The following is a 144,179-nucleotide window of genomic DNA, read 5'->3' as shown; positions in this document are numbered from 1 at the left end:
AAGACATTTTAATTGTTGGTGCTATAAAATTGGAATAATACAATTATTACTCAAAAATTGTCAGGGATAAAAACCAAATAAGCATTTTCTTAATTCTTAATCTTTTAATCTGGGATTCTAAAATTAGTACAAAATGCTATAAATAAGTCTAAAAAGCGATTTCAGTCATTGGTTCTTTTGCAATGAATTTTTTAGTGCTCAAACTTCACATAGAGAGCAGTATATATAACCGCTTGATTTATTTATTCCCAAAATTTCCATTCCTCACCACCTGGGAATCACTGTTCCCAATGTATTTTCGGATTACAGACGATTTATGAGAAATGTCGTCACGCTGTTTGTCATTCTGTCCGTCCGCCCGTTGCTACGCCTTGTGGCTAAACGGTTATAGATAGAGACATGATATCTTTCACTGGAAAAAATAAAAAGATCAAATTGATTCAAATTTGATCCTTTCGCAAAGCATCGATCAAATTAACATATTCTAAATATTGTGATAAATGCATTCAAAGTTTGAAATTTGATCCATCCATTGCGAAAGGATCAAAAATGGAACAAAATGATCCTCTTATTTTTACTAGTGTTGAGGGACCCCCCATAAGTCGATCTTGGGACCATTTCATGCACTTCATTTCCTCCCACCCTTTCCCTTCCCTTCCAAAACTATGCTTTTTGAGATTACTCGAATGATGTATTTGGGATGTTTTAGAGTTTGTCTAGACGGACATTTTGTCCATACAAGAAAATGTCGTTGATTCCTAATAAAGTTTTCAAGATCAAAGATTCAAAGGTGTCTAGAGAGGTTCATGTTGAGGCTCGTTAGAAAGGTCTTGAAATTCCTGACAAGCCTGAACCGATTCCAATCGGTTATGAACCGTCAAAGTTACTTTACCAAAGGTACTTTAAACAAAGATTCTTTGACAATTGTATTACTTCAAAGCTATTTTGAGTGATCTTCGGAATGATGTATGAATCGGATCAAAGGGGTCAAATCAGTTGTGCTACTGTACTTTTTAGATAACATATCTACGGCACGAGTTCGAGCATTTCGCAAAGAATGGAACACTTTGTCACCCTTTTTGTATAACAAAAGAGTATCAAAAAAAAGAGACTCGAAGTATCTAATATTTATTTCAATTGCTTATAGAGACAGCCTTCTCAATTAATGCCCAAGAAGTTCTCAACAACAAATTTCACATCCTCTGGTCCATTCTTTTCCTCATCCTTTGGTAGTAATACAAAGAAAGCGTTCACATTTAGAACTCACTTCATTTCATATGAAAATCCAATTTCAGAAATTATAAAAATTTATTGCTTCTTTTTGTCGTGAGAAATGAAGAAGAAACCCAGAACAGAAATGAATTTTCCCTTCTTATTGGCAAAAAAAGCTTCAAGCTATTTTTCTATTTGTACAATATACCATAGTGAGGTTTTCCCCTTTGCTCTTATTCACTTCTCAACTTTATCCCTCACCCTTAAAGGTTCATATTCTATGGAAAATTGGAATTTAAACTACTTTATTATGTGAAAGTTTTAAGGAGTTATATATTTTTTCTCCCGTGAAATCTTGAGTATGTCTGTTGTTTTCACTATCAAAGTCACTTTTTCTATGCAAATTTTCCAAGACTGAGAGTAATATTTATGTTTTGAATTGCGTACCAGTAGAGCAGTTGAAAAACAATGTAAAATTTTGAGAGAGAGAAAATGGATATGGTCATGCAGATGGTTCTTGAGAATTATTTATTACAAGGAACGACTTCAATTTCATTTAGACGGAAAGATATAATTTCTTATTCAGACATTGTTTACAAAGAGCCTTTCTTATTTTTCATCATCCATTGAATTAAAGAATATTTATGAAAGCTTATTTTTGCAAGGAAAATAAAAATTACGCTGTTTTACGAAGTTACGTTCAAAATGCAATTTGCAAAATTGAATCTTGAGGAAGTTCTCATACTAGCATGGAATTTTTTATTGAAAACAAGGAAAGTTATATTCATGCAACTCAATAATACTTTTTTTTAACAATTTCCCAATAAAACTTGTAACTGAGAGAGGGCTTTTAAATATCACTTTTGAAATTAAATTATCATTTACTCTTGAAATTTATTTCATTGATCGTAAAGAAGAAAGCTTTTAAACTTCGCCAACACTCTAGCTTTGGACACTTTATATTCTTTTCATATTTCTAAAATAAATCTGACCTTATTTTTTCAGGAAGTGTCTAACTTTAAACTAGATATTAAAATATATTGCTATGGATTAGTCAGGATCATTAAATAATATAAGAAAAATATGAATCGTTTGAAGCCAGAGTGTGTGCGAAGCCCAAAAGCCTTCATTTACATCCTTGCTTTTCATATATTTGTCTATCATTCCAGCACTTAAGGATAGTTTTCATTAATCAGATCTATTATGTCTTATTAGTAAAAACTATCATTGAGTGTCAGAATTAAAGAAAAGCTTATGAAGAACAGACTGGAAAAGTCTCCTTCAGAAGAAAAGTCGAATTCAAATAAAATTTAAAATTATCAATATGGCTAGTTAACTAGTAAAAAGAATCCAAGAGATTTTTTTTAAACGTGAATCACCTATTAGGGTAACTTAAGTCCTTCTTTTAGTATTAAAGTACTTGTAGAAAAAGAAGTGACAAAACGTCCCATGCATCGCAAAATGCACCGGATCTGAACGCAAGTAGATATCTCTTACCGTTTGACCTCTAGTTCGGAAACAAACTTAAAGTTATGTTCAAAAATAAATTTCAAAAAAAACAATTATCGGTACTTAACTGATTCAATGAAGACCGATGCAGCCGGGTGCGAAATTTCAATATTTTGCCAAAAAATCTAAATTCAATCAAATAGGTGAAAAAGAATGCCTCCCAAAGTGATTGGCTTTTAACTTTCAAGAATTCAAAATGGCAATCTTTCCGATCATCGGTACGTTTGGATGAAATGTTTATCTAGGAAACCTCTAAAACATATCCGAAAATTAAAAAAAAAATCTATAGTGCTAATTTTTTAAATAAACTAGAAAATATGGTTTTGGAGGTGATGGAGGTGTGTGAGAGGAAGAATGAAAAAACGTCAGGAGATAATCCTTTTCTTATTGGGTGTCACCGAAGACCGAAAGTATTATGTTTTACCGTTTAAGCTCCAGAGTGGTAACAAGTTGAAAAACAGCGGATTAGGATAGACCGGGGAGGTTTGGGACACTTTTTTACGTTTTGATTTTGAGACAGTATACCAAAAAATCACGATAATGTATTACAATTTTATGCGGTCTATAGGATACTTATTTGTATTAATATTTATAAAAAGTACTCGATAGAACTTGGAAAACAACTAAGTTTCCTTGGAGAAGATAAAACATTTAACTTGGCGCTTTGTCCCAAACCTCTCCGATTTGGGGCAGTATGGGACGCAAAAGGGGTTGTTTGGGACGTGTTTTTTCTCGCATAATTTGCATTATTGGAGCACGTTAATTAATTTTAAATACAAGATTAAAAATATTTCTATTAGAAATAAAAATGTTTAATCTTTTATTTCATACTTAGAAATCAGTATCAATTTTATTTGTACATTAGAGACATTTATTGTCAATTAATTATTTGAAGTATTTGAAGTCATGGTAATTGCCGAACGTACAGACGGAAAACGGAAAACTGGGAAAACCAGTGTACCGTCATCTCTCAGAAATCGTCTGAACGGTCTGAACCCCGAAGATATGTTGACAAGAATGGACCCTAGGGGTGAAAAGAGAAAATTTTGGGGAGTGACAAAATCTAGGGATTTTAAATACTGCTCACTCTGTGTAGTTCGATCGGTCAAACCAGTTATAAGCCCAGATAAGCTTATGGTAGCTAAGCACGTTTCTGTACATAAACTGAAATTGCAGTTTTGATCAATAAATTGTTCAATTTTATTATACATATAAAATTTATTAAAAGTGACTTAAAGTGAGGAAGACTGGCATAAAATTTGTCAAAAGGGATATTCTTTCACAAGATATCAGAAAACTTGATAGATTTCTGACCACATCAGCATATTCTTATAGGAAATTTACCACTCCATAACTGCATATACATATCTGAAGAGAAAATGTGTTTTGTGAGGTTTGTGAGTCTTTTCAGGAAGTTTATTTTATTAAGTGTCTCAAAGGAAAAATTTTAAATAAATAATATTTTGTTCTCATAAATGATAAAAAATTATCAGTTAATATATAATATTTTATACGAAATTTATTGCTCTACAATTCTATGAAACACCATTTCCACTGCACAGAAAAAATATTTCGTAAATATTTGTGAATTTCTACCGAGAACATGCAAAATGTTCGTGAATCCTATAATTCACTAAAAAGTTCGTAAAAGTTTGTAGGGGAAAACGCGCTACCTTCTGACGATTTAAGCTTCGCACAATTAATTTTTTTGAATATGTTATAAATGAATTTAGCCCATTAGAATATTATATTTTAATAGCTAGTTCATAATGCATCAAATTTTCAGAAAACTGCTATGGGTGAAATCCATAAGGAACATAGAAGAAAATTGAACTGTCCGAGGCTTGAATCGTCCGAAGGTAGCACGGTTTCCCCTACTTCTTCACAAACATTGTTCGTAACATTAACACTTGACGAACATTTTTTGTTCTTTCACAAATGTTTGTTCGTACATTTTCGTTCATCTGGCAAAAATTTTACGAACGTATTTGTATGGCTACCAACATTTACGAACAAATGTTTGTAAAAAAAACAAAAAATGCTCGTCAACAGATCAACTCACGAACAAAGTTTGTTAAAAAAGTTCGAACGTTAACGAACTTATTTGTGGGTTATACGATTTACGAGCATTTCGTAAGTCCCCAATTTACGAACAATATTACAAATTTTTTTTCTATGTATTATAACCATAATTTTGTTTTAATTAAGGTGGTCAATTTTGATATTTCCTCCAAAGAAATTATTCTTAAATAGCCCTTAAAATTTCAATATTATTTACAGGGGGGTGACATTAGCTCTGAAAAATACGACCGGTTTTAGTGTAATTTTTTTTACTGTTTTCGTACGCATTTCACGAGATATCTTCAAAACTACGTAGGTTGCCAATTTAGGGTTTTCGGTTGCCTATTCATTATTAAATTGACTTTTATTTTGTATTAGTATTATTTGCTAGATCATTCTACAATGACAGAAAACAGCTAATAAACTCAATACTTTCTTACTCAAATTCCTTCAAAAAAATTATAAGAGACACTTTGTATCTCTAAAATACCCCCGCTCCCCTGTATATAGTTGTCTTATTCGAAGAACTTAATGGCATCTTGTAAATTGTAATTGCATTAAGGTCAGTAATTTGAGATAAGATGAATCAGTCAGTAATAACGCATGTCAAGCAGCTTTTGCTAATTCCCCAAATTATAGAGTGGTTCCATTAATTTATCTTTAAGTCACCATGTTTGTCAATTTTCGTTGTATAAATAGCAACTGTAATTAGATATATTGGTTGGGAATTGTGGGTGTAGTAATGGAAGAGAGAAGGTGCGAAAGGGAGTTTACCTTTTGGTCACCCATTAATTGAATTTTGAGAAATGAAAGTTACGCGACATAATTTGTTGCTTTTGTGTACCAACATCTCCCTTTTTGCTTCAATGTTTCAGGTCATTAAAGATTATCAATTATTCATGGTGGTGGGCGTTTTGTTGGCCATCGATTTGGCAATCATGACTACATGGCAAATAGCTGACCCATTTTACAGGGATACTAAGCAAATGGAACCGCATGTAAGTAAATATGGGATGTCTTTTTGAATCTTAAAGTGTTTACAACAGGGTGGCTAATGGTGTGGGAATATCAGTGCTAACGGAAAAGTCTCTTTTTTTTATTCTTCTTCTCCTCAATTGATCGCCACAAAAGCCCCATCCATCACTTGAGGACGTCCTAATCGCCAGGGAGAACGAATATTGCCAGTCGGAGAAGATAACCGTCTTTATTGGCGTCATTTATGCATACAAAGGCCTCCTCCTGGTCAGTCTCTCTCTCACCACAAATGGACAAAAAATACCACTTGAGACCCATCGATTGATGCTATTTTCCCAATTTTCCATCCTTGACAGATTTTTGGGGCTTTTCTCGCCTGGGAGACTCGACATGTCTCCATACCCGCCCTCAATGACTCCAAGCATATCGGCCTGTCCGTATACAATGTGGTCATCATGTGCATCATGGGTGCGGCGATAGCTATCGTGCTGTCTGATCGCAAGGATGCTGCCTTCATACTCATCAGTGTGTTCATAATATTCTGCACAACGGCTACGCTGTGCCTGGTGTTTGTGCCCAAAATCGTGGAACTGAAGAGGAATCCTAGCGGCGTGGTGGACAAGCGAATTCGCGCCACTCTGCGCCCCATGTCGAAAAATCGACGGGACTCAAGCGTGTGCGAACTCGAGCAGCGCCTCAGGGACGTCAAGACAACAAACTGCAAGTTCCGCAAAGCGCTAATGGAGCGCGAGGCCGAGCTCCAGAGTCTCATTCGGAAATTGGGACCAGAGGCCCGGAGCTGGCTCGATGGTAGTCTCGGCGACCTGGAGCCGCTGAAGGATACCGCGTCGCGCCTCTCAGTTCCACCCATACGGCGCGAAATGCCTAGCACAACAGAAACGACGGACCTCACCTCAATTGGCAGCCTCACGTCCACCCACGCCGATCTCGACAATTCATTGACACCCAATCAACGGTGAGTCCACATCCTTATCAAGCTATTTCAAATTATCAAAGCGACTAGTGACAATCCAAACCTTGGTTGAGTTCGAGATCAATAATTCTTTATTTAACTTATGAGAGTATGTAGGGGAAGGCTTTCAAGCTTCGAACTCCTCATATTTTGACCATATTCCTCTAATGAATCCTACCTAATACCAATAATACATACAGTGGCGGCCAAAATAATAGAATCATTTTACAAAACTTATATTTTTTTAACTTTTGTATTTTTTCCTAATTTTTTGATATTATTCTGCAATAGAAATCTTCAAATTATTAGAATCGTAGAATAAGGGTTGTTTTGGCCGCTAGAGGTCTCTATTTTACACAGAATACGTCAATAGTGAAATTCAGTTCGGCCAAAAACACTGGAAAACTGTCATTTATGGTTAATAAATATGGCTTTATTTAAACTTATCCGATTTCTAGACCACATTCTTTATTTTAAATCAAAGTGGTCCTATTGTGTTGTTCAAATCAAATTGCACTATTGATGTATTTTGTGAAAAATTGAGACCTCTTGCGGCCACAACAGCACTTATTTGACGTAAGATAATTATTTAAACATTTCTATGTCAAAATTATTTCAACAGATTGAAATAAACAAAAATGCTCATGGTAAAATAGTTGCGGGGCTGATTATTATGGCCGCCACTGTTTATTAAGAGCCGGTCCTATCACACATTCCCTAAAAAAATGTGGATTAGTTTCATTAAAGGAATATGGGAAAAATATCAAATCAGATATCAAATCAGTCAGAGTATGTGCGAAGCCTAAAAGCCTTCCCCTAATTGAATATAGAGCTTTGAAAAATCTGGAATGCTTTTTTTGTTTAGTCAATTAAATGAAACTAAAATATTTTATATATAATATAAAAATTTAGATCACAATAGTTTTAGAAATAGCGTAATCAATTCTCGGTTTTTTTTAATTATCTTAGAAAATAATTAAAAATTTAATTTAATTTACCTACACAAAATATTGGCGAATAAGTTTTAGGTTAGGCAGTTTTAAAATGCTATTAGGGGAACTGCTTGTAATTTGGGACACCTTGTAATTTTGGACACTTTGAGGGTAAAGTTAGACATTAGCAGAGACTGGGGCAAAAAGTCACAAATCGAAAATTTTAAAATTCAATATCATCCAAGATAAATAAGATAGCAGCTTAAAAATTTTTCTATGGATAGCCTCCATAGATCTTCTTCAATATCGTAAGTTTCTTAGAATTCGACCAAGGAAATTAGAAAATAAAAAATATCGAAAAATTTAGCCCTATTTTTGAAATATTTTCCTTGCAGAAGATATCAACTATTTACCTACTTATTTTTCAAAGTTGATGGAATGGTGAATATTTCAAAAATTATTTGGATTCTTTGAATACGAAGCCGCTATCTATTTTATAATTTTACAAAGAGTCTTTTCTCCAGAAATCCACTTATTAGAAATGGCCACTTGGGGTAAAAAGTAACAAAAGATATGGTGCAAAAAGTAAAAAAAAAACGATGCAATTTCTGATGTCTCACGGCGAAAAGAAACGTCATTATCATGTCTTGCCGCTTGTTATTTGCATTGGTCAAACGATTAGCAGTCTCTTGTGTGTTTTTTTTTCTAAAATAGCTTCAAAAGCGCTTTTCTCGTTGAGATAGAGAAAAGATATTTTACAGAAGTATAGAGAAATAAATTTAGATTAGATTAGATTAGATTTCAGTTTATTTCCTGCCTTTTGGATCCAACGATCCTTTCTTAAGACTATATGTAATAGAGACTATATATATAGAGACTTAATATATGTCATATATATGTCATAGAGACTATATATATATGTCATCAAGGTATTTTTTTAAATGTACAGAAACCCAAAGCGAACAAAACTATGATAATACCCCATGCCTGATACTATTTGCCCCAGCATTTTTGAAATTTGTCATAAAATCACCTTTTAAAACAGTTCGATAAAACAAAAATAGAAGAAAATGACTTTCACAAAGTTGTGGAGCGGTAAATTTCCTATAACACTGCGCTAATTAGAAATTTCTGGGGCGCTTGGATAGCTTATAAAATATCCGTTTTGTGACTTTTTGCCCTAGTCTCCCCTACGTTAGATAAAATATAGAATTTTCTTCGAAAAATAAATGAATAATGTAAATTCCTTCTAAATATTTATTCTTTTTGAATAGTTGTCTTGCAGTTGAGCAGCAATCTTATTTAGCTTTAGTGAAATACTAGTCATTTTCTTCTTTATTTTTAAGTGATTCACGTTAATAATGATTTTTTAGATAGACCTGAAATAAAATATGCCTTGCGAATTATGTTTTTTTAAATAAAAATTGACGATTTTGTTAGAAGTTAACCAGTGAGATTGTGTTGCTTATTTTGGACGTTTTGGACAGTTGTTTTGTTTCTCGAAACTCTCGAGATAGGTGATACCTTTAATTCCCTATTATCCCTTTATAACTTATGATATTGTTTAAATAAATTTCTTCAAGGTTTACAAGTAGGATTCTTGAAACAAACTACAATGGATATCTTATTACGGAATATCAGCTGTCCAAAATTATAAGCAAAATGTCGAAAACTTCAGAAAATGTGTCCAAAATTACAGTCAAAATCATGCTTATAGTTTTATTCGTTCTCAAACGTATTAAAATTGATTTTAGAGAAAACAAAGAACATTCCTGAAAAGGAAGTAATAGAAACTTGAATGTGTATTGACAATTGCTCGTCAAACGTTATGAACACCTTGTCCGAAATTACAAGCACTTTCTCTATCACGTGTGATACTACATAATAAGCATGCTAGTTATTAATTTTTTGAGGAAAAAAAATATTTTTTTCATAAAGGCGTCTACACATTGGGAGCAATTTTCGTCAAAAATTGCGTTTTTGAAAGAAATTTGACGTTTCCCCCTACAACGCTGCAGGGAATTTCCTTCAAAAAAGCAATTTTTGACAAAAATTGCTCTCAATGTGTAGAGGCCATAAATCTGATTTTTCGAAATCTAGGGGAAAGTGCTCTCCCTCCGAACATTCATGCCTTCGAATAATGTGAATTTTCTCTTAGTTTTCCTAAGAGACTTACACATTTTTATTAAATATTAGTTGGCTTGTCATCAATTATTGATAATTCCATGATAATTTAGTATAAATCTCTTATGAAAAACAAAAGAAATTCACATTATTCGAAGGCATGAACGTTCAAAAGGAGAGCATTTTCCCCTACAACTTAAGGGGGGTACCCTGAATTAAAAGGTCAAAAATGGTCTGTATTTTTTAATTGTAACATAAAAAAATTTAAATTCATTTAGAAGTATTTTCGAAGCTACAGGAACAAAAGCAAAGAGCGACGAGCAGATTACATTTGTAATATTATTTTTCAAAATAAATATTTTAAGCACTTGAAATATTTGTTAACATTTACCGCAAATTTCATAAAGCTAGGTCTTTTTACTTTTCGTTCAAAGGAAATGGTGAAAGACAGCTAAGTTTTGGCCTTAGAATTCAGGCTTCTCCCTTTATACCAAAACTTACCTTACTCTCTCCCTAGCTTTATATCTAAAATTGGTCTTTTTCTCCTAATTTTAAATGGAATTGAATCTTACCATGGTATAATTGAGATGCACAAACCAATTCTGAAGGTGAATTACATGACAATAAGGCACAGATCCATTTTAAAATAGGATAAAAAAAAGTCCTATTTAAAAGGTGCCCCAATTCAAAGGTGCCCCACTTCACCCTACGAGGCTTTGTGTACCCGTAGTGGGTCGCCCCTTGAATCAAAAATCATTTCCCGTATTATCCCCTTTCGCGAGCAGGAGATCGATTTTATTCATCGCACATCACTATGGTATTTTACGAGCGTGTCGCAGTCCGAATACGAAATTGAACAATGTTAGTACGAACTCCAATCACATTTCTGGATAACTGCTCCTGAGCGTCATTTTCTCGTACCAGCAAGTGCATTAATCTTCGGCAGAATAAGTCGATGGGAGAGTCTAGATTTACCATAAGCATAAAATTTATGGCTTGAGAAAAGGCGAGAGAAGCTAAAAGTTTCTATTTCAATAAAGACGAAAAGCACAATGAAGCAAATGATGAACAATTTTCAGCAAGTGGCCACTCAAAAGGGTGGGATGTGTTAATTACAGAAACTCTTCAAGAATCTTCAACACGTGATGGTAATATTTCATGTGCAAGGAATCTCAACGCGAACAATTAGAAAGTTTTCTTTAAAAATGTGATATTCGGTTTTATTATAACTTATTGAAAATCTTCAATTATATACAGAATTTCTGCAAAAATGATACATTTCACGAACACTACATCAATTAAGTTGAAAAATTTCAATAAATTTTCATGGGGAATTTTAATTTGCAAGACTAGAACGATAAATTTTATTAACTGATGCAGAAGTTACAAGCACTTTTCGCAATAATTTATCAAAAAAAGAAAAATAATATGCAATATATTTTCATTCTTCCACTGTAAAATGAACTGTTTTATTATCTTATATTTTATAGTCTTTCACAAATCTATTATTCACTTATAGTGTTTCAAAAATTAAATAAAAAACTTTACTAATATGAAATGAATTAATTTCTTATGAATCAGTAATGAATAAATACTTTTTAGCACTTTAGCTTTATGACCAGCGCACAATAACTTTTGTTTGTAAACATGTTTTCAAAATTTCCTATGAGAATGAGCGAGATGACTAGATCTAGATCTCACTCACTCTCACTGAAATGTCAAAAACATGTTTACTAAACAAAAGTTATTGTGCGTTGGTCATTATTTAATAAAAAAAAAATAATAAAATTAATTTACTTTTACTAGAAATTAGATTGACTAGTTCTATTTTTCAAGTCAGATATTTCTTGTACAGAGGATTTATTCGGAATTTACTGGCAATGCTGATATTGGAATTTGGAAGCAGTTGAACACATAGTATTATGAAACTGTTTTCATTCCATGCAATTGATATTAAATTAGTAAAAATAATGTTATAAAAGAAAAGATTGTGTAGATGTAGAGTTTTATCGGAATAAAGACATAAGATTCCCTACAATTCAATTATGGAATTATGGAATTTTTAACAGAATTGGAGTTGAGATTGGGTACACTAAGGGGTTCAAAAGAGCCTAGATGTCTGATCACCTGCGAACTTAAGTATACTCCGTTTTTTTAATCTATCTATCTATCTATCTATAGCGTTTCAACATTTTTTTTTTAACTTTTATACTTTTTAAATAGTTAATATTAATTCCCGTGAAAAATTACTTCAAATCGTTTTTGGCTACATATCCGGTTTATTCCCTATTGATTCATAAAATATCGGAAAATCGTTCCCAAATCAAAAATTGGTTAAAAAATACACACTTTTGGCCACATTAATCTTTTATATCTAAACTACCTTAATTCCTATTAACTCTAAAATAATTTTAGAGGGCATTTGACATTGAAAACTTGATAGAAGGAATGAAATGAGGTCATTAGCTTGGACAGACCATTCGCCTAAATATTCTTTAAATCATATCCAAACATAAAATAAATCGTTGGAGCCATTTTCGAAATAAGTGACAAAAATCTCTCATTACTTCAGGGAGTTACTTAAAACAGAAAATTGATATGAAATTGAATTGAATTGAATATGTCTCACCGTTTAGCTTTTAGTCTGACGGCAAGCCTACGTAATGATAGGTAATATTTGTTTACTCTACCGATTTATTATCGATTAAAACCGATTCAGTAATATTAATAATTTCAAGACCTTTCAAAAAAGTTCAAATTTTACCGGTTAAGAAATAAGCCCTCCAAAGTGGCTGAACTTTAATATTACAAAATTACTACTACGAAATGATCTCCTCGGCTTTTTTCAAAACATATCAAAAAATAAAAGAAATATTGTTCAAATCGTTTTCATAATCAAACAAAAAAGTCAAACAAAAGAGCGTCGGTGTTATAGAGAGCAATCAAAAAAATGAAACACAAAATTTACCAAAGCTTCTAACACCTATCGTATCTTCTTCAGTGATTCTTAGTTTGTCTTTGCTTTTGGATTTTAGTTAAGATTTTGTCTATTTTTTACTGCTCGTACTACACAGAGGGAGCACAGTAGTACAATCGTTCGATTTCTTCACTCAAAATATTTACACCTTCTACCCCCAGGGGGCCACTTTTCAAGCTTCACACAATTTCTATTTGTCTGTCCGTCCGTTCGTATGATTATCTATCCGTCCGTCCATCCGACTGTTACAATGCCTAGAGGCCAAACGGTTAGAGACATGGGATCTCCAAGGGACCCATCCCCATAAGTTGACCATGAGACCATTAACATGTCCATCATTTTTCCCCCATCCCTCTCCTTAAACTCCAATACCATACTTTTTGGAATTGCTCGAAAATGCGTCGTGGATTTTTTTTTAATTCTTGATTATGCAGACTTTTCGTCCATATATGAAAAACCGTTGAATAATTCGTATAATACCTTGGAGGAATTTTCGGTCTAATAGGTTGTAGCAGATTGTAAACGGAAAAATAAACCTTTCTTGACTTTTTCTCTTTAATTCTTCACGACGTTTCGAGGATAGATGTCCTCTTCATCAGGTTTCGAATGTGGAGGAAAAATCACGTACAGGTGGGAAATTCTGCTGCTGCAATGCACTTGAACTTTTTTTTTACAAATCTTCACTCTGAAGTTCACCATCCAATGGACTGACACCGTTTCGGTACGTGATTTCACCTGTACGTGATTTTCCTCCACATTCGAAACCTGATGAAGAGGACATCCATCCTCGAAACGTCGTGAAGAATTAAAGAGAAAAAGTCATGAAGGTCTATTTTTCCGTTCACAATCTCCTATATATATACCGGTTTTTCAAGGTCAAAGATGTGAAAGGTTTTGGAGTACGTATTTCTCAACCGAATGGTATCATGTTCGGGCTAATTTGAAAGGTCTTGGAATTCCTGATAAGCCTCAACCTATTCCAATCCGGTTCATAACCGATAACTAATTTTTCTCCGAAATTCAATTATAATTCTAAGGTGTATTTTGGACATTGTTTTGAATGACTTATAGATTGGTTCAGATCGGTTGTGAAGTGAACCAGTAATGAACCAATAATTTTTGTCCGAAAATAAAGTTTATTTTGTGGAACTTTTTGAGTGATTTAAAAATCGGTTCAATCGATTTCGAGCATTTCGCCAAGCTTGGGACGCTTTATCACCCCTTTTTTCTTGAATTTCAATTTTAAGCTCCTAAATTTTAATCTCTAATTTTCTTCACTACTGTAACAAAGTGTGCTGAATCTTAGGGTTAAAATAAACTAGAGTAAAATAGAGTTAAAATAGAGTAAAATAGGGTTAAACTGGAATAAGATCATTTAACACGAAAGAGACTTTAAAACCTTAAGAAGAAGCAATTCCGTCGTTTAAATTTGGAGGTTGGTCACCAACGCTGAGTCGGCGGTGGCCATATGGTATGGGGAGTTAATTGAAAGACACATGTTAGCAAACTGTTGGAAAGGTTTTGGAATTTTTGATATGACTGAATCGGTTCTAAACCGTAAATGAACCGATTATGAACCGATAAGTATTTAAAATTTAGTTTACGATGTGACTGTCTACATTTAAACTTTTCAATGTTGATATTTTGAATCGAGGGTCTTGAAACAAGAAACCAATAAAATTCGTTTTACCTCGTATTAAAAACATGTCCGTAATATTAAGTCAAAAAAGGTAGTCCTTATCTGAAAGCCATTTTCTGCTTAAGCCGAGAGACAGATTAGTCAGAAACTAATGGAAATGTAATCTAATCATTATTTTGATTATAATTACACTGAGAAAAAAAGGATGTTATTAACTTTTTTTCCTCATAACGTTAACACTTTTTAGGTGTAAAAATATATCAACATTTTTTCATGTTATTTTTTTACCTTTTTAAGGGTAAAATTTACATGAAAAAGGGTAGCTTTAACCCTAAATACACCTAAAAAGGGTAATATTTAGGGGAAAGTGACCATGCTTGATACGATCCAAGCTTGATAATAACTATTTTTCTCCTATGTTAATCAATAGTTATGACTCATCGCAATATATTTCAATAGCTGGTGCTAAGCCTCACATTTCCTAAGAAAATTAGGATCCTAGCTCTTTTTTCCTAGTTTCAGGAAGCAAAAATCAAAAATAGGCCCAAAAGTGTAATTTCGATACATGTTGTTTCATAAGTATTTCTTAATTAATGTCGCTGTTCACGAAAACTACTATCATAGGCACATAGAGGGGTCATCAGTACTAATATTTATGTAAAAATATTTTTACTTGGTGGACACTGTTTTTGTGGGTGGTAACAAATTCATAAATTCTACTTGTGTCCATCCTATATTTTAAGAAGGGTCCATGAATGATAATTTTAATGTGGCAACTATATCATTAGATGTGATTATTTCATAATTACACATATTGCAATCCGCCAATTTTATCGACAATTGACATAATTTTCAACCCTGTTGCCTGAATTTTAAGGTTGCAGAATGACATTTTCATGGACTCAAAGTGAAAAAATGGTTTTCGCTAGCGCCCTAATGTCATAAAAACATGGCTTAGAAAAATTACATAAAAGTGATTTTAAAACTAATAACCAGTCTTACAAACGACTTAAGCAGATAGATTAGAGTTCCGTCTAAATATTGATGTGCAATTTTTTGTATCCGGTGAATTTTTTGCAGTGAAAATGGGCCTCCGAATTGTCGAATCAATACAGGAAGGCCCCGGACCCAACTTGTATAAAAATCGCTACTGAATTTCCATTTTCTTCTTGAGAAAAATCTAAGGATTTCCAAGAAATATTTGAGGTTGGATTATGAACCCAATAAGTGACACATTTTTTGTCATAGTGGAAGAATCGCTTCGGTTTGTGTGTTAATCAGAAAATAATCACAAACCTTGGACATCATTTTACAGTATCAAGCATGGTCACTTTCCCCTACACCGATTTCGGATCAATACTGCAGGGTAAAATTAACATTTCTGGAATGTTATTTTAACTTTTTCGGATTTCTCGCAGTGTACGTCAAGCTGTCTCTCGGTTTAAGTCGTGTCTAGGACATTACCTATCTTGAAAATTTAATATTGAGTCATTGTCTGTTCAAATATTGAATTGAAACGTTATGAGTTAAGATATCCTTTCTATAAAAAATAATATATAAAAAATGGGTCAGTAAACAATGTATCAAATCTTTTGGATTTTGATATTATACGAAAATTATAGTAAATTTATCTATAAAATGTTTAAGAATAATTCAATCTGTGAACAGTTTATTTCAATATTTCATCGCGATACTTGGATTTTATATTAAAATCGCTTTTCATATTATTATTGATATAATTTTGCCAAAATTCAGACAGCTTAACACATTTTACAGATTTTACGATATGTAACTTTTTTTCATTTTAATATTTTACAATAATTAATGCGAAAAAATATATCTAAAATAGCAAAGGGTTTATTTAATAAATCAATATGAGAATAATAATTAAAATAAATGAATGCCTCTCATTTGCATGAAATTTTATATGATGCCGAGGATTGGGGAACAAGCAACATTAAATAAATTGTAAATAGACAGATTAAATATTTATTTATTTTTTGTCTGTAAAATATATATTTCATTTTGAAGATCAATTATAATTTTGCTTGAGGATAATGTCATGTTAAAAAATTTATTATGATTACAGTAATGCCTTTTGGGTGTAATATCATGGAAATTTTGCAGAGCATTTTATGCAGACAAACTATAATATATTCCTTAGAGTGTTTTAAAATCTCCTGTATAAAAAATAGATTGGAAGAACAGGAAAAGTGTGAGCGTTAGGAGTAAGAATCACCAGTAGAAGTCTGAATCACTCACTAGAGATTCATCGATGAGGAAAATCTTATAGACATCCTTGCTTTAAGCGGGCTTTAAAATTGATCCAGCCATTGATAAAAATTCAAGAAGGAAGAATCAGGCCAGGCGATATAAATTTAAATTTACATTGAAATAATTTATTGATCTGTGAATAATGTTTCTTTCATCCTTGGCTATTATGAATCACATTTGAAAGTCATGAATAGTGGGATGACCCCATGGATGCAGGACTTCACATCAACTCGAGTGGAATTTAACATGAATCTCTTGCATAGGAAACGCGTCACAACAATCTCCTCCGGGTCGGACATACCCATTACACAGCCCCTGAGGATTGAGGAACGATCCGTCCACTATGGAAAGCAGTGCAACGACATCCAGATGCAGCCCAACATGGAGCGTCGTGGAACATTGCACGACAGCAACAAAAGTCTCAATGAAATTCAAGCCACGATGAAATTTTCGCCCTCATCGAAGAAACTGGTACGAGATCTGCATTTTACATTCATCCCAGTGACTGAGCATAAGCATTATCCCATTTTGCAGGATTTCGTGGACCAGAGCACTTCGAATCGCCCAAAGATGAATTCACACATGAATTCCTCAACTCATTCCGTGACCCATTCCAACACCGAACTCAACAACATTTGTCCACATGCCAAAGGTAGTACGAAAAGTGAGTATTGTGTCCCTTGTCATCCTTCCCACCTAATCCCTCTAGTTCTCGTGCAAGGGCTGATAAGTAACGGATTAACCCCGAAAGACGGAAGGCAGGGACTTATTAAATAATATAAATACATATAAACCAAAATCCTTTGAGAATAGCATGAACTGCATAAGGTTTTTCCTCTAAAAATTACAAAAGGGTAAAGTGGTAAAAGTTGGACAATGGCACAATTTGGACAGGGCTTTCTGTCTTGATAAATTTAGTACTTCATTTTTATTTGTATATTTTTAATGCTTTAGTTTTATAATTTGGTTCCTTGTGCTTAAAAACAAATTTTGTACTGTATTTATCAAGAAAAAAACCATGTCCAATTTGTACCGGCGAATTGTCCAACTTGTAACATTATGTCCAAGTTATATCACTTTACCATAATTCCTCCAATCTTAGAAAGAATATTTAGTTTATACAAGAAAATTGTACACGGTGATGACCTTTGTTCTTTCTTGAGAGAATAAAGGAAAAGAAAGAACAACAAAGGTCATCACCGTGTTCAATTTTCTTGAATCAATTTCCTTGACCGAAAACACACTTAAAATCCTTAATTTATAATTCCGCGACGTCAATTTGCTCATCACACAATCAATAAAATTCAAAAATGGAACCTAATATTGCGAAAATCCTGGAGATTTCTTTATCCAAGCCTACACAGAAAAAAATATTTCGTAAAATTGTTCGTAAATGTTTGTGAAGTTCTATTGGGAATTTACGAAATGCTCGTAAATCGTATCCACAAAAAGTTCGTAAAAGGTAGTACTTTTTCACAAACACTGCTCGCAACATGTTCACCTAACGAGCATTTTTTGTATTTCAAAACATTTGTTCGCAAATTGTTTGACAAAACTTTATAAACAAATAACAAAATTTTACGAATATTTTTCTTATGTTTCCGATCATTTACGAAGAAATGTTTGTAAAAGAACAAAAAATGCTGGTCAAGTGATTATGTAATCAACAATTTTTGTTACGAACTTTCTAGTGAGTTATATGATTTACGAGCATTTCGTAAGTCTCCAGTGGGAATTTACAAACCTTTACGAACAATTTTACAATTTTTTTTCTGTGATAAATAAAGAAGACAGATGAAACTTTATAATGATATAAATTTTTCAAAAACACAGCGTTTTACTAAAGTTAAAACTGCTCATTGCATTCTCCGCTGTCTTAGTATTCAACCTCCAGAGCGAAATAAGTTGTACTTAAACTGTCTAAAAACCAAGCGACATTTAGTTCTTTGTGCGGACGTTCACTGATTTTCAACGACTTTTCTCTATCTGAGTCGCAATCTTAGGACAGGTTAGCAGCTCGCGCCTGTGATCATCCGCAACTTTATATGGATTTTTGCGGTCGATTTCAAGGCACTCCAAGGCAAGGTCCTGAATTTGATTCAGCGACCTTGTCTTAGGTCTGCCCCGAGGTCGAAATCTCCTCACAATGGCTTGCATAGCTAGCTTTTCTAGGGAGTTTTTCTTCATTCATACGCTGAACATGACCATACCATCGAAGTTATGATCTCTCAACTTTAAGGAGCAACTCCTCGACTCTTATGCGGGCTTCAGATCTGAGGCTTAGCCATATGGCTTTACTACTCCAATTTCTTATCAATCACAGTTCTTTGAAAAACTTTATTAAGGATCGAATTATTAAAGTTTAAATTACCTATTAGGTTGCCAAAAAGCAATAAAATTGCTCGCTATTAAAGATTTTCAGACCTTAGACTGCCTTCAGACCAGAGGTTTAGCCCAGTTCCCAAGGGTCTCAAAACCTTCAACAGCAACCAATTTTATTGATTTTTTAGAACCTAATAGATCATTTATCCTTCATAATCCAATCAAAAGTCGAAATTTTCCAAAAAATCCTCACCGATAAGAAATTAGAGAATTAAGCCATATGGCTAAGCCTAGGTCTGAAGCCTGTATTAGGGAACTGGACTAAACCTCTAGTCTGAAGACCGCTTTATCTCCTCACGAACGATTCAATAGTAAAGAAAAGTTATTATTCCACCTCTGATTTTTGTGAAGAAGGGACCATAGAAAACCGGAAAACGAAATCTCTCACCGCTTGACTTATCAAAAGGAAATATTCAAGAAACATAATTCAATCCTAGACTTTGCTTCATTCGATCCATTACTGATTCAAGCAGATGCATCCGGGTAAGAAATTTTAATACCTTTCGAAAAAACTCAAAGGCAAATCGGTCGGAAAATCAGGAGAATTTTTTATTGTCAAAAATAGAAAATGAAGAATTTTCCGGTCACATCATATCCGAATAAAACACGTCTATAAACTAATTCAGCCTTATTCTTTTCGGAATTAAATTCTCTTTTAGTTAAACATTAAATTTAAATCGTCTTTGAAAAATTTTCTTTTCCATATTTTACATAATAATAATGTTAAAGTCAAAGGCTAGTTCATACCTCGGTAGAAGCATAAATATTTTTCCTGCCTCTACTAGGATGAAATTCAGGGAATTGGGTATCACTCGTTCTGATTGTCGCACCTCTGTGTGCAAACACAAAAAAAATTAGAATTACGTGCGCTCACAAGTCTGTTCAACAACTTACGATAAAGTCAATACTTCATTCCGAAATATGCGATTTTTCTTAAACCTCCTAGAAAAGTTCAGATTTCACAATTTTCTTTGCTTTCCTTTTTGTTTTATCCATGAAATAATTTAAAAAAATTTTAAATCCTTTTCTATCAGAGAAAAATTACGAGTTGTAGCAAATTTCCTCCTAATTAGGGAGTACTATGACGAGGCATTTTCCTGAAGAAAGGGAAGGGTTTCAGGCTTCGCACGTACTAGGGGAAAGCGTGCTATCATCGGACGACTTAAGCTTCGGACAATTCAATTTTTTTCTCTATGTTCCTTATAGATTTCACCCATAGATCTTTTCTGAAAATTTGATGCATTGGACTAGCTATTAAAATATAATATTATAATAGGCCAAATTCATTTACAAATTGAAAATAATTATTTGTGCGAAGCATAAGTTGTCCGAAGGCAGCGCGCTTTCTCCTATAGTTTCTCTCCATATGTTCTTTTAATGAATCTGACTTGATATAGCCATAGGTCATATTCATTAAAGGAGTATGAAAAAAAAAGTGTTCATAGCCATAGCATGTGCAAATCCTGAAAGTCTTCCTCTATTCATTAATTCTTTATTTCGCCATGCTTTTTTAGAGAAAAAAATTAAGTGCTTTAAATATGTAAACATATACTAAAGATCTTAAGAAACTTTTTCGTTTCCTTTCCCTCCTCAAAAAAAAAAAAATGCAAAAAACAGCTAAATTTTAACCTCCTTATTCAGGCTCCCCCCTTAAAAGGGGTTACATGGATTTCACAGACTTTAAAATTTTTACTCTATTTTGAAACCTTAAAAATTTGACTCGTAGTCAGGGTATATTGTGATCAAATTAATTTGAAATCGAAAAGTCAAGGTTAACATCTTAATAGATCATGCGAATAATCTAAAAAAAATGACAAAAATTAAATACTAATTTTTGGCAAAGCTTTATAGAAGAATATGCAAGTTTCTATCAAATTTGCAATAAATTTTAACTTGTAAAATGAATTGCGATCAAAGAACAAAACCCTACGTGTTATAGTATGCTAATCATGTAGAATTAGTGTGCAAAATTAGGAAAAGAATCGATACACTTAGGTATTGAGAAATTGTGACCACTGATTTTAAAGACGATTAAAGTTAACGACCAGCTGAAGATGACAGGAATTTATAATCCATTCTCTAAAAAGTTTTATTGCAAGTATCCAAGATGTTTTGGGAAAATGCTCTTGGCAAGTTGAATTTTTTGAAGTATCAAAATCCATGAATCCCCTTAAGTCAACTTCACGTATTACCTTAGTAATACACTTTTATATGGATTTTAAAACTTTGGTAAGTTTTCGAGAGCACAAATTTAAATAATATTAAATGCTTTGAAGCTCTTCCCATTATAAAACGTTATGGTAGTAAAATAGCATATTTTATCGAATAAAATAATTAATTACATGTGGATAAATGCTCCATCTTCTCGACACTTATAACTTGCTTCCGTTAGAGAAAGCATAAATCTCAAACTCATAAAAATATTGCAGCTTAAAACTGTCGTCATTAAAATCTTATAGAAAATATATTGATTGCAGATTCCAACAGAATAAAAGTGCTTTCAAAAAGCTCTCAAAAAAACAGAAAAATAGAAAGATTAAAATTGCGTTGAGTAGCTATATGGATAAAAATTTTATATAGTGCTGCAAAAGAGATTTAATAATCGAGTATAAAACAAGAGTTTTTGGTCAGAAATCTGTTCTAAATTTTAATCTTTCAGTTTGAAGCATATAGGAGCGGATATTCTCTGAAGAACAATCAGAAGCGATTACTTAAAAGCCCTGCAAAAAGCATGTTTTTGTTAGTCAACCAAATACCCATTCTGTATGTCTAGTTGATGTGGGCAGAAAATCCTCCCTTTTGGGCAAATCCATAATCTCTCTCCCGCCGGCAGATCTCAGTGAACAACAGAGACGTGTGAGCCTCCAGGTGGGCAGTGCTGCGATAAAAGGTGGCTTTGTCGTATCCCAGAGTGACCTCTGGGACACACACACGCTCTCCCACGCCAAGCAGCATCAACGTCAGTCGGCTCGCACCTGCCAAAATGCCGTTCGATGCCAAGAACATGGTTACCAACCGCCGCCTATGCAGCAACAGCAGACACAGACGCCTGAGCATCATCCGGCCACGATGTCTCCACAGGCGCCAATTCAACGCAGTGTCTCAGAGAAGAATCGCACCAAACACCGGCACAAGAGTAAGGCCAGTGCATGCCAGAGTGAAACGGACAGCGAACGCGAACGCGAATCCACACCAACGCACACCTGCAGCCAGCCTTCCGCCGGCAGCCGCAAGCTAGCTAAGACAATGCAACATCATGCCCACCACAGATCCTCGCCCAACGTGGCCCCAGGACATAAGCATCGTCATCGCACAGACTCATCCATCTTCGGTGCTAGCTCAGAATCTGAGCTGCTGGACGATGGCGGCGACACCGCCATCCTACCCATCTTCCGGAAACTCCTAACGGAGCGTGAACCACGCTATCGCGGACGCAGTAACATCGTAGGCGCCAGTTGTCCCAATATCTCCATCAAATGCGATATCGTGGAGTATCTATAGACGCATCCACCTGCAAAGACCACTGAACAGTCATGTGCCATTGTCGACTTCCAAACCCGTAGACAATGTCCCTTTTTCTACAACGCGACACTGTACATAGTGTAAATATATTATCTTTGACCTAGATGGCGCCTCGAAATACGATTCCCTATTGCCCCCTCCCCCTAGACCTAGATCAATAACTTTGCAATTAAGAGTAGATATTTACAATTTTATAGAGAAAAGCATGAAAAAGTAGAAAAAAATGAACAGTTCTAGGTAAGTAATTAAATTCTTAAGATTACATAGGTAAAAATGAATTATCACCTCTAAAAAATTTAGTATTTATAAAAGGAAAGGTATTTGTTTTCTCTAAAACCTGCGCTACTAAATACTTGGCTTATTATTTATTGATTACGACTTATTTTACTAAATAATTTTGTCTCTACAGTTTCCGATCAATTGAAAATATGCAAAGGTATTGCGGTAAACAGTCAACAGTGTAATTCATTAAAAAAAAGTGATCAACATGTAACATAAAACTCAATCCACTCCATCAAATGTAGATCATTATGAACAGCTAAATTCCAAAACATGTCCTCAAATACTAAAAAAATAATTACACAGGAATAATTTCAATTCTGTGGAAAGTCCATATGCTCGTTTCGGTTTTGTCAAAAATGTTCTCACATGGCAAGGGGTTAGTTATATGGATTACACCGTGGCAATCGTCAGAGAAATGTTTCGCGAAACCCAAGATATTTTACAAGAAATTCAATAAGGCTAAGAAAATGTTTGCGAAACCTGGAAAATCCAAGGGGTAACTCATTCCAAAGATCTCAAGCGAAAACGCGGAAACACATAAAATACAAGAGAAATCTCAGAAACTCTTGGGGATTCTCAAAAACCCTCAAGTAACTTAAGAAACCCGAGCAACCAGAAATACAAATGGAAATCCTAGAAAGCACAAGAAATTCAAGTATGCCTAGGAATCCATGAAACCCAAGAAACCTACAATAAATCCAAGTAATACATACATTTTTTCAAGCAACCGGAAACTTTAAGAGTTAACAAAATTAAAGAATCCAAGATAACTTTTGTGATATCTGAGAAAACCAAGACAATTTCAATAAAAACCGGCAAAAAAAACTCAAGAAAGTTTTGCGAGAGTTAAGAAAACTACAAGAGGTTTAAATTACTCCCGAGAAAACCTCAAATTTGAGGGAAATCCAAGTAATTTTATGCAAAACCAGAGAAAATCAAGAAAGTTTTAATGAATCCCGAAAAAACTTTTAAGGTTTTCGCGAAATTTGGTAAAAAATCTAAGAATGGTGTCTTGAAATCTGATAAAACAAGGAAAATTTTAACAAAAGCCTATAAAACTCTCGTTTGAGCGAAACCTAAGAAAACCAAAATTGTTTGAAAACACCCAATGAAATTTCACAAGTTTTTGCAGAATCCAGCAAGAAATCCAAGAAAATTTCCGCGAAACCTGGGTAAACAAGAGAAAGCCGATAAATCCTAAAAAGCTTTCACATAATCCACCTAAAATCCCAAGAAAGTTCTTAAGTTTAAAGAAATCCTATGAAACTTCAAAGGTATTTTGCAAAATGTGGTAAGAAAAGGAAAGAAATTTTGGCGAAACCCGACAAGAAATAGAAGAAACTTTCTAAAAAAAAATACCAGAGAAAATTCAGAAGGTTTCAATGCAACCCGAGAAAAAAATGAAATTCTTTTCACGAAAGCTGACAAGGCACCTTAAAATGTGTTTGCAAAACCAGAAAAAAACCCAAAATCTTTTAATAAAACCCGAGAAAATCTATTTCATGAAAACTAGTAAGAAACCTGAGAAAGTTTTTGCGATACCCGAACAAATGAATAAAGAAAGCTTTTTAAGAGATCCAAAAAAAAAAATCTCTAAAAATTTCGCGAAATCCGTTAGAAAACCCACAATGAAGTTTTTGTAAAATCCAAAAAAAGCTTAAAAATGTACAATGGTGTCTCTCTATATATGCATAGTTTGGGTACTTTTTTTGACAGTTCTATCTCTGAATATGCACAAATTTATTTGAAATTCCTAACAGTTTTTTCTTTCTTTTAATAAAATATTATTTTTTTAATTTGTTTTAGAATTTCCCATGTTATTTTAACTATAATATGAGACAGAAAAAATTAAATTAACAAAAATTAAAAACGAGAAAAATTAGTTACCAAGAAAATAATTTCCTTTATTTACTTTGTCAAAATGTAAACAAATTGATTTTGGATGCAACTGACACAAAAGCTGTGCAACGACACGTTATGAATATAAAGAAACACCACTGTATTCGCAAAAACCCAATAAATCCAAGATATTTTACAAGAAACCTGAGATAACATCCTCAAAACTTGAGGAATCCAAAAAGGTTTCGCAAAAACCGGGATACAAAAATCTCTTGTCAGTGCAATATAAGAATGACTCACCCCTTGCCAAAAGAGCCTCGGACGAAACAATAATAGCACTGTCTCGACAAAAGATAATTATTTTCAAAAATTCAAACTGATTTAAGTTTTTGAAAGAATATTTTAAAGGAATTGCTCAATGATTATGGGGGTAATTATACAAAACAACGGGAACACTTGTAACCATTGACACTCGAATCACTTCGAAATTTGAAATTATGAATTTTGAAATCGATTTTCAAATTACTTTGTCTTGGGGAATTACAGCTGTATTCAGGTAGAGTGGAACCCTCAATCCAATATAAACAGTGCGTTTTATCTCGACCGAAGTATATCATTATGTGAAAATTATCTTTTTCTATGCTTTAATTTGTTCATAGAGCTTACTATTGAAATCATTTTATACTTCTTTAATTTTTTTATGTTTTCTGTTTGGAAATACAGTGCCCGCCTGGTTATACGGATGATTGGGAGACAATATGACAGATGTCCGCTTCGTAATCCGGATGGATTTTTTGAATTTGTTCAACGTTTCGAAAATATAATACAAGGTTTGTTTTGTAGAATTAAAATAAAAGTTTTAAAGAAGATTAAAAAGACATAATTAGAGAATTCTATACTATTATACTTTATACTTTATTTATTAAACAAAAACATCACAGGATAATTAATTTTCATTGTTGAACACACATGCATACACTCTTGGAAAACTTTAGACATCATTATTAATGAAAATTAGTTGATCGGGTGATTATTATCAAATCTATTTAAAATGGTTCTCATAATCTTAAAACATTTTACTCATAATAAATTTATTAGTAGTGAGAACATAATGCAATATTTACGTGGATAAGTTGCAGCAATTATTTCATAATGGTTTCATAGAATTATATTTGCTTGTGTTAATTAAATGAAATCGATATCGTCGGTTCCGAAGAAGACTATTGTAAGTCTACTTACAATAGTATTAAAAGATGGTATCATTGGATGCAGAAACCTGAGATCTATATCCCCACAAAATTTTATGTTGATTAAGATATTCCTGCAAAAGTTACAAGAAAAAAAACTTAAAATCAGCGTGCCCAATTATTGAGTTTTTTGCCCACAATTTTTGTATAATTAATTTAAAAGTAGTGTTAACTAGAAGATATTCAATGCGTAAGTATGATAAAATAGTTTCAAAAGCTGAAAGTATACTAATTGTAGTGAAATTAATGAAAATAAATTTTAGCTGTCAAACTTTAAACCTCTTTCCTGTAAAGTTTACATTTTGGACTTACAATAGTCTTCTTCGGAACCGACGATATGCCAACTAATATTGGTCACTAATTCCTTTTAGTTCTCACAAGTAATGCAAATAAATGGTCCTATATTTTCATAAAGTTCTGACAACTTTTCCAATAGTAAAGAGTGGTTTTTTTACTTATGTGTTAAAGCTTTTTCGAGCTATATAGTAACCATAACTAACATGATATAGTTATTACAGCCAATAAGATGGGTATCAACCACATTTATTTAGTTATTGGAACTAATATGTTATAGTACCCGTTACTAATCTAATTTAGTTATGATAACTAAATGAAAAAGATAATGTAACTAATATTGGTTAACTATTTCATTTAGTTACCCTAGCTAAATATATGGATGGGTCTATGCTTACTATATTTTATAGTTTCCATAACTGTATATGAAGTAGTTGGTACCAAATTTTTCTAAATGTAACCGTCGATAACTCGTCCGGATTACGCCGATCCGGATTGGAGAGCGGGCACTGTATCTAAATCTTCAGTTTTGAACTCAGCGCTTATTCTACAGTAGACTCCCTCTCAATCGGGCATATGGGGCAAAATGTCATCTAAGTTATCGAAAGATTCAGGCATCAATATCATTGTAAATTCCACAAAAAGCGCTCAATTATGAAGAATCACGATAAAATGAGAAGAATACAGTGAATTTGAGCAAATTTGCTTTTAAAAATCAAACGTGAAAATTGTCAATAAAATTTTTCGCACGATTGAAAAAGAACCGATTGAGTGAGAGCCTACTGTATTACCTTTCCTGCATAAGTTAGTCGCAAAAAAGACAAGGAAAATGTCACTAAATACCACCGCGGAATAATCCCTAGTCAAACAATCTAAATGTGAAATCAATAAAAAAAAAAAAAAATTAGTCCCAGTGTAAAAAAAACCGAGGAAAAAATTTAGAAAATTTGTAAATAGTAAATAATACCAGTCTGGAGGATTGTAAGGGCAGAATATTTAGGAATAAAATATACTTAGAAGTCGACAATGGCACAACTCTGCTTAGTACGATATAAATTCAATGTGGAATTGATGTGAAAATACATTCGGAGAGATGATGCGATAAAGGAGAATTTTCTTCCTCCTTGGTTTTTTTTAAGCATATTCCACGCAGTCGTGGGTGAAAGACGTAAAAAAAAGAGGAAAAAAAGTAACAACATTTCAAGTGTAATTCTCAATTGCAGGTTTTTTTCTCTTTTTTCATGGAATGACCGTAAAAATGATGAAAAGTCTCAGACAAGAAACATTTGTTAGCACAAAGTTGCAAAAATGTTACACGATGATGTTGAACATCATTTAGCGAAAGACAGACGAAATAAAAAAAGTGAAAGCACTCTCTCATTCCAACTTTGTGGGGGGAAAAACGCCATCCCCTTTTCTTTTTGCAATTTTTAAAGCAAAATCCACTTCACCGCGATGTGTGTGTTACTCTTTGCTCAACAAAATAATAACATCCAACACGTTCCTCCGCCCGCCCCCCACCAGCAAAATCCACAAAAACCCCGTCAATGGAAAGCCAACCCTCCTACACCCCAAAATTCTCTGCCTCCCACTGCAAGAGAAACCACTTTTGCCAAAATAACGATAAATAACTAACAATGAAACCTCAATTTTCTCTGTGTATTGTTAACGACATTTTCGAAAAAAAAAGAAACGACTTTAGAAGCCCATTTTCACTTAGAATTTTCACAAAAAGAAATCACCTTTCCCGCCCTCTCGTATAAGAGTTTTAGATAAAATAAATAGAAAAAAATAAAATATAATAAAATAACAAAAAAAAAACAAGACAAAGACAACTGAAAGAAATATTTTATAAATAAATTATACCTATACTTAAATATAGTGTGACTTATAATAAAATGGAATGTAAATTCTTAAGTAATAAATAATTAAAACAAAAGAAAATCTCATAGATACGGTAACAATTAATAAAGACAACCAAGGCAGAAAATGGAGAAATTTAGCACAGATTTTAGGCATTACATAATAAATTACCTTTTAGAGAAAAAAAAATAGCAAAAACAAACAAGTGAAAATAAAAACGAATTATTAGTTAAAAAAATAATTATTGAATTGTATTAAAGAGAAAATTATTAATTGTGAATGAAACCATATTCTAAATTATATAATGAAAAAATATGCGTCAATTTTTTAATTAGTGTCGTTATATGAACTTGGAAAAAAAAAAACTAATTAATTCAACAAAAAAAGTGTAAAATTGCATTTTGCGAAGAGTCTCAATTAAAAAAATTAATTACTTTTTAGCAGATGAAATGTAAAAAGGAAAATTTAGGACGAAATTGTGAAATAGTCAAAAAGAATCATATCTTACAATCACAAATAATGTGCCACACACAAGTAACTTTCTTTTCAACATTGGATAATGCCCAGCGCACAAAAAATTTTGTTTGTAAACATGTTTTCAAAATTTCCCATGAGAATGAGCAAGATGAATAGATGTAGATCTCATTCACTCTCATTGAAATATCAAAAACATGTTTACTAAACAAAAGGTATTGTACGTTGGCTGTAATGCCCAGTGCACAATAACTTTTGTTTGAATACATGTTTTCAAAATTTACAATAAAAGAGAACGAGATTTCTAAATCTCTCTTTCATTCACTCTCATTGAAATGTCAAAACAATGTTTACAAAACAAAAGTTATTGTGCGTTGGGCATAACATTTTAGCAAGAATGATATTCAATGCACAATAACTTTTATTTTCAAAACATATTTTTGAAAATGCCTATAAAAAATGCCCAGCGTACAATAATTTTTGTTTGTAAACATATTTTCAAAATTTTCTGTAGGAGTGAGCGAGATGACTAGATTGAGATCTCACTTACTCTCATTGAAATATCAAAAACATGTTTACAAAACAGAAGTTATTGTGCTCTGGACTAAGCGAGATGAATAAAAAAAGTTATCTAGATTTCATTCGATCTCATTGAAATGATAAAAGTATGTTTATAAGGCAAAAGTTATCTGGCATTGGGTACAATCTGTATAATGCCAAGTGCACAATAACTTTTGTTTTGTAAACATGTTCTCAAAATTTTCCATGAGAGAAAGCGAGTTGACTAGATTTACATTTTATTCTCTCTTATTGAAATATCAAAAAACTTGTTTACAAAACAAAAGTTATTGTGCGCTAGGCATAACATTTCGGAAAGAATATTATTCAATGCACAATAACTTTTATTTTCAAAAAATGTTTTTGAAAATGCCTATAAAATAATGCCCAGCGTACAATAATTTTTGTTTGTAAACATATTTTTAAAATTTTCTATTAGAGTAAGCGAGATGACTAGATTGAGATCTCACTTACTCTCATTGAAATATCAAAAAACTTGTTTACAAAACAAAAATTATTGGGTCTTGGAAATAATACCTAATGCACAACTTTGGTTTGTGAACATGTTTTTGGACTTCTGATAAGAGTGAGCGAGATGACTGGATCTCTATTTCATTTCAGTGAAATGCAGATCTAAATATCTCGCTCAAAGACAATTTCGAAAACATCTTTAAAAAAATAAAACTTATTGTGCATTATGCCCAACGCACAATAACTTTTGTTTAGTAAACATGTTTTTGACATTTCAATGGGAGTGAGTGAGATCTATATCTAGTTATCTCGTTCTATCTCATGGGAAATTTTGAAAGCATGTTTATAAACAAAAGTCATTGTGCGCTGAGCATTATGTCCAACGCACAATAAGTTTTGTTTGTAAATACATTTTCGAATTTTCCTACGAGAGTGAGCGAGATGACTAAATCTAGGTTTCATTCACTCTCATAAAAAAATCAAAAACATGTTTACAAAACAAGTTATTGTGCGCTGAGCATTAAGTATAATGCCCAACACACAATAACTTTTTTTTGTTGATACGTTTTCGAAACTTCTTATGAGAGTGAACAAGATGTCGTTTTTAACGAGGGTCTCGGTAATTTTTAAGTCATACAAGAATACCTACAAAAAAGAGCCTATACCCATCTCTGGCGAAGGATTGGACCAGCTCCCATACATTACTGCCCATTGAGTTATTTTATAAATAATTAGCATTCAAAAATTATAATAAAATAAATTGAACTTTTTCTCTAAAAATAACGAAAGTTTTTCTAAAAAAGTGGTTATTCTGACTTTCTTGTTTTGTAAATTTTATAAAGTTTGTGTTTAAATCGTTTAAATGGTCTTCAGGCTGGAAATTAATAATTAGGACTTAGAAACAAACAAAACTTCAGTCCTTTGATTGTGGTGTTATCAAAACGGCTTACTTCTTAAATCTTTCAGGGAAGTTTTCTATATAGTACAGATAGTATTTCTATATTCTTAGTAATTGCAAATTTTCTTAATTCAGAATTCGCCAAATTGGTTAAATTAATCATTAGCTGTGATTAAATGTTTATTCCTATAAATTACTTTAAGTCTCTTTAGTCTCATCACGTTTTCTGATTGGCTATAATTTTGTCTGTAATAAAGCACAGCCAATCAGAGAACGCAGTTGACTAAAATGTTTTATGGGATTAAATATTCCATTGTGGTTATTTTTTTATTCTCAGATTACCCAATATCAAAAGAATTTATGAAGAATATAATTTATATGTAAAATTTTCCTATAGTACTTTGTTTGTTTTAGCTAAATGTTATTTGGGAGCTTGCCAGCATTCAGCGTTTACAACATTTAAGTAGGGGAAAGTGAGGCACTTTTGAATTGGAGCAGCTTTAATATTGGGCTTTTTAGTGATACTTATACGGATTTCGTTTAGACTGAAAGTTTATCCTATTTTCCGAAAGTGTCGATATCCTAAATAACAAGCAATTCTAGTGGTTTTTGAAAATCTAATAGATCATTTCACATAGATTATTTACCTTTAATATCTTCAAATCCAACGTTTAAATTTTCTTAATAATCTTAATTGAAAAGAAATTAAAGAAGTTAAGCCATTTGGTTAAGCCTTATAGCGCTGGCATACCTTTTCAATTTAGTGAAATTCAATCGATTGAAATTTTACCTCTTACTCTTTCAAACTGAAATCAGATAGAGCTGTCTCTTTCTGTCAAATGAAATTTCAAATTGAAATTGAAAATGAAATTGAAATTGAAATTTTCATTTGACAGAAAAAGACAAACATATCTTATTTCACTTTGAAAGAACAAGAGGTAAAATTTCAATCGATTGAATTTCACTAAATTGAAAAGGTGTGCCAGCGCCATTAGTCTTTCAAACCATAATCAGATATGTTTGCCTTTTCTGTCAAATGAAAATTGAAATTTCAATTTCATTTTCAATTTCAATTTCAATTTTTATTCGACAGAAGAGACAGCTATATATCTAATTTCAGTTTGAAAGAGTAAGGAGCATAATTTCAATCCATGGAATTTCATTGAATTAAAAAGGTGTGCCAGCGCCATTAGGACTGAAATCTGTATTAGTTACCAAATTGAGCTATATGAGTAAGAAATTAACATGAATTTTTCGTCTGAAGATCATATTACTCATACTTTTCGAAGATGTTTACAAAACAAAAGCAATCGTGTGAAAACTATTATTCTTAGCATAAAATAAATATTGTTTTACAAATATTTTTTGATATTTCAATGAATATGATTGAGATCTAGATCTAGTCATCTCACTCACTCACATAAGAAATTTTGAAAATATATTTACAAAGAGAAGTAATGCCCAACGCACAATAACTTTTGTTTGTAAACATGTTTACAAAATTTTCTATGAGAGAGAGCGAGATGACTAGATCTAGATTTCACTCACTCTCACTGAAATGTCAAAAACATGTTTACAAAACAAAAGTGATTGTGCGTTGGGCAATATTGTATGCTGGGTATTATAACCAGCACATAACTTTTGTTTGCAAACATTTTTTCAAAATTGTCTTTGAGAGTGAAAGAGATGAATAGATCTAGATCTCACTCGTTCTCATTGAAATGTCAAGAACATGTTTACAAAACAAAAGTAATTGTGCGTTAGACATAATGCCCTTGTAAACTTGTTGTAAAACATGTTTTTTTTCAGATTTCAGTGAGACTGAATGAAATCTAGATATAGTCATCTCTTTCGCTGACGTAGAAAAATTTGAAAACATGTTTCCAAACCAAAATTACTGTACATTGTCCAGTATACCCAACGCACAATGACTTTTATTTTGTAAACATATTTTTGACATTTCAATGAGAATGAGTAAGATCTAGATCTAGTCAACTCGCTCACTCCTATAGGTAATTTCGAAAACATGTTTACAAATCAAAAGGTATTGTACGATGAGCATTATTTTCAAGCATTTAATACTGAACACCACGAATGATGAAAAATTCTAGAAACATCGAAAATTTAGACATTATTTTAATTCACCTTTTGAAAACCCAAAACACATTCACTAAACACAATTAATTCACCCAAAGGCAGTTTTTGAAAAGACAATCGATTGAATATCTACTTCTACATAGTTAATCATTTAAAAGAAAAAAACAACAAAAACTACACTAAAGAAACTGATCACTTTTTCAAAACACTCAACATTCGCACGTGTCATAAGTAAAACTAGTGAAAAGAAAAACATTTTATAGCAAAGAAATCACAGAAGAGAAGAATGTGAAAGAATAGAGAAAAAGTAAGTACTGTAAGCATTAATTAATAAATGAAAAAAATATTTTATAAAGTGTCTTCCCAAATAAAACAAGAAAGAGCATAAGAAGTGTTAAGTTTAATTTCTTAATTTTATGATTGTTAGTAAAGAAAAAAATGAAAATGATTATGAGATGAAAATTAGTGAATTTAAAATTATGAAAAAATAAAATAAACTGATAAATGTCTCAAATGAAATAAATATAAAATTACAAGTAAAAATTCTGCGTTTTTCTTTACATTTCTCTCAGCTTTTATTTATTTCACAAGATACTTCATCTTCACTCGTTTACATTTTAACATTTTCTTCTTTTACTATTTTTTATTATGCATTTTACCATTTTCACATCGTCTATCCTATATGCTAAAGCCAAATTGATTGCTCCCATTGATTGTATTCTATTTCAATTTTACGTTTTTTCTAGAGGTTTAATATTTGCAAATTTTAAATAAGTTTTAAGCACTTATTGCATGGATTATGGAACAGTCTTAAAAAAATTCTGATACCAAACAAAGGCAAGATAGAATACTAGCAATAGGGAACGATCGAGTTATGCCGTACGTGATGAAACTTAGCATATCCTTCTTCATACCGTGAAAGGTGTTGATTGAAATTCAATAGAAAAATGAGAAATTGCACTGCAACAGTTGATGGATTTGCAAATTTCAACGATGCATGTTCTCTTCGGCTTTTCAATTTTCTTTCAGTCACTTGCCTTTTCCCATATTTGATGCTTTGATTAAACATAGCTATCAACTGTTATAACGAACATTTCTGCACTGGATAATACAAAAAAAATACACTCAGAAAAAGCATCGAAGAATTGAAGCAACTCTAGAAGAGAGTTATATTAATTCGACGGATATCGACGTAACTATTACTTTTTTTGTTGTCAATTTGAGGAAACAAAAGTAAAACCTAATCTTTTTACTTGCAGTTATACCGAGAACAGCTGAGTAGTTGAAACAACTTTACAGGCGAATTGAATTAACGCGATGGAAATTGACGTAACGGAAAGATGAACATTCTTCTAATACCGTCAGCCTTTGAATATTCCCTATTTTAATTCTTTTACAGAACAATAATAAAAAGAAAATTTTTTTTTTCTTTTCTGGAAAATAGGAAAAATGCGCCATTCAAAAGATGACGACATTTGAAGAATAAACATCTTCCCTTACTTTTTCCGATGTAAAATGACAACTCGACTGAAGTATACGCTTAAGTGTTTTTGATTTAGCAATATACAAACTTCAGTCTTGAAGATTTTCATTTCACACAATTTATATAAAGCATCGAATAAAAATATGCTTGAGAGGTAGAGCTACATTGAAAACGCTAATTTTTCGTATACTTTTAAAGACATCTGGACGTAGCCATAAAGATTAAAAATTAAGATTTGTCTATAGCTCGGTTATGCCCTAGACAAACTTACGACTTAAGCCGAGAGACGGCTTAACAAAATTGCAATTAAAATAATGGTCAGATTACAGTTCTATCAGTTTTTGACTAATCTAACTCTCGGCTGAAGCCCAGAAACGGCTTAATTAGTGGGAACATAGGCGAACCGTGGCGGGAGCGAAGGGGGCGATTGCCCTGGGCGCCCCGTAAGGCAACCAAAAACTTAGAGGCACTAAAAAATTAAAGTATTATAAAGTGAAGGCGCTTTAAAAATAAGCACTTATAAAATTAGAGCTCCTAGGCGCTAAACAATTGGTAAGAAAAAATAGTGGCGTAAGAAATTAGGAATATTTAAAAATTAGGACATTTAAATTAGAACACCCAAAAAATAGGGGCGCCAAAAATTGAGAACGTGAAATTTTAAAGCGTTAAAATATAAGGGCGCTCTAATAGGGACATATTAAAAGTATTATGCCCACAAAATAGGGGCCGAAAAATTATAGTGGAAAAGCCAATGATAAACCTAGATCAGCTTATAAAGGTGTAATTCTGTCATTGAAAATTCGGTTTGTGAGCAAACTTGAGGGGGTTCTTATTTCCAAAACAACGCTAATTTGCTTTCATAATATACTAGACACATTATTTGTAGAAGGTTAATTAAGGGAAATGTACCAGGAATCATCAGTGTACCTCGGATGAGGTGTATGATCTCCAGAGACCTTAGATCTTTTTTTCAGGGAGAGTATTTCTGCACAAGAAATATGTCTTTGGATTTAAACATATTTAAGGATTAATCAGAAAGTCTTGGTAATCCCAGGAACAATTAGAAGATAGAGGATAGTTTGTTCTGAAAATATTTTCCTTATGTCATTCTCTACAAATCTTTTTTTATAGATACCAACATGCTAAAATTTACAAATTGAGATGAAATAAATTTAATAAAATATTTCAACCGATTTCTTAAAGATTTTCATCTTAAATCGGAAACTCTGTGTGATAGACCATGATTTTCTTTGTGATATATCTTCAGGGACCACTAAGGAACTCGAAAATATCGGTGATTTGAAAGAATACGAGAAAATTTTGTTGCACAGTGTTAATATAGTAAACTATAAACTTTTATTATTTTCATTATAATTGTTGTGCTGTCTCTCGATTTAAGTCGTAAGTGTGTCTAGGACTAACCCCCGGCGAAGTGTTTTTTTATATGGAGCTGTTTGAAGCCGACTCACTAAGGTCTAGGGCATTATATTCCTTTCAGGATCGCTACACCTAGGTCACTTATTTAGGCGAATTATCTACTCCCCATTCTCCTGTTCTAACTTAACCCTTAAGGCGGTGATGATCCATACTTTATGGCACACTCTATGAAAATAATTTCTAGAATTTTGAGACGATTTCGACTAAAGAGAAATTAAAAAGAGACCATCACATAGAGATAATTTACGATAATAATTTATGATATGTCCACGTCGCGGTTGCAGGTGCAGTCACAAAAGCCCAGATAAGCTTATGGTAGCGAGATTCTTTACATGCGACCTCGAAATGCGTGCAACTCTGGGTGCTTGCAACTCGGAATGCATGAAAATCCGATTGTGAGTTGAATTTTGGGTGTAAAGCTCATTTCACTATACAGAAAGTCCTTTTCGATAAACATTTTAAAAAGAAAATTTAGTAATTTCTTTTTAAGTAAATTCTAAGTCAAAAAGATCGATTACAACGTGGGGGAAGTGGGGCACTTTTGACACAGGGATTTTTCTTTTATTCTTAAAACGAACTATAATGTAATTTAGCTCGACAAACGGATCGTGAAGCTGAATTAGGGGAAGGTTTTGCACCTTCGTAATATTGCAGCTTCGTAAAAGTTGATTTTTTTCCAAGTTACTAAATGAATTTCATCCATGGACATATAATCTAAAAGCTAGTCCTACATTTCACATTTCCTGACAAACTTGGAAGCCTAGGCCTTTTTTCCTAGGTCCAAAAGGCAAAAATAAAAAATGGGCCTAAAATCGTAATTCTGATGTGTAATATTTTATGCATTTTTGCACTCTGCAAGTGTTTTTTCGAAAAAGCAACTATACCAAGTTATATAGGGTTTATCACGGTTAATATTTACCGTGAAAATCTTTTGTTTGAATGGGGTCGTTTTTGTGGGTGGAGGAAAATTCATAAAAATTACCACCCTTGCAGCTCAGGAAAATTGAATTTTGCAGCTTCGTAAAAACATCTGTCAAAATTACTGACCACCTAATTTGAGAATTCCTCACTGTTTTGGGTCACACTGTGCACGACGCTCGGGATATTTGACTCATCAGAGGTTCCACTGAATAAATTCACAAGAAAATTGGGAGATTAAATAATTTTCACTAAAATCTCGAAGGAAAACACGCACTTCCCCATCAAAATGAGACTTCATCAGATGTTTTTATTTCACTTCTGTCAAATTAAACATTAAGCCTGAATCTGCTTATGGTAGGTGTGATTCTTTCATTGCCCATGCGGTGCGTTTTGAGAATTTTTCATCCAATTTCCTTTGTTTTCAAGCGGAATTTTCCACATTTCGCTTTAAATTAATCACTGGTGATTCTAAAAATCACTGCTGTTCAAAAAATGTTCTGTAAAACAGATTCGAGGCGTTAGAGTAAATACAAGGATTACAATAGGTGTGATTACTACTTTCTGATTTGTGCAGTGATGAAACTAGACTGCTTATGGTAGATGTGATTCTTTAATTGATACTTCAATGTATTTTGAGTATTTCTCATTCAATTTTACTTGTTTTAAAGTGGAACTTCCCACATTTCACTTTAAATTTGTAGCTGGTCATTTTTTAAATCAGTTACGTCCGAACTATGTTCTGTAAGACCAATTGAAGGTGTCAGAGAAAATCCGAGGATTACATTAGGTGTGATTATGGGAGAATCATACCTAACCAAGCTCTTAACTGACTGTCAGAATGCAAGGAAAAAATGATTTTCCGAGTGTCAAAAAACATGTGTTAGAAAAATAGCTTAAAATTGATTTTTAATGCGTGATACCTCCTACAAATGGTGAAAACAAGTAGATGAAAGTTCCTTCTAAGTACTGATGCCCAAATTTTTGTGTCCGGTGTAATATTTTCGGGGAAAATGAGGCCTACAGAGGTGGGAAAAAGTGGTACGAAGCTGAGTTAACCAGAGCACCTTCGTAAAAACTGCCGCTACATTTTCATTTTCCTGTAGACGAAAATCCAAGGACTTCCAGGAATTTTGTGAGGTAGAATTATGAACCCAATAAGTAAGAGATTTTTTGGATAGAGTGATATAATTGATTCGATGTGTGTGGCATTCAGTAAAAAATCTTAAATCTTGGACTCCTTTTTTAATACGAACCTTCAAAACCTTCCCCTACATAATAATAAGGTTCAATTCTATTTAAAAATATGAGAAAACCCCCAATTTCAAAGCTGTCCTAATTCAGATGTGCCATATTTCCCTAAGACCTTTCTTATCAGTTTTTATTATTATACAGCGATCTCTAATTGGCTAGATTCTAGCCAAATAAGGATCACGATGTGTTTACATTTTTGTGAATTTAACCCTTTAATTTCGAGATAAAGAAAGACTAGGGGAAAGTGCCTATGCTTTGCACGGTCCCAAGGGTCCCAAGCTTCAAAATGACTAAATTTTTCCTAAGTTTCTGAATAAATATGACTCGGCAATGTATTTTGAAAAATAGGCAATTTTCCTCAGTTTTAAAAATGGGTGCGATGAATCACGTTTATTGAGAAACATAAGAAAAATTTAGTCATTATGAAGCTTGGAACCGTGAAAAGCATGGGCACTTACCTTTAAAAATTTAAATTAAATATTTATTTTCTAAATGAAAAACGTTCTGTTCTCAGTGAAAAACCATTTTAATACATAAAAAATAAAGAAAAACTTAGCCAAGCCTTATGCAAAAACTAACTGAGATTTTCATAAAACCGTGCTTCAAACAAGTTTCTGAGCATAAGAAAGTTTCAATTAGTGCTTTAAAAAAATAATTCACCAGCTATACACTAAATCCGGATTACTGTTGGAGAAAATTATTCAAATTCCTCAATTATTGAACACTCAAGTTAAAGTTCAGACAACAACGAGAAAAAAAAGTAATTCCCGACAACGGAAAATGTTCTGGAAAATTTAAAATCATACAATGGGAAAAACTTGTGCAATTTCCCATTTCCTCTCATTTAATATTTACCACTACCCGTAGAGAGAATCATCTCTTGATTCCTTTCATCCTGAACGATGGAAGCTCTCAAAGTTGCAAACACTGGAGTCGTTTGGCTGGGATGAAAGTCATCAGAAAAGAAATTCAATGGGAGCAAATATTGATTTTTCATTCGCTATGTTGACTCGCACGCTCTTTCACAAATTAATTGATAATATATTTTATCTTCACTTCTTATATACTTTACTAATATGCACACAATGCATTTTTGTCTTATGTAACATCATTTTCCTCTCACTTAATTATCACAATTAATATCTTCTGTTTTTTTTTCTTCTCATTTCTTAGCCAAACAAGGAATCTCCAAATTGAAATGCAAGGAGAAAAACATTTACAGAGAAAGAGATTCAAGATATTCACCATTATAACCCCCTTATTTCCCTGTAATATAATTTCTATTACAAAGAACAAACAAATACACGCTTTTTTTGTAACATCTCTTACTACCTTATTTTCTGCAAACACTTTAGTATCTAATTTCTTAATGCAAAATTGCAAAGTTGAAATATTTTCTATCATGAAACTCTTCTTTTCATATTTGTCTATAAAATCAGTCAATATTTCATTTCAAATTTATATTTTTTTTTCTTATTTTTAATTCCTTTTTTTTCATTATCATAATTCGCACTACATTACTCCTTGGCATATATCAACAGAATGTGCAAACTTTATAACACTTTCCCTTACTCATTCACGTGTGTAACACGGATAGAGGAAAATGTCCTTGTGGATAGTTAAACATATTAGTTTATTCTTGGCACAGCGTATCGTGAAAGTTATGGGAAAAAGTTTCAAGATACTCTAATGTCTAATATAATTTATACAATTACTTTTTTTTTCTTAAACATTCTTTCTTCCATCACTACCTCTTGCTTTTCCTATAAGAACACATTAAGTACCACAAAGAGATCAAAGTTGAGGCCTCTATAGAGATAAAAGTATGGGCGGGAAAATAATAGCTTTTCTCTTGAGAAAACGTCAGATAATAATACAGTGGTTTGGAAAATTACACAAACACCCAAATAAACTCTGTGGATTTATACAACATGCAAAAAAAATACCAATCGTGAATAATTCTCCGCCATTGCATTTTTAGCTACAATCTGTGTAGAAGACGCCATCTAGCGGCATTAAGTATGACGGTTTAAAATCTCTGACAACTCGTGAAAAGAAAGAAGTCTGACAGTGACGTTGCTTATAAAAAATCAAGCAATCATATTATTTTTATTCACAATTTTTTTGTCCAAACTGGGCCGGAATATGATACGAGATCAAAACTATTTAAGAGTGTAATAGAGCTAAGGTGAAGTAGAGCAGAATCACATTGACAGTAAAATTCTCATCGTCATCGTCAAAGCCTCACCGTTTTTCCTTAATTTACCTGTACAAGAGATAGTCTTATGCCCTAGACACACTTACGACTAAAGTCCAGAGACGACTAAGCTAGTTCATAGCCAACTCAGTTCCTGACACTACAAACAAGGCTTAACATTTTTTGGCACTCACAAAACATAACTTTCGTGGGTTTTTATGCAGATATTTCTGCTGAAATGCACTAGTAGTCCTTTCAAAATGAACTACTTTTAAATGTACTTCACAATTCACGTATAACAACAAGAATTATTCACTAGAATCGCCTAAATTGACTTAAGTCACGAGTTAATTACAATTAACTAATAATTGCAATTAACAATAATTATTACACGTGTTCTGAGACATGAATTCACAAATAGTTTCATTTTCAGAGGAGTATTATTACATTTAAGTAAAAATATCTGCATAAAAACCCACGAAAATTATGTTTTGTGCATACCAGTGAATGCTAATTTTCGTCCGTAGTGTGTCAGGAACTGACTTGGCTATGAACTAGCATAGTCGTGTCTGGACTTTAGTTGTAAGTGTGTCTAGGGCATTATATTGTTTTTTATCTAGTGCCTCAGAGTATATGATGAGGTAATACGGTAATAGGGAATTTGCGTAAGAATTGCAATGAAGATACGTATATTAAGGAAAAACGGTGATGCTTTGACGGTGACGGTGAGCATTTTACTTCCAATGTGATTCTGCCCGTATCCGTTAGTGATTTCTTCATTAGCACGAACAAGGGTTACCAGAACTTCACGAGATTAACATAAGGCTAATCCTGAATTCCGGCAAGATCCTTGTGCAAAATGCACGATCCGAGTTTAAGATGCCTTCCCAGGGGTTTTCTCACACTACTAGGGGGTCAGTAGGATGGAATCACCACTTCTCGCTTCTCGCCAGTGCCCCACTTTTCGTCACTTATATTTAAATCGCAATTTTCCCATTATTTATGAAATAAATTAGCTGTAAATTATTTGTACAGTGCTGTCTCTCTATATGCACAGTTTGGGTACTTTTTTTTTGACAGTTCTCTCTCTGAATATGCACAACTTTTTTTGAAATTCCCAACGGTTTTTTTCTTTTAATAAATTATCATTTTTTTATTGTTCTAGAATTTCTCGTGTTATTTTCAATATAATATGAGATAGAAAAAATAAAATTAAGAAAATTAAAAACAAGAAAAATTAGTTACCAAGAAAATAATTTTCTTTATTACTTTGTTAAAATGTAAACAAATTGATTTTGAATGCAACCGACACAAAAGCTGTGCATATAGAGAGTGTGCATATAGAGAGACAGCACTGTATCTCTATTCCTGCTACTTAGAAAGTCGAGAAACACTAATTATTTTGGCTATTCTCGTATGAACTGACAGAATCAATCCGTAACATGCCCTAAAAATATTCAGACGGAAGCACAGAACCTGTATCGCAACCGAGCAAACTTGACCGTGAAAAGCATTAGTCTCCATTCAATATGTATCTGGCGAGTCCTACGTGGTTACAGCTCTTCCGGTGTTCGCCAGAGAATTTCTTTCTTTTTCAAAATGAAAGACTTCGAATTTTAAAAATGGAAAAAATTCGAAGTCTTTCATTTTGAAAAGGAACGAATTCTCTGGCGAACACCGGAAGAGCTGCAAAGCATTAGTCTCTCTTCACTGAGAAAAAAACTGGGGTGCGATTAACTTTTTTCCTCATAACTTTAACATTTTTTAGGTGTAAAAATATTTATATCAACATTTTTTAATGTTAATTTTACACCTTTCAAAGGGTAAAATTAACATGGAAAAGGGTCACTTTAACCCCTCATACACCTAAAAAGGATAATATTTACACCGATTTCGGATCAATACTGCAGAGTAAAATAAACATTTCCGGAATGTTATTTTAACTTTTTCGGATTTCTCTCAGTTGTAATGAATCTTTCATGGCAAAAGCCCGGCTGCACTGTAATCCTTCTTTTCGTAGCTGTTGCTGAACAACATATGAATAAGCAATACGAAAACACAACGCGAGTCCAACCGGGTCACATTTTTGTAAAACGTCATGCTTTTGTAAAGACATTTTTTTTGTAAAATCTTCATCGTCACTGTGTGCTCTCGCTCTCATTTGAAGTCAGTCAATCGAAGTGTTCCTCAATTTTAATCTTTATTTTTCTAATTAATCTTTGTTGAAAATAGTTCTGAAGTGTGAATAAAAAGTTGTTAAGGATAAGATGGTGGATAGTTTTGATCAATCTCTGCGCTTGTTCCTGTGGATTGGCAGCACGGAGGACTTTTTAAAATTTGCCCTTCGAGCCCCATGCTCTAACCCTAAACATATTTATCACAGGTATTTCAAGCAGATTGATCATCTCATACAGAGTACCTGGATTTACATAGCATCTCATATTTATCACAGGTAATTCATCCCCAGTAGCATTTTGTGACAAAAGAAAACCACAGAGTTAGAGGATGTTCAAGTAATTCTACTTACCACTGTGTATCACTTTCATTTTCTTTGATTTCCCACTCCAATCGAAATGCCCTAAAAGCCCAAGAAGCTTAATTGAAAATCTCACATTTTCTCATTTTGAGTGTAGAGAGTTTTGTGTGTGTTGATGGAGATAATTACATCTCCCTTACCTGGTGCCTCATTGACAATCCTCCACTCGTCAAAATTGCTTGGGATCCTGAGCAACATCATCAGGAAGGACTACAGTGATGGCACTAGCTGTTGAGGGACTCTGTTCACGTGGATAGGAAAACTTCTTCTTGAATGCCCTGTCAAAGTTAATTGGCCGGGAATATTCAAGAGTTGTTGGTGGTTTTATAATGGAATTCGATGTCAGGGAATCCAATTCATGTGATTCCGATCCTGCAAAGTCTCCAGCAGCTGAACTAGAGCCCGATAGAAGTTGTTCAGACACTGCACTCTGTCCCACATTCCTACTCCCATTTCCCTCGTGATTCTGGCCATTTTTGCCAGTTTTTGTGGAATCTCGGGTCCTAAGGGTTGGATAGCGAAACTGCCCAAAGCCATATTCTGGTCCCACGAGTCGCAGAAGTGATGTCAGGAAGAAGGTTGCATAGAGCCAACTTATTGTCATGACCACAAGGAGGAAGATGCCAATTTGGATGTAGGCCAGTACATGGGAGGGAAGCATCAAGGCTCCGGCAATTCCAGTTGTCATGGCAGCCATTGATGTTGGTCCAATCATTCGCATAAGAGCAAATCGCACAGAAGACTCTCTATCTGGATCCGGTGATAGACGATAGTGTACTCCATAGTGCAGACTAAAATCCACCGCAAGCCCTATGGCTGTGGTCACTGCCACACTCTCCAGTACATTGAGCTTCCAGCCCAGTACCACCAAAACGGCCACTGTGGTAAAAATGGTCAGAGTGACCGTGACAATGGCATAGAAACTGATGAGAACATTGAGTGTGACCAACAAAAGTACCAACAGAGCTACTCCCATGGCCATGCAAATAGCCAAAAGTGTTCCCTGAGACAGGGTATCCTGCAAATCGTAGAAATCCAACTCACTGATGAACCATCCATCCCTCATTCCTTCCGGTGCCACTTCCAATTCTCCCCTCAGCCACTCCTCAACCTCAGCCACAAATCGACTCACCTCCGAATACGACATCGTAAATGCCTGCGTAGAGTCAAATTCAACGACCAGAGCACGCACCAGAGACACATTCGATGACGCACCATCACGCAATGGACGAGCAAATTTGGGACCAGCAACACCAGGAATGAAAAATTCACGTGGTGTCTCGTACAGTGATGAAATTGACTGTGGCAGACACTCATCGAATATGTAGGCCTCATAGGGGCGACTTGTGTTCTCGCAGCAGGGCGCCCTGAAAATGTCCCAAAACAACACAATTTCAAATAAGCCTGAGTGGCTGAAAGCAAATAAATTACAATCAATCAGAGATTATAGGAGGGTAAAATTTAATTTTGCACTGACTTCTTTTCCTCCTGTCCCCACCCACCCTTCGCTCCACCCCCCCCCCCCCCCCCCAACAAATAATTCCAATTCTCATTGGGAAATCACTGAGTTTGTGTAACTGTTCCGAAGAAGAAATTTTTGATTTAATTTCTATCTCACTTTTGCGTCTCAGGAGCAATAAAAAGCGTCTTTTTGCGGAGCTTTACTCCATCACCATCAAAGGTTAAAGGGCAATTTCTTCAGGGAACACAAGACTTATTATTCGGTAAATTTGCAAGACGAATCACACTTCACGGAAAATAAATAGAAAGCTATTTTTTTCTAGTAAACTTCACTCAAAGGTCAGGATCACAGATAACACCTACCTTGTATTTTCTTAAACAATGAATCCATCAGCCTCTCTACACCACAATTTAATAGTTTTCAATGCTTTTCAAGGGTTAAATAACAAAATGATATTTATATTGCAAATATTTTGTGTCCATCGTCATCTTAACATAGGTAAGCAACCTACCTAAAAACGGTAGAAATGCTCTTCGCCTTGTTATGGAATTTTTCAGAAGGACATAATAACAGCTCATTCGAATTTACAGTTATGCAGGACTAACAGGGAAAAGTCGCCTGCCTTTTAATGCACTAGCCTTTGAATATTTCATTCAGATGAGGATCTTAGCATTCTCACCAATTATAATCATCACAAAATTTCATGTCCTCCAATCGCGTTCAAACTTTCCAAAAAGTTTTTCGCCATTTCGTGGTCACGGATATGTGGGTGGTTAAAAACTGTCCCGTCCGCCCAGCTATCGGTTCGTTCTTCCTGTGGAGATTAATTAGCTTCGGCTCTATGACATAGATCGGGCTGAAATTTCAGTATGTTATAACCGGTGCCGGTCAAAATCTCGAACGCCAAAATTCCTGAAGCCAAAATACCGAACACCGAAATCTCGGAAAACCAAAATCTTAAATGGGTCGAAATCCTGAATTGGTTAAAATCCAGAAAAAATCAAAATCCCGAAAGCCAATACCCCGATAGCCAAAATTCCGAATGAGCAAAATCCCGAATCGGTCGAAATATCGAATGGGTCAAAATCCTAAAAAGCCAAAATCTTGGAAAACCAAAATCCCGAAAGGGTCAAAATCCTTAAAAGCCAATATCCCGAAAGCCAAAATTCCAAATAGGCCAAAATGACGAAAAGGTAAAATTCTGAAAATCCAAAATCTCGGAAAACCGAAATTGCGAATGGGTCGAAATCCTGAATAAATCAAAATCCCGAATGAATCAAAATCCCGAAAAGTCAAAATCCCGAAAGCCAATATCCCGAAAGCCAAATTCCAAATAGGCCAAAATCCCAAACAGGTAAAATTCTGAATGGGTCAAAATCCTGAAAACCCAAAATCTCCGAAAACCGAAATTGCGAATGGGTCGAAATCCTGAATAAATCAAAATCCCGAATGGATCAAAATACCGAAAAGTCAAAATCCCGAAAGCCAATATCCCGAAAGACGAAATCCCAAAAGCCAAAATCCTGAAAAACCAAAGTCCCGAAACGGTCAAAATCGTTAAAAGCCAAAATCTCGGAAAACCAAAATTCCGAATGATCAAAATTCTGAAAGCCAATATCCCGAAAGACAAAATCCTGAAAGCCAAAATCCCGAAAAACCAAAATCCCAAATGGCTCGAAATCTTGAATGAATCAAGATTCCAAACGGGCCAAAATCCCGAATAGCCAAAATTTCGAGGTGTCAAAATCATGAAGAGACAAAATCTCGATTTTGGGCCCACCGAATTGGACACTTTATATCTGTAAAACAATAAATAAAGTCGCACGGACACCCCTGACCCTAGCTATAAGGGGTTAAAGTTCAAAAATTGACCGACCTATATCGCCGGTACTAATTAACATTTTGACTTAAATTTTTGTCTAAAAAGGTTCATCTCCATGAGCACTTTCAGATGATAGTTCAAAACTTCACCATTTCATTTTTCTTAAAAAAATACCATTGTACATTCTAATTATGTTTTAGAGAATTGATAGTCTAGGCTATGAAGTTTACAAAAAGTAGCATGGGTTCGCTGTAGTTACAACATAACCGGTGAAATGAGGGGTCACAGATAACAAAATTCAAAACACCATATCTCCGATTCTATTTGACTGATTTTAACGAGTAAGGATAAAATTGAAAGCTCTCAAAAAAGACTAAAACTTTTTAAAACATTTGAACTTCGTAAGACCAACCATAGGACCATCATATCCAGAAAGAAACAATTTTCATAATACTTGACCTCAATTATCTCGACTTCCGCTTAACTGATTTTGATGATTAATTCCACACAATTGTAATAGACATTTACATCGATATTTTGTCTACACAGAAAAAATATTTTGTAAAAATGTTCGTAGATGTTTGTGAATTCCTATGGGGGACTTACGAAATGCTCGTAAGTCGTATAACCCACAAACAAGTTCGTAAAAGTTTTAACTTTTTACACAAACATTGTTCGTAACATAATCACTTTACGAACAGTTTCTTGTACTTTTACAGACATTTGTTCGTAAATGTTCGTAAACACACAAAAAAATGTTCGTAAAATTTTGTCATTTGTTCGTAATTTTTTGTTTGCCTGACGAACATTTTACGAACATTTACGAACAAATGACAAAATTTTACGAACATTTTTTGTGTTTACGAAAATTTACAAACAAATGTTTGTAAAAGTACAAAGAATGCTCGTCAAGTGATCGTGTTACGAACAATGTTTGTGAAAAAAGTACAAACTTTTACGAATATGTTTGTGGGTTATACGATTCACGAACATTTCGTAAGTCCCCCATAGGAATTCTCAAACATTTACGAACATTTTTACATAATATTTTTTTCTGTGTATACGTCATTTTTGGTTCAGACTATGTCATCTGTCCGATTTCTTCATTTTTCTGTAAAAACATGATTTTCCCCATAATATCGCTGTGAAGGTCCTTAAAAGATCCTAAAAAGAGTATTTCCCTACCGATTTAGCAAAGTTTGGTTTCATTTGACTGGTCTTGGATTCCTTGATAAATTTAAATTAATATTAACCAGTTATAAACTGGTAATAAATTCATTCTGGACCGAAAATCATTTTTTGTGCATATTTTAAAAATATTCCTACCACCTTGAAAAAAAGAATGAATTACCTGAAGACCAAATATTATTGCTCCAAAGACGTAAAATCCAGATTACGAAACAAATAAAAAGCAAAATATTGAAGGCTAAATAGTCAATAACCTGATTTTTGTAATACTCTTTTGAAAGTCAAAAAAGGTGTTCGAAAGAATTAATCTTTAAGAAAATGTTTCAATTCAATATCAAACTTAAACCAATGTTGTTAAGTAAAACCTTGAGACAATTTTTAAGGAGTGAAATAGTATCTAAAACTATTAATAACTTACTTAGAATATTAAAAAAAAAAACATAAGAATCAAATGGGTCGGCACTATTGGAGTCACACTGTATATCTTTTCTTACAAATAAATACTGGACTTACCGATCAATTTCTGCCATTGCATCGAGACATCGTCTCATCATGAAAGTGTAAAAATTCTCGATGAAACAATTAGGCACCAACAGTCCCGTGCTATTCTGGTAAAAAGACTGATTCCTGAGATTCTTGCAGAAGTCCAGTAGCCACAATTGTGACTCTGGTAGAGACACATTGAAGGCCTCATTGAGGTACAATGGACCCCTGGAAGCTGGATTGAGGTAGTCCCCTTTATCCACTGGCTGCACTCCCCACACAAATCTCAGAGGCAGCTTAAAGCTCTCGCTGGACGTATAGATCTTCTCAAACCAGAACATATCCTTGAATTGACTATCATACACCTCAAAGGGGTGATTACTGACAAAGAGCTTGAAATCTGGTGAATCAGGAAGACGCAAGCGTGGCCAATACAGCACAATAACTCCACTGGCAACACCAACAAGACCCAAGAGGACTATCCAAAAGCTCGAATATCTGAGCACGAGAAGTATTATAAAATCTTCTGCCACTTCCGACGCTTGACGACACTTGGAAAACAAATTCTGAACTTTCGTGCAGATGCTCTTGAATGGTCCACATGGGGATGGGAAACAACTCAGACGCTCGGCTATTGACACTGCAGCCGGAAGCCATGTCACCATAAGGATATAATTGGCCAACACAGCTGTTCCAGCGAAAATACTGCGGACAATGATAATACGTTATCCGGAATTATTCTTCTAATTATTTAAGAATGTTACGAAATATATTTATTTTAAAAATTGCCAATATCCAAATTGAGATCTAATTAAAAATCTATATATTTATAAAATATTTGAGACCAATGCAATTAGTGCAAAAATTATTCCGTAAGTTCTTGTTCTAAACTTGCAATTACAATTAATCTCATTATCCGTTTTTGATAAATTTGACCGTTTTAGATTATCTACTAACGTTTCTGACCATTTTAAACATCACCAAAAAGAAAAAAAAAACCATAAAACAAAAATAAAAATAAAAATGGAAATTAAAAGAACCAAGATATACATAAAAGTATTTGTTTCATTTTTTGTTTAATGAAAAAAACAAAACATTAAAGCCGTCAAAGTAACATTTTCCTTACAGTATCGGCCCAAAGTTTCTTAACAAAGGTATGTTCGAGAAATCAGGTGGAAAAAAATTACTTTTCTCAAATTTTTCTTTTTGTAAATGAGTTGTTTATAAATTATAGATATTAGAGAAGACCAGGGCAGAATTAGCCACTTAGAGTATTAGATAGTGGTATCTTATAGTTTACATTCGAAGAAGTATTGAGGAAACTAATCTTTATTCGAAGTATATACTTCCCTTCCTATTCATTGAAATATTTATCAGCTTCATACAAACATTTTTGTACAAATTATCCGCAATGAAAAATTTAATTTGGTGGTTAATTCTACCTCGGTCTCCCTATTTATGTATTTAAAAAAAAATAATAAATTTTTTTCAAATCAAAAAAAAAGTTTCAAAAATTGATCATTTTTCATCGGCCAAAAGTTTATTGACAAATTTGAAAAAGTGGCTCAAAATGGTCAAATACATGCAATAAATAATCTTTTACCAGTTATATTACACTGCGTGCAACAGTGTAATATCAAAATAGTTATCATTTTGTTTTTGCGCCTGGAATCTAGGCAAAACCGTTTTTGCCGTTTTTTTGATATTTGAGTGCCTATATCTCCGATTCTGCTGAACCGATTTATTTCTTTATATGGGAACATTTGTTCTCCTTTACATGCAGGATAATTCTTTGGACAGATTGAGTTCGTACAACTGACACCAGGGGCGCTGTAGTCTCATATATGTCAGAAAACATTGAAAAATTGAACTTTTTAGCAAATTTAATTAAACATATCTCGAAAACTAGATGCTATCTCAGAATGACAACATTTCAGGACTTCAGGAGAGCCATTCAAAGATGGCGATTTCCTATGCTGCCTGTGTAATTTTTTTTCGAAAAAATGGAATATCTTGTTACCCGGACGTTGGATGACCACCAAATTTTCGCGAGTTGTAGATCTCGGTCCCAGAAATAACATATCTCTCGGAGTAATTAAAGGCTAAGTCGACTTACCATAGTATGGAATGGAGCCGTCGATTTGTGTTGTGGTCAACGGACGGGAAGGACAATACTTAGAACAATTGCCGCGAGAGGGCAATTGGGACAGACGAAAAACGAGGAACAGGCAGACTTGGACTGGACGCCTAATGGCTTCTACACACTAGGGAAATTTTTATCTATATTGAAGCGAATTCCCTATGCTTGTGTAGGAAAAACTCTTCAATATGGACATAACAGCGCGATGCAACTTTACAGATCTCGTCTATTACTCTATTAACTTAAGAGATTTGCGATGCAACTTTATGAACGAGATGTCAAATCTCGTAATTTTATTGGCAGGCTCTGTTTAGAACGAGATTTTATATGAACGAGATTTGCGATGCAACCCTGAGTGGTGAATTTTATAAAATATGAATTCCAACCTCAAAACGTCTCATTACTATTGGACACTTTCAGAGGTGCCGCAAAGTACTAGATTTTCTGTTTTTGTGTGATTTTCGAGAGGAAAATTTAAGGAATGGTTTTCTTAATAATCATTTTATTTATTTGAAGTTGAAAAATCTTTAATTCATTAAAATACTTTTTTTCTTGGAAAATACAATATATATTTTCATCTTAGAAAATAATGTCTTATGAATTTTCCTTACACACAGAAAAATTTGTACACAAAAATTTCTGTACATAAAAACAATAACTTTTGTGCACATTATTTGCTACACCAAGAGATCACGAAAAAGTGTACGCAATGATTTGTTCACCGAAAGGAACTAAGATCGTGTACATTTAGTACTCTAGCAGTTTTTCTCTCTCAGCGAGAGGGAGATTGAGACAAATCATAGCACAAAGAGAGAGAGAAAGCAAGTCGCATGGTACTAGTACGGAGAGTTTTGCACAATATTCTCATCATTTGACAGTTTCTCGCGAATCATGGCGGATGATATAAATACGGTGGTCAAATATGATGGTGAAAACGCGTGGTTTAGTGTCGATTTCTGTGAGAAAAAAGTGTTTTTAGACCTGGAAAAAGCAGGTAAGTTTTCCATCCATCTGTGAAATTCTTCAGAGAAGCGGTTTTTTATGTTTTTTTTTTTGTCTACAGCTCGAGAATAACTCCGGGAAGCTGGAGATGTTTGATGAAACTGACGCCGTCAACTATCTCAGCATTTGGCAAGAAATATATTTATTTCAAAGCTCCTCCCTTTGCTAGATTAACCAAGGCCATCCCTTGCTCCACAAAGTGGCAGTAAATTGGAAGTGCACTGTGGAGGTGGCTCCACCAGCTCTTATGAAATCGTCAGATCTTTTCTACAAGTTCATCGTAAAGGTAATCCGCCACATTTTCTAAATCTAAAATTTACTCTATTCGAGGTTTCCAATTCAGATTAGATTAGAAAGGGGGCTGTACCTTACAAGACAGCAGCACCCAAGCCTCCATTTGGGCCCCATTGTGTCCAAGTTTTCAGTTAGTGCATTAGGCATATGATAATTTCAAGAAAAATTTGAAACTTTCGAAATATTAAATTAAATAATTATTTAATTTGAAGGAAGAAACAAACGTAATTTTTTCTTCAAATTTTATTGTATAATATGTTTAAGATTTTAAAATTAATAAATTTAGTCATAATTCAAACAATTTTCTATCCTAATTCTTTTCAAAAATTTTAAAGAAGCACATGTTGAAATTTTCAGATCATTCTTGAAATTTTGTGAAATTTTATACTACTGCTATAAAAATAATTTTTATAAACATAAAAATAATTTTATGTCATTTATTTCCAAATTTTGAATTATCTGATGTGATATGTTTCGATAGTTAATGACATTTTTAGAAAAAACATTTGCTTGAACCAATTAAATGAATTTATTTATTAACCAAACAACTTTCTATACCAATTTTTGTCGAACCACTCTTAATAATGGGTTTTCCATGCAAAAAGTTAGTAATATGGTAGAAAACGGATTTCTTCACTGATTTGAATCATATTTACCTCCTCTTATCCATTTAATGTTACTAATAGACTGACTGAGAATTAACTCATTCTAAATAATTGTTTCAGAATGGTCCCCAGAAATATATGAGTTGTTGAATAACGCTTCTACGTTCAACTGGAAGTAGCCGTGTAACTAAGCGACCATCTTTGAAGCAAGTATTCAAAGATTTCATAGTATTTCAGACGGGAAATTAATAAATAACTTAAAATTGTCTCCAACCATACTTATTTAAGGTGGAACACGATTAGATATAAGACGCTTTTATGTGCCAGTTGATGAATCACTAATTGTGATGAATTGTAAGTACAATTGCTGAAAAAATCTAAATATATATATTTAAATGGATACTATAGTATCCAAGTAAAATGATATAATTTTGATAAAAAAAACATAATATTTTTCTGGAATTTTTTTCAACATAATAAAAATATTATTTAATTCAAGCTCTTAGGCATATAAAAGTACATTTGAACTATATTTTCAAACATTTTCAATCAAAAAATTTAAAAATTCAGCTTTTGGGGCTTTCTGGGGATTTTTGGAGACCTTTTTAGTAAAAATATACTTTTCGGTGGACAAGATTTCTCGGAATTGGTTCATCTGAAATCCAAAAACTAAATATTTTTTGTTATCTGATGAGTCAAATTAGTCCACGAACGAAGGATTTTTGAAAATAACTTTTTTTGATTTTAGGGAAAATTTAGAATAAGTTCTGATCAAACAAACATAAAATTCTTCGTTCAAGGACTAGTTTAACTCATCGGTTAACAGGGAATATTTGATTTTTAGATTTCAGATCAACGAATTATGAGAAATTTTTTCCACTGAAAAGTATATTTTTTCCAAAAAAATCTCTAAAAATCAGGTATTACCATGGCTAAATTTTTAAATTCTTTAAATATTAATTTTAGAAAAATATAATTCAAATATTGTACTTTTTATATGCTTGAGAGCTTCGATTACATTTTTTTTATAATTCTGAAAAAAATTAGAGAAAATATTTCATTTTTAAGTCTTCTTGACCCACGTAACTTCTTAAGGTAAAAACAAAGAAAGAAATATATATGTAAAATATGTATGTTGACAAAATTAAACACAAGAAATATTTCTCACTTTGCATAATTAACTCTTATTATTGTATAGTTTTCAAAAAAATATATAATGTGTATAGAGAAATTGTTATATTTTAGCTATATTTAAATAAAATATTTTTAGTAATGAGTGAATAATGTTTCTTTTAGTGATAAGTCACACAATGGAAGCTATAATTGAAAATCTGAGTTATCGTTGAAAAATGCTATTAGCCTACATACAGAAAGAATATTTTGTAAAATTGTTCGTAAATGTTTGTGAATTACTATTGAGGATTTACGAAATGCTCGTAAATCATATAACCCACTAAAATGTTTCTAAAGTATTATATTTTTTCGCAAATACTGTCTGTAACACGATCAACCAATGAGCAGTTTTTGTTCTTTTACAAACAAAAATGTACGAACAAATGTTTGTAAAAGAGCAAAAAATGCTCATTGATTGATCATGTTACGGACAGTATTTGCGAAAAAATATAATACTTTAGAAACATTTTAGTGGGTTATATGATTTACGAGCGTTTCGTAAATCCTCAATAGGAATTCACAAACATTTACGAACAATTTTACAAAATATTTTTTTCTAGAACTTGCTCAAAACGTTAACCGTGGTTAAAAAGAAATAAAACAAAAAATACACAAAATGTTAACAAATGTTAAAAATTTCTCCACCAAATGTTAAAAAATTGTGTACCCAATGGTAAAAAGTTGTGTACCAAAAGTTAACAAATTGTGTGCCAAACACTTGCTTAAAATTTTACCAAACACTTTTTCAAATCTGGACAGCCTTCGGTGTAACAATTTTGTGTACAAATTTTTCTGTGTGTAGCGCAATCTCAAGCTTCTTTCTCCAGTTTGATAATTCTGTTATTACTGGTTGTAGAAATTTGTCTGCCCCTACTAATCGCATGCTCCGGTCCAGAGTAAAAAAATCTGTAAATCGGTTCTGTAAAAAAATTTGAACATCAGGAAAAATCTAAAGTCACCTTTTGATTGTGATTTCTTGACCTCAAAGAATTATTACTTACCAATAAACGCACCTTTTTTTGCACATTCCTTTGGCCATCGTGTCGTTAGAATCAATATTTTCACTAAAAATATTAAATTTTCCACTTTTTTCTTATTTTTTTCTTCCCGCCTTCTGCTTTTCAAAAAGGAAAATAACGCGGAAAATAAATGACACCCAAAGCTTGCATGGTAGTCTCGTTCAAATAAACTCACCTTATAGAACTTAATCTTGCATACCAAATTCTTATAATTCAAAATTTGACATCTTATCTTATAAGATACGAAAATAAAGTTGCATCGCTCTGTAAATTTCTCTAGTGTGTAGAGACCATAAGAGAGCGGACGTAAAAAATAAAAACTTTTAAAAGTTAGTTAATCTGAGTGTTTCACTGAAAATAATGGAGTCTACAATGTATATATACATATTTAGTAATATATATAGCATAGTCGTATTTTTCTGTAAATTTTTCATGAACGCGGAATATTTGGCGGGTTTTCGCGAACCGCGGAATTTTTCGCGGGTTTTCGCACATCGCGGATTTTCGTGGGCCGCGGAATTTTCCGCGGATTTACTCTGGTCGCGAATTTTCGTCGGCCGTCGAATTTTTCGCGGATTTTCGTGGACCGCGGATTTTTTCGCGGTTTTTCGCGGACCGCATTTTCTTCCATTTCTCACGCACTTTTCTTCATTTTCAAGTGAAATTTCTCACATCCCAAGCCAGAAGAAAACTCTAATGTGGTGTATAGTTTGAGTTTCTCATAGTTTCCTGGATAATAGACTTTACCGTGCTATCACACTAGGATTTTTTCAATTTGTAAATTCAATTTAATTTTCAGACGAATATTTTGCATTAAAAATCATTTGAATTAATAGATTTTCACTTATTTATAGATGATGTAAAGTAATACTTGGCCCACCAAAACATGTTTAAATATGCTAAAATAGCATCAATGTAGTTGCTCAAATTAATTTCAACTCAGCAAATTAAAATGTTAAAATTGCTCAACAATTCCAATTTTAGGCGATATAGGCACCCTCATTTTCGTTGTTTCTTTCTGCAAATGAGGTCCAACTATGTGAAGTAGTTCCTCAAATTCTTCATTGTATCCATACGAAGAAAATTGTTGTGTCCAAAAAAATCACCAGTTGCGATATCATCATACATTTTTTCAATGAACCCGTGGGCAGATCTCTTTTGGATCCATTTTCTGGCCCACAATCTCTTCCTTTTACCTTGAGACACATTTTTATTGAACGTGTATGACTCACTCATTTTTCTAATAATGTAACAAAATCACAAATGACAATATAAAACAACTGGCAATCTTCGCGGCTTTTTTGAATTTAGCAAATTTCTCGCAAAAATGTGTCCTGGGTATGAAAAATTTTTAAGTGGTTCTAGCCATTTTAATGCTCAATTTGCTGAATTCAATTTAAAATTAAATTGTGAAAAATCCTAGTGTGATAGCACCGTTAAAGTTTACATATATTTTTGTGCAAATTGAACCAAATTAGAATGAGTTCCAAATAAAAAAAACCCTTGAAGTTTATCCACAAACCGAATTTGCAATGTAAGATTCGCATCTTTATAAGCTGATCTAGGTTCCAGAAAAAAAATTGAAAAAAGTTATGAATGAAGCAAATTGAGCAGTATTTTAGTAAAAATGGCCAAAATATGGGAAAATATGAAGTGTTCAAAGCCAGAATGTGTGTGAATTCTGAAAGCCTTTCCCTAATTCAATGCAAACTTTTCCATTTGACTGTTAAAATACTTAAAACTGAGATTTATCACTGGAATTTTAAAGTCAAAAATTCTACTACACAAATTTAAGTATACTTCTAAGACTGTGAAGGGCAATAAACTCCCCTCCCGAACTGCTAGCTAGATTATTCTCATGTGGCCAAATTTTAAGGTCACTAATTCGGGTATTAACCATATTTCGGGATTACAATTTATATGCTGCTTCATGACCTAATTTTATAGGCATGAGCACCAAGAGATATAAAAACTTGATGCTACAGCCTGTTTATTGTGCATTTAGACACATAAAATTGTATCTCTCTGGTGTCTCTCGTTTATTAATCATTTTTCTTTCACCAAAAAAAAAAACGAAATAAAATAAAATTGTTCACTTCTGCTGAAGAAAGAAATATATTCAGCATCACATTCCACAGCACGGAGGAATTTTTGCACTAACAAAGTCAATTGATTTTCAACAAGTACGTTAGAATTTCATTAACAAGCAGAGGTCCCTAAATCACTCCGCAATAGAGTATACGTGAGAATTTTCGAGGCATTCAAAAGGATCCCCTATCTCTCTCTCTGCTTTGGCGACTCTTGTTTATTTCTAGGCCAACCCAAAATACAATACACTACAAATTAAACTTGCCTCAATTGTTTTAGATAGCAGTGCGAACGAAATATACAAGAGTTCGGTCCTAGTACAACAAATTCCGTGGGATAGGCCACCACACAAGAATTTATAGCGCCTCGCCGTTTTGGAGTATTTTTGGCATAACAGAGAATATAATCTAGTCAAATTGTTGGCATTTTGTCTACTCACCCAAAACATCGTACTGCAGTGATTGAACTGACAAAGGATGCATAAAAGGCAGCAGAAGTTGTTATTGATGTCACGAGCATAGAAAGAGCTGCATGCTTGAGAGTCATCCCCATCAAATCAGTTATTGTGTCCGAGTGGGAAAAGTTGGAGGAGAAGGATGATGTTGAATTGAAATTGTAGCCACTTGATTTTGTTCTCTCTGCTATACAACATCGCCAGACTTTTACAAATATAAAAGCATCATCGGCACCAATTCCTAAAGGAAACCCCCGAAAGAAAAAAAAACCCAGACCTCGAGTAAACATCTTGCGAAATTAACAACATAAAAAATCTTTAACCAACTCAAAATATTTAAAAAAAAATTATGCAAGAATCAATAAAAAAGAATACAACGATCAATTTATTCACATTGTAATTTAATTGACTTCCCTGATGTATATCATTACGAAAACACTCTGTTTTGACCTTTATTGATATTCAAAATTATGCATTGATGTTTAGAAAGGACACACAGAGTGAGTGTTCATTCACTGTGTCCATCTACCAAAATGCTACATTTCTCATTTTTAATATTTCACAAAATATGAAAGGATGTCAAAAATTTCAAATTTCGAATAGAATAGTATGAATATTGTGATGAAAAATTTTATATTGATATTCAGAATAAAGTTAGAGTTGAAAGAGCAGAAATAAAAATAACTCAACATACTTTATATGCAAGTTCTCTAAATTGCAAAAAAAAGCACTGAGGGAATAGCGTAAAGCATCGCAGTTCTTTGTTGGTTTTGGAATGTTTTATATGTCAATGCGCCATTTATTGACAGATTCACAAGCAATTTGAATCTATTTGCTTCTCATAAAAAATAGTCACAAAAAATTACCGATTTCCGGTTCATTGCCAATTCATTGCCTCTTGGAATCGGTTCAAATTTATCAGAAATTCCAAGACCTTTCCAACGAACCCAAATTTGCTAAAATCGGTTGAGAAATACGCTTTCCAAAGCCAATATAACCTCTGACATTGACAAACTCTAATTAGTGGTAGAAGGCCAAAAAAATCGCTCTAGTTAACGTCTTTAAGAAAAACACAAACTAAAACCTAAAGGTCATGAAAATTATTGGAGGGATTTTTGATAAAATCAGAGAAACACCTAAACTCAAGCCTTAACTTAATTTTCTATTAATTCTTTCGCATATTTTTGTAATTATGGACAGGGGCGTAACAACGGGGAGGGGCTTGAGTACATTACCCCCCCCCCTAACCTGCCTCTACCCCTCCCCCCCTGAGAGTGCCAATCTCTGTTTCAAAATTTGCTAAAATTGTCCATTGTTCTTCTCCAAAATCAAAACTCGGTAAAATATTTCCACATTTTTGTGATAAATTAAGAAAAACGTACTAGTTATTATTTGGTATTCATGTATTGATCTTTAAAAATATACTATTTTTCAAGTTTCAAAGCAATATATCAATAAAAATTTTAAGTTTATGAATTCGAGAGCGCCTTTGTAAAATATATCCAAAACAAAACTTTTTCAAATTTGCCTCTGTGGTTAAAGACTTCTTTTAAATGTAAAGGCCTCTACACATTATTGTGAGCAATTTTCGTCAAAAATCGCATTTTTGACAGAATTTTTACGTTTCTATCTACAGCACTGCAGGAACTTTAATTCAAAAACGCATTTTTTTTAAGGAAAGAAATATTTAGAGTTCATAAGGAGCAATTTTCTTCGAAAGCTGTTCTCTTAACAGATTTTTTGTACATTTCTTCCTGGAGGAAATACCATCTATTTCTTAAAATAAAACAATTTTTGACATAAATTACTGCCAGTGTAGATACCTTAAGAAACAGTTTCTTGGCTGATCGATTTTCTCTCAAAACCATTTAAAGAAATATTTATAAAATGGCAAAGTAAAAAAGCGTATTGTTTTACTATTTCACGACAAAATTTTTGAACAAAAATTGTTTTTTTTTTAATTAATTAAAAAGTTATACAAATGGTAATTATTATTTAATATTTTAGTTCATATTATCTAGTAAAAATTTTGATAATATTCAATCTTTTCGGAGCAACTCGATCTGTCAAGTATTTTTTTCATCATCGCAACAATCAAATATCATAATTTCTGCATTTATTTGTTCTTAAAAAAAATTGATATATATTTTTTAAATGTAAATCAAAACTCTATACCATATTCATCAATAGATTTTATCTTTAAAAACAATAAAAAAATTAAGAAAAACACATTTTTGCAATTTGAAACCAGGATCAACCCTTAAACATTTATAAAGCCTCTTGGTTTCGTTGTTTTTATTAAAAACGATTTTTGAAAACTTAGGGTAAGTGTACCAAATTCCGGCCAGCTTACAATTTCGGCCACCTTTTTTGTTCCTCGAATTTCCATGAACTTTTATATTTTACGTACTCTAGCTAGAGATTATACAATGCAAAAGAATAACAAAAAATGTAGCTTCGACAAAGGAGATGATATGAAAAAAAAACATAGGAAGAATTCCCGAAGGGCAATGAACTGTGAGAATGAAGGTGGCCGAAATAGGGCACAAAAGCTATGTCTACATTTTTATTCATTTTAAAATGCATTAAGAATGATTTTAGAGAAAATAGAGACGATAAATTGTCTACAAGGTTCCAAGCAACACTCTTTCAGAAGAAAGAATAAAAAAAATCAATTTGTATTTAAAATATTACATTTCAAACTTGAGACTGTGGCGTTTGCATGCAACTTTGACGAAATTTGGCACACTTACCCTATGTCTAATAAAAATGATTGTATTTTCGAAAATACAGAGACGAAAGCCAAAGACTCGAGTAAATTTGCATGCACTTGAGCAAACATAAAAAATTTTGAAGCACGTGATTTCAAGATTTTTTCTAGTTTTTCTTGGTTTAAATATGAAAAAAAAACTTATGAAAATCGAAAATTATTTTAATTTTTCTTCATATAAGAATTATCAGATACACATTTCACGTTAATTAGGGAGTGCTGCGACAAAATGCTCTAGTGAATTACTTTAGACAGCCATTTTGTAATTTTTTTTTCGAAAAAAATATAGACTTGATCGTGTTCTTCTCGTATGAAAAATCGCGTAAAACCAAAAAAAGAAAACAGTTAATTTTTGGTCTCCTAATTTAGACTCCTCCTTAATGCATTGTGAATTAAGGGGGCAGTGTCAATTAGAAGGCTAAAACTGTTTTTCGATTTATTTCTTTGGAGGAGAAAGAAACGGTCAAGATTCTTGAATTTTTCTTGAGTGCCTCGTCGCACTACTCCCTTATTTCACGAAAATCTGCAGTTCGTAATTTTTATCTGAGAAAAAAATCAAATTCCATAAGTGTATTTCACAGTTAAACAAAGAAAACCTGATGAAAATCGTTAAATCGGAACTTTTTTTTCGAGGTTTCTGGAAAAAACATACGTATTTGGGACAAAATTTTGACTTTCACATGCTCTAAAAAAATGAAGAATAAGTTTTCATCAATTCTTTTAGTTCAACTAAAAGAGAATTTAATGCTGAAGAGATTAAGCCTTTATTCATTTCATTTGGTCTATAAGTTTTTTCTTAATCTTGCCCCAAAATTCAATAAAATTTTAAAAATGAGAAGTGGAGAAAACGCTTCAAATTTTTTAATTTGCGTTCGAGAGCATGCTATTCTGTTCGGCGCTCATTTGCCTTCGGCTCTGTCACTTCGAATGTACTTCGAATAAGCTTCTGAAATATTTATGGTATATTCTAAGAGAGTTTATCTATCGTTTTAAACAATAAAAGAAACATAGACCACTTTTGATCTTCTAATTTACACTGCCCGCCCCTTATGGCCTCTACACACTAGAGAAATTTATGTTCATATTGGTGCAAATTCCCTACGCTTGTGTAGGGAAAACTTTTTAATATGGACATAAATATCTCTAGTGTGTAGGGTCCATTAACCCTTTAAGGACGATTGGAACACCAATGTCCCATAAAGAAAACAATTTTTCCTGACTACCTAAACTTATTTTTTCATATGTTTGTAGGGTAAGTGTGCCAAATTCCGGCCAGCTTGCAATTTCGGCCACCTTTTTTGTTCCTCGAATTTCTATGAATTTTTAGTTTTTACATACTCTAGACCTAGAGATTATACAATGCAAAAGAATACCAAAAAATGTAGCTTCGACAAACGAGATGACATGAAAAAGGCATTGGAAGAATTCTTGAAAGGCAAGGAACTATGAGAATGAAGGTGGCCGAAATAGGGCACCAAAGCTATGTCAACATTTTTATTCATTTTAAAATGTATTAAGAATGATTTAAGAGTAAATAAAGACGGTAAACTCTTTACAAGGTTCCCAGCAACACTCTTTCAGAAGAAATGATAAAAAAAAAATTGATTTGTATTTAAAATAATACATTTCAAACTTGAGACTTTGACACTTGCATGCAACTATGCCGAAATTTGGCAGACTTACTCTACATAATTGTAAAGTAGAAGGTTGAAGGAATCTAGAATATTTTTTGCAAGTCTCTAGCTATTTGCTATGTAGTAAATATTTAAGCTTAAAAATAGCGAATTTTTAAATTTTTAAATTCATAATTGATTTTATTTATTTTTTTACTTATAATTTTTTTTAAGCAAAACCCTTTTGGCAAAAAAACTACAATACTAGTCATACGTAATATTTTTCATTAACGCAAAAAATATTATTCATTGGTATTGTCAGAAAAATTACTTAAATTTTTGGGCTATTTTTGTCCCTATCGTTCATAGAGGCATTTCAAAGCTGCCCCAATTCAAAGTGCGCCACCTCCCTCTACTAAAATTAATTTTAAACGGTAATGAATCGGCAATGAACCGAAATTTTATTAGGTTGCCATATTAATCCACATTTGAGATCAGAACAGGTGACCTTGAAATAACCCTAACTAGAAGATTTTCAAGGGCATTTCCATATATTTTAGTGAAATGCTCAATAGTCAATTAATTTCGTTTAAAATCTAGTAAATTTAATATACACAAGTAATTTGAATTAGCTCTTTTTAATCATTTTAATCCAATTGAAGTTACTTTAATCGGATTTATCAATTCTCTGCTTCAAGGTTATTTAAAAACCCGTAAGAAGATATTTTTATAAACCTTTCTTTTGGTTTTTCTACATCTTATTTTTCTACTAAATCATCAACTGTAAGAAAATTTTAGGAAAAATAGAAGTTTTTTTTTGCGAAATAATGAACTCACCAACGATTACGACGACAGCCAGAAGATTCATGAACGGGAAGAAGGACAGCTCGAAGATAAGGGTGTATATGAAGTAGGACACTCCGAGTGAAAAGACGATGGCAACAATGGTCATGGCTGTGACGAAGAGTGACGCCGTGTACATCCACATGCAGACTACAATGAAAATTCCTCCAAGTCCAATGAGCCAACCATCTGAAAGGAGACACTCATCGAAGAGCGCATTCTTGAGACCCATGTCCATTGCTGGTACGTCAATCAACTCATTCCTCAGCGGTTCCGACATTAAATGATGAAAAAACGGAAGTGACTTTGTACTTCTCGCTATTGGAATGAAAACCATGGCGGTTGACAGAAAAATATTCGAGTCCTGCAAAGCAGACAAGAAAAAAAGAAACCAAACAATCCAGTGATACCCATCTCGAGCAATTTAGCTAAATCGAAGAGTTTATATTGAGAAATTAAACCAACTATAATCTTTTGTGTAAAAATCCCCAATTAACAGGCCAACGGAAAAGATATACAGAAAATCGTAAAGCAAAAGTATTCAAGACCACCCTTCCTCCCTCTTGAACAAAAAAAAAATTGTGGTTTTTTTTTCGTGTGGAAAAGTAATTTATTAAAAGAACCCTAATAAAACAATAGTTTAGCCTCTTTTATTTCACCTTTTCACGAAATGTGCCAAAATATCTCGTGAATGGAATAAAAGAAGAACATAAAATGATAAAGATGAAAACATTTGAGATACGAATAATGAAACCAATGAAAGAACCAAAAAAAAAGCTTCTGAATTATGTGAAAGGGTAATATCTTTGGAGGAAACGATAAAAAAATCCAAAGAGCTCCATAAACTTCCATTTAGTTTCTATCGCTTTCAATTAACTTTATAGGATAGTCGTATGACGATTAAAGTAAATAAGGAATGATATTTTTAAGTAGAGTGAATACTAAATTGGTTTTTGATTTCTTTAGGATACCACCACAGCCAAAAATAGTGTCGACGTCGAGTAATGAGAATATAAGAGCACGATGGAGAACTTTCTCATTCAATATTAACAAATAAATTGGGAACTAGTATAAATCACATTAAGTGAACCCTCTTGCGCAAAATTCAATTAGGAACCTAAATTATCAATGGAATAAAAGTTTATTAAACTTGTGGGTTTGTAGTGAAAGTAGAAATGCTCATTTTGCATGCTAATTTAGCTTAAGTAGCCCATCAAAGAACTACTACGCAAATGCGGAGAGTAATTAATAGCTTCTGTTTTGCAGTCTGTGGTCAAAATGCGTGTTAATTTATTGAGCATAATTATTCAAAAATATTCATATGGATTTAATAGCTCTATTTACAACATACTATATCCGTATAATGATTTACTTTATGCCAAGATGATATTGAGGAATAGAAACATTTAAGAATAAATTAATCTTATACAAAATTGAAAATTTTCTTCGTAATTTGAATTACAAGAAAATCTTTTGAAATTGTCCAAATAGACTACAAATGAGTGTTAAAAATCAAATATTGATTAATAAACAAAACCGTTTTTTTAATAATAGATTCCTTTGCAAAGAAATAAAAAGGCACTAAAAAATTGTAAAATATAATAGTTTCACAAAACATCAAAAATATTAATTGATAAATCAATATCATAATGAAGATTTGAAGGAAAATTCTTCTAAGGAAAACATGAACAAAGCCAAAATCTTTGAAATTCTCTATCATCTTGTAAAACATAAGAGACAAAAGCTTCGAATTTTAATCATAGATCTTATGAATCTCCTTAATCTTCCAAAATGATAAAATAAATAGAGATACTTAACCCTCCTATTTTATTGCTCTTTCATATGAACTAAAATTGAATAATATTCTTTTAAATTCATAGATTACAGGCAACGCATTTGTAAAGGTAAAAATTAAAAAAAAAAATGGGTGCCCGTCAAATCATTATTCTACCTGCCGATTTTACTCTGAGGTTTTTTGAATTTTAACGGTATATTCCAGTGTATTCAGAAAAAATCTGTAGATTTTCTGCTGAATTTCTGCTAGAAAATCTGTAGATTTTCGGTAGAATTTCTGCCGAGAAAATCGGCGTAGTGTCCATTACCTCACAAAAATATTGTTGATTTATGTAGAAACTGTAGGAGTTATAAAGAAAATGGTATGCTCTGCTTAACAAGCATTACCGATTAAACATTTTAAATAAGTAAAAAGATGCGAGCAAAAATACTAATTTCCTAAAAATCGCCCATGAAATTATACAAAAACACGAAATTTAGGTCGATACTCTGCTTAAAGTTTTCACTTCACTTTTCTCTACTTGTAACACGGCGTCGCAGAATTCTTTATTTTATATAAACACCGTAATATCACAAAAAATAACTCTATTGAATTTTGCAAACTTCAGTGAAAAATTTTTCCATCTCTTCTGACACATCTTGTCTGGAAAGTCTGGAATGTAGAAAAAATCTACAGAAAATCGGCAGAATATCTACAGAAATTCGTCAGAGATTCGTCAGAAAATCTGCCGAAATATTCTGACGAATTTTGTCCCAAGCCCAAATAAAATTCGTAAGAATATCTACAGAATTTATCTGCAGATATTCTGTAGAGGTGTAGATTTTCTCTACAGAAATCTTAAAGATATCTGCAGATATTATTTGACGGGTGGCAAAGCGTCCCAGGTTTTGCGAAATGCTCGAACTCATGACTTAGATGCTATAGGGGAAAGTGGTCTGCCTTTGAATGCGGCAGCCTTTGAATATTGTAATTTTTTCACTTTTCTTTAAAGCATAAATTCTTTTCTATTAACTATTAGATAGCTATTCATAATCCTCACAAGTCATCAAAAAAAGCAGACCCTAGCTCTTATTTTCTAGGTGCTAGGGCAAAAAAAAGAAACTGAGCTCTAAACTGTAATTTTGATGTTACACAATTCATGTGTTTTTTCATAGTCAAAATAATTTTTCGAACAAATCTTCTATTGTGAGTCATAGAAGGTTATTCTTGGATGGTATTTCTCCAAATACATTTCGATTCAGATGAGACAAATTTTGTGGGTGATAAGAATTTGCAAATATTGCCCTGCGGCAGCCTTTGAATCTTAATGTTGTGTGCCTTTGAATCCTCTCTTTCCATACATTGAAACGTCTGACAGCTTCCTGTCCGGGAGCAGAATAGAACTCCTACTTTTGGTCTGACGAATGTCATACAAATACTTATACAGTAGAGTCTCTCAAATCTGAATCTCTCAAATTCGAACGCCGTTTGGATTCAAAATGTCAATTGTGAGGTTATGTTAGAAAGTTCGTATTCTTGGTGAATGAAAATCATATTTATGTGCTTCTTCCTGAATGTTTACATACCTTATGATGGCATAAAATGAAAAGGAAGTATGTTACCACTAAGACTTGCGAGAAAGTACGGGAATTTGATTCAAAGTACAATTTAATCTCACACAAATTTCGTTAATTTTGAAAAAATCGTTCGAATTTGGGAGGTGAGAAATGTCAAAAATACCCCCCGAGCGTTCGAATTTAAGAGACTCTACTGTAACATGCTATCTTGCTCCGGCCGGGATGTTTCAAACTGACAATTGGCAACTTCAATGGCGTTTTATTACAAATTTTCAAGTGAAAAACAGTGCTTCAGAAAAATGTAAAAAATCTTGTTGTATAATGACTTTTGACTATAGTGGTGGTTTTATTGAGTGCATTAGGGTTCATGCTAATCAATTATGGGCCGTTTAATGTTACAGCCCTAATATTCTCAGTGAAAAATTAAGATTCAAAGGCTGCCCAACCACATTCAAAGGCAGACCATACAGGCTGCCTTTGAATATATCGACATCACATTTTCAAGTTCCTCACCAGGAAAAACTGAGGACTTGCGAGTCCTGAATGGGGTAAGCATAGAAGCTTAATGAACAAGAGAATTTTTTGGTGTAGTGTAAAGTAAAACTCATGTTGTAGTTTACTCTGAAAAAAATCTCAAATTTAGAACATCATTTTTCGTTCAAAGGCAGACCACTTTCCCCTACCGCAAAAGTACTTTCGCATCATTTACCGGAATCTTGGGTTCTAGAAATTTTGTTTTTTCGGGATTTTAGCTTTTTGGGATTTCGGCCCATGCGAGATTTTCACTCTTCGGGATTTTGGCTATTCAAGATTTTGACGTTCTGGATTTTGGCTTTTCAGTATTGTCTTTTTCGGGATTTAGGCTTTTCGAGATTTTATCTTTCGTGATTTTGACTTTTGAAATTTTGTCTTTCAGGATTTTCGCGATTTTAGCTTTCGGGATTTTAGATTTCGAGATTTTTGCTTTTTGGGAATTTAGCTTTACGGAATTTCAGCCCATTAGAAATTTTGATTCTTCGGAATATTGGCCCATTCAGTATTTTGGTTTTTCGGGATTTTAGCGTTCTGGATTTTGGCTTTTCGATATTTTCTTTTTTGGAATTTTAGCTTTCGAGATTTTGACTTTCGGAATTTTGGATATTCAGGACTTTGTCTTTTCGGGAATATAGCTTTTAGAATTTTAGCTTTCGGGATTTTTGCTTTTTGGGATTTAAGCTTTCCGGAATTTTGCTTTTCGGGATTTCGGTTTTTTAGCATTTTGGTTTTACGGGATTTTAGCTTTTGGAATTTTGGCTTTTCGAGATTTTAGTTTTTTGGAATTTTGGCTTTTCGAGATATTAGTTTTCGATATATTGTGCTCGGGTTTTTGGCTTACGAGATTTTGGATTTCGGGATTTTTGCTTGCGAGATTTCAGGATTTTGGGTTTTGAGATTTTGACATTTCGAGATTTTGACTTTTAAAGATTTTGGCTTTTGGGATTTTGACGTTTGTAATTTTGGCTTTTCAGGTTTTTGAGTAAGGAAAGATGGTCAGCCAAGCAAAAATTAAGGCAAAAATTCAATTATATTATTAAAGTGAAATACAATGGTAAAGAAAAAATTTATTAAAATAATTTTTTGGTTTAGGACAACAGAGAAAATTGAGATTTTACAGGCTGCCGATATTCGAATGACGTCAACAAACTAGAAGAAATTTTCCTCAAAAATTGCCTTTTCTAAAAAAAAAAAATACGGGGAAACTTTCTTAAAAAGGCATATTTTTTTTAATTGCTTCTAGTGTGTAGAGGCCTTAACTCTTTCCGGACCGCAGCATATGCTGCAAGCCAATTTCACAATTTTTTAATCAAAAATATCTAAGCTCAGGAATTAATTGAGCTCCTACAAAAAATATCTTACATTTGGACATCCTTATAGTTTGTAATCATCCACAAGAATCGGATTTTTATCAGTTCTGAATAATTAAAAAACATTGTTTTTCATAGAAAATGCATATGCTTCTTTGGGTACTGCAGTCCCAAAAGAGACGAAAGAGTTAAATATTGCCCACTTTGGAGAACTTGACCCATGAAGCATATGCTTCATGCAAATGTCGCATTGTGACAAGAAGCAGGGAATACGATTTTTGGCCCCTAGAGGACCTTGGACGAACTTCGAATGTTCTGAAATGTTGCAGGGCATTAAAAAACCCTTCCACTTCATTCAAAATAAATACAAAAAATATAAAATGAAATTAAAAAAAGGATTTCTTGAAAAATTTAAAAATCTGCATCATACTTTAATAAGAAAAAAGCGTTTTAGAACGGAAAATTAAGGACTCACATTAATTGTCAGGAAGTCCACATCGGCGAGATAGTGGAGGATGTTGTAGACTGCATTGAATTGTGTGCACTCCGGAGGGACATTGCACTTGAACTGCGTGCAGTCATTGCTGAGTTTGAGACTGTGGTAGAAGGGGAAGCAGTCCAGCAGAAGATTCTTCACGCTCCCCACGTCCTCGTCCTCGATATCGAAGCACGTGGACTTGTTGGTGAGCAGAGCGACGTAGTTGGGAATAGACCAGGGTCGGCAGCAATGCTGCGACGTCAGTTCCCGCTGGCAGAGGTCATTGTAGAGATTTGTGCCCACAATCACCTGCTCGAGGTCGCACATGGCCAGGAGAGCATTGCGCTCGAACAGGGATTCATTGAGCTGATGATTGATGCGTCTCATGACAAAATGAGAGTACTCCTTATTCGGGGATTCACAAAAGAAACCGTCTGAAGTGGTATGGACGTCCGTGGTTAGAGGCGGAGGATACATCTGCGTGAGTTTTATCCAATTTTCTTTCTTCAATTTGTTGCGTTTCTTCGTGGATTCATCGCTCACGTAAGAGATATTCTTCCCGTAATCCCAGTGCTCGTGTCTGGAACTGCGAGAGACATTGTCCAGGGAATCGTAGTCATCTGAGAGATCGTAGCTTCCATTGTAAGGGAGATTCTTAATAAGCTTTATCTTCTCCGGAAGAGCCAGTTTCTTCTTCTTTCTCTTCTTTTGCTGCGCTGGACCTACAATTTTAAATATTACCTCAGCAATCTTCCTCAAAAATTGACAATCTCCCCAGAGCCTACCTTGATTCTTGAATTTTCGCCGGCGAAACCCTGAAGTATCTCCCAGTTGAAAATCCTCGAATGGATTGGCCAAAAGTCGTCCGGATGGTCGGGTTTCTTCCAGCAAATTACGCCAGGCTGTCAATCTCTGACTGATTGTCGTCCCTCGAGCCTCAAATCCCTGCATAAGACACCCGAACCCCATCAAAATCATCCTCATTTCCAGCAAATCCTCCGTCTACTCACCAATGTGGGATCAGAGAAGTCAGGGAAACGCCTTGTGGTCAGCGCCACGACTATGCAGGCTACACAGAAGACTGCCACAGCCACAAGGAGGAGATGGGGCTTCTTGGCCAGGAGTTTGTTGTACCAAATCATTGTGGGGGTTAGCAAAAACACCAGCAATATGCGAAGTAGACTCTTCAGGATTGGCACTTGCAGGGGAATTGAGAGTTGCTGCTGAAGCTGGAAATCACTTTTACCCACATCACCACTATTTTCCAGCACAATAGACACCCCAGATTCTGCAGAAACTACATTTTAGCGAAAATTTACGAGATTTCTGCATCATTCAGCTTTTTCACTGGAATTTCTCTCCAACAAACTACTCAGCTGAAATTTGTTTGTGACAGCTTACTAAAATCAAAACGACCGTTAAGACACTGTTCTGTCCTGAAGTGAAGGCGTGAAGGCTGAAGGTCACCTGAACGGTCCTGATTCTGAATCATTTTCATTTTCAACCGCTCATCATTTTCATTCTCATCATTTTCAACCGCTTATCCCTATTGGAATCCCGGGCCCATTACAACCAAACTAGCAGCCCACGCTTGTCCATCCTCCACCATATCAGGAAGATGTTCGGGTTCGATCCCAAGGCGTTCCAAGGCAAGATTCTGAATTTGATTCAGCCACCTTGTCCTAGGTCTGCCTCGAGGTCGATGCTTTCTCACAATGGCTTGCATAACTTTTCTGGGGAATCTTTTCTGAAGATAGTCTACTTCTGAAATAAAAAAATTACCAATATTCTTAAAGATAAACTATAGGGTAAAGTGGTACAAGTTGGACAATGGTCAAGGGGGAGATATTAGCTTAGAAGTGATGTACACTGAGGTAGAAGTACTGCGGAAGTGGAAGTCTCAAAATTAAATGATTTTTGAATTTTTTTATTTAATTACAGTATGAAAAGTGCTGGAAAGTATGTAGCGCAATTAAAGCTTATCTCGGAGGACTAAATTTATGCTGGTTTTTGTCGCAATTATCGTCAATTCCTCATTAAAATCCTCGTAAAAAAATCAAATAACGTTTCACTAACGCCCTCTGTTACAATGGAGGAAACTTAATTAAATGCCTTCCAAAAATTTAAATTTAAAATTACGATTTTCAGTTGAAAAGTATTCGAGTGTAATAAGTGTAATAAGTAGTCGATTCTTTGAGATGGTTTTGCTACAGAAAATTATCGGGAATAACTAAAACTAAATTACAGGATATTAATTTATCTTACAACTTTCAGAAAAAAATTAAGAATTAAAAAAAATGAAAAATATGGAAACATTAGAATATTCAAAAAAAATTATTATTACACTATGCAACAAATTGACAACTTTTTTTTGGCACACGGATCTCACATGGTACGTTTGGTAGAGTTGAGTCTCCTGATCAGGAATCTGTTCTTTGTTTTGCTCCTAAACGTCACAATTTTCTTTAATTTTATAAATTAACACATATTATAAATTATTCCTCCGGTTCTAATGTACTGAACTTAATAAATGGACATCCGTTGGAAAGGTAAGAAGTTGTGCTTCAACTTGAAAATGATGTGATATTTAAAAAAAAAATCCTTGGGGTCAGTAAAACAAAATCTAACTAAAATTTCTCAAAAATCGCCTAAGAAAGCAACTTTTGAAAAATCATATAAACTAAACTAAACTAAATATTAATGTATAACTCTCTTCAGCACAGAATGGTTTCCACATTGTACTACATTTTTGCCATAGAAGACATCCTGCTCCGATACCTCTAGGCGAGAAGTTACATTTCATCTGATGTTGATCACATTTTTCTAACATTAATACCATATAAATATATATCCCTGAATTCAGTCAACATCCCACCGGATCAAAATTCCCTAGTAGAATAGCTATTTTAAAACTAATATTAAATAACAAAACAAGAGTTTACTGTATTTCATGCGATGCGATGGCTACAAAAATTCCTAATTTAATATGATTAAACTTGGTTTCATAATACAGAAAATTCTAATAGAAAATTATATCTGACTTTTCTTTAATCTTTTTATGAAGGCTAATCATTTTAGGAAAAAGGTTATGATTTAATAGAATCTGAAAAATCAATCCATTAATGAGCTGTCCCAAAAAATTCAAAAAACTGTAAGTTTTTAAAAATACTTCTCAAATCTCATTTTTTAATTTTTTTTTAAAGAAAATTCCCTTAATTCAGACTTATTCTTATTCTAGTGACTCTTTTTAGAGAATTTTCAGAATCTTACAAAATTATTATAATATATATCTAATTTTACTAATTTTTCTAATTGTAATTATCTAAACAAAGCTTGTTAAGTAATTTTCAATAGGCTATGCTTCTGGAGAACTTTAGAGAAAGTTGCAATATGTAAAATTCAAATTCCTTATGCTTCTAAAATAAATTTTTATGTTATGAAATATTATTAAAAAATTAATTAAATTCGTTGTTAAAATTAATTATCTTAACCACTTAAATATTACCACTTATAATTATTGCCATGAATATTATTGTTTCAACTGACTCTAATATTCTAATACAAACCTGTGCTCGTTAAAAGTCGTGTAATATCGGAAATTTTGTGTTGATAATTCTAATGGAAATTGCAGATAGCTGTGCTGGTAACACAATCCCGCTTATTTACTGTGCCATGATGAATATATTTGCGCCAAAAAGACATAATAGAAAGAAAAACTCACATAAAAAGAAATTGTCTTCTTGATATCTTTGTCAGAAGGCGGATAGCTCTTCACTACACACCCTTTTTCTTGAATCTTGCAGAAATACAAAGAAATTAAATGCAAATATCACTTCAAATGGAAAGTTCTTCAATCGCGCTCAATTTATCTGTGAAAGAGAGATGGAGCGGCGCTGCGGTTGCGAAAAATCTCTAAAATGAGACAAAATGTTTTCTTCTCTAATTTATGCTTAGCAGGTCGTGTACATTCTTGTAATACGTACTTTTGCATTTCTTATTAATCAAAATAGTGTTGTACAAAATGATTTTTCTCAAACCTATCCTGAATTTTGAGACAGCTCAAAAGAATATGAGTCTTCCAGCTCAAAATTTCATCCCAATGTTTCTGTTGTAATATCGACAAGTATTTACAATTAACCCAAATAGCTGTATTCAACTAAATTATAAAAAGGATTTTCTTGTGAAAATGACTTAATTCTAAGGAATTAAGCAATTTTAGCATTAAAAAACCTCTCATTTTCTCTACGTGAATTTTCGCGGCACTTCGAAGAATCTGAATGGGCACCACCGAATTCACTTCAGATTTTATTTTAGCTCAGGCCTGTTCTAATATAAATATTAAAAAAAAATTACCAGTTACGAAATTAATGAACCTCTTTTATGAAACCCCAATACTGAGAGAGACACATAAAGTACTTTGTATCAATTCATTAAATTAAATTTAATGTTTTATTTTATAGAACAATCCTTATGGCGCTGGCACACCTTTTCAATTTAGTGAAATTCAATCGATTGAAATTTTACCCTCTTACTCTTTCAAACTGAGATCAGATACAGCTGTCTCTCTTTCTGTCAAATGAAATTTAAAATTGAAATTGAAAATGAAATTGAAATTGCAATTTTCATTCGACAGAAAGAGACAAAAATATCTTATTTCAGTTTGAAAAAGTAAGAGGTTAATTTCAATCGATTGAATTTCACTAAATTGAAAAGTGTGCCAGTGCCATTAGGATTGTTTTAAAAATATTTTTTTCCAAAAGTGAAATTTTGGTTTTATATTTTTTTTCAGTGTTTGTAAAATTTCTAACAGTGCAACTTTCGTCAAATTGCAGAATTTAACACACTGTGTCTTGGCTAAGATACCCAATTTGAAATATCTCCACTTTATAACGATCACAAAAACGTGGTTGTAAATCAAACGAAACATATTATTTTTATTGAGCAATAAAGTATATAAAAAATACAAATAAATAAATAAATAAATAAACAATAAATAAGTGTGATATAAATATGGGAGTGAATTTATATTTTGTGTGAATGCAGCAGCAACTATCCGTGATTTTTGATAATTTCCTCAAAGAATTGAATGGGTTTGGGAAGTTCTTTTGAGTACTTCACACTTTTATCCTCAAACGATGGCATCTTCGAGGGCAAATTCTTATTCTTGGGGGCATCGAAGAAGGCCCAGTTGTCAGGTCTGCAAAGAATATCCATGAATAACTATGTTTTTTTACTGAATTCAATAATTTTAGTCACCTGTCGACTCTCGTAAGAACAACCAGAGGAAGGAGGGGAGTGTCAGCGTCAGTCAGTGTCTTGTCTTTAACTTCGTCAGAGTCTTCTGCCATGATGTCAGAGTCTGGCGTTCTGGCTAATGTGTCCGTAAAGACTAACTTCTTTTTCTTGCTAACGTCAATCGTTTTGAAGTCTTGACTACCCAAGTAGCACGTCATGGCATAACTCTAATTTGGTTATCCTAACGACCGCCACAAGAAGACCCAAACACGACTAAAGACATCTAAAATTTTATTTATTTAATGAATTGATTTCCAGTGCTCTTTTGGGTCTTAGAAACTATCCTCTTCGCATGAAAATGAATGACTTACATTTTTTACGAAAAAAAATTATGCGATTGCAAAGTTGGTCGTAAAAGTATCCAAAAGCTGTCCATTTGATGACCCCAGCGAACTCGAAATTTCAAATTTCAGAGCGTCTTTCATTTTTCAATAGGGGGAGACACCATAGATATTGTTTTGCTCTTTCTGTTTTGACTTTTTTGTACGTACAAAAAAGTCAAAACAAAAGCCAGGTTTTCCTCCGTAAATTCCCCCTTGAGAAGGAGCCGGCCTGAGACTGCTGATGGGCAATATCCCACGGAAAGCAATATTATTGCCTTCTACCTGGCCGAATTACGAGGTAAGACTGATCTGCAGCCAAGTCTGCAGCAGGCTGAAGTGTGGCAGTGGGTGATTTTTTCCAGTGAACAGTGAACTCCTTCCAGCTCCAGCATCATGTGCCTGGGTGTTTCCCTTACTGGGTATGCCGTTCCAGAAGAAAGTTGTTGAACGTGCCAAGCAAGATGCGATCTCTCTCAAGGTGCTCAACACAAAATTGACCAATATGTGACATTCTTGGTGGGCGATCGAATCTCTCTGGCGGACATCTGTGTCTTCTGCACCCTGTTCCATCTCTTTGAGAATCTGTTGGATGCTGCCGAGAGAGCCAATTACATCAGTCTCACACGATGGTTCAACACAATCCTCAATCAGCCACAGGTGAAGGCAGTCAACCCCAAATTCCAACTCTGCACCAAGCCACTTGAGTTTGATCCTGCGAAGTATGCAGAATTTGTGGCTAAGACGGGTGATCATGGGGGTGACAGGGAAGAGGGACAGAAAAAGAAACAGGAGAAGCAACCCAAGCAGGAGAAGAAGGAGCAGCCCAAGAAGGAAAAGGAGCCAGAACCAGTTGAGGAACTGGATGCAGTTGAAGCTGCTTTGCTGGAGGAACCCAAGTCCAAGGATCCCTTCGACAGTCTGCCCAACCCAAGTACTCGGGTAACAGTACAAGTACAAGAGTAGTACTTTGTAAGTAGTTTTTTGTACAAGTACAAAAAACTAACAGTCTAGCCGTCTAGCCTATTGCGCCGCTGACACCCCCAGAATGAGTTCCTTCGAAAAACTTAAATAAAATAACACACAAATTGAGGTACTTCATATCACTTTTATTAATTCAAAATAAAGCCTCCAATAATAGTAGCATTCATATCACATTATTTAACATTTAAGTCTCCTTATTAATTCTGTTCGCTCTTTCTTTGCTGTATTTCAAAATCTTTAGCTTAAAAAAATTCTCAATATCATTCTTAGACATTTTCCCGTCAGCCTTCCGAACGATTTCAAAAAACACTTGAATGATGTTTTTAAAGTTCTTGAATGCAATTTTGCTCGACATCTTGCTTTTACCTGTCCAAGAAAATTTCGTGAAAAGCTTTCGAGAAAGTAGCAAATCAATTAATTGATAGGCGACTTTTTTTCCAGATGCTTTTCCGGAAGTCCCACCATACCTGACAAAGTTTCTCACAATTTTTTTTTTAAATGCTGCTCCGTCCAATTTTCTCTCAAATTTTTCGACATCCCTAACGTTATTGAGCGGAAAATCCATTCCAATATCATCTTCTGTTGGTGTATTAGGTGAGTTTCCATCTTTAATGTCCAGAAGTCGATCAACTTTCACATGCAGACCTTTAATGTGATCTTGCATTTTATAAACAAATTCTGCAAGTCTTTTTATTTCCCAAAAAAGTACACCCACTGAGACTGCTGGAGTTTGTGAACTTTGTGTACGTTCCTGGGTAATGGGTCTTGGTGGAGACTTTGATGAATTGCTGCAAGTGCTTGAATTTGATGACTTGGATGAAGTCGAAGTCGGTGAAGATGAGTTTGTAGATAGCTGATGTCCAGTAGAAACGGGTGAAGGGGAAGAGTACATATATTCTTTTCGCGATGCCGCAGGTTTGCTGAGACACCTCTCACTCCTGCCAGAGTTTTCGGCTTGAGTTTGAGATGCATTAAGAGTGAGTTGACAACTCTCGATTGGCAAATCCGGTAAATCAGCTGCACTTGCTTTCGAAGTTTCTTGGCTCAAAATTCTTTGTATTTCGGAATTATAGTTTTTCTTTGGAAAATTCTTGTTGATGGTCTTCTGAAGTACAGTGGCTTCTTCTTCAGTTTCAACAGATATTAGTGATTTTTCAATCACCAATGCTTCTTCGAAAGTAGCAATATTTTCTGTCTTAACAACACATTTGAATAGTTTCCAATCTTTGCCTGTAACATCATTATTAAAGACGTTTACATTAAAATGTGGAAAAAAACATTAAAAATACTTTAATTCTTACCAGGAATGGAATTTGGATCTTGCCTGTACTTGGTAACATTCTTATTCGGCCAAAACAGATTCCCTTCTATTTCCCAAGCAGAGGGGCAAGCCGCAATAAAAACCTTCCCTCGCTCGATGGTCTTCACAATTTTGTACATTTCTGAACCTTAACGCTAAACACACAAATAGGAACATTACGATAATAATTCATGTTTGCATATAATTAAAATTTGATAGAAGATAATAAATTGATCAATATCCCTAAGCACAAACACGTCCGGAAATGTGTCCGGAAACTTTCTGCTTCTTCCACTAAGAAAACGGAATAAAAACTGATTCTAAGAAGCTAAAAAGCTTTATTGGTGCTCAAGAATTTTTTACTGAGTAAAGAGTACACATATTTATGATTTTAGCCACAACAAATTCTTGAAAATATCACACAATGTTTCGACACATCAAAAGTGTCCCGTGAGAAGTGAGAGAATTAAACGTACTATGTCACCGTTCATGAATTATGATCAATAAAAGAGAAGCTGAATTACCTTCTAGTTGTTTCACTATCAATTATCACTGAATTTTTTAATCAGAAGACGCGATAAAATCGTATTTAGTATATTACAACAATCACGATAAACAAATTACATAACCTCTAAATGTGCGAGTGAGACTGCAAGTTATTTCTTTTTGCGCGCCAAATTCTTTTTTGACGTTTAACAAAATTGGCTAAAGAGGGGATGAGATGGCTTGATAGTTTTCGCGTTTTCATTGCTTTTTGAATAATAGTGCATGAATGTTTTAGTAATATTAACAACTGATTATTCTAAAAGAAATATTTCTATACTAGATATTTGTGATACCTCTGAAAGACTCTGTATGTAGTGTAGTGAAAAGTGCAAATGTGCAATTTACTGCAGTTGCTTCAGTCATATGCTGAAATGCTGCAAAAATTAGGCTGAATCAGTTTTTAGTGTTGTGATTTTATTATAAGTAACTGCATCAAAATTTTATATTTAAATACAATTGTGAATTTTATAATATATTTCTCGACAAATCAGTTTCTCAATAAATCGACTTTGTTAAAAAAAAAACATTTGATAAACTTAAAGAAAAATGAGCAGGCCATTTAAACATTCTTCTACGTATTATTACCGTCTTGCAAAAGCTAAAGAAGCTGAGTCAAGTGAATCCGAAACGCAGGATAATGAGGATTTTTCATTCCATCCTTCTCAAGAATTATTTTGCAGAAATGCTGGGTTCGAACAATTTGAAGAAAATGAGACCACTAAAGGTAATGATTTTTTCTATTTACAGTTAATTTATTACAAATTTATTACTGTATAAAAGTTATATTAAAAATTTAATTTTTGATTATTTGACAAGTTATTAAATTTCTAAACATGCAATTTTTGTTTGTTTTAGATCATACGAGAAGTGAAGAGGAAATCCAAAAAAATGATGATGAAGATTTATTGCATTTTTCTGAAAAAATACGAAAATGGGCATTAAAAAATAATATATCTCACGTTGCTCTGGACGAGTTGTTGCATATTTTAAAAACCCGACCTGATCTTCAAGCTTTACCAAAAGATTCACGTACTTTATTGGAAACACCACGAAGTGTTGAAATACGACAAATGGATTCGGGACAATATTGGTATAATTCCATTAAATCAACGTTGGCTTATTATTACAGTGATCTGTCATGTGATAAAAAAATTATGCTTCAGTTTCACATAGATGGACTCCAGCTTGGTAGAAGTTCAAAGATTCATTTATGGCCAATACTGTTCAAGATCATTGATTCATCATATCTTGAACCCCAAATTGCTGCAATATATTGCGGTTCAGGTAAACCCGAAGATGTAACCGCATATCTTAATCCTTTTGTTGCGGAAATGCTGGATATTTTGGAAAATGGATTAATTCTAAATTCAAACAAACTTGAAGTACAAATTCATAGCTTCGTTTGTGACTCTCCAGCAAGATCTTTTGTTAAAGGTATGGTTTCTTAATTTTTCTTTTTTGTTAATGTGATGAATATGAATATGTGAACTGATTTACATAGTATTTTTTTTATTTTTAATTAATAGATTTTCCTTTAAAAAATATAAGATAGAAGATTTAGTTTTAGCACGATCATGTTCACTCAGCCAATCGCTTTCATACACTGCTAGCAATTATGATAGTTCCACTTCTTCATAGTGAAAATACTCTGAAAAAAAAAGTTTAAGAAAGAAATAAAAAAATTGTTTGAAGGTATTTTAAAACCGATATGAAAAATTTCCATTTTTATTTCATACTGCCAGAACTGTGAGTACTGTGATAGCATTTTTATCAAAATGGCGATTTTTGGGTTGCAATAATTATCGCTCCACTCAACAAATTTAGGTCTAGGGTATACCTATTTGTTTTCAATCGGAGGAGGTTCATGTCTTTTAGTAATTTAATTAATAGCTTTACTAACATAATTAGAATGATTTTTAAAAAGTTTTTCAAAAATTTTGCTGAAATATAATAAGGAAAATGTTTAACGAACAAAAGTAAAAGATTAATTAAGGTCTTGAAGAGGATGGAACTTGACAACCAAAAAATGTCCAAATAAATAGCAAGGTCCTATCACCTTACAGGCTAACTCGCCCATATAGCCGACAGACATTCCTTTTAACCCCCTAATGCCCAACTTTAAAATATGCAAGAAAAAGTAGTGAGATATTTTTTTCTAGACTAATTATGATTCAGTAAACTCAAAAATATAATCCGTTCTTAATTATCTCTTTTAGTTTAGGCGCAAAATGCGAATATATAAATAATTTTTGTAACTTTTTTTGCTCTAAAATTCACATTTTATTTTTTTCAATTTTCTAAATAAAAATTTACAAAGTAGAATGACATATCTTTCAGTAAAAAATAAATTTATCTTAGTAAGATTACTTTAGATCGGTATTTTTCTTGAATTTAGAAATGAGATTTTCTGCACAAAATTTTTTTCCCACTTTTTGTCTGACCTATCACACAAAACTGGGGATAGCACCTAAATTAAGAATCAAAATGAGTGCAAACCTTCGAAATATGTTAGTAAGACTATGACCTAGGACACTATATCAATTTTAAATAAATAAAACCTTTATTTTCGTTGTAATTGCAATTTTTGTGATGCTACCCTGCAGTGACTCTTAACCGTTAGAGGGTTAAGGCATTCTCAGAGCATGGAATCTTTTTCAAAGTACTCACAATTCTGAAAGTATGAAATTCAAATGGCAATTTTTCATATCGTTTTGAAAATACCTTGAAACATTTTTCAAGGTATTTTGAGTTTTTATTTAGAATGAAGAAGTGGAGCTATAATTATTGCCAGCAGATAAGCCTGATTTTTTAGGCTTTAATTAATGCATTTTTGCTATTGTAAGCCAAGTAAAATAGCAAGAATATTCGCACCTGTTAAGGTTTGAACTAAAAACCTGAGATTCAAATAGAAAAATCCCTATTCACTGATCCCCTCACCCACTTGACTCATGACCATAGAAAATATTGAATATTGAAAAGGAAAACCTACAAAGTATCCAACAAGTCACCATATTACTGAAAATGATGTTCAAAAACATCTTGTTTGAGAATTGGGACCGCAATCGGAAGTAAAATCAATTTGGCATTCTTTAAGTTAAATCAGGGGTATAACGATTTTCATTTTTCCATACATTTTTACGGAAAAAATGAGCCTAATGACAGGTATTTCACAAAGATAATTTTGACTTATCATTTTTATATATATCGAAATTTCGTATTAGAGTTATTCTGAAATACATAATTAATAATCCCCAACAAGAATTACGAGTAAATTGTTTGAATTGTCATGCAAAGTTTGCAAAATATTAACAAAGTTAAGCAAAAAATAGCTTCATTTTTTATTAAACTGGCTACGCCCTGAGTTAAATCCTTATTTTTTCAATGGTTATTTCGGTTACTCGTTAAAAAAAATAACAACGTGATGTAGCTCACTAATTTCTGTTTCTGATTTTCTTCCTACTACATAAATTAATATTAAAAATAATACTCGCTCCGTTCCGAAATAAGTCGTACGTTTGGGAAAAACTAGGGATTAAGGAATGGTTTCAGAGAATGTTTTTGTTATTTGCAAATATCTTATGTATGAACTATCTTCTATGTTCAAGGATATTATGAGGATCCTATCAAGATGGTTAGTTGAGGAAACGACGTGTTGAAGTACTCCATTTTTCGCGTTTTTTTTTCAAAGACCTCCGGTAGATAGTTAATTACTAATAATCCGACTGCGATTAACATTACAGGCTAAAATTTGTTCTAAATTTTTAGTGTGTACAATGAGAAATCAATAGTTATTACCGTTATGTCATTTTTTATTGATCGAATTTTGCAGATTTCGCAACAAAAATACATACTCTTTTGCTATCTTTTCGAATTACTGGGTACTACCTGGCTTTGGATGGAATGGGGAGGGATGGGGGGAAATGAGGTACATATTAATGGTCCTAGGGTCAACCCTGAAGATCCCAAGTCTCTATCTCTAACCATTTAGCATCTAATTTATATTGAAAATAAAACGCGAAAAATAAGACATTTTTAAGACATTCGTTCCTCAAGTTACCATCAAGACCGGACTCCTATTTTAGTTCTGAACATTAACAATAGTTCTTTACAAGAGATAATTGTCAATACACAAAACATTTACCAACAAACTTTCCCTTAACTCCATTTTTTCCCAAACGTACGACTTATTTTGGAACGGAGGGAGTATTTGACTCCTATATTAGTGTTATTTTGTGATATATTTGGCCAATTTTTCTTGCAGGGATCGTTTACTTCAATCACAGTACTGGTTGCAGTAAATGCACAGTGGAAGGGGAGTATCACACATTTATGAGTTTCCCTGGTATTCATGCGCAAAAGAGAGATGATACAAGTTTCAGATTAAGGAAAGATCATGGGCATCATAGGGAATCATCACCATTGGAAAATCTGCCTATCGACATGATAAAAGATTTCCCAATAGCAGATTCACTTCACTTATTAGATATTGGAATCATGAAGCGCTTTTTGGAAGGATGGATACATGGAAAATTCAACTACAATACTAAATGGTCAGGAAAACAAATTCGAGAAATCTCTGAATTCTTGACTGAGGTCAATAATTCAAAGCCTATTGAAATTCATCGCAAAGTTAGAACTTTGGATACCCTGAAGTTATGGAAAGCCACTGAATTTCGTACGTTCTTTTTATATTTAGGAATTGTTATTTTGCGAGATTATTTGCAGAACGACATATATCAACATTTTCTACTACTCTTCTGCTCAATTACTATATATACTACAAAGTATTATTCAAAGTTTTTTTGCGTTGCTGAAAAAATGATTATTGACTATATTGAGTTGTATTGTAATCTATATGGTAGAGACACTGTTACCAGCAACATTCATAATTTATCGCATATTATAGAAGATGTTAGTAATTTTGAAGATCTCCAAAATATTTCTTCATACCCATTTGAAAACCACTTGCGTATGATCAAAAATTTGGTAAGAACAGGAAATAGACCTCTTGCACAAGTCGCAAAAAGATTGTTAGAGTCATCTAAAACTGTTAAAGACCAAGATCAAAACGGTACGTTTCCTCAACTACTACATCAATTTGGAGAAAGTCATAATGAAAATAATTGTGTAGGAATGTACACCACAGTTCTGATTAACAAAGAGTTTTGCCTAAAAAATGATGAGAAGAATCAATGGTTTTTAACAACAGATAATAAAATCGTTGCCATGATAAATGCTACATACAGAAATAAAGAAATAATGATTTATGGTTGCAACAAATTCCATGGTACCAATTTTTTTAATTACCCAATAGCATCTTCAACTCTTCACATTTATTCTGCATCAATTTTAAATAACATGGAAAAAAAATTATATTCACTGCAAGATATAAAATGCAAACTTTTTAAAATACATTACCGAAATGAAATTATTTTTCTACCATTATTGCATACATTACAATAATAACTGTTATGCTGTTGTATAAAATGTTCAAATAAATAATTAATTCACTAAGAAAGTGTTTTATACCTGTAGACGTAGACATCTTATAATATCAAAATATTGTGACTGTTTCTATTACAAGATAAAATGCAACATCTGGGTAAAAAAATTAAAGGAGCGAGCAAATTTGTTATTGAGTCTCATGATGGTGTCATTTTATGCGCTGTATACCACGAGGTGAAGGCATGAAAAATATCTGAAGAATTCTCGTGCATCCGTAAAGATTTTAAAGGAAATTCATCAAAAATCCTCTAATATTAAACTTTTTCGTAAATTGAGAATATATTTTATTATAGGAAATAATGAGATACGTTTTAGGATTTATTTAAAATAAATATTTTAAAAATAATCAATTTTGTAATGGGACGGTATTTTTTTGTTCTTTTACAAAATTCTCTACCGGTAACAAGGTGTCGCATAATAATTCATAATAATAATCAGCATTAAAAATCGGATTAAACATGGTGAGAAATAGATGCAAATGCAAATTTCAGAATTGTTTATGTTCCTCTTCATCATTCCATTTCATGGAATTTCATTCCATTCGTGTCATAAAATTGATGAGGGGAAAAATGTTGGGGAAAAGAGAGAAACAACAAGAGATAAAAAGTGGGACGTTCATGGGGCACCATCTATCGACAATCATAGAGCGCCATCTATCGACAGTCTTAAAGCGCCATCTCTTATTGATGTTCAGAACTTTTAGCCAATTTGTTTGAGTCGTGAGTCGGTCGTCAGCATATCCAAAATTTAGCCGCTACGACCAGAAATTGGTCGTCACATTTTTCCCAATTGTAATGTCGTACGACTACTTTTTGGCATAGTTTTTGTACTACTTCACGTACTACAGACGACCAAAATTGTATTACATTACGACTAATCTGTGCTACTTGGGTAAAAATTGGCAGTACAAAGTCGTCTTTCCCAGAAGTTTGCGTCAGTTCCTCCCCCTCGAGTTGTATTATTTCAATATGGTCATCATTCATGGTATGGTTTAGATGGATATGTTCTGGTCTCAAGTATCCGTCCTCGTCAAAGGGAATCTTGTCCGGTGAGATATCGTCATTTTCGTTAAGGTCAGAGTTTAGAGCCGGAGGAAGGGTCGTAAAGTCATAGTCTTCGTCAAAATCATACGTATTATGGGGCTTGAAGTCGTCAGAGGACAGTTTGGAATCTACAGAGGGTTTAGTCTTTACAGGTGAGTCGAGATCAAGTAGTGGAGATAGGTTCTTTGCCCAGAAGATAGAGGAATCAGAAGTGGAAAAGGGGGACAGATTGGGCGACGGTGAGGATTGAATAGGTTGATAGTCTAAAGTAGGGTCTTTGTCTGCGTTTGGAGGGACAATGTATACGGTTTCAGTAGTCGTAGTTGTCGTAGTCTTTTTAGGTCCACCCAGATGGAAAGATGTCTGTAAGTTAGGTCTGTATGTCGTAAAGATAGGTCCAGGGTCTACGTCCGTATGAAGTAAGTTTTCGTCTTCTCGATGGGGTTTTGTGGTCATGTCATAACTGAATGGAGAAGAACCAGTCTGAGGTAGTGATATGAAGGATTCCTTGTCCTTATCAAAGTTACCGAAAGGTTTATGTGTGGTAGTATAGGTCGGTCTAACTTCTGGTCTCAAAGCGTACGTAGGCGTAGTCATGTCAGGTGGTGCCTTAGTCGATTCTGTCCGTTTGATGTTAATCTCAATTTGGAAGGGACGTGGCGTTAGGGAAAGTAAAAAGTCCCGTATTGATTTCTCTCCTCCCTCATCGACAGTCAGTGGTTTGTTCCCTACGTAAACCGTTGCGTTGTCTTCGTTCTTAAAAAGTAAGTCGTCAACGCGTCTATGGTGAGGTCGTTTCTTTTTAGGTTTTGTCGGTTTTCGTAGTCTCTTGATTGCAACTAATGTCTTTTTGGGTTTGTCGAGTTTGTCACTAACAGTCACGTTCTGATTAGTCTCTGTAGTTATGTTGGTCAAGTCTAGTTTACTGTTGATAGTCTGTTCGGTAGTCAGTTTAGTATTGTTATCGGAGATATGTTCAACTTTGCTAGATACGAAATTGTCATCTTTGAAGGGATTGATCATGATATGTGTAGCTGGAATGTCGAACAAATTCAAGTGTTCCTCATCATGGCGGAAGGGATCAATCTCTTTCCAAGGCGAAAGATCAATTGGCGTTAGGGATTTTGTTCCACAAGTTTGATACTCATTTCCTGTCATTCCTGGCATAAGAAAGACAAAGGGCTGCATCTGACCACCACCAGCTGATCTACAGAGTACTTGAGCTAGGTTGGTCTTTCGTATAGCTGCCAACTGAGCTGGGGTAAAGCTACTGTCGAAGCCGCCATTTTCATACCAAAATCGATCACCACGTCTGAAGTTAACAAACTGTTGAGCAACAATACAGGCAATTACCGGACCTACAAGTCCACCAACGACAGGTCTCTCAGAGATTCCACCGACCCATACATCAATGTCATGGACACTTCTATATGCCTGCCTCAATCTTCGGACAGTTCCTGAACCCATAACATCATGGAGATCTTTCCAATCATTGATCGCCGTCAATCCGCACGCTACGCGCCAAGATGTGTAAACAGGAAGGCCATGATCGCGACCTCTTTGGATGTTAATGGCCGCCAAGTCCAGTCCAAATCTGGCATCTAAGAAATATCGCTTTTTAGACACTGAGATCTTTTAGGAAAATCTGTAAAAATCATACTTGGATTTTGAAAGAGATGATTGGTCAACTCTGGAGTAACAAATTCATCAACTTTCATCGATCGCTGCTTGATATTTCCCCTGATGATGCGAGGCAGAGATCCCGGACCACCGATATCACCCCTCTGGTCCTCCTCGTGAAGTGATACATCTTCAAGAAAGCAACAATGATCGCGTTGAATAAAAGAATTTTAAATATTCACCAAAGAGAATTCTCATGCTCTCTCTGTAAAGAATTTCTTGGATCTTTGTGAAATCACTGAACCAAAAAGGTTCACAAAAATTTTTAAAGCAATGCACAATGAACTATTCAATGCAATTGAATGATAATTTCTTTTACTTTTCATTGAGACTTCCACATGAAATGTAAATGAATTTGAGGCCTGACGGGTATGACCATTATAAAAGAGCCAGGAAAAACGAAGAAATTATTCAAATGTTGAAAAATTAATTGCATGAAATGCACGAAATCAATAAAGAAATGTAATTAAGTGAAACTATCATGGGAAGATCTGGAAGATCATGTAATGAAGAGTGTAATTGTGATTTTTTTGTAAAGAGTACTCACTATTTGGTAGGAAGAAATTGTGACGATCAGCTCTCATGATGGTATCCTGAATTAGGGAATGTCCAAACCGGAACGCAGCCGCAGCGTAGGAATTGGCGGTTGTCGGATTGGTATTCTCATTGTAGCCTTTGTAGTATCCATTCTCCTGAAGATTGAGTCCGAATATCTGGCAAACGACACGCCCTAGAACTAGGGGGAGGAATTCTCGGTACGTGATATGTTGCATCATAGCGATGATTATCCTCCTCGTTTCTTGGTAGATCTTCTCATCGCTCCAGTGATGATTGAGATTTCCTAGTTCCATGGCTATTCTGTTGTGCTCCTGCACCCAGATTATATGCAGAGCCAGAAGGGCAGGTTGTTCATTGCTCCTGGCATCACCTGATCTGACACAGCGACTTGCAAGAGCAGCCCTAAGGCATACATCTTCCTTCGGAGAACCCCTCCCAAAGAGCAGAAGCCCATTCTGGAAGAGGCGGATATTCTGAGTCTGACGTTGGGTACTTCCATAAACCGTTGAAGCATCAATAAAGGATGTGACTTGGTTGGTCTGTTCGCGCCAGGAAAGGGTACAGTCCCTCCTCTGAGTTGGTGCTGATCTCAGGAATTCTAAACAACGGATACCGATGGGAGCCAACCAAGGATCATCGAAGGGTACTTTGATAGGGAAGCAATTAGGGTTGTTTTCGGTTGATGATCCACAACAACTAGGAATGGATCCATTGACACTCCTGCAATAAATTGTGTGTTCAAGTTGCATGTGGAAGGAATGGAATAATTTTCAAGCTGAGTGAATGGGTTGTTGATCTCATGCCGTGATCAGTTCAGGAATAAATTTATGGAGGAACTTACATTGGTTGTCTGGTAGCTGTGGTATCGTGATCAATGAACTGTCCCCACTGAGCAAGCATCAGCGTGACTGGACTCTCTTCCCGGTTTGCCCCAACGATCACAAGGCTCACGAATCTCGCAGAAGGAAGAGGTGATCCATCTGTAGCACGTCTTGGAGTACTGATCCCATCATCGTAGTCAGGAGTTAAGAATCTTTGATAGGGCATCTGGGAGGCACCCCAATGAGGTCTCAGGCGATTGTTGCAGGTACCATCGTGCGTGCGATATTTATCCGAGCTATGTCCACATGCTGGATTACTCCTCGGTGGACAAAATGCCTCAAGGGATGTCCGCCTGAGAGACAGCCTGGGCGGATCTTCGCGTCCGAGACCCAGAAAATCCACATGCATACTGGGAAAGTGCCACAATAATTGCCCATTAATCATGTTCTCACGACACTCCCGCATCCCAGGTAAATATCCGTCTTCGCGACTTCTTCATCTTTTCACACTTTTACTTTCACTCTCTGACTCACACACGATTTTCTCTTCTGTTTTGCCCGAGAAGATGCTTCTGGGCTCGATGGTAAATTGGAAGTGAACATTTCAATCACACATTCTGGCTATTTATAAAGTGGAGAAAGCACGAGATTCCCACCATATGCCCCGCCACAAAAAAAAAGTGGAGGAAGAGCATTTTCTGTGTCTTTTCGATGGAGCACCTTTGCTTGCACTCTATCGTGTTGGACTAATATTTTTGCAGAAAATTGTAAAAAAGACAAAGACTATATAACAAAAAAATTATTTTGTCTTTTAATGGTTGGATGAGGTGAAAACTGAGGATGGGACATAGAGACAATGTTAGGGTTCAGTCACACTTGTGGAAGAAAATGATGGAGAAAGCGCGATTGTTGGTGCCCTTTTCTCTCGCTCATTTTTCATCTCTAAAGACACTCACCGGAAACTTTCTAATAACATCACTTAAACATCTTCAGGATACCCAAGAGCACTATCGAGGGGCTTGATATCGAAAAATTGAGCTTCCGTCTAGGGATTTTTCTGTAGGGGGGGGGGCACATTTGAATTGCTGCTGTTCTTGAAGTTTTTCTCTATTTTTAAATGAATTGAGACTTAAAATAATGTATAATAATAATAATAATAATATAAGGCCCAGTTTTATTTAAAAATACGAAAGAAAAGCCCAATGCCAAATCTGCCCCAATTCAAAGATTCCCCACTTCCTCCTAAATCTCAAATATTCACAAATAATGTCGAATTCTTACAATTCCTAATGGTATGAAAAAGAATTTATTGGCGCAATAATCACAAAAAAAACAACTAAGAAATGTAAGCTCATCATTTTTATTGGTTTTATACTGCTTGAGCTACATAAAGAATCAAATTGTAAACCATGTACAGAAGTTTCCCAGCATAATCATAGAAAATTGACTTAAACCTCTGGTTTTCTAGTTCACAGAAATTGATTTTATGACCTTATGGAGTTCTTACATTGAAAACATCAATAAAAATTTAATGGTGGTGATAATCAATTAGCACATGTACTAAAAGAAATCCTGCTATCAATCCTGATATAAATCTCAAAACCCTAAAAAGACCAAACTGCCATTTGACAGCTCATTCGTAATCTCCGATAAAGATTTTTAATTTCAATGTGGACAAATGTATGTAGGGTGAATGGAATGTCTATTGACACTTTAAGAACTCGTGTCAGCACCTATTGACACCCTACTCTGTACTATTTGGGATATGAAATTTGAACATCTCTGTTTATAGTAAAATGTATATCATCGAAAAAACGTTATATTACTTATATTTTACTAGATACATTAAATAATTTTCAACATTTTGACAAAAGTGTCAATAGGGATTCCCTGTCGAACAGACGTTCCTCCGACCCTAATTCTCTATATTAAAAAGCAAAATAACCCTCACAGTAACTAACCCGAAATAAAATTTCTTAAAATTGTCAATTTTAAGCATGTTCAAAAGTATTCTGAATACGAAAAATTTTAAATAGAGCTTGTTATAAGAAGCGTAATAGGTTTTGAACTCAAAATCGTAAATTTTTAATTATGGCACTTGGTATTTGTTGTAAGTTTTAAAACATTCTTTATCTAAGATTTGAACGGCTTGTCTTGAGAGAAAGTTTAGTTATCTAAAATATATACAAAAAAAAAACATAACAATAAAGATTATTCGATTGAAAGAATTTCTTCTTTTGCAATCATTCAATAATAATTAAAATACCTTGTCTTTTATTTTACTTGTACTAAAAAAAATGTTTAAAATATTTTGTAAAAATTCTTGGAGGGTTAGAAAACTAAAATATGACAACTTTAAACAATAAAAGTGATTTTTAGTTAAATTGAATTGACTTTAACAATATCTAAAGAAATGTAATTTTGCAAATTACGATGTGTTCTAAAGATTTTCAAATATGTATGTATGTACTAAAAATTATTTGTTTGAATAACCAATTAGAGAAATAATCCTGGCTTTGATTTTTTTTTACTATAACCAATACTCTTGCCTACAAAACCCCTCTTTATATAATAATAAATTTTCATAACAAAATTTAGTACATGTATGTGCTAAATGTTTCAAAATAAAACGGATCTATCGTTGATGTAACAGCTCAATTAACGATGTGTCTGAGTTCTTGTATGACAAAAATTTTTCAAAATTATTCTTTAAAAAATCTACAGTAGGGTAAAGTGGTACAAGTTGGACAATAATGGTACAATTTGGACAGGGCTTTTTGTCTTGATAAATTTAGTACTTCATTTTTATTTGTATATTTTTAATGCTTTAGTTTTATAATTTGGTTCCTTGTGCTTAAAAACAAATTTTGTGCCATTTTGTGCTGTATTTATCAAGAAAAAAGCCATGTCTAACTTGTACCGGCGAATTGTCCAACTTATATAACTTTACCATATTGTATAAAACAAAAAAAAATTTGAGAAACTTAAACTAGATAAGACCGATAAGACTAAAAATTGCAATAAATTAGTTTCTAAAGAACAGTTGGGAGATCTAAAAGAAACTCAACTTTTAGAAACTGGAAAGAAAACCTGATTTTCCTTTGAGATAGAAGAGAATGGTCTTAAAATGAAACTTTCTTCTTCCAAATGATAACTTTAAAAGTCAGAAAATTATACTTGGGATTTAACAAGTTTCAAATTAATTTTTATTAACAAAATTTTCAACAGTATTTAAATGAAATGGAAATCGCAAATTGCAAATGTCCATAAGTAGTTAAATTTTATTGGCAAATGCAAAATGTAGAAGTTATAAATACTATTTCTATACAAAATGAACACTTTTTCCTAAATATTTTTTTAGTACATAGATGTCCTCATGTGCTTCTGTATAATCCACTTTTCTTTGAGTTAATTCCTGTTGCGATTGCGACTGTTTAGTAGTTTTGGAATACAACAGGAACTGGAAAAAACAGTCGAGACAAGAACCAATTCAAAGAAAAGTCGATAATGCAGAAGCATTTGAGAATAGTAAAGTGCTAAAGAACATGCTCATTTTCCAGTGGAATAGCACCATTAATGGATTCTTAATTTGTTCGCAATTCACCGAGATTTAGCAGCATATTTCTTTAGTTTCAGTGAAATAATAAATTCTATAGCATCTTTGATGTTGAAGAACATAAATTTGCTATAAGTATTATAATATAGACTTCAGATCTAAGGCTTAGACATATGGCTAAAATTTTCTTTACTTATGAATTAAGATTGTTTAGAGAATTTTGTCTTAGATTTGACTTATTGAAGACATTATGAGATTCCATAAAATTGATGAAATTGCTTGGTATTTATGATTTTTACATCATTGGGAAGTAGACTAAAGTTCTAGTCTATAAACAGCTTAAGGCACGCTTTCAGAGCGCTCGCCCAATGATACGTTCCATGTTCGATTCTCTTTTAAGTCATCAGACATTTTCTGGTATTGAAAGTATTCATAAACTCAAATTCGATTAGTTTCACTGGACCTAATTTCTAGGATACAGGTCTGACGAACCCATTTCTGTAGAATAAAAATCTCAGATAAAATATAATAATGCTTAGAAATCTTACTTTTTTGAATGCCTAGCTTGGGATTCAGATCTTCCGGTTTTCGCCAGATGCAGCTTCTCTTTCTCAAATAAATAAACTAAAATATCTTTCAGTGCTTTCAACCCAAAGATACGAATCTTTCTTCAAGGGTCAAAAGCTCTGGAGAAGACTAGATTTCTCTTATTTGAGGAAAAAGGTTTCTTCTGACGAACTTCGGAAGAAGATCTAATCCTTCTTTAGGATTATGTTGTGGCATTTTTATTATTACAGTACAAACTATCCTTAAAAATTAATATGTTAGATCCGTCAGGGAATCTGTAAGAGCAGAGTCCTTAAAGCAATCGCGTGGATGAGCGCCTTGGCCGCCAGATGTTTCTCCAGAACCCTCATCGTTACTCCTAACGACCTGTTCCCTACGTCGACAATCCAACATGAACTATCTCATGTTATACTAATCCCCTCTACAATACCTCTCCCTAAGGGGTAACTCACGGGCTAACACTAGGAACGCTCTTAGGAGGAATCAGCGCCGCTCCGAGAGACATCTATGATATCAAATTCAAATACCTACGGGGCGTTTAACCGTTGGGGAGAAGCTAGTGCTAACAATTTTTTTTTGTTTAATCAGAGACGCTGTTATTTCGGTTTAAGGTAAATGGCGACAAGTGGAGATCCACGTGGCCAAAAGCGGTTAAATCCACTCCCTTAATATCTTTTAATGTAATAGGTGTTATTCATTGCACCAAGATTCTTCTACAGTCATCGTAAAGACATTTAAGATATCCATAAAAAGCGCAATAAAATAGAATAAACGTGAGAATTGTAGAAATTGTAAATTACAAGCATGTTAGAGAAAATATTCTTACATAATTGAAGGAAATTTGGGGTATATGTCTGGGGCAAATCCATGTGAAATAGAGTGAATTGAGAGAAATTCTTTGCGTGCAATTATTGAATTCGTCTCAACTTTTCCCCTTCATGCCTCAAATTTCGACAGAATATAATTGAAAACACATAAATTTGCTGCGAAATAAAACTTTTAATGCTCAATCACATAACATTTCAATCAGCACGGTGAATCAGCCCAATTTATTTCACCGTACAACATGGAGTTGAGGCATAAATGTGCAAATCCGGGTAACTTTTGGAAAATTTGCTATGGTATAAGAGATGTCTTATGATCTCTGTGCTACCAGTGAATGTGATTCACCCCTTGGATAACCATCCGGTGACTCTCACTCTGCAGGACAAAAAATTTCACTTGAGTTCAAGTTTATCAAGTAACGAGATTTCAATCACTTTTCTCCCAATGACTCTTTAAGGTGATCTCTCTAGTTTAGCAGCATAGATCTTCTGTACGAAGGAAAAGATCACGATCGCTAACCGGTTCCCTCTTTTATTCCATTTTGAAAATAAAATCCGCCTTTTGAGTGTGTTTTCTTTAGTGAAAATCGAGAGTTATTGCATGCACTTTATTTTTTTTTCTCGCGAAAATCTTCATTACACGGATATCTTTGAAGATGATGTGATGTGTGAAAAAAAAGAGTTGGAGTAATTGTGAGGAAAGGCTTTTTATTATTTGTTATGGCATAAGAGCAAAGTGTTTGAGATTTCCCTCTTCGAGATGAGCCATCCCATTGAAGAGGGAAAAATTGCATAAATTCCTATCACTTGCATTTTCATCTCCACACCCATCAAATTGCACCATGCAACTTCTATGAGATTGCATTTTTGCTCTTATGTCTGCAATTTTAATATTGTGGGATTCAGAAAATAAAATTATTATAACACTGCGAATAGAATATTACGGAGGTTGGAGTTTAATTTGCCAATCAAAATGTAAATACTAGAAATTAATAAAATAATACCTTCGAAGCACCACAATTTGTGAGACATTCGCTATATTGAGAAAGAAAATTTCAACCAAGGAGAAACTTTTACTATCGATAAATTAAAATTCAAAATTAATTTTCAAAACAATTCAGTGCTGTTGACAATGACACTCTTTTGAGCCATATAAACTTTAACGATCATCGTCAATGTCCATCAAATTACATGAACGGCAATACCGAACATCATGTTCAATGAGAAGTCAGCAAATAGAGAAATGATTTAAAACTTTCTCTTTGTCACAAACATACAATCTTTAGTAAATATGAAATTTAAGACAAAATTCTCTGCAAAATTTTCTTCAACTTCAGCTGCTCTCCAAAAAAAAAACGTGATACTGAAACCCTGACCTAGAAAATCCTCGTAATTATATACAACTCACGCATTGTGATAAAAAAAACACCCAAAACAAAAAAGGAAAATAAATGACTCTGCCAAACTCTATGTGGTCATTTAACTCTAATTTCCTCAACCCATGTGAATTAATGTAAAGCATCTCACATTAAAATGAGTCAAAGCCTTCAATAAATACCTCACAATATTAGCAAGAGAAAAAAACATTGAAAACTAATGTCTCAAATCTTATTTAGAAAAAAAAAACTCGTAAACAAACCCATCAATTATTATGAATCAAATGCTAAAATCGAAACGAAAAAGAGTTATGGACTATTGAAACTCGTTTGAATATCTTGTTTAATTCCCTTGAGCGCATCTGTGATAGTCATGAGCGAAATGCTTCAGTAAACTACCGAGAAGATCCTCGATTAATACGTCTATTGATTATTTCAAGAAAATTAATCAATATAAGATGCTAATAAACTTTTATTTGAATATGGATTACCATTTTGCGGTGGAATTGCAATGCAGTACAAGGTGGGATGTTTAAGGATCATGGTGTACGTATTATAGCCTCAATCTACCTATGGTTCCATTCCAGTGTCTCAGAATAACAACACTTTATTTTTAATTAAGATTTTAAGTATAGATATTCGTAAACCGTATTTTTTTTCGGTTTAGGGAAAATATAAGGCAATAAAATATTAAGAAGTATTTAGTAAAAATAGTTCAGACACTAATTGGTATTTCAATTGATAGCATAGATGTGTCTCGGGCGGCGCTGGTTTCTCTTATTTAAGACTGTTCCTAGCACCCTTCCCCTTGGCATGTAGCCGATTGAGTTGAAGCCAAATTTCACATTTACACATAGATTTATAGGGGAAGTTTTTAGCATTCGCGACCGTTACGCGAAATATCTTAAAAGTCAGGACTAAACTCCTATTATAAAATACTAATCCCCGTGGAGGGTCAAATGTACTTAGGGTAAATTAAGCTAATTCAAAACCTGCTCCAAATGGAAATTTTTCGCTACTTCAAATGGAAACGTCATTGTTTTCATGACAAATAAAGCGAAAACCCATTCACATTCACAAATTTTAATTTGTTAATTTCTCAGACAAATTAAAAGTGTACCTTTTCACCATAGAATTTTTCATCGATCGACCATGTTTTCCAATAAAAAACACAAAAAGTGACTGTTGTTTATTCGTTTTGTTTAACATTTATGTCATATTTCTAAATAATTTTAGTTAAATTGCTAATCTTTATTGTTAACGGTACGTCAAGTCTTGAAATGAAATAATTACCTATTTCGTGAACAAAAAATGTTTTTTCTGAAGTGTCTGCAAATGCTTTAATAGGAAACCCCGGAAGTATGACTTTTTGGAGAGATTTTTCTATTGTTTTAGATGGGAAAAGAGAAAAGACCAGGAATAAGAACAAATCCTGCGCTCAAGAACAAACTCAACAAGGTTTTGGAAGCCTTTCGTCGTGGTTTCAGTAACACTGTTTGTATCCAATTAGAAACTTTCCCTTGTCTCCATTTGGATTAATTTGTTTCCAATAGCAACATTTTGCACTCCTGTATTTTTCTTGTATTTAAAAAGTTTTCAAATTATATTTAATGCATTTTAACTAAACAGTAACATTCTAGAAGAGTTAAGGAGCAAATTTATGTAGTTTCCTTCAGAAAAAAAAGAACTAATTTTATTGAAGCGTCTGTCAAAGTTAAAGCGTCTGGAAATGGTTTTGAATTAGATCATTTACCCTACTAGTTTTCTGTCTAAAATACCTTTTCCTTCTGAGAACTGTGAGCTGGGTCTAAGAGCTGACTTTAAATAAATAATAATAATAATAGTGGCACAACGTTCCACGGAGAAACTTAGGCCTTCCCACAAGGGGAGTTCGGAACATTCATTATTGTTTTTTTCTTATACAGGGATGGGATTGTCATTCCCATGTCCCATGGAATCTAGTGCAGTGAAGCTCACTGGATGCAATTTGAACACCATTAATGCCAGAAAAATTCTTGGTGACCTAAAGGGGATTCGAACCCCGGGACACATGCATATAGAGCGAGTGCTCTACCACTTGACCCATTGATCGCCCTTGACTTGAAGCAGCTCCATATAGAAAAAAACATTTGATATAGGGGTGGTTCCTAGTGTTAGCCTGTGAGTTATCCCTTCGGAAAAGACATCGTAGAAAATTTTAATAATGAGACTTATACCTTAGACAGATTTACGTCTTATTGCCCTAACATTTACGACTCAAGCCGAGAGACGGTTTAACGTATTTATAATCAAAATAACGATCAAATTACATTTTGATAAGTTTAGGACTAATCCGTCTCCCGGCTTAAGCTGAGAAACGGTTAGTAATAGGTACTAGGTTTAGTAATGAGAATGAGAGTTAATTCATGTTGAATCGTCATAGGAATAGATCGTTAGGAGGAATGCTGAGAAACCTCTGGCGGCCAATAATGTGGCTTTAATAATTAAGCAATCATTTTCATACTGTTCATACAAGTTTTAAAAATGTCTAAAAGCCAAAGATATAATATGTATTGAATTGAATGTGTTATCCGTCGGGTTATCTACTACTATTGGAACCGGTGAACGTCGGGGAAAGGGGGTTAGCTTAGAAAATTCTAGATTCTTCCCATCTTCCCATGGGAAGAATCTAGAATTTTCTGAGCTGACCCCCCTTCCCCACCGTTCACTGGTTCCAATAGTAGTATAATATGTATACTAGGCTATTAACAAAATTAAGAAAATAATCAAATGAATAGTAAATGTATGTTGTATCCCATTAGATCTGTTACAGCAATCACTAAGATAGCGAAAAGTTCCCAGTTAAGTCCTGAGTAGAGTCAGGATTTCCTATATTTAATTCTGTTATGGAATAAGGCTTTGAATATCACTCTCATTGGGTAAAGAATTTCTATAAATGTGTTACCAAAAGGTTTTTGGGTTCCGCCCAGGCAACACTCACAATAAATATGTAATATTCATAATTTTTGCATGATATGTTGAAAAAAAAAAGATATACTAAAAAATATTAAAAACGCCTACACTCTTAGAAAAGTTTAGACATCATTACTAATGAAAATTAGTTGATGGGATGATTATTATCAAATCTATTTAAAATAATTCTTATAATCTCAAGACATTTTACTCATAATAAATTTACTAATAGTGAGAACATATGGCAATATTTATGTGGATAAGTTGCGGAAATTATTTCATAAATGGTTTCACATAATTATATTTGCTTGTGTTAATTATATGAAATCGATATCCCAACTAATATTGGTCACTAATTCCTTTTAGTTCTCACAACTAATAACAATAAATGGGCCTATATTTTCATAATGTTCTGACAACTTTTTCAATACAGGGAAAAAAATGCAACAACTTTCAGAGCGCATAGCTGTCAAACCACTGGTGACAGCGGTTTCTTATTTTGCATAGTGGTAGTTAATGTTATTGGCTAAAAGCCTACAAAAGCGTTTTCAATAATACATTGCAAAAGTTTTTCGAAACATAACTTGGTACAGGGATACTAGTAGCATTTTAAAATGCTTTGGTGAAGGTCTAGAAAAAATGCTTCATCGCTAGTCATCGTTCTTAAAGTGAAGAAGCAAATTGAACAAAATCTGCGTCACATCTGCCATATAGTAACCATAACTAATATGATATAGTTATTACAGTCAATAAGATGGGTATCAACCACGTTTATTTAGTTATTGGAACTAATATGTTATAGTACCCGTTACTAACCTGATTTAGTTATGATAACTAAATGAAAAAGATACTGTAACTGATATTGATCAACTATTTCATTTAGTTACTAAATGAAATAGTTTGTTATAGCTAGTTACTACTAGCTAAATATATGGATAGGTCTATGCTTACTATTTTTTATATTTTCCATAACTGTACCAAATTTCGGCCATCTTTCAATTACGGCCACATATTTGTTCCTCAAATTTCCATTAATTTTTTTCGTTTTTGCATATTCTAAAGATATTACAATGCAAAAAACGAGAAATGTCGCTTCGACAAAAAAAATGATGTGAAAAAGATTTTGGAAGAATTCCAGAAAAGCAAGAACTATGAGAATCAAGGTGGTCGAAATATTACCCAAAGCTGCATATGTCTATATTTTTTATCTATTTTGAAATGTATGGCTATACATTTGCTTTAAAGAACGATTTAAAAAAAAAAAGAAACGAAATGTAAAATGTTCCTGTCGAACATTTTACGAACATTTACGAACAAATGATAAAATTTTACTAACATTTTTTGTGTGTTTACGAACATTTACGAAAAAATGTTTGTAAAAGTACAAAAAATGTTCGTCAAATGATTATGTTACGAACTATGTTTGTGAAAAAAATACAAACTTTTACGAACTTGTTTGTGGGTTATACGATTTAGAAGCATTTCGTAAGTCCCCTCAGGAATTCTCAAACCTTTTTCTTTGCTTTGCAGTAGCAATACGACTATACGACAAGGTATCGTATCAGAAATACCACAGCATGAAGAGTCCTTTTGGTGCCAAATTGACGGCCATTTTTTACAAACATTTACGAACATTTTTACAAAATTTTTTTTTCTGTGTTTGTAAAATTGTGGTGTACACTTTCATTTTGACCACAATCTGCCTTATATGAGAAAACCATAAAGAAAGAGAAAATACTGAATATTGCTAGTTTATGAAGACTATTCAATCCTTTGATATTTTATCTTTTGTTCCGAAGATCACGATCATGATCAAATTTTAACCCTGAAATTTTCATGAATGAAACAGCAAAAAGCTCCTCAATCTGCATAACAAATTGCCAATCACGTTAAGATGTGCATCTAATGGAAATTAAGTGGATACTGCTAATTGATGTTCATTTTCACACAATTTGCACTCCCAAATTCCATTACAAGGCAAAGAACTAAATGCGTAGTAGATTTTTTTTTTGGATTCTGTGTAAAGGGATTGTTTGAACAAAAAGAGCAATCAATATGTGAAACCTGTGAAACTAAAGTACCCAGAGTTGGGTACAGTGAAAAATATGGAAAACATGAGAGGAAATTTGATGAAAGTACTGATTAAAAGACACGGTAGTTAAACTGTAACGTGCTGCAGTTGCAGAAATGACCTACAACCGCTCTTGAGAAGGTGATCTCAATTTTTGTGCATGTCCAATGTTAAATGTCCATGAGTGGAAATGCATGTTGGGCTGTTAGAATGAAAAAGTAAACTCAACTTTCACTGCTTTTTCTCTATGTGTCTTCTCATTGGGGAGAGAAAGAAGCCCATGAGATTGCGATGCAATGTGAAAGTGTCTCTAACAATCTTGTCCCATTTGTGACCTTCTTGCTAATACCAGAGATTAATAGGTGGAATATTATTGGAGTATTGGAAACTTTCCCTCTGCAAGAGATTGTAATCGAATGCACCTGCTGAAGCATTGACGGAAAATGGTCCAAATGCAATTTGTTATGAGCATTTTGTATACTCCCAAGCCACAACTAATTGTACCATCGAAAAAAACCATTGGAATTAACCTTGATCGATTTATGTACCAGAGAAATTTCTCTCATCTTTCACAACTGCTTAACAATCTTCTTGGCATTTTTTTTCGGCAAGAGAAACTCCATCACCATCTCCAAAGCCATGACATCAGCAAAGAAAACATGAAGAAAAAAAAATGAGATAATTATTTCAACATCTTTTGAGAAATTTTTGGTGCTTTTTCTCATTTTCTTTATTACCACAAAAGATTGTTTTAGATAAAAGAAAAAAACAAGCAGCATGTTGCACCATCAGTCGAGGAAGAGAAAAGTGTTAATGGAAGCAATGTTATGGAAAATTGTCAACAAAATGTATTTCAATGGTTCGATGGTTTAGAGAAAATTGCAATTTGCATGTTTTTCATCATGTTTTCCCCTCTTTTGCCTACAATTTTTGCATTTTAAAACTAAAGTTTTGCAGTTTTAAAACATATTAGTAAAGCAGGAAAGAACCAAATCGACCATGATATTTTTTCTCATCTAATGTGCAGTCCGCGTAATTTATGTTACGCCCTAAAATTTAACTACTTGTAATAATACTCGTTCAAAATGAAATTTATGTGATTTCTAATCGATACAAAAAAGAGCATTGCTTCGTAATTTCTTGGTTATTGAAATCAACAGCGGTTTAATTGATTTTTTTTTCCTTTATCATTTCAATTGTATCGTAAAATGGAAAAACAAATAACAAAAAAAAACATATTTTACACACCCTAAGAGTTTTATGGTAATTTCAATTAAGATCTAACATAAAAATTATCAGACAATTAACAAATGTAGCCACTTACTTCACTAAAAAAATATATATATTTCCTAAAGAACAATGAACTTTTTAAATTCGATTTATGTGTATATCTCGTAGGTTTAAACGAGTTTGCAGAAACTACTGAATATATAAGATGATCATATCTTGGTATTGCTGATTCAGACAATATTCAGCCAGAAAAAAAAATTACCTAAAACAATATTTTGGCTTTTAAATGAAAATACATAAATCAGACGTCAATGTCCCATGAAGTTTTTATGTGGGATTTACCACCATTTGGTGTTTAGCGCACGAGGAGTTGCTAAAAACTAAAAAATGCGAAAATAGATAACCATACAAAAGAATTTATATAAATCGCCATTCGACTGTTGACATTAAGATTTTTTTGCCCATCCTACCATGCTACCACCTCTTTGTCATCGATGGAAACCCCCAGATAACCGTATCATTACTTATGTATATTGACAGTGAAGTTTTCGCAAAACATATAGTATATAGGTAGATAAAAAAAACTACCTCAATAAATCGCTCATGAAACTTGTTCTTCGATGTCTGCAGTATGTATAAAAATAAGGAAAAAAACACCGATTCTGTCGCAAGTCGAACGCGATTAAAAAAAAAAAAACAAAAAATAAAAAAAAAATTTACTAGAAATAACCAGATATTTGGTTAAATTGAGATTATTCTTCTATTTCTTTACTAATTTAATTTGGGATTGCAAAAATACGACAAATTAATACAGAAATTGCATCAGGTAATCCACATTCTATCAATTTAATATTTGTTAGGGTAAGTGTGCCAAATTTCGGCATAGTTGCATGCAACCGCCAAAGTCTCAAGTTTGAAATGTAATATTTTTAATATAAATTGAATTTTTTGCTACTTTTTTAAAAGTAGTGTTGCTTGGTAGCTTATAGACACTCTATCGTCTTTATTTTCTCTAAATTCTTTCTTAATACATTTTAAAATGAATAAAAATGTAGACATAGTATTTGTTGCCTATTCCGACCACCTTCAATCTCATAGTTCCTTCCTCTTCCGGAATTCTCCAATGTCTTTTTCAGATCATCTTATTCGTGTAATCGATATTTTTTGTTATTTTTTGAATTGTATATATAATCTCTAGAGTGTGCAAAAACTAAAAATTCATGGAAATTCGAGTAACAAAAACTGTGGCCGAAATTGCAAGCTGGCCGGAATTTGGCATCTGCATGTAAATGGTAATGCAAATTTAAGCCCTATTCAACGATAAACACTTAGGAAGGCATTTTCCTAAATCTAATTATTTCTCAAATTTTTAAATTTAACAAATATCGAGGTATAACAGTTTCTTTTTCAATAAAGTGGGGGAGGTGGGGTTACATTAAAAATGCTCTTTTTCGCATATTTTTAAAGGAAGCTGGATCTAGTCCTAGCCATAATTTAATTAGGTTCATAATTGTTTTATAGCGGAACCTGGGGCACTACAAAATACGGGGTAGCACGAAACACTAATTTTAATTTCTAAACTACTTGGACTATCTCGACGATGTCGACCATTTCTTCAGTGGATTAAGCATCCTTATAATGCCTATAAATTTCTATAAGTCTTGTCCTCTGAAGTCGAATATCTGATTAAAAATTCGCAGTGTTTGGTGTTGCCCCATGTTTGGCGGTGTCCCAATTTCCCCTATATCTAATTGCATTATGATAAAGCCAAGTTATAGCTTCCTTTAGCAATATTCCAAAAAATAACATTTTTAATGTAGCCCCAACTCTGTAACCGATGTAACCCCATCTCCTCTTCGTCCTAGTTACCAATTTAAATCTGTTGCATCAATGAAAATTTTGAATTTCGGGAACTTTCGACATAAAAGAAAAACAATTTTTAAATGATTTTGTGAGAGAAATAAACATTTAGGGGAAAATGCCAATGCTTCGTTGAATCCCAAGTTTTGTAATGACAATGACTAAATTTTTCCTATGTTTCAGAATAAGTTTTTAAAGTATTTGTGTGATAAGTCACATTTAGAAAAAATAAGAAAAATTTAGTCTACAAAACTTGAAATCATGTACGAAGCATGGGCACTTTTCTCTTACTAAAATCTGAAAAAGCTAAGATTGTAAAGAATCTCAATTTCTTGTTTGTGAAATAACTCTGTATTTTTAACTAACACAATTTAAGGGGTTGCAGGGACATCGAAAATTGAAAAAGCATATTTTCTCTACTTTTTCCTTTTTAAATCATACTTTTAAAGAGATAAAAGTACATAATTTGAACAATACTTTCTAAAATTTCAGTTTGAATTTTAAAAATTTAGCTACATTGATTTAATCAAGATCTTATTTTTAAAAGGTTTGTAGCAGATTGGGCAGTAGTTTGGTAAAAATAAGTAAATATTAATTTTTAAATATTAAATAATACCTATCCGGAAAATTAATATCGTGTCATGGGTCTCGATTAAAATCCTGGAAGAGAAAATCCCGAACGAAAAAAAAACTGAAAAGGTCAAAGATCTATGGAATAGTCATCTTTCGGAATTTTCGCGATCTTAACTTTTTGAGATTTTGGCTTTTGTGATTTTAGCTTTTTAAGGTTCTGGCTTTCGGAAATTTGGTTTTTTCGGGATTTTGACGTTCGGGATTTTCGTTTTCGGGTTTTGGTATTCGAGATTTTGGCCGACACTGCGTGAAATATTTGTTGACAATGTCACAATAAAGAAGATAGGGGGAATGGGAGTATCTTTAAATTAAGGTATCTTCAAATTGGGCTTATTTCTTTTATAATTTTAAAATCAGGGGCATTACGTTTCCTATATTTCCCATATGTTTCTAGCGTGCCGAAAAAACTTTTGAGTTTATTAGGTGATTTCTGTCCTTGTAGAATGAATTAGCAAATAATACAAATACAAAATAAAAGCAAATTTGATATAGAATAGGCAACCGAAAACCCCAAATTGGCAACCTACGTAGTTTTGGAAATATCTCGTGAAATGTGTACGAAAACAGGAAAAAATTTGCACTAAAACTGGTCGCATTTTTCAGGGCTAATGTCACTCCTCTGTTTAAACAAACTAATGAAATTATTTTTAAAAGTAATCAAGGCTAATCATAATGTCATTTAGCTTCACTAAACAGCTAGTAGCTAAAGACAAATATATTAAAAAAAAATTTGATTATTCTCATTCCCACTTCCAACTGACCGATCATAGCGGTAGAAATTTCTATAGAATCTATCTTCTAGAAGTTTATTTCAAAGTTACTTGAAAATTTAGGAAAATATTATTGAGTTTCTTTATAAATTGCAAGATCGAATAATGTAAATCCATAAGTTCTGATTGTAAGTTATCGATATAACTATTCTTAGTCCTTTCGAACATTGACGCGGAATTCTCGTTGCAGACATTAGAAATGTAACCGATAATTTTCAAATCTGTGTATCATTGTTTTCAGGATCTTCAATAAGAATTTTATGTAATAATTAAAGCTTTAATCAACCCAATGAATTGTCAAAAGAAATCTTACATATTGGTACTATTCCAATGGAAAATGAAAAGAGGAAATTATTCTCCTGAACATTGTTTTTAGTACATGTCGGTTTTCATGTGTTTCTGCATTACCCACTTTTCTTTGTGTTGGTTCCTGTCACGACTGTTTTCCCTAATCCTCGCCTTGTTCTAAAACCACCAAACAGATGTGACAGGAACCAATACAAGGAAAAATCAATTACGTAGAAACACTTGAGAATAAACATGTACTAAAGAATATTCAGAAGAAGATTTTTCTTGGCATATTTCATTGAAACAAAGACCCAGAAATAAATTTTATTTGAATATTGCTTGAAGACTGGGGTAAAATTAGTCAGGGGTAGAATCAGACACTACTACAAGGTGTTACAATTTTCCTTAGAAAAAAATACTGAGCAACTGCAACAGAATAATTCATTAAAATATTCATACACTGAGAAAAAAGAGGGTGCGAGTAACTTTTTTTCCTCATAACTTTAATACTTTTTAGGTGTAAAAATATATCAATATTTTTTAATATTAATTTTACACCTTTTTAAAGGTAAAATAACATGAAAAAGGGTAAATTTAACCCCCAATACGCCTAAAAAGGGCAATATTTACACCGATTTTGGATCAATACTGCAGGGTAAAATTAACATTTCCGGAATGTTATTTCAACTTTTTCGGATTTCTCTCAGTGTAATCATATTCCATTAAAATATTTACCAGTAGGGGAAAGTACTCTTCCTTCGAACGTTCATGCCTTCGAATAATTCGAATTTTCCTTTGGTTTTCCTAAGAGACTTACACATTTCTATTAAATATTAGTTGGCGTATCATCAATTGTTGATAATTCCGTGATAATTTAGTGTAAATGTCTTACGAAAACTAAAGAAATTCACATTATTCGAAGGCATGCACGTTCGAAGGGAGAGCACTTTCCCCTAGTAGGAAAAATTTCATTTTCTGTTTCATCTGCCTCGATCTCCCCTATCAGTACACAACTTCCGACAATTATCATCTGTCTCTTGTTGAAATCATTTTCGTGTTTAAATACCATTTTCCTTAAACAGACATTTCAAACAAAAAAATAGATAAATAGCATTGTTAAGGTGCAATTACAATCAAAATAGATAATTTGAAACTTATTAATTCGAATTTCATACACAACACTTAGGTTACCGCTGTGTTCACTCTATGTCGAATTCAAAGACTTTAACATGGTTTTAAAAATTACTGTTTAATTGTGAATTGTTGCCGGACTTTTGCATTTCTAATATTCAGTATTTCTTAGTCAAGCCAAAAATTATAGAGATAACGCCACAAAATAGTTTAATTCATAAATGCTGCTTTTTATTTCACTTTAAGTCACATTATGTTCAAATAATACATCTTCGGAGTTGTTCTGAAAAGGTCCAAATTCTTTGTAAATGGCGATACTTTAGCTATTCTAGTGTAAAGCTGCGAATTTATCCATAATATCCGCTGGATGAATGTGAAAAGGAGTGGCTTCCGTATCCATGATGTCCATGTCCTAATTAAGTAAGGATTTGATCGATAATTTTCCGATTTTGAAAATAAATAATTACATCAATTGGACTAACCATAGTGACCATGATGACCATAATGACCATGATGACCATGACCATAGTGACCGTAACCTCCGTAACCTCCATAGTGACCATATCCAAATCCGAATTGTTCTGCTGGAACTAAATCAACCCCTTCTTCTCCAGCATGATCTTCAGCTACCTATTTAATCCGGAAGAAGCTTCATAAAAATAATATTCTTCACAAATTATTCTGATTAAGTTCACACTCACTGCAACTGGAGCAAATTTTACAACTCCTTCTTTTTCAGCCACCTTCTCAACAGGAAGGGCATAAGCCACAGCCATTAGAACACAAATGCACAGCAGTACCTTCATGATCGGTCTTTTCACAAATTTAACACTATATTTTAGTATCACGAACACAATTCTTTAGATGTTTACTCTTGAAGTTCTTGATGAATTTTGGAAACAAGCTCAAAACTTCTCTGATTTATATATAAGGAAGACAATGCGATGGACGACGATGTCAGGGAGAATACACGTTTCCCATATATATACAGATTCTTTATTCACCCGATTGCCTTGAAGGAAGTTCATGGTATTCGATTGATAAATAATGGTTGAAGAGAGTCTCATGTGATACAGTGTCTGTGAAATTTTCCATTTTTGTTGGTAAATTTCTGTGAATCACATCCAATGACCAATGGTACCTTTAGCCATGATATTATACAAAATTATAGTATAATCTTTTAGTATGTATGGCGCGTATCAAATGTGACCAACACAGATAGTTTTCTGCAATTCATTTACCTTATTTACCAAAAATGTTGCTATATGTTGTTTGTGTTTACGCAGGAAACCAAAGAAGTTGCCTCAATGGAAGGACAGGGGAAGTAAATGAGATATAGTACATTCTAATTTATACTATCTATTATTTATATTATAAATTCTGACAAAAATTTAACCTCTTAACACTGCAATAATAATAAATTTTGTAAAAATTATTTTTAATAAAAAATTACCGCAAAATAGTATTTACAGTTCATTGCTTTTTTCGTGTCATCAACAGTATGAACAAAAAATATCATCTTTAGTCTTGATTTGCATAAAATTTTATATATGAATATATCACAAGTTTTTAACAAGAATAATAAACACTCGAAACCAGACTTTTGTGAAGAACAAGAGTATACAGGGGGAAAGGCCAAGCAATGTTAATGTTCCCAATTTTGGGTGAATGTCCAGGGCTTGTGATGAAGATCTGGAAAATCCCAACCCCATACCAAGTCGTTCTGACTTATGTCCAAAAACATCACTTAAGATTTCTCAGAATTGCCACAACCTTATTTGAATCTTTCGGAAACCTTCTATTGACAATAATAACAAGCTTTTGATTCTCTTAATTAGGTGAAGGCGAGGCAAGTTCGGTCAGAAATTTTCGATTATGGTTTGACAAAACCGAATTTCATTGTCAAAAAGTCACATAAAACAAAGCTTTCTCACACGAAAATGGGACAGTTTCCATCAGGAAACTGATAACTTTTCGACACTATCGAATCGACAGTATCGATAAAGCTATATCTGTTAGATTAAGCGAATGTCGACTTTTTACGCATTGTCGAGCCATTCATAGTGACATTTTTAAAAGAATGTGACAGCTAATAAATATCTATATCACTTACAGGAAGTGCAGATATCGCTTAAAGTTTTCAGAATCGACAGTCGATACTATCGAAAATAAGTTATCATGTCACCCTTGATTTCATTTAAAAATTATTATTCCAATAAGGGAAGAGTACCCCGAATCGGAATGTTAAGAGACATGCTCCAAATTTAGTTTAAAATATAATCCTAAAAACATTATTTGGTATTATTATGTATGCTAATTGATACATTAGTAATCCCTTTAACTATTTCTGTGCTTTTGAATTTTTAATTTTTACAATAAATTAATAAAAAATATATGTATAATTGCCAACTTGCATTCTGTCCCTCGGATCATCACAAATTTAATCAAATGTCTCAGGGAAAATTGGTTTTATAAGTAAAATCTGAGTTAATGCACTGTATTCTTGTGAGAGTTAAATGGTAAAAAGTAGCTAATAATTTAAAAAAAAAAAACCATTTAATTTGGATCAACAATGTGGTATTAACCTGACGATCCGAGAAACACTGCCGATCGCTGGTGCTCTTCCCTTATATTAAAAAAAAGAATTTTTAATAAAGGAATGTTATTTTTATTTAAGATTAAAAAACGAAAGTTTTATCAAATTTCTCATAGCTATATTCCTTGTCTTTGATTAATTTATATAAAAATGAAAAATTAACGACAATTTTTTAATGTTTCAATTTTGATTTAAAAAAAAGTAAAAATCACTAGAAACCTAAGAAGTATTGTAAAAAAAGGCAAAATTTTTATAGATCAAAAACTAAACATAGGGTAAGTGTGCCAAATTCCGGCCAGCTTTCAATTTCGGCCACCTTTTTTGTTCCTCGAATTTTCATGAACTTTTAGATTTTACGTACTCTAGAGATTTTACAATGCAAAAGAATAACAAAAAATGAAGCTTCGACAAACTAGATGACGTGAAAAAGATATTGGAATAATTCCCGAAGGGCAAGGAACTATGAGAATGAAGGTGGCAGAAATAGGGCACCAAAGCTATGTCTATATTTTTATTCATTTTAAAATGTATTAAGAATAATTTTAGAATGAATAAAGACGGTAAACTCTTTACAAGGTTCCAAAAGAAACACTCTTTAAGAAGAAAGAATAAAGAAAATCAATTTGAATTCAAAATATTACATTTCAAATTTCAGACTTTGACACTTGCATGCAACTATGCCGAAATTTGGCACACTTACCCTACTTCTTAAATTTCTATCTTTTTTAATTTCCACTTTCCGTATTATGAAAGAATTAGTCAGTTCGTTAATTTGCCCCAAAAGCGAGACATTTCATTGAGATACTAATCCCATATTCCTTTTCTAAATTTTGTTGTAGCTTTATGATCAATGAAATGATAATGTAGATAACACAAAGATTCACATAAACTCAGGATGGACCTCGAGAATCTTTAGAATATAAAGAATGAATTGGATCACTTCCTAGCCTTGATTGGATCAGTTGCAGTGAATGTGTATTTGTATCTACAGATCCCTCCATGTTGAACTCGTTTCTGTACTAGCCCCTCTTCTTTAGGCAGTTCATTGCCAATGCATTGGCATTAATCTTTCATTTATTTACAGGACTAATTCGATACGACTGCTGAAAAATCTGCAACTGTCGAGTTTTGAACCCGAGACCTCAGTTATAGAGACACTGCTCTATAACTGATCCACTAAGGTTCTCAAAATAGGCGGTAAAGGATTATCTGAAACTATCTTAAGCCCTAGACTCAGTCTGATCCTCGATGATATTTCGCCTGTAACATTTAGCAGTTAAGGATCAGGCCGAACTATCATACACTAAGGGCTTTGGACCCAACTAGATTCAGGCTAATTCTCGAGAATCTTTATTCTGTAAAATATTTGCGGTAAAAATATTTGATGTAAAAAAATTAAGCTAATTCAAAACTTGCTCCAAATGGAAATTTTTCTCTATTCTAAATGGAAACGACATTGTTTTCATGATAAATACAGTACTAAATTATTATATTTATATATTTTCTATACCGCAGTTTCATTATTTAGTTAATTTTGCTCCAAATAAAGCAAAAATCCACTCATATTCACAAATTTTAATTTGTTAATTTCTCAGAAAAATTAAAAGTGTACCTTTTCACCATCGAATTTTTCATCGACCGACCATGTTTTCCAATGAAAAACACAATGAGGTAATTGTTGTTTATTCGTTTTGTTTAACATTTATGTCATATTTCTGACTAAATTTAGTTAAATTAAGTGCTAATCTTTATTGTTAACGGTACGTGCAGTTTTCAAATGAAATTTATTACCTATTTTGTGAACAAAAAAGGGTTTTCTGAAGTGTCTGCAAATGCTTCAATAGGAAACCACGGAAATATGATTTTTTTTGGAGGGATTTTCTTATTGCTTTAGATGGGAAAGGAGAAAAGACCAGAAATAAGTACAAATCCTGCACTCAAGAACAACTCAACACTGAGAAAAAAAAGAGGGTGCGATTAACTTTTTTTCCTCAGAACTTTAACACTTTTTAGATGTAAAAATTTATCAACATTTTTTAATATTAATTTTATACCCTTTTAAGTGTAAAATTAACGTGAAAAAGGGTAACTTTAACCCATAATACACTTAAAAAGCATAATATTTACACCGATTTCGGATCAATAATGCAGGGTAAAATTAACATTTCCGGAATGTCATTTTAACTTTTTAGGATTACTCTAAGTAAACAAGGTTTTAGAAGACTTTCGTTGCGGTTTCACTTACACTGTTTGTCTCCAATTAGAAAATTTCCCTTGTCTCCATTTGGATTAATTTGTTTCCAATAGAAGCATTTTGCACTTCTGTGTTTTTCTTGTATTTAAGAAGTTTTCAAGTTATATTTAAAGAATTTTCACTAAACAGTAACATTCTAGAAGAGTTAAGGAGCAAATTTATGTAATTCTCTTCAGAAAAAAAAAATTGAACTTAATGTGTTGAACCTTCTGTTAAAGTTAAAGCGTCTGGAAATGGTTTTGAATTAAGACATTTACCCTACTCTAGTAATATAGAGATTTCAACCTATTCCTCTTAATGTCGAAGAGTAAAATTGTGGAAACTTGAAGTACCTCGTCTAAAACTGCTCTATCCTCCCCTAAATAAATGTGGAGTTCGGGTAATAATAATTTAGCATTAGAACTTCCCTTAATGCAAATTCACTCTCATTATTGTTTTTTAGGTTAAGAAATGTGAGGTTATAGTGGGCGTAACCACAAAAACAGCTCAATTTTCGAATGACAAAATCTGCGAAACTCCCCATCAATTTTTATTAACAATTTGATCTTTTAAATTTGAATTTTTTTCCAAAATATATTGGGCATTTATACCCAAAATAATTTCGGATTTTTAATGCCAGCGTAACATAACCTAACGATCCATATTAACCTCTTTATTTATAGTGTTTAATTTAAAATTATAAATAACTCACCTTTCTTGAATTTTTTTGGCTGCAACTAGGGCAGCGTAAGCCCCTCGAGAATGGTCTTCTACTGATTGAGGAGCACTAAATCTCCACAGAAATGCAGCAGGATCATCCACTGATAATACTGATCCATTTCTAAGGAGCTCTGGTTCAATCTTGTCGTAATATTCTGACATAGCCCGAAGTCCTTCATAGGCGGCCTCCTTCAAAGCACCCTGGAAATCCTCATCTTCTTCTCTGGGAACTCTGTATACCTCTGTGAGATTCTTGAATTTCAAAGATCTCCCATTAATTGGTGTCTTCGTGCCAACTCCAAAAATGGGCCTTGGCAATTCCCTTGTCATTTGATCCGTGATCTTCAATTCTGGATAATTGAGTTGATGTTCATGGTCACCGAAATTGCTTAAAACAGTTAATTGCGGATGTTTTGCTGCATTCACCGCGTCTTTGGCCTGAGCCTGTGCAATAGCTATAATCAGGAAAATGGTGATGAAACTGCAACAAAAATCCAAAAAGTGCAAAAAAAACCAATTAATAAACCTTAATTTTGCATGAAAATTCTCTTCAATTTATTTTATTGCTACCATCAACATTATCATTCTCCATGCTCAAACACCTCGCAGAAAGTTCATCAACCTTTTTGTATATTTTCAAATAAATGCCGGACAACGCATTCGTGGAATTTATAAGTGAAATTGCTAAAATCATTGCTGCAATAACGGCAATTTTTGAACGAAAATGCTCTCTTCCAAAAATTTCACATACATTTTTACATTAATTATGAACAATTTGCACCTGAGACATCTGAAAGTCTCAAAAGAGGTGAAGGAATTTTTTGGGACGTCATAAAATCTCATTTCTCAGGAGCAAAATGTCACAAAGAAAATTTTATTTTATGGTCTAAATTGCAATCAGTTTACGACGTACTGTTTTAGGATAAAGAAGTAAGAAAACACGGAGGAAGTAATTAAGAAATAATATTGTATTACACTGAACTCGTGTGCGAGAATTTACTTTCTATGCAAATAATCATAAACATCATCACAGTACTTTGCAATGATGAGCTCGCGAAATACAGTGAATAACAAAAATTTACGAACAAGTTTTCTCTTTAATTAATTTATTCAGAGACTCTACAAAGATCTTAAGAATAAAAGCTTAGTCCAGTTCCTGAAAGTCTCAAAATGCCAAATAACAAGTAATTTTATTGTTTTTCTTTTCTTTTCAATTCTATAATCTAAAAGGGCATTTAGTGATAATATCTAATCCTAACTTAAATTCTTCAAAAAACTTGTCTGATAAGTATTAAGAGAAGTTAAGCCATATGGCCTTTTAGGTTTTAAATTTAAAATCCGTATAAACGAATCTCCACAAAGTTTTAAAGCTACCTAGAGCAACTGTGACACATTTCGGCCAGCTTTAAATTTCGCCCACTTTGAGTGTAACTTCGGCCATACAAAAAAATTAATAAAAATTATGGATTAGATCCTCGCATATTCAATAGTTCTTATAAATATTTTCTTCTTTTTTTGAAATATAGTAGGATAAGTGTGCCAAATTCCGGCCAGCTTGCAATTCCGGCCACCTTTTTTGTTCCTCGAATTTCCATGAATTTTTAGTCTTTACATACTTTAGAGATTATACAATTCAAAAGAATAACAAAAAATGTAGCTTCGACAAACAAGATGACGTAAAAAAGGCATTGGAAGACTTCCCGAAGGGCAAGAAACTATGAGAATGAAGGTGGCCGAAATAGAGCACCAAAGCTATGTCTACATTTTTATTCATTTTAAAATGTACTAAGAATGATTTTAGAGAAAATAAAGACGATAAACTGTCTACAAGGTTCTAAGCAACACTCCTTAAGTAGAAGCACAGTAAAAAAAAAACACAAGGATAATCGCTGGTTTGCTTTTTTTACCACGATTATTCTTGTAAAGTTACACAAATTATGTATTTCAACAAAACGTGTTATCTGAAAATGTGTAATTTAAATTTTATGTAATTGTAAACTGTGTAATCAACTGGGAATGATTACACATTTTTGTATATTTTGTTACATATTTCGTGTAAAATTACACATTTTTCAAATAAAAGGTGTACAAATTACACAGTTTTCAGACAAAATGTGTACAAATTACACAAATGTGTATTAGTACACACGATATGATGTTTAAAGTAAAATTTACAATGAAAATCATGGTAAAGCAGCCAAATTGTTTTTACTGTGAGGAATGAAAAAAATCAATTTCTATTAAAGATATTACATTTGAAACTTGAGACTTTGGCGCTTGCATGCAACTATGCCGAAATTTGGCACACTTACCCTAATACAAAAATATGTAAGAAATTGGGTATAGGGGAAAGTACTCTCCCTTCGAACGTTCATGCCTTCGAATAATGTGAATTTTCTTTTATTTTCCTAAGAGATTTCCACATGATTTTCACATAATTATCAATAATTGATAATAAGCTAAATAATATTTAATAGAAATGTTTAATTTTCTTAGGAAAATTTAAAGAAAATTCACATTATTCGAAGGCATGAACGTTCGAAGGGAGAGTACTTTCCCCTAATTTGAATTGAAATTGTGTAAGAGTCTTGTGATTTGTGGTGCAGTAAAAAATATCTTCAATCAATTTTTTTTATTTATGTTAATAGTGAATCGTTTTTTAGATCCTCAGTGCAATTTCCCAGCTGAATCACGTATTTCGCGTAAAAAATAAACATTTCATTAGCGTCTCTCCCAGTGAGGTTAATGTGTTTACTAATTCGGCCAAAACTTTTTCTTCTTCAAAATCTTATTCGTTTCAGATCATTTTTTTTTTATTTTAAGGCCGTAAAATGCACAAAAAAAGAAAAAAGCATAGTCTATATCATAAATATCAAAAGGAAAAGGCCTTAAAGAGATTTCCGAAAGAGTTCCGGAAAGGCAAGTCGCTGTGGGACTCTGCGCGTAAATTTGGGGTACCAAGATCAACTCTTCACGATATAATAACATGGAATATCATAAGGATCTCTGAGTCAAATAAACATATTAAAGTAAACATTAAGCTCGTTCAGTATAATGTTTTGAAATTATCTATCCGTTCCTACAAAAAAGGTGGTCACAAACAAGGTGGCCGATATTCCATACAAAGTGGCCGAAATATTACACAAAGCAATGTCGGCAATATCTATATTTTTATTCATTTTTCAATATTTTAGGAAATAATTCAAAGGAACCAAAGATGATAAACTACTATTCAAGGTTTCAAATAACACTTCTGGAATAAAAGTAACAAGAAATTTCAAAATGTATTAAAAATATTACATTTCAAATTTCAGACTTTGGTGTTTCTTAGTAAATATACTAAAATTTGTCACACTTCCTCTTCCTCCCAATTTTTAGGGTAAGTGTGCCAAATTTCCGCATAATTGCATATAAGCACCGAAGTCCTAAATTTGAAATGCAATATTTTTAATTCATATTGATATTTCTTGTTACTTCCATTTCGGGAAGGTTGTGTGGAACCTTGAAAAATAGTTTATCATCTTTGTTTTCTTTAAATCACTTCCTAAAATATTGAAAAATTAATAATAATTTGGACATTGCTTTGGGTAGTATTCCGGCCACTTTGTTTGAAATTCCGGCCACGTTTTTTCTGACCACCTTTTGTGACGCAACGGATAGAAAATTTCAAAACGTCAAACGGAACTAGTTTAATATTTAGTTTAATACGTTTATACGACCCACAAGCCCTGAGATCTTCCGCGTAATTTGTCTTGAAGACCTGAAGAGTAGCATCTCAAATTTACACGCAGATTCCCATAGCAATTTGCCCTTTCTGAACTTTTCCAAGGCCTTTTCTACATCATCTTTTTCATAGAAGCCATGGTTTTTTTCTCTGGACATTATAGAACTCAGAAATTGAAAAAAAACATAAAATGAATAAGAAATTTAGGTAAGCAAAAAATGTTGCCGGAATAGGCAACACTACCTCACCGGAGAGACGCTCACAAAGTATCTACTTTTTTACGCAAAATACAGGATCCAGCTGGGAAATCTTACCCGAAATTTAAAGATTGATTCACTATTAACATAAACAGAAACAATCTTTAATGAAAATTAATCAATTTTCATGAAAAGCACCGAAGCAAAACCTTTTGCACTTCACCACAAATCATAAGACTGCTAAAAACACAATCGATCAGTCCCATTTTTTGTAAGACTCTTTCCACACTGAGTTTTTACAGCGCAATTTAAATTCAAATTATACCTAAAATTTAACGATCTGTGTGTTAATACATCCTAAAATGAATAAATATTTAATAGCAAAATGCATTCATTGACTATTCGAAGATTACATACATAATTTTAATTTATTTATTTCCATGGCCGAAATTACACACAAAGTGGCCGAAATTAGAAGCTGGCCGAAATTTGGCACACGTCCCCTAACTTTTCTTTCAATTTAAAATACAATTATAGATCAAAATTTCATGGAGAAATCACAAACTAAATGAATGATAAGTCTTAAGTTCTACAAAGGCATAATACCATTAAGACAATGCTATGTATTAAACAAGAGATAGAATGTTCATATTTTCAAATTTTGTCTTTTTGACAATTTAATGGATGTTTATGATGACAAAATTTCATTTTATTAGGGAGACACTGGGAAACGCTTCCAAAAAAAGCGATTTAACGATCACTGAATTTAAATTCATTACATTAAATCATTACAAAATTTATTTTCTTATTTTGTGTAACTGTTCAAGAAAAGAATTTTCCATCTAAAATTCAAATTAGGAAAGTGAATAAAGGCAAATTTTATCAAAATTGACACCATGTCAAACATTTCGTATGCAACTTTGTGAATAATCTCTGCACAATCCTCCACGAAGCGAGAGAAGGACACCAAAAACTATCTCTACGTCCGTTGGGCTATTTGTCTCTTATCATTGAGATTATCAAAATAAGTAAAATGCCTTTCCTGGCAGAAAATCAATTATGTCAATTATCGAATGCGAGTGTATTAAATTGGTGACCCTCAAAAGACTTCACCTTACGTGAGCAGTTCTTTATTTCAACATTAAACATCTCTTTCGAGTGTAGGAAAACTATGATTTTATGATAGTAAATAAATCGTAACATATTCTGCGCACTGTAATCTATGCCCTTGAATTATCGTATCTTTTTAATAAATTGCCAATCGTCCGTAATCACCATAATTAACCGTCATATCTCCAAGAAACTATAAGATCATAAAATAGCAATTTAGAAAACTTTCATATCACAGCCGTAGATGTTCTTCATTTAGTTGTTTTTTTTTATGTTCGTTACTATCTGCAATTCACTGTGAAACTCGAGTGTGTGAAAAAGTATTTAAAGATAATGCTACAAGACAACACTCTTAGTGTGTCCAAAGATGATGAAACTTTCTCACTGCTGCTGGTGCAATTATAATTGCTCAACAACAAAAGAAGAGTATAACATGAAAATGCGTGGTTATGATTACTTCATGATGATCGATTGCAATCGCCAAGACGAAGGATGGTTGGAAGAGAATCAATGAAACTCCACTTTTTTCAGCTTTCAATTGTCTTTTGAATTATTTTGTTAAACTTTTATTTTTTTTCCCTTTGTTGCGTCTACTATGTACACTTTTATTTTAATTATTCTCTATTGCTCAATAGAGATGCACACACGAGGTGATTAGAGAAATTTTTCACTGACACTCTCCCGCAGCATTATCGTGGCCTTTTAAGCGGACTGATCGCGATTGGTATGGTCTCTTGATGTAATCACACGAGTAACTGACCTGTGTCCTCATGCGCGAGATCATCTCGGCGACTCGAGTTTTGTGAAAGATCTTCAAGTCTGAGAAGAAGGAACGGCAAGAACGATCACCACTCCAGAATACCAATCTTGCGGCTTCTGGTTTAATCAAATACCTGGGTGATCGTGTTGGAACGATAATGATAGTGATCTCACGATAATTGCCATACTGACGCCTTGTTATTTACAAACTTGACAAAAATCTATGAAGAAATTATCTCATTTAAGTTTCTCATTCACCAGTTCTGGTTGATCTTAATGCAAGTGACCCATTTTTTTACGTCATCAACCAAAAAGAGAATTGATTTTTTTTGGACAAAATACGCCGTTAAGATGGCAAAGGTGTGTTGAATATGCAAAAGAATTAAATTGGTATTCTGGAATAGAGGTGACGTGAGAAATCAGAGAGAAACTCGAGCAGAGTGAAAAGGTCCAAAGGCTTCAAAGTAATCAAACTAGAGCATCACTAAACCAAAATAAAAAATAAAATAAAAAATTAGTACTACAGGACTAAAACACATAGAACAGTATTACTTTACCATGACAATCGAAAATCATGCTTTTTGAGTAAATCTAAACATTAAAAAAAAGAAGTGGAAAAGCTTCAAACGTTTTGCGAAATGCTCTAACCTGTGACTTCGATGCTATATCTCAAACAGATCTAAACCGATTTAGAAATCACTCAATAGATCATCCAAAATTACGATATCATTTCAAAATTGCGATTGATATTCAGATAAAAATTACTTATTGATTGAATACCGGTTTGGATTTGTCAGGTTTTCCAAGACCATTCCCAAACATGGCCTTATGGTGCTATTCCAATGAATAAATGAGCATATTTTTTTTTAGTACATTACTGTTCTCGAGTACTAAAAACGGCCATGACTGTGCCCACATGTTATTTCAATGAAAATATCTACTAATAAATAGAGATTATTAATATTGCCTACCAACTTTGCAACACTAAGCACTCACGCGAAAACTCAGGGAAAACCTAGGAAACCCCGCCCTCGAGGCTTAATTCGTCAACTTCCGACGATCCAACTCTATCATGCCACAAAGCCTAACATAACAAGTCACGCCACATTGACTGAATGTCAGATGGCATTGTGATCGGGTTAAAGCTTGCTCGGGGGCGGGTATATTCAAGTTCGGAATTCGGTTGGAAAATCGATAAAATTAATTAATTATTTTAATTCCGAATGAATTTTCATTCCGAAATCCGAATTCGAATATTCCTGCTGCCGAGCAAGCTTTCGCCCGAACACAATACCATCTGACATTCATTGAAATAACATGTGGGAACAGTCATGGTCTTTTTTAGTACTTAAGAACAGTAGTATGCTAAAAAACATGATTGATCATTTTTTCATCGGAATAGCACCATTATTCAGTAAAAAACTAAGCTCTATAAAATCATTTTAACCTTTGAATTTGAAAAGCCCTTATTTGGAACGATTCAACGTACAAAATGTCCGTCTAGAATCTCTCAAGCGTATCCAAAAACGAAAAAGTCGGCGAGGGATGGACGCAAAGTGTGAGGCATGTTAATAATCGCAGGGTCGACTTATAGGGGAATCGCTCGAAGTTCCGAAGTCTCTATCTCTAGCCATTAAGGCTGTAGACGGGATAACAACCGGACGGACAGTTATTGATTGAATATTATGATTATGCCTGAGAGAAAAGAGTCGATAAAATGTCTTGAATTCTTGTACGATGGATTACACGAAGATTGTAGGTCTCTATCTCTTGTCGTTTAACTTCTAGTGACTTTAAAAATATTAATAATCCATAATAATGTTATTTCAATGAAAAATAAAAAGCAGAAGTCTACCTCTTGAGCATTTTTTAGTACATGAATGCTCTCATGTGCTTCTGCATAATAGACTTTTCTAGAACTTCATAATAGGGGAAACTGGGGTACCACCAAACACTTTTGAAAGATGCGATTTTGAGTGAATTTCCTAAGAAAACTGTGAATTTTAGAAAAATGTTGCTCACCCCATGTTATAGTCTTAGGTATAGGCTGCATATTAATGTATAAAAGGATGATGTGAAGCACTTCAATTTTCCGTAAAAAGGAAAATTTGTATCACCATGCATTTTTCGCTTTTTTCCAACCACCCGGGGTATCAATAAACACTTTCTGGGGCACCAAAAAACACCTGTTTTTCTCACCCATTAAAGTTATTTTGGGCATTCACCACAACTCTTAATTATAAAGAAGGTATTGAAAATGTAAATAATTCTCAAAAAACCACTGCAAAATTTAGAATGAGTGACCAAAATAGCAAAAAACTAAAGCACTGTACACCGAACATATTTTTCAATGGATTTTTCATCATTTTGACAACCTTCGACTTCGGACTGGAAAGCAGCGCCACTAAAATCGTGGCAAACACTATATCTAAAGTTCAAATTTTGCGCGCTCTTCTGATTATTTGTAATAAAATCGAAAAATCATTCGTCAATCCTTGATTAAAATCATTTAAGATTCATTAAGAATCATTTAATGCAAAATTGGATTCTTAAAACTATATTTTTCCTGAGTCTTGAATGAAAATCCCATAAATGGATATAAATTTCTGAAATCGAACAAAGAGGGAGATGAAGAGTAAGAAAGATAAGAGGAAAAATTTTGCCATTCATGCTACGCTCGCGACATCTGCAATTGTGAGAAATTTGCCTATTTGTTGGTGCCCCAAACTCTGTTTTGTGATGGATTTTATATTGTTTTAAAAAAATGTGAACATTAATTTCTTTAGTAGACACATAAATAGTATCCCAAAACATGTAGGAAAGTACTGGTGTAGTGAAATTTGATGTAACTTATTTCAGTTTTATTTTCCGGGTAGATATATAAATGACTAAAATTATCAAAATCTCACAATTTTGCGAAAAAAGATTATTATTTCTAAACTACTTGAACTATGTGGGTCATTCTTTCTCTGGACAAGCATCCCTATAGTATCTATGATTTCATGTAAGTCTCATTCTCTGAAATCTTATACCTGTTTAAAAAATCGCAGTGTTTGGTGGTACCCCTGTTTGGTGGTGCCCCAGTTTCCCCTAGACTTTTTTAGAACACTCATCAATCATGTACTAAAAAATGGTCAGGAAAAAACTTACCTTTATAATTTTTCATTAAAATAGTTATATAGATCGTTTTATCCTTGTACTTGTAAAATGCAATCTTTTTACATACAAAAGAAGTAGAACATATCTGAGTTTTAGTACAAAACATCACATTCCTAATATCTGTGGATTTTCCACCAATTAAAATTTCCACAAAAAATGTCTAGCTGCAGTTTTGTTTAAAAAAATTTTAAGTAAAACTTTGCTAATGTATATCCCATTCTTTTTAGTACATGCCTGTGCTAAATAAATATTCTAGCCTTTTTTAATGTTCCAGTACATTTCCAATCAAATCATTTGTAACAATAATTATAATTTTTAAAAGAGAATTTCTTTTCATTAGTTATATGCCCCCCTTGTGCAGAAACTCACCCGAGGAGTGGTTCAAATGAGCAATGTGATGAAAGATGATTAAATAGGTGAGACGTTGGGAGGCACATTGGAGAATTGTGTGATTTGGGAACAGCTGAATAGAGACTACTGCCGTCTCTCGGCACGAGCTGCGCGATTCTTTTCAGCCTGCTCCTTCTCGCGGAGCTCCTTGATCGCCCCCACAGTACCCCACATGATCTTAGCGCGGACATGAGTGGTTGCTGTGGGCTGAACAATCATGTTAGCAGCCCCCTTGCCACCTGTGGGATTAATGACACTGCCATAGGCACTGGTGTATGGCGAGTGGTTGTTGTTGAAGTCTTTGGCACTGCCACAATTTTTGCACTGATTTGCTGGCATGATCCGTAATCGCGGCACAAACACAGTAAAAAAAAATGAATAGCACACGAGGATGACACAAAGCGGCCAATTGTCTCAAATGCACCCAATGCACTCACAGCAAAGTCACGTTGTGGTGATCTTGAGGCTCTCCTAGAATATCCAACGCAGAGTTGATCATCGCCAACACAGAAGATCACCTCCTACCTCAATTCATCCAAGCACAATTAGTCACTCTCGGCCTGATGCAAGCGATCGTACACAATGGTGGGACTAATGTGATTGTCCTGGGTGATGGGTGTTATCAGTTCTCCTGGTGATTGATGTTATGTGTGAGTTATGCAGGAATGGAGTTGAATCACCTTCGACGCCACGGATTAAAATCTACTACACAATGTCTATTGGGTTGACTTTAGTTCAATTCACTTGACTTTAGTCATTATTGAGGTTCCACACATAGGAGATGCTTCTTACACTCTAATAAAATACAAGAGTATCGTCGCACACAAGCATCCAGCCAGTGACCTCTAAATACACCCGAAAACCCACTCTTGGACCACAAAAATGGTTCTTCTTGCAGAACATTGGCCCGAAATTTGGGAAATCCCACAAGAATCTGCAAGGAGAACCCAGCAACAAAAAACTACCCATTGCCGATCATTTCCCAAATCATTACAATGCTAAACCATCTCGCGATCATCAGCCGACTGGTGTGAGTTTTTATGCTCGATTGTGTACCCAGCATGTATGTCGGTGTGGCCGAAGAGTCCAAACGACATGTTGAGTGCCAAGAGACCTACTTCCACAGATCCGCAGATTCAGCAAGTGTGTCAGTCAGACACAGACGAGTAAGCTCTCATACAATTTTTCACGTCGTTCTCAATGAATGCCCCCATCGTGGGTCTCTTCCACGATTTAAATTCAATTCATGATATTCAACCAATAAATATGTATGCACACCAGCAAGAGACCAACTTGTCACTCACACAAGTGCCCAGATTTATTGCATACATCCAACAACGTCAACATTCAAATTGCTCAATGGTCAATGAATTCATGAATCTTTCACCGAGAGCAAGTGAACTTACGCATTAACATAACACATGGACTTAACCTATGGTAAAAGTAGGTTTAAGTAGTAAAAAAAATTGTAATAAACTTTTTATGATCAAGCCATAATCTGAACTAAATGTTCATTAATATACATATATTTAAATTTTACACAAAATACAAAAGCTTTTTATTAGATTCTAAAAAACAGGATTGTTAAGAGTGCGACCGATTCAACAATTGTTAATCCAGTCGACGGTAGAACATATTATTCTTTATCCTTTGCTTTTATAGCATACCCAAACTCTTACCTATAAGTGAGTATTGAAATTTGCTGGTTTTTACCTCAACTATGGTTTAACGCTTGTATGGCTCTGCCAAATTTCGGACAGTTTGGAATATCGGACACTTTAATTTGTCATAAAATAAAAGTGTCTTCTTTTAGATGTTGTACAATGCTGAGAAAGCAAAATATTGTCATCACTACGGCCGAGATGCTGTGGGAAAATCATTGGGACGTTACGAAGAGGCAATGGACCTTGAGAAGCTTAGTGTCCGAAATAATATTCAAAAAAAATCTATATAAAACTACTTATACTTTAAAATAAACTACTTTTTCAGGTTCCTAACATAAGATGGTATATCAAAATCGTTGGAAGAGAGTCCTTCGGACTTCGGAGGACAGAAGGCTTCAAGAAATTTTGTGTCCGATATTGTACTTAAAGCAGCATCTATATTCTTATTTAATTTGAAATAGTTTTAAGTAAATTTTAGATAAAACAATTACAATTACAATCACACTCCTGACACTGACCCAACAAAGAAATTAAATTTGTATTAAAAATATTACATTTCAAACAAAGGACTTTGGAGTTTACATTTAAAATGTCCGAAAGGACATTGGGCAAAAGTGTATGGGAGGTGGTCTATGTGGCGACCACAGATGGGACTAGGTGCATTTTATAGGTAATGGTGTAGGATGAAAAACTAGCGAGACCTAGGACGATATTCGCCGGGAGTCATTGTAATCCTTTATCCTATTGAAAAAATACTATTTTGATATTGAATTACTCAAAGTCGGCTTAACCGATTATGATGAAATTCGGTATGAAGTCAGTGTATGACTTATGCTGTTTATCCATGGATACTACTCCCTCCCCCACCCCTCCTTCCAGTAGCCCCCATACTTTTTTCATTATTAACTTTCTCTGAGAAGAAGTAGAAAGCTGAAACTTGGCATTATATCAAAGTTTATGAAAGGCTTTTTAACCATGCATATAGGCTCTTCCCTTCTCCACTCCTTCTTGTAGCCCCCATACAAAATAATGACTTTTTCCACTATAACTCCTCTCTGAGAAAAGGTAGAAAGCTGAAACTCGGTATGGGAACAAGGTTTATAGAAGACTATTCAGTCATATAAAATCTGATTAAATAAATAAATCACAGTTAGAAAATTAAGTCAAAATATGAAATGATTCTACTGAAATCGATGAATACGATGAGGAAATATTTCTCTCTATAACACAAGAAAAGTATCAGACATACATATTATAAGATCATTAAAATTGGTTGAATAGGTTCGAAACTTAACACATTTCTTGTTAATTGAAAACTTTGATAACCTGGAGCGCTCCTTGCGGTCACCTTGTGAACTTATCTATACCGTCATTTTGTAGGATAATTCGAGACCTTTTGATTGAATATTCGTTGATTAAATTCGGTTGATTGATCTCTGAGATATAAGATTTAATGTTTTGGCTTTCAACTATCATGTTTCAATGTCCTTCTACGCAAGTAGACATATGCTTTTTATGTCCATTTCTAGAATATGCAGTCATTTAATATATTTTATGTTACAATTTATTCTTTCCCTTAAAAAAAGACAATAAAAATGCGCACATTTCATATAGGGTAAAGGCTCTTAATTTTGTCCAATCTGCTTATAAGCATCGATGTCCCAAGTTTGAAGTGCTATATTTTCAATACTAAATTGATTTTTTTGTTACTCTCTTTTCCGAAGGGTTGTTTAGAAACTTGGCAAGGCTTTATTGTCTTTGTTTTTTTCTAAAATTAGTCTTAAGACGTTTAAAAATGAATTGATATGTAGAGGTGAATTTGACTCGAATTTTGGACAACTTGGTTATTAATTTGGACAACTTGTCTGTAAATTTGGACAGCTAATCCGCCATATCAACGCCAGCTAAACTTTCCATATCATTCATTTAAGTGAGTTGACTTCGGTACTCCAAGTACGTGGGAATTCGCTCATTCCCTGGCCTTTCCAGGAGCCTGTCAAGGCTTTTCTCGCTACATCTCTTTCGTAGAGATGATGCTCCTTTGTTTCTCCAGGCATTTCTCCAACCTAGTCATCACAAAAGCTAAAACTTCACGAAAGAGTTCAAAAAAAGCGAAGAAACATTGTTACAGTAGAGTCTCGTTATAGTCCATATTTGGTTTCAGATTTGACACTTGGGTCGCACTATAGTCCATGTAATTTTTTAAAATTATCAACGACTTTTAGTATTGAAATTGCTCGACGGCTTCCACTTTTTTTGCGATTGTGGTACTTGTCCTCGCTCTCTTCATTATGGATCACAGTTATCACAACTACTCAATAAAGTTTGCCAAAAATATTAAAATAATTATGCTTGTTGCATACAAAAAACATAACATAACCTAACATAAAATCAGTGTTTTGAAATCAACGGTCGATAAATTGTGGACTATAGAGCGATGGCCTATAGCGAGACTCTACTGTAGTAGTACTTCACCACAGCTAAACAAGATTGAAGTAAACACGAAGTTCTGTCATACTTCTCGTAAGCAATTGCTCACACTGAATTTTCAACAGAGCAATTTTAACTCAAATCATATTCAAAATTTAACGTATTTAGTGTTAAAATCTTCCAAAAAGAACAAATATTTAGATAGAATTCATTATTCATCAAATATTGGAATAAAAATCCATAATTTTAATCAATTTATTTTTAGTGTCCAATTTTATCCTCAAAGTGTCCAAAATAAGAAACAGGACAAAATTATGAGCCTTTCCCCTAAGAGATTATTTTTCTTCTACGAATATAGTTTTTTGCTTTAGAAATTTTCCCCCATGGTTTAGAACTTTGGTCCCGGAACAAAAGTTCCGGGACCAAAGGATAACTTTAGGTGGTTATTCAAGTACTCAAGCAATTATATTTAACTCTTTATATTTAACGAGTGGAAATTCAGTTGGTTATGTTATTTTGTTGAAGACTGAATATTCATACCAATTTATTAATGTCTAAAGTCCTGGTAAACCACTCATGTGATTTTTTTTGAGGAATTAGAGCAGTTAAGAGCCTCGCTTTTAACAATGAATGTGAAATTTCATATTGCTTAAAATTACCAACATCTTTTCCGCAAAATTAAAAGAGCGTGTAGTCAGAATTAAAGCCATGTTTGTTTTAATAATGTTTGTCTATTTGGAGTAAATTTGGAGATACTCAGTAAAGGAAGCCCTTTCCAGTGAACGTGTCTCCAGGGATACAAATCCTTCTAGAGATTCTTTACGAGAAAAAGAAGCATAAGAAATGAGAAGTGCTTCCTGTTGAATGAACTTGTATAAATATTTGTGTGTGAGCATAAATGGGCGTAAATCATAATTCCAGTGACTTTATTTCCACTTTACTTTATCACTAAGCACTTCTCATTCACCTCTTTATGATGATATTGCTTTTGGGAAAGCTAACAACCAACTTTTAATTACATTCCGAGGAAATTCATCTGTTGCTATTCTCTGTTTTACCGGAATCCTAAAGTTGACGATTGAGGGCTCACTGTACTTCTGCAGAAATTTATGTTTTCAATAAACAGCATAAATAGGCTTTCTTTTGAAATACGTCAGAATGAAATTTCTGTTTTTGACAAAAATCATCATGAGTTCAATGAATCTCTATTTCTAAATTCTTCCTCATGGAATTCAAGCTAAACATTAAATAAATTGAAGGAATAGAGAAGAATCTTATTTTATCTGGTTTTTAAAAAAATTATTTATTTTAATTTGATTTTTTACAAAGTATTATGTTGTCTTCAGGCTAGAGGTTTAGCTTAGTGCCCGAAAAAATTTCTTTTTGAGAAAATACATTAGCTAAGCCCGATGGCAGCCAAAATCCAGAAAGCCAAAATCCCGAACGCCAAAATCCCGAAAAGGCCAAAATCCCGAAAGCCAAAATCCCGAATGTTCAAAATTCTGAAAGGGATGAAATTTATATGGAGGAAAATGTTTAGAATAATTTCCCAAGACACAGAAGATTTTCCTTTGCCTCCAGCGAGCGCGGGTTCAATCGTGGGAGTAGCTATGACACTTTCAAGAATTCGGGATTTTGGCCCATTCGGGATTTTGGCTTTCGGGATTTTGTCGTTCGAGATTTTGGCTTTCGGGATTTTGGCTTTCGGGATTTTGACCGGGACCCGCTAAGCCATATATTTAAGCGAGTTAAGCCTTATGCCCTAGACACACTTATAACTTAAGGCGAGAGACGACTTAGTGGAAAATGATGAAAATTTAGTTTAACCATTATTTCTAATAAAATTACGCTAAGCCGTCTCTCGGCTAATCCTCAGGTCTGTCAAGGCCCTTCTAAACTACGGCTTCTAAATTGGAGATTAATCCACATAAACTTAACTCCTCTGGCAAGATATTTGCAAAAAATTTGACTTAAGATTAGATTTTAAATTAAAAATTAACTTTATTCAAAATTGAAATATTTCGAGAATTAAAGTATCATTTATTATGGAAATTTTATGTTTTTTAATTCATTTACTCAGGGCTTTTTAAAAATATCTAAAAGATTTTGAAAATAAAAAACAGCATTAAGGGTAGGGTTAGTACTTTTCGCCAGTCATTTTTTTCCAAGCATTTTGCAAGTGGCGCACCTCGCTGAATATAGTTGAAACAGGCGTGATTTTCGATTAACTTTTCTTTCGAATAAAAAGTGCGAAAAAATCATTTGAAATATTGTCTAGTATCGGTGTTAAATATGAAAAAGTATTGCGCCATGTATTTTTGAAGGTTATCAAAAGCTGCTGTTTCTTAAAATTCACTTAAAAACATGTGGCGAAAAAGTACTTACACAATGGCGAAAAAGTGTTTACAAAAGTGGCGAAAAGTACTGAAACGTGCATTTTTGCAGAAAATGTAACTTTTCAACCAGATACCCAAAAATTCCCGAGAAGTCTCTTGGTTCAATAGAGACACTATGCTTCAAAGCATCTGTACACGAAATTTCATTGTAGGGTAAATTAAGCTAATTCAAAACTTGCTCCAAATGGAAATGTTTCGCTACTCCAAATGGAAACGACATTGTTTTTATGATAAATACAGTACTAAATTATTGTATTTATATATGTTCTATACCACAGTTTCATTACTTAGTTAATTTTGCTCTAAATAAAGCGAAAATCCATTCATATTCACAAATTTTAAATTTGTTAATTTCTCAGAATAATTAAAAGTGTACCTTTTCACCATCAAATTTTTCATCGATCGACCATGTTTTCCAATGAAAAACACAATGAGGTGATTGTTGTTTATTCGTTTTGTTTAACATTTATGTCATATTTCTGGCTAATTTTAGTTAAATTAAGTGCTAATCTTTATTGTTAATGGCACGTGAAGTTTTCAAATGAAATAATTACCTATTTCGTGAACAAAAAGGGTTTTCTGAACTGTCTGCAAATGCTTCAATAGGAAACCCCGGAAATATGATTTTTTGGAGAGATTTTCTTATTGTTTTAAATGGGAAAGGAGAAAAGACCAGGAATGAGAACAAATCCTGCACTCAAGCGCAACAAAACAAGGTTTTGGAAGCCTTTCGTCGCGGTTTCACTTACACTGTTTGTCTCCAATTAGAAACTTTTCCTTATCTCCATTTGAATTAATATGTTTCCAATAGAAGCATTTTACGCTTGTGTATTTTTCTTGTATTTAAGAAGTTTTCAAATTATATATAAAGAATTTTCACTAAACAGTAACATTCTAGAAGAGTCAAGGAGCAAATTTATGTAATTCTCTTCAGAAAAAATATGAACTTAATGTATTGAATCTTCGGTTAAAGTTAAAGCGTCTGGAAATAGTTTTGAATTAGGACATTTACCCTATTTCGACAAAAATTATAAGTATTACAAGGGTATCAAACCTTAAGGTGGCGAAAAGTACTTACTCTACCCTACGGGTAATTTACCGTTTCATCACCGATTAAGTCCATTGTGGTCGGATTAAATATTTCAAGATCTCTCAAAAAAGTGCAAATTTGAGCAAATCAGTTAAAAATTAGGCCTTCCAAAGTGGTTTAAATTTAACATTCGAAAATTCAGTATCGAAATGTCTTTCGGACATAGATGTCTAAGAACGAAATATTCACCGTGATTGTCTCCAAAACATATTCGAAAATGAAAAAAATTCTAGGAACCGAGGAGAAAGGAAAAATAAATTTCCTAGATAATATAGAATTATGAGGGAGGGTCGTTGAAGACCGAAAGTCTATAACTTTATTACCGTTTGACCTCTAGCCGTGTCACGAGTTGAATAATAGTGGATTATATAACTGCATTCTGTTTGAGTTCAAGAAGTAAAATACTAACCTTTCAAATAAAATCATAATTAACTGGCAATACCAAAGTTAATGCCAATTATTCTATGCACTGAGAGAAATCTGAAAAAGTTAAAATAACATTCCGGAAATGTTAGCTTTACCCTACAGTATTGATCCAAAATCGGTGTAAATTTTACCCTTTTTAGGTGTATTAGGGGTTAAAGGTATTCTTACTCATGTTAATTTTACCCTTAATAAGGTGTAAAATTAACATTTAAAAATGTTGATATATTTTTACACCTAAAGTGTTAAATTTCTGAGGAAAAAATGTTAATCGCACCCTCTTTTTTGCTCAGTGTGAATATTTTTTCGAATGTTTCAAATCACTTATATGCAACATATATTGGCCACGGTTAATTTATTATCATGAATTTAATTAACATTTTTCCTGTTTACTGCAGAAATGTTAAAGTAATTGCACATTTAGAAAGATAAATTTTATATTGTCCTGAAAAAGCACAATTTATTGCAAACCTTAACACGTGTAAAGAACTTGGCTGAAAGCAACGGACAAAAACAGAGATCTGTGAATGGTCGAGTCGAAAGCTTTTTGGAGTCGAATGTAAATAAACACTAGAAGCATCCTCCACATTGTAAATCTTAAAGTTAAACAGAAAACAAATGCTTGAGTTCATTGAATTTGGCTAAGGCAAAAACCTTTAAGCAATTTTTTCGTAAATCGTTTTTATTCTTCGCAATATTTCTTCTTGTTTCTCTCCAAATCCTTGAGCTATTTTGATAGAGATAAAAGGGATATAAGAAACAAATTAACGTGGAAAAGTAGATTTTTTTGGCATTACACCAACTTTAGACAAACAATTCGTAAGAAATATAAAAGGAAAATAAATAGGACGAATAGGAGAAATAGAATTCCATCCATTCCATCCTACGCGTTCATCGAATTATTTTCTTGTGAGTCTTAATTTCTTTATAGTTGCATTTACTTAAGAAGGGATATTTCGCGATTATCATAGATAAAAATTAAGTAAAATTCCACATGACAATCTCTAATAAATTTATTTACATCCCCTAATTGTATTTCAACATCAACCTTATTTCTTCTCTTTCTGGCTTTCAAGGGAAGTCACTTACCTAATCCTTTATTAAAAAGATTTCCAGAGGAATTTACATGTTATTTGTGAAGATTATGCCAATTTAAATATTTTCCTTGAACTTCTTTACAAGGAATTCGGCAATTGTTGAAGTTTAGGGTGAATTCTTTCCTCCTTAAATTGTTAGATAAGCTTTAAGAGTGTAAGCTGCTTTAAATGATACCTCAACAATTTTTTTATGTAACTGAAAATGTCCCAATGAAGACAACCACAAATATCCAATAATATTTTCCTAAATAATAAATCATCTTTATTTTGTAGATTTTTCAAAAATTAGGTCGGATACTTTTCAAGAAATCACGTTGTTTTTTGGCCCATTGAATACCGTGCATAATGAGTTTTAAAAAGAAAAGAAATAACTGTCTCATTTGTAGGAAGATTTACAAATGACGACCCCATTTTCATTTTTCACAGAGAACGACAGAAAAATGGGAAAAAACAGCCAAGAAGTCGAGTTTAATATATTGTTCAAGTGAATATGTGTGTTAGAGAAATCACATACGATGACAATTTTCTCGCAGGATAATCATCCCAGGATTTATAGACTTGCAAATCCCACCTTATAACTCCGTTTTAGACATTTTAGCAAAGATCATTCTGAAAGCTTTCTTGCCAAGTTACTGCAAATATTTCCTATACGGCAAGTGAGACAATTAAAAGTAAATTTGTGACGCAAAAGAAATAATTAGCCACAGATGGCATATTGCAAAAAAAACCCTGTGAAAAAAATAGACCACATTTGGTTTGATGATGGCAAAGAAAACCATTAAAATTTCATTTTACGATCATAATATTTCATTTGCTCTGCAAGTATACTAAATTGATATAAACTGAACAGCAATAACTTCATATTTCATTAATAGATTACACACAAATGTTCAGCCATAATAATGAATAATTTGTGGAATCACACCCACTGCGTGAATAATTGTTCACAATAATTTCACAAAATACTGACATCTATAAATGATTCGTAATTGATTGAGATTTTATTGTTACATTGCAAAATTTTCCAACATTTTGATACCGTTGACAAATTGTGGTAAATATTGTCAATGTCTCATTTTAAAAATGTAAATTTAAAATTATTGTCAATAATGTAATTAAAAAAAAATAATAGTGGAATTGCTAGAAATGACTAAAACTCTTAATGAAATGACATAAAAATCCTTTTCAGAAAATGTTTTAATAGTCTAGCTTTAAGTTTGCTAATTTCTCTCACATAGCCAATAAACTAGAAGACTAAACATGTTCCCGAAGTCTTGAATTTCTGAATAAAACATAATTTAAATGATTTTTAAAAATTTTGTTTGAGAAATTTACAAATAAAATGAAATTTTAAGTTAAAAGAAGTAGATGTCATTGGCCCGCTACCCTAATAAGGATAAGCGGTTGAAAACGATGATGCAGCAAGTTAATGAATAAGCTTTATAAAAAGACTCGAAAACTGTTTGATCTATAAAAAATAAAATTTTGTTAAAATCACAAGATTCAACCGGCAGTAAAGAAAATTAAACTATGGCTGTTTTTGATTTTAACTGTTATATTTTAATTGTTAGGGGAAGTGGGGCAGCTTTGAAATTATGCATTTTCTCTAATTTTTAAATCTAACTGGGCCTTCTAAATATATAATTTAGTTTCACAAACCAAGTATAAAGTTAAATTACATTATCTTAATGCTCAATTCCATTTAAAAGTAGGAAAAAAGCCAAATATGGATCCTTATCAACTGGAAAAATAATTGATATAAAGTCCTAGTAATGTAGACGTAAAACTCACTGTTTACAACTACCCCATCTTTAGAACTGCCCCGGTTTTCCCTAGCTACCAAATTGAAAGTATCCTAATTAATTAAGTAATTAAAGTTATTGCAAAGTGTCACTGTTTTGCGAAATATTCGGAGCCCTGGCTTGAATGCCTTGAATGTTATACCACAAAAGTACTTTAGTAACATTCAATTTACGGGAAACTGGGGCACCACCGAATATGAGGTAGCACCGAACATTGATTTTTATTTCTAAATTACTTAGACTATCCTCCCAATTCTGAGATAAAGAACCCTAAAGATTTAAGTTAAAGCTTTAACTTTGACACTAAAGATTTCGTATTCCGAGTTACATGAATTTTGGATAAAATAGCCTTTAGCGACACTAAAGAAATTTGATTATCCAAGATGCCAAAACAAGACATTCAGTTTTAATGGTGCATAAGTTCCGATTTATTGTCAACAAAAAGAACAATCTCCACAGTCCCTCCTCCCCACAAGGTAGCAATTCCGCTGCAGTAAATCAAGCAGAGTTCAGTTATCGCCGAACTATCAGCAGTTGCTCAATCAAACACCAAATCCATTCAATAGAAGGCACAGGAAGATACTCATACAGATTTCCCAGTTTCAGAATTTTTTTCTGGCAGAAAATGAGCAATTCAGGTCAATTAATATCAAGTGATAAGTAATTCAAACAAGAAGTGGCTGTAGATAAATGACGAGGTCAATTTATGGTTCCAGGAGCTTCATCTGGACCGAAGAAAAGAAAGAGGGGCCCCAACACACTTCTCATCCAAAAGGAATGCTTCGTCAATTTTGTCCTGGAACACAGAGATACTCTGGACCTGGACGCATTAAGCGACAGATATGATCCCCTTTGGTCAAAGCTCACGGAAAAATTGAATTCTATGGGGCCACCCGGGAGGAACACCGCAGACTGGCAAGAGGTATCTAAAGATTGAGGTTATGTTATATGTATTTTCCATATTTTCACGCTAAATATTCTTTCTTGTTATCTGGTGTATGATATGAATCAGTTGCAAAAAAGTTAATTGCAATAAGGACTCTAATATGGAAAGAAATTGAAGAGTGTCGGCTACACATCGGCTTCAATTCCTCAATTACATCGAGAATCAAATATTGGGGAAGGCGATAGTTCTTGATGAACACTCTTTCCGGAACATCAAAAAGATTCGATTCATCTCTCAAGTACCTCATTCGTGATCTCTGTGCACGACAAAAAGAATAATTAGTCTTAAATCAGTTCTTATCAATGTTGTTTGTTCTTCTAAACCAAGATTTTTCTCCAGCATTTTGTTCAGAAGTTCATCCCTGAGAACTCAACACACAGCCTCTTCCAGTATACTGGATCCATTGTCTTCGAAAACTGAAAATAAGCAAAAACATATATGTAAATGATCAAGTACATCGTTCTCCAGAAAAATATACCTACATCTTTGTGATAAATTAAACTCACCTTTTTTATTAAACACATCTCTTGAACAATCGACAATCTCAAATTGAACTGAACTTAAAGGTTTAAAAGGTACTCTCGAGCAGCTTTTAAATTAAAGACGATTTATAGACACTTGACATCATTAAGTCTATAAAACTTTAGCGTAGAATTCAAAATTTACAGTCTTAAAGGTTTAAATCAATTTGACACTTTAAAATTAAAGATTTTTATCAGAGAATACGAATCGGCCTTTAAAGGGCGATTTAAAGATTTAAGACTTAAAGATTTATCTCAGAATTGGGAGGTATGACTTACAATAATGACTTACTATACAATTAAATTTTTGAGAACCATTTAGAACTTGTTAGGAATTCCAAGACCTTTCCAACAACGCTTAATTTACCATAATCTGTTTAAACATTCCCTCTCTAGAGCACTTTTAATCTTCATCCTTGAAAAATTGTTATTTAGGATATATGAATGGAATAAAGCATGTGGTTTTTTAAATGTACATCTAAATGAACTGCAAAACATATTAAAAATTGAAAGAAAAACTGTAAAACACTAAACATACTTTTAAAGAACTTAAGGGGATTGTAATTTAAAGGTTCATAACTGATTGAAACTGACTTAAAGTTGTTCGGTTGAGACTTTGAAATTGTAGAATACACGGCCAATTCGACATATGTCAACCCAGTGCAGTGTTTTCCGCGCAACCTTTATATTTAAAAAAAAGGAATAATAAAATACTTTTGACAATATTTATCAGTATTAATCTTTAAGAAGTTAGTTCCAAAATATGAAGATTCTGAAGGTGTCCTCATTAGACCACAGTGTTTGCAATTTACTGAATTTTCCCCATTAGAGTTTTACACTTATTATAATTTGTTTAATTTTAAAAAAATGTAGCAAAATGCATGGTAGAGCTTTAATAATTTCTCTCTTCTAAATTAATATTGGGTTGTTCAAGTAACCTGTTATAACCAGCATCATTAATGTCGCAGAAAATATGGCTCATGTGTCAGAAGGAAAAACGAATGTGCCTGCCATTTTCACACTTTTCCACATTTACTAGAGTGAAAAATCTCTGAAAATATGCCGAGAGAAAGAAAAATTTTAAATTATGATGAATAGACTTCAGCACAATATTTCTAGTGTCACTCTAAACTACGATATGTGCATTTTAGGAAAATCCCTCAGAGTTGCATTAAAATCACTGCGATCACGTTCAATTACTTTTCACAGGACCTTCATTATCCCATTGAATGCATAAATATTTGGACATTCATTCACTTTGAAAGCGGTCGTGAAGCTGAATATCAGCAACATCAAGTATTTTCAGGACTTTGAAAATCAATTTTACTTAATGAACCTTGATGTTATCACTCCATTACAATATGACGCCAAAGGCAATTTTCTAGACTTTAGAAAGCTTTTAGCATGTAAATCTCCTTAAACACCTGAAATTCTTTCCGCATTAAAGGATCATTCAATTGATTCTCTTACGATATCAATTCACTCTTAAAACCCTACGAAAAAATTCAATTCAACTTTACTTGGTCTATATAATAAAAAATTCTATATTAAAGACTATTTATTCTTCTATTGTTTGAAGAGTGAAACAATTGCCAGAAGATGGTCTAAAAATCACGCTTCAAATATTTTCTTGGAAATCCTGTGGGAGCTTCAAAGACAATCCTCTATTTACTTAATTATCAACATTAAATAAAGCCGCATTGTCCAAAAAGGTTTAATTTCCCAAACCCATTTTTGCAAATAAAATTGACATAAATTTCATTAAATGCGTCACAATTTTTTCATCAGAAATATTACGCTTCAAATTCGCTTAAATTTATGGTAAAAGAGATTAAGTAAAGAGTTTAATGAAAGTAATATTTTGCGTTCTTAGAAGAATATTAAATGCACAAAATTCTATTGAAAACTTTAATTTCTTACTAGGATTCTTTACATAAAGGATATATACAAAAAGTAAAATAATTCTTTTGCATAAGCAACTTTTCTTAAAGCTAATGGAACTTTAAGAACAAATAAAAATCGGGATTTAACCCTTTAAGGACGAGAAGCTTTCCGCTGAGCGAAATTCAATTAAATCAAGTTTCCCTCGATATTTTAGCCTAAATAAGAGACTTACGGTTAAAAAGAAATTTTCCCATCCCTAGGAGTCCTCGAAAACTATGGGTCATATATGACCCAATCGTCCTTAAAGGTAAAAAAAAGCACAAAATTTTCCGGAAGACTAGTTTCCTCGTTTGCTCTGTTGTTTTTGAAGGATAAATAACTTGAATATATTTGTAATAATAAAAAATATTTAGAGTACGAGTAAAATTTAAAACGATTAAAAATTAATTTTAAAAAATCTCATTCAATTTTTGGTCTCAAAGAATCTTGAAGACTGGTACACAAAAACAATAATTTTTATCATAAAAATGTATTAATATCACTGTGCAACAGCCAAAAATGGGATGGAAAATAATGAGTAGTTTCTTGTTCCTTCACAGAGAAAAATTACCCTCTAGATTCAAGAAAAAAATACTCTAAATAAGGCTTCGATTTTGCTCCAAGCAATGTTTTGCTTAAATTTTGCTTAAATTAAGAAAAAATTTCTATAAGAGCATTTTCTTAAATTTTAGAGTACGACGGTTTTGAAATTCAGTATCTTTGAATCTAGACTCTTTTACTCTTAAATTTAGAGAAAAATAGTTTTGAATTTGTAGCAAAAATGGTTTTGATTTTAGAGTATCATGGTTTTGATTTTAGAGTATTATGGTTTTGATTTTAGAGTATTGTGGTTTTGATTTTAGAAACTTATGGGTTTGATTTTAGAAACTTATGGGTTTGATTTTAGAGTATCATGGTTTTGATTTTAGAAACTTATGGGTTTGATTTTAGAGTATTGTGGTTTTGATTTTAGAAACTTATGGGTTTGATTTTAGAAACTTATGGGTTTGATTTTAGAGTATCATGGTTTTGATTTTAGAAACTTATGGGTTTGATTTTAGAGTATTGTGGTTTTGATTTTAGAAACTTATGGGTTTGATTTTAGAAACTTATGGGTTTGATTTTAGAGTATCATGGTTTTGATTTTAGAAACTTATGGTTTTGATTTTAGAAACTTATGGGTTTGATTTTAGAAACTTATGGGTTTGATTTTATAAACTTATGGTTTTGATTTTAGAGTATTGTGGTTTTAATTTTAGAGTATTGTGGTTTTGATTTTAGAGTATTGTGGTTTTGATTTTAGAAACTTATGGTTTTGATTTTAGAGTATTGTGGTTTTAATTTTAGAGTGTTGTGGTTTTGATTTTAGAAACTTATGGTTTTGATTTTAGAGTATTGTGTTTTGATTTTAGAAACTTATGGGTTTGATTTTAGAAACTTATGGTTTTGATTTTAGAGTATCATGGTTTTGATTTTAGAAACTTATTTTGATTTTAGAAACTTATGGGTTTGATTTTAGAAACTTATGGTTTTGATTTTAGAGTATCATGGTTTTGATTTTAGAGTACCATGGTTTTGATTTTAGAGTACCATGGTTTTGATTTTAGAGTACCATGGTTTTGATTTTAGAGTACCATGGTTTTGATTTTAGAGTACCATGGTTTTGATTTTAGAGTACCATGGTTTTGATTTTGGAGTGTTTGCTGTGTTGATTGTCGAGTTTTGCTAGTTCTGAAAGTAGAGTATTCTGAGGTTTTGAATCAAGGCAATTTGAGGTTTTTTTTTTGTGAATGTTATATATTTCATTCTTTACCTTTTTCCACGTGATGCATATGATGCGCGCGTATTCACTTCCATGAAACTCTCATATGCATCTTTCATTTCTATTTTCTATATGAACTTTGCCAATCGGAATTTACCTCCACTGAAGTATGTTGCTTAATCTGAAATATTTAAGAGTATAATGGTTTTGATTTTTATCAAGGCTTAAACCTCTCATATGTCTTATTTCGATATTTTATATAAACTTTTCCAATCGGAATTCATCTTGAAGTATGTTGCTTAATCTGAAATATTTAAGACTAATATGGTTTTGATTTTAGAGTATTATTGTCTTGCTTTTAGAGTACTTTGGTTTTGATGTTGGTCTATTGTGGTTTTGAATTCTTTTAGAGTATTGGGGATTTGATTTTAGACTATTGTGGTGATGATTCTACAGCATTGTGGTTTTGATTTTAGAGTATCGTGGTTTTGATTTTAGAGTATTGTGGTTTTGATTTTAGAAACTTATGGGTTTGATTTTAGAGTATTGTGGTTTTGATTTTAGAGTATCGTGGTTTTGATTTTAGAGTATTGTGTTTTGATTTTTTGATTTTAGAGTATTGTGGTTTTGATTTTAGAGTATCGTGGTTTTGATTTTAGAAACTTATGGGTTTGATTTTAGAAACTTATGGTTTTGATTTTAGAGTAGTTTTGATTTTAGAATAACATGGTTTTGATTTTAGAGTACCATGGTTTTGATTTTAGAGTATCATGGTTTTGATTTTAGATGGTTTTGATTTTAGAAACTTATGGTTTTGATTTTAGAGTATTGTGGTTTTGATTTTAGAGTATCGTGGTTTTGATTTTAGAATATTGTGGTTTTGATTTTAGAAACTTATGGGTTTGATTTTAGAGTATTGTGGTTTTAATTTTAGAGTGTTGTGGTTTTGATTTTAGAAACTTATGGTTTTGATTTTAGAGTATTGTGGTTTTGATTTTAGAGTATTGTGGTTTTGATTTTAGAAACTTATGGTTTTGATTTTAGAGTATTGTGGTTTTGATTTTAGAGTATCGTGGTTTTGATTTTAGAAACTTATGGGTTTGATTTTAGAAACTTATGGTTTTGATTTTAGAGTATTGTGGTTTTGATTTTAGAGTATCGTGGTTTTGATTTTAGAAACTTATGGGTTTGATTTTAGAAACTTATGGTTTTGATTTAAAGTATTGTGGTTTTGATTTTAGGAACTTATGGTTTTGATTTTAGAAACTTATGGTTTTGATTTTAGAGTATCGCGGTTTTGATTTTAGAGTGTCATGGTTTTGATTTTAGAGTTTAAAGTCAAAACCATGAAACTCTAAAATCAAAACCATGATACTCTAAAATCAAAACCATAAGTTTCTAAAATCAAAACCACAATACTCTAAAATTAAAACCACAATACTCTAAAATCAAAACCATGATACTCTAAAATCAAAACCATAAGTTTCTAAAATCAAACCCATAAGTTTCTAAAATCAAACCCATAAGTTTCTAAAATCAAAACCACAACACTCTAAAATTAAAACCACAATACTCTAAAATCAAACCCATAAGTTTCTAAAATCAAACCCATAAGTTTCTAAAATCAAAACCACAACACTCTAAAATTAAAACCACAATACTCTAAAATCAAACCCATAAGTTTCTAAAATCAAACCCATAAGTTTCTAAAATCAAAACCACAACACTCTAAAATTAAAACCACAATACTCTAAAATCAAAACCATGAGTTTCTAAAATCAAACCCATAAGTTTCTAAAATCAAACCCATAAGTTTCTAAAATCAAACCCATAAGTTTCTAAAATCAAAACCACAATACTCTAAAATCAAACCCATAAGTTTCTAAAATCAAAACCACAATACTCTAAAATTAAAACCACAATACTCTAAAATCAAAACCATGATACTCTAAAATCAAAACCACAATACTCTAAAATTAAAACTACAATACTCTAAAATCAAACCCATAAGTTTCTAAAATCAAAACCACAATACTCTAAAATCAAACCCATAAGTTTCTAAAATCAAAACCATGATACCCTAAAATCAAAACCATAAGTTTCTAAAATCAAAACCCATAAGTTTCTAAAATACATAAGTTTCTAAAATCAAAACCATGATACTCTAAAATCAAAACCATAAGTTTCTGAAATCAAACCCATAATCTAAAATCAAAACCATAAGTTTCTAAAATCAAACCCATAAGTTTCTAAAATCAAAACCACAACACTCTAAAATTAAAACCACAATACTCTAAAATCAAACCCATAAGTTTCTAAAATCAAAACCATGATACAATACATAAGTTCTAAAATCAAACCCATAAGTTTCTAAAATCAAAACCATGATACTCTAAAATCAAAACCACAATACTCTAAAATTAAAACCACAATACTCTAAAATCAAACCCATAAGTTTCTAAAATCAAAACCATGATACTCTAAAATCAAAACCATAAGTTTCTGAAATCAAACCCATAAGTTTCTAAAATCAAAACCATAAGTTTCTAAAATCAAACCCATAAGTTTCTAAAATCAAAACCACAACACTCTAAAATTAAAACCACAATACTCTAAAATCATGATAAAATCAAAACCATAAGTTTCTGAAATCAAACCCATAAGTTTCTAAAATCAAAACCATAAGTTTCTAAAATCAAACCCATAAGTTTCTAAAATCAAAACCATGATACTCTAAAATCAAAACCATAAGTTTCTGAAATCAAACCCATAAGTTTCTAAAATCAAACCCATAAGTTTCTAAAATCAAAACCACAACACTCTAAAATTAAAACCACAATACTCTAAAATCAAACCCATAAGTTTCTAAAATCAAAACCATGATACTCTAAAATCAAAACCATAAGTTTCTGAAATCAAACCCATAACAATACTCTAAAATCAAACCCATAAGTTTCTAAAATCAAAACCACAACACTCTAAAATTAAAACCACAATACTCTAAAATCAAACCCATAAGTTTCTAAAATCAAAACCATGATACTCTAAAATCAAAACCATAAGTTCCTAAAATCAAACCCATAAGTTTCTAAAATCAAAACCATGATACTCTAAAATCAAAACCACAATACTCTAAAATTAAAACCACAATACTCTAAAATCAAAACCATAAGTTTCTAAAATCAAACCCATAAGTTTCTAAAACCAAACCCATAAGTTTCTAAAATCAAAACCACAATACTCTAAAATCAAACCCATAAGTTTCTAAAATCAAAACCATAAGTTCCTAAAATCAAAACAACAATACTCTAAAATTAAGACCACAATACTCTAAAATCAAAACCACAATAGTCTTAACTCGAATCCTCTATACTCTAAAATCAAAACAATGACCTTCTAACTTTAAAACTTCTGTATGCTCTATCAGTGTTCAAAACTGCGATTCACTAAATTCAAACCCACTGTTCTCCTATTATTAAGTACAATTTATTCTATTTTTTAAACTATCATACTCTTTTAGAGAAATTCAAGCGCAAAATATCTCAATTATAGGGGAAAATAGTTTGAAATTCTTGTACTCTTGATTCAAAACCACGTTTCTTAATTTTTTCTAACTCAAAATTTTTCTCTGTGTTGGTATGTCCTGAACATTTCTCCCGAAGAAACTTGTGGTCCATCACGTCAAGTTCCTGAGATATCTTAAGAAAAAGATCTTTAAGAAATTTTTCGAAATATTTGAAAAAGAGTTGTTTATAATCAAAAACGATACATCCTAGAATGTTGGTATCAAAGGATAACTCAAGGATGTGTAGAGGAGGATTTAAGGAAATTTTTCCTGGAACATCGCATATCCCTATGCCTTCATTTTTTAGATTTGCTTCATAAACTCTTAAATATCCTCCAAATCCACTTGAATCTTATTTTTGAATCAAAAATAATGAATTTTTGAGAGAAAATTCTGTGGTTCATAAGTCATTCAAATACGTAATTTCTGGATAACGGTATATTTTACGAACCTATGATATTCAGGAGACTATTTTTGTAAAGGATTCAAGTCGTCCCACGAATCCTTTTCATGGATTTGGAGGATATTTAGGAGTTTATGAAGCAAATCTAAAAAATGAAGGCATAGGGATATGCGATGTTCCAGGAAAAATTTCCTTAAATCCTCTTCTACACATCCTTGAGTTATCCTTTGATATCAACATCCTAGGATGTACCGTTTTTGATTATAAACAACTTTTTTTCAAATATTTCGAAAAATTTCTTAAAGATCTTTTTCTTAGGATATCTCAGAAACTTGACGTGATGGACCACAAGTTTCTTCGGGAGAAATGTTCACGACATACCAAGGAACAAGAAACTACTCATCATTTTCCATCCCAAGAAAAAAAGTTTCATTTTGTTGCACAGTGTATTTACTTTATTTTTTATTTTTATGATGTTAATCGAAACAAATTTCGCATACTGGTAAGGTAACACAGAGATAAATGTCGCATGCCTCACAAATACAATTGGTCTTATAATCCTTTTTTTTCTAATAGCACCATGTGCACCTCAGTTTTCTTCGAAACATGTTTGATGGTAATGGGTAGGTGCACTGTTATTTGTCTCTGGGAATTTAAGACGTACAGTTGCACATTTCTGTGGATCCGGGAGTTCTTCCGGAATTGATGCGTTCTCGATGAAGACTTCAAAGTTCACTTCATTCACGTCTTGTTCCAAATATATTATATCGCTTTCGTTCAGGACAAGATTGTCGGCATCGTCGCTATCTTTCGGGCATAACATGTGGATGATTTCGGGTTCATTGATCATGTAATTTTTTTCCATTTTTGAAGTAATCTACAAGAGTAAAAAGTTATGAATTTACAACATATACGCAGAAGTATCTTATAAATTATCAAAATATTACCTTCTTCAGTCAGTATTGCACTGGGAAATCACAGTCTAACCTCAAATCTTCGAAAATCCACTTGAGACAGATTCGGAGTTTTTTACCTTTATGGACGGTTGGGTCATATATGACCCATAAAAATTATGAAGCTTTCCTGAAAGTACCAATAAACTACAATTTTTACTGAGAAATATAATTTTAATTGAGAAATATTATGTATAGTTATTATAGTTTCTAGTCCCAAAAGGTTTTTGCTTAAAAAAAATTAGAAATATTAAAAATTATAAATTCGAGAACCAACGTGAAAATTTGAAAATTCGTTATTATTGAGCTCAAATATTTTTTATATAGCAAATAGCTGGAGATTTGCAAAAAATATCCTAGATTCCTACATCTTTCTACTTCGTGATTATGTACAAACATTAGAAAGAAATAACTTCAGGTAGTCAGGAAAAATTATTTTCTCTTGGGTCACGGTCACGGGTGACCCAATGGTCTGTAAAGTGTTAAATCAGGCTTCGGACATACACTGGCTTAGAACACTTCATATTTTTCCCATATTCCTTTCATAAATCTGACCTATTTTTCAGGAAATGTGTGACTTGAGACTATGCCATAGAAAGGTAAGATTCATTAAAAGAATATGGAAACATTGCAACGTCGAAAATCAGAGTGTGTGCGAAGGCTGAAAACCTGCCCCTATCTTTTTTAGTAAATTAAAACTTAAAAAACTTTCTACTAAAAAAAATTAATAGCTATATGCTTAGCAAATTAACAAAACGGTAAGGATTTAGGGGTTTACACACTATTGATTCGTCATTGTTCAATAATGTTTTGGGTATCGTACTGTTAGGAATCTTTAAAAGACAATATATTGTAGAAAAGAAAGTTCATTCTTGCGTTCCCTACAAAATTCTTACACAGCTCATTATATAAATTGTAGTAACGAAATATTCTGAATTGGAGTTCTTAGAATTCTTCATTGGTTAGGAACAAAGACATTGCGGTTTGTAAAGGGTTCATCCCTTAAAAGTGCTCAACTTCTCCTTCAAACCGTTCATTCAACTGAAAGTTTAATTGAAAATTAACAGTCACAGATGTTGAGCTATACATGAGAACAATTTTCTCTTTTGCAGAATTTCTCTTCTAAACTTTTCACTAAAAGGAAAATTTGTGAATGTAAGCAGGAATGTCTGTGGGTGAGAAAACATGATTAGAAATCTACGCACAACACACCATCGAATCATTCTTCAAACATTTGCGCATTTTGCACAACATTACGCAGGCTTCAGCCGGAAATGACGTCATGGAGTGGAGCTTTTTCACCCCCATTGGAAGCAACACGTTTTCACGCCACCCGAAAGCTTTCTTGAATAAACTCCAGTCGGATGTTTAAATTAGTTCCTCTACAGTCATCCCACTGACTGGTTGGAACTAGATAGCTGAATCAAATGTGGAATGCGTAGGTGAAACTTCGACAGGATGTATTTTATTGCTTGCTAAATGATTACATTTGTCAACAATGAAATTTATGCTCATGAACACCATGAATCAGTGAATAATTGTATTTTATACCCTTTGCTTAGCACTTCGTGGAGAAAAATATGGTGGTTCTCCCATCAACAGTTACGATGGAAATACGGAGAATTTTCATTGAACTTTTACACATGTCGTGAATATATTGATATAGGCATTGTAAATTATCCGATGCTCTTATATTGCAAAATCGATAAAAATGATACTGACATGTATGAATGGCGTTACATTGTAAGAGAGCATCATTTGAATTTTTAGATGTGATTCCCTTCCCAATAACAGTTACTGTCGTTATTGTTATTCTACAGGTCAATCAACCATCTCCGATTGTGCTCATATTCACAGCTAAAGTAATGTACAACACTCGAACTAAATCACAAGGCTGCAATGCTATACCCAAAATCTGACTGTAAATTGAAAAACATGATTATCCCAAGGCCCAGGGCAACATAATTTCATTTATCTAGTGCGAGAAATATGATTTTCACCTGAATGGTAAAAAAATCCCCAAATATGGGGCAGTTTCATACAAAAGTGGGGCAGTATCTAAAAAACAAAAAAATACATTTATTAGAAACTTAAATTAAACTCTACAATGAAATAAAATTATTATTTAAAGATTTTATTTTAATATTATTTGTTTATAAGACAGAAAATGGAAGATATTGTTATAATATTCTTCATTAATTTCTCAATTTTGATAATAATAATTTTCATACGTAATACGACTTTGCCACTCTGCTTTCCGTAAGTTTTTGCTCTTAACCGATCCGATCTAATATGTCCGATCGGTGACAACCACTACTAAACAAATGGTTTCACTATAACGAAACTCAAATGAAAATGTAAGTTTACTTAACGATCTTTTCAATTTCAAAGCTGATACTTTAAATACTGAGAACTTGAATTTAAATAACTTCAATTTTTAGACTCTCTTTAGGATAAAGGATTCAAATGCTGGAATGTTTTTTTCTCTTCGTCTTATTTGAATACTAAGGGAAACTGGAGCACTATGGAACATGGGGTAGCATGGAACACTGATTTTTATTTCTAAACTATTTGGACTGTGACGATCATTTTATTCAGTGGACAAGCACCCCTATAGTACTTATATGAATTCATACAGGTCTCGTCCTCTGAAGTCTGATATTTAGTTTAAAAAATCATAAAGTTCGGTGCTACCCTGTGGTCGGTAGTGCCCCAGTTTTCCCTATTTTGACTCAGAACGTTTACGTGTCAGTTTTGTTTGGTTTCATATCCCTAGTTAACTGGTGTACTGGTCCTCATCATCTATAGATTTCCAAGCTGAATTAACCCTATCCACGTTAATAAGATGATAGGTCCACTGGAGACTATTCAGGGATATTTACTAATGATTCCAACAACGGTTAGCCGGTTTCGAAAAACCGGTTAACCGCCCTATTTTGGAGACAGTTTTAAAACCGGTTTTTAGAGATGAAACCGGTTTAAAACCGTCTCCTTCCAAAAATTTTAAAATTTCTCTTAATTAGTTTATTTCTTGAAAATCCTGCAAAATATTTCCTTGACTTTAGAAGCAAACCTGAAGTGCAATACGATTCTAAGTGTAGTCTGTAGTATGGCAGTATGTTAATAATATATTAAGGATAGTAGTAATGGGTTTCTGTACGATTCTTCCACTCTTGAAAGAATTATTTGCTTAAAGATTATCAGAAATTACATCAAGATTTCTTCACTTGAAAATATATTTAATATTATAAGACTAAAAATCAATTATATATAGAGAAAATAATTCTAAACGAATTAGTACAATCTTGTAAAATATTGTTTTATGTGGAAAAGTAACAAGATGTTTACCGTTCCATGTCTTTATAGAGATTTTTATTGAATCTTGCTATATTTTAATTCAACTACGTATCTTATTAGATCCAAATTCACCAAGATTGTTACACAAGATTCTTGTAAAATTTTTGTCAAAATCTGGTATTTATTAGTTTCTCAACCAGGAGTGAAAAACAACAAAGGTTTCCTTTTATAGTATTTCTTTTTTTTAAATGCCTAGGGGAAACTGGGGCACCACCAAACACGGGGTACCACCAAACACTGCGATTTTTTAATCAGATATTCGACTTCAGAGGATAAGACCTTTATTTATAGGCACTATAGGGATTCTTGTCCACTGAAGGAATGGTCGAGATAGTCCAAGTAGTTTAGAAATAAAAATTAGTGTTTGGTGGTGCCCCAGTTTACCCTATGCAATTTTTTCTATCAAATTATTTTTGAATTTTGTGTAAATTATAATCATAATTCTCATGATATAATATAATATATTATATAATACCAAAAATTATGCATCGATGTGTTTTCTGTAGAGAATGATCTAAAAAAAATGGCTTTAGAAACCATTTCCGATCAAAAAATCTGGATATTTTTTTGTGGAAAAAAGAATAATTTTGACAATACTTTTACAAGATATTACAAAAAAACTATAGCAAATATAAGGTAGCGATAAATCTTGGAACTATCCTTCTAATATTCTTTTTTTTTATATTTTTGCGAATATTACTTTTCTTTCAAGATTCAAATTTTCTAAACTCAAGTTAAATAAGATTTAACTAGTTGGATTTTAAAAATAAAGAGGAAAACACTTTCGGTTTGTTCATTAAAACGTTCTCTATATTTTTTTCATTTTCCAAGATCTAATAATAAAATTTTTAAGTACTTCCTCATTAAAGATTGTCAAACATGACAACGTTTATAACCAATTTATTAGAAAAAATAAATTGTGTGAAAAATAGTTATTTTTATGGAAATCTACATTTCATTAGCTTCTCCACGGTACAATATTATTGGAAAAATTCCCAGTAATTTTCCTGCACTCTGAAATTTTCTAAATTATTTTCAATACAAAATAAAGCAATAAAATAAATAAGTTCTAAACTAACTGAGAAAAAGAATATATTTATGTGTTAAATATTACATCCAAGTTAAAGTTCTGAAAAATTGCTCAAAATTCCATAATCTAATCCTAAATTTGAAACCGGTTTAAAACTGGTTAACCGGTTTCAGAGCCATCTAAAACCGGTTAACCGTCAATCCTAAAAACCCGGTTATTTGGAATTACTAATATTTACTAGACGTTGTTTACGTCTTATGGCCTCTACATTCTGGAGAAATTTATATCCTTATTGAAGAGTTTTTCCTACACGACCGTAGGGAATTTGCTTCAATATGGACAAAAATTTCTCTAGTGTATATAGGTCATTAAACGTGCCCTTACATGTAAAAAATTCTCCAAACTTTTCTTTAATAGAAAATTTATAAACGTAACAGGAATATCTGATCCTGGTGTGCTACATCATCACCACTTCTGTAAGTTAAAACAAGTTTACTACTATGGCTATTTCTCAAATCATTTACAGAATATTTAAAATTCATAACCGATATCACACTCAATTCAATCCATTTTCCGGTGCATTTACATGAAACGTAGATGATGACACATCGGAAAATAAATACAATGCATTGCTCCATCCCTTAAAATACGAGCTCTACTATTACTTTTAACTTGAGGAAAAAAAATAATAAATTTAAGCTGCATATTTCTTTTTAAATTATTGAAAATTATGTGACAGTTAATTCTAAATGTCGTGAAGCAACAGTTGTTTCCAATTCCTCCTCCACATTTATGCCAATTTTCCAGTGCTCTTGCACCATCCTCAGAAATTTTGAAAGCTCTCCTCTTTGTACATCCAGATCGCAGAAGGAGCCATCCTAATTTATTTGCTGCTTAAACCAAATTTAGGAGTTTATGGGTAACTTTGCGGTAAGAGAAAAGTGTCTCTCTCAGACTTTTTGGAATTAATCTAATATGAATATACGTTTATCCTTATATTATAGAAACGTTCATTTATTTGCTGAAATATACACATAACACTTCCTCTGGAATATATATATAGAAAATAAGGAACGTGGTATCTTCAGCAATGTCATTGACTGTAAATTGACTTTTGGGCTAGGATAATCAAATTTTTGATTTTTTCATCTTCCAATTATATAATATATTCTTTAAGAAGTTTTACACTGCCATAGGATCCAGGTAATGATGTAAAAGACAGAAAGAGAGCAATAAATATATAAAATTTTTCCAATAAAGATCCAATCATTGTTCTTTCATTTGAGTTAATTAATAAATTTCTGTTATCCAATCCACTTCTTCAATTTAGTTTGTGGACGTGGAATTAATATTACGGACAGCATTATTAAACTTTCTATCTGGTCATCTACGCCACAGATTGATATTTGAGAAATTATATCAAAAGATTTAATTAAATCATTAGATATACTGGTCAGACATCTGTAAGCACAAAATTTTTACACTGAATCACAGTATTAGTACAGCATTGACATTAGAATAGAATAGAATTATTCACATTAACATAGGTAATTTTTATTAGA

General features: G+C 33.0%; 7 protein-coding genes across 13 annotated transcripts in view; 1 reads left to right on the top strand and 6 right to left on the bottom strand.

The window, feature by feature from the left end:
* Positions 1–24,169, top strand: part of LOC129799520 (gamma-aminobutyric acid type B receptor subunit 2) — a 145,046-nt gene extending 120,877 nt beyond the window's left edge. Inside the window, exons 4-9 of the mRNA XM_055843472.1 lie at positions 5,658–5,780; positions 5,914–6,024; positions 6,114–6,733; positions 16,940–17,147; positions 17,211–17,340; positions 21,892–24,169. Coding sequence (XP_055699447.1) covers positions 5,658–5,780; positions 5,914–6,024; positions 6,114–6,733; positions 16,940–17,147; positions 17,211–17,340; positions 21,892–22,559 — 1,860 coding nt within the window. The 3' untranslated portion in view covers positions 22,560–24,169. The remainder of the gene's footprint in view (positions 1–5,657; positions 5,781–5,913; positions 6,025–6,113; positions 6,734–16,939; positions 17,148–17,210; positions 17,341–21,891) is intronic.
* Positions 24,170–38,715: 14,546 nt separating this feature from the next.
* LOC129798142 (protein dispatched) lies at positions 38,716–68,439 on the bottom strand. 5 transcript variants are annotated; one of them, XM_055841131.1, is made up of 8 exons: positions 68,068–68,439; positions 67,843–68,002; positions 67,055–67,779; positions 61,379–61,748; positions 56,144–56,399; positions 47,414–48,088; positions 42,569–43,795; positions 38,716–39,504 (listed from the first exon to the last, which is right to left on the bottom strand). In XM_055841131.1, the coding sequence occupies exons 1-7, from the start codon at positions 68,197–68,199 to the stop codon at positions 42,598–42,600; spliced, it is 3,516 nt and encodes a 1,171-aa protein (XP_055697106.1). In that variant the 5' UTR covers positions 68,200–68,439; the 3' UTR covers positions 38,716–39,504; positions 42,569–42,597. The 5 variants fall into 5 exon arrangements, with proteins under 5 accessions (XP_055697106.1, XP_055697107.1, XP_055697105.1 ...); XM_055841132.1 differs by having other exon boundaries at positions 38,716–39,458; XM_055841135.1 differs by lacking the exon at positions 38,716–39,504 and adding an exon at positions 42,392–42,486.
* Positions 68,440–71,964: 3,525 nt separating this feature from the next.
* On the bottom strand, positions 71,965–85,710 carry LOC129798137 (chorion peroxidase-like). Of its 2 annotated transcripts, XR_008751387.1 has the most exons (6): positions 85,130–85,710; positions 84,278–85,008; positions 83,711–83,860; positions 81,895–83,651; positions 72,314–72,490; positions 71,965–72,254 (listed from the first exon to the last, which is right to left on the bottom strand). XR_008751387.1 is itself a non-coding variant. In XM_055841124.1 (5 exons), the coding sequence occupies exons 1-5, from the start codon at positions 85,573–85,575 to the stop codon at positions 72,470–72,472; spliced, it is 3,105 nt and encodes a 1,034-aa protein (XP_055697099.1). In that variant the 5' UTR covers positions 85,576–85,710; the 3' UTR covers positions 71,965–72,469. The 2 variants fall into 2 exon arrangements, 1 of the variants encoding a protein (XP_055697099.1); XM_055841124.1 differs by having other exon boundaries at positions 71,965–72,490.
* Positions 73,764–75,601, bottom strand: LOC129798138 (uncharacterized). 2 transcript variants are annotated; one of them, XR_008751388.1, is made up of 3 exons: positions 75,481–75,601; positions 74,958–75,111; positions 73,764–74,886 (listed from the first exon to the last, which is right to left on the bottom strand). XR_008751388.1 is itself a non-coding variant. In XM_055841126.1 (2 exons), exons 1-2 carry the CDS (start codon positions 75,094–75,096, stop codon positions 73,841–73,843), a joined length of 1,185 nt encoding a protein of 394 aa, XP_055697101.1. In that variant the 5' UTR covers positions 75,097–75,272; the 3' UTR covers positions 73,764–73,840. The 2 variants fall into 2 exon arrangements, 1 of the variants encoding a protein (XP_055697101.1); XM_055841126.1 differs by lacking the exon at positions 75,481–75,601 and having other exon boundaries at positions 74,958–75,272.
* Positions 85,711–102,576: 16,866 nt separating the features above from the next.
* LOC129798140 (uncharacterized) lies at positions 102,577–103,341 on the bottom strand. Its single transcript, XM_055841128.1, has 3 exons — positions 103,069–103,341; positions 102,850–102,997; positions 102,577–102,779 (listed from the first exon to the last, which is right to left on the bottom strand). Exons 1-3 carry the CDS (start codon positions 103,171–103,173, stop codon positions 102,715–102,717), a joined length of 318 nt encoding a protein of 105 aa, XP_055697103.1. The 5' UTR covers positions 103,174–103,341; the 3' UTR covers positions 102,577–102,714.
* A 4,553-nt stretch (positions 103,342–107,894) lies between these two features.
* LOC129798139 (uncharacterized) lies at positions 107,895–117,302 on the bottom strand. Its single transcript, XM_055841127.1, has 2 exons — positions 117,235–117,302; positions 107,895–108,397 (listed from the first exon to the last, which is right to left on the bottom strand). Exons 1-2 carry the CDS (start codon positions 117,300–117,302, stop codon positions 107,905–107,907), a joined length of 561 nt encoding a protein of 186 aa, XP_055697102.1. The 3' UTR covers positions 107,895–107,904.
* Positions 117,303–117,339: 37 nt separating this feature from the next.
* On the bottom strand, positions 117,340–118,015 carry LOC129798141 (uncharacterized). Its single transcript, XM_055841129.1, has one exon. The coding sequence runs from the start codon at positions 117,592–117,594 to the stop codon at positions 117,340–117,342; it is 255 nt and encodes an 84-aa protein (XP_055697104.1). The 5' UTR covers positions 117,595–118,015.
* Between the last annotated feature and the right edge of the window lie 26,164 nt (positions 118,016–144,179).

This window comes from Phlebotomus papatasi, chromosome 1, assembly GCF_024763615.1.
Source record: "Phlebotomus papatasi isolate M1 chromosome 1, Ppap_2.1, whole genome shotgun sequence".
NCBI lineage: Eukaryota > Metazoa > Arthropoda > Insecta > Diptera > Psychodidae > Phlebotomus > Phlebotomus papatasi.
This window is presented reverse-complemented; position numbering and strand designations above follow the sequence as displayed.

What these genes read in the sequence shown, in the direction of transcription:
- LOC129798142 (XM_055841130.1), bottom strand. Translation starts at nt 68,199, where the DNA reads ATGATTTGGTACAACAAACTCCTGGCCAAGAAGCCCCATCTCCTCCTT. An exon ending in GCGAAAATTCAAGAATCAAG is followed by an intron (nt 67,780 to 67,842) that starts GTAGGCTCTGGG and finishes TTAAAATTGTAG; the next exon opens with GTCCAGCGCAGCAAAAGAAG. An exon ending in TGGACTTCCTGACAATTAAT is followed by an intron (nt 61,749 to 67,054) that starts GTGAGTCCTTAA and finishes TCTGCTTTGCAG; the next exon opens with GACTCGAATATTTTTCTGTC.
- LOC129798138 (XM_055841126.1), bottom strand. Translation starts at nt 75,096, where the DNA reads ATGTACAAAATTGTGAAGACCATCGAGCGAGGGAAGGTTTTTATTGCG. An exon ending in AGATCCAAATTCCATTCCTG is followed by an intron (nt 74,887 to 74,957) that starts GTAAGAATTAAA and finishes ATGATGTTACAG; the next exon opens with GCAAAGATTGGAAACTATTC.
- LOC129798137 (XM_055841124.1), bottom strand. Translation starts at nt 85,575, where the DNA reads ATGCGGGAGTGTCGTGAGAACATGATTAATGGGCAATTATTGTGGCAC. An exon ending in CAATTTCTTCCTACCAAATA is followed by an intron (nt 83,861 to 84,277) that starts GTGAGTACTCTT and finishes GCTTTCTTGAAG; the next exon opens with ATGTATCACTTCACGAGGAG. An exon ending in TCATCTCTTTCAAAATCCAA is followed by an intron (nt 83,652 to 83,710) that starts GTATGATTTTTA and finishes GATATTTCTTAG; the next exon opens with ATGCCAGATTTGGACTGGAC.
- LOC129798140 (XM_055841128.1), bottom strand. Translation starts at nt 103,173, where the DNA reads ATGAAGGTACTGCTGTGCATTTGTGTTCTAATGGCTGTGGCTTATGCC. An exon ending in TAAAATTTGCTCCAGTTGCA is followed by an intron (nt 102,998 to 103,068) that starts GTGAGTGTGAAC and finishes CGGATTAAATAG; the next exon opens with GTAGCTGAAGATCATGCTGG. An exon ending in TGGTCATCATGGTCACTATG is followed by an intron (nt 102,780 to 102,849) that starts GTTAGTCCAATT and finishes TTACTTAATTAG; the next exon opens with GACATGGACATCATGGATAC.
- LOC129798139 (XM_055841127.1), bottom strand. Translation starts at nt 117,302, where the DNA reads ATGTGCCTCCCAACGTCTCACCTATTTAATCATCTTTCATCACATTGC. An exon ending in TCATTTGAACCACTCCTCGG is followed by an intron (nt 108,398 to 117,234) that starts GTGAGTTTCTGC and finishes TTTTTGTTGCAG; the next exon opens with TTTCATCACCATTTTCCTGA.
- LOC129798141 (XM_055841129.1), bottom strand. Translation starts at nt 117,594, where the DNA reads ATGCCAGCAAATCAGTGCAAAAATTGTGGCAGTGCCAAAGACTTCAAC.